This window comes from Schistocerca gregaria, chromosome X, assembly GCF_023897955.1.
Source record: "Schistocerca gregaria isolate iqSchGreg1 chromosome X, iqSchGreg1.2, whole genome shotgun sequence".
NCBI classification, from domain to species: Eukaryota; Metazoa; Arthropoda; class Insecta; order Orthoptera; family Acrididae; genus Schistocerca; species Schistocerca gregaria.
This window is the reverse complement of record NC_064931.1, coordinates 528,410,723-528,554,901: the sequence shown is the minus strand read 5'-3', so window position 1 is coordinate 528,554,901 and position 144,179 is coordinate 528,410,723. Positions and strand designations below refer to the sequence as shown.

The following is a 144,179-nucleotide window of genomic DNA, read 5'->3' as shown; positions in this document are numbered from 1 at the left end:
CTTAACTTATGAGGTCATCAGTCCCCTAGAACTTAGAACTACTTAAACCTAAGTAACCTAAGGACATCACACACACCCATGCCCTAGACAGGACTCGAACCTGCGACCGCAGCGGTTGCGCGGTTTCAGACTATAGTGCCTAGAACCGCTCGCTCACTCCGGGCGGCTGTTTTGGTTAGGTTAGCTCCGTGTCGTTTAGACCATTAGTAAGAGAGCACTTCGAATTCCTGCTACTAATAAGCCGAGTACATCGTTTATTTGTTGTATATATTTTTACAAACTTGAAACTGCAGTGTCTGCAGTAATAGACAGGAACTGTGATTGCTGTGTACAGATGCGAGCTGAGTTGGCGACCCTTTGCTCACAGCTCCAGGCTGCGTTGGCTTCCGTCACACAGCTTGAGGCTGCTGCCAAGAGGCATCACTATGGGGGGTCGGACATGGGGATGCGAGGGACATCGAGCACGTCTCACGTGTCCCCCGTTTGGTTCACTGCTGTGGCCGCTCTGGATATTGCCTGCACTGAGGTTGACCCCTCACCTGTGGTCGAGTGGGAGATCATTCCAAAGTCTGGCAGGCAGCGAAAAACTTTCTGAGGAGCTGATCATAGAGCCTCCCCAGTTCGTTTGACGAACAGGTTTCCGCCATTATCTGTGGTTGACGATGTCGCTGAGCTGGATGCAGTCATCCATCCTGTTCCAGAGGAAGCTCCTCCGCCCGCAAGGTCTGGGCGTTCACAGAGGGTGGGTTTCCTGGTAGTTGGAAGCTCCAACGTTAGGCGCATAATGGGGCCCCTTAGGAACATGGCTGCCAAGGAGGGGAAGGAAGCCAGTGTGCACTCTGTGTGCATACCAGGGGGAGTCATTCTGGATTTGGAAAGGCTGCTTCTGTATGCCATGAAGAGTGCAGGGTGCAGCTATCTTCAGGTGATGGATCATGTTGGTACCAACGACATATGTCGCTTTGGATCAGAGGAGATTCTCTCTGGTTTTGTGCGGCTAGCGGAAATTGTGAAGCCTGCCAGTCTTCCTTCGAGATTAAGGCATAGCTAACTATCTGCAGCATCGTCGATAGAACCCACTGTGGTCCTTTGGTGCAGAGCCGAGAGGAGGGTCTGAATCAGAGGCTCAGGCGGCTTTGTGACAGTGTAGGCTGCATTTTCCTTGCCTTGTGTCATCGGGCAGTGTGTTTCCGGGCTCTGCTTAATAGGTGAGGAGTCCACTACACACAGGAAGCGGCTACACGGGTAGCGGAGGATGTGTGGAAGGGACTGAGCGGGTTTTTAGGTTAGAGGGCTTCAGGGAACCACAGAAAGGGCGTCCGTCTAAAAGGGGACAGGTAAAACACAGCAAGTTAGTTGTAGAAACGATCGGTATTATAGTTGTAAATTGTCGTAGCTATGTTGGGAAAGAACCAGAGCTCCAAGCCCTAATAGAAAGCACTGAAGCTCAAATAGTTGTAGGTACAGAGAGCTGGCTAAAGCCGGAAATAAGTTCAACCGAAATTTAGCAATTATATACAACCACTCGCTCACAGAAAGATCCGTATCTAAAGACTGGAAAATTGCTCAAGTCACACCAATACCCAAAAAGAGAAGTGGGAGTAATCCGTTGAACTACAAGCTCATATCACTAACGTCTATTTACAGTAGGGTTTTGGAACATATACTGTATTCGAACATTATGAAGTACCAGAAGGAAACGATTTATTAACACATAGTCAGCACGGATTCAGAAAATATTGTTCTTGCGAAACACAACTAGCTCTTTATGCTCATGAAGTACTAAGTGTTATCGACAGGGAATGTCAAAGTGTTTCCACATTTTTAGATTTCCAGAAGGCTTTCGACACCGTTCCTCACAAGCGTCTTCTAACTAAACTGCGTGCCTGTGGAATATCGTCTCAGTTGTGCGACTGGATTCGTGGTTTCCTGTCAGAAAGATAACAGTTTGTAGTAATAGACGGAAAGTCATCGAGTAAAATAGAAGTAATATCCGGCGTTCCCCAAGGAAGTGTTACCGGCCCTCTATTGTTCCTGATCTATATTAACGACATAGGAGACAATCTCAGCAGCCGTCTTGCACAAGATGCTCTTATTTACCGTCTTGTAAAGTCATCAGATGACCAAAACGAATTGAAAAATGATTTAGATAAGATATCTGTATGGTGCGAAAAGTGGCAATTGACCCTGAATAAAGAAAAGTGTGAAGTTATTCACATGAATACTAAAAGAAATCCGCAACATTTCGGTTACGCGGTAAGTCACACAAATCTGAAGGCTGTAAATTTATCTAAATACTTAGGGATTACAATTACAAATACCCTAAACTGGAACGATCACATAGATAATGTTGTGGGTAGAACCAACCAAAGGCTGCGATTCATTGGCAGAACACTTAGAAGGTGCAACAGGTCTACTAAAGAGACTGCTTACACCACTCTTGTCCGCCCTATTCTGGAGTACTGCTGTGGGGTGTGGGATCCGCATCAGGTGGGACTGACGGGTGACATCGAAAACGTGCAAAGAAGGACAGCTCGTTTTGTATTATCGCAAAATAGGGGAGATAGGTCACAGACATGATACGTGAATTGGAGTGGCAATCATTAAAACAAAGGCATTTTTCGTTGCGACGGGATCTTCTCATGAAATTTCGATCACCAGTTTTCTCCTCCGATTGCGAAAACATTCTGTTGGCACCCACTTACATAAGGAGAAATGATCATTGTGGTGTCACCGCCAGACACCACACTTGCTAGGTGGTAGCCTTTAAATCGGCCGCGGTCCGGTAGTATACGTCGGACCCGCGTGTCGCCACTATCAGTGATTGTAGACCGAGCGCCGCCACACGGCAGGTCTAGAGAGACTTCCTAGCACTCGCCCCATTTGTACAGCCGACTTTGCTAGCGATGGTTCACTGACTTCTACGCTCTCATTTGCCGAGACGATAGTTAGCATAGCCTTCAGCTACGTTATTTGCTACGACCTAGCAAGGCGCCATTATCAGTTACGATTGATACTGTGAATCATGTAATGTCAAGAGCGACGTTCGTCATTAATGGATTAAAGTTAAGTATTCCACCAGCTACGTCCGTTGTTCTCAATTCTAATTCCCTTGTCATGTTCCAGACCTCAGGCCAGCCTGCGTGAGCTAAACGCGTGCATTGTGGCCTCCTTTAATAACCCTGTGTTGGCTCTCCTGCCAACCACAACAATCATCACGATAAAATAAGAGAAATCAGGGCTCGCACAGAAAAATTTAAGTGCTTGTTTTTCCCGTGCGCCGTTCGAGAGTGGAACGATGGAGAGACAGCTTGAAGATGGTTCATTGAAACCTCTGCCAGGCACTTTATTGTCAATAGCAGACTAATCATGTAGACCTGTAGATGTGGTAAAGCATCACAAAGTTCAGGAATAATTTGAGGATATCGTGCTTGCAGGTATTCTCCACGAGTTAGAAACCTCAGTGTTAGAACTATCCTAAAAAAATTATAGAAATAGTTATAAGCTTAGAAGTATGCACCTTATGTACAGCAGATTAGTAATACTAGGTTGACACAAAGGTACTTACGTCTCTGAAGCTGAGATATATTCTCCCATAACTGTGTTTTGCTTCGTTATTTTTGGAACTACTGAACGAATCAATTTCAAGAATTCCGTCTCGCCCATCCTCAGAAAATTTTTATATGATTCCCTGTCCTCCAACCTCAGTTCATCGTGTAACAGACTGTGCAATTCCCGACCGCCATCGTCTCGTCTTAAAATCCAAACTCTACTCCACCACCTTCTGTTACGCTAACGTAAATAACTTCGTTGATGTCGTCAAGATATTACTGCAGATGACTGCATAATAAGCAGCTGGCACTCTCAGTTCGTCAACAGCCACTTTCTAAAATAACGTTACGCCATCGGCAGTCATTGTGTGTACAAATGCTGCTACTAGATAGCATGCCAGTTCCTGTAGCAGAAATTTGTACCATCCTATTGCACCATTAGTGGCGCCAAGATGTGTCTTCGTCTGTACAGTGCTTTAGAGTGCATTCGAAGGATAATTCCAAAAGTCCTTCACTACCCGCGAAAGGTTCACAATTACTGAAACTGAAGGTGGAGGGGGGAGAAAGGAAAGGAAAAGGAAGGAATTATTGATATCTGTTGCGTCAGGACTTTGTGTAGCATCAATGGCCACGAGTGAAAATGTGTGCGGGACTGGGATTCGAACCCAAAATATCTTCCTTAGCAGAAAATTGCGTTAACCACTGCACCAACCTGACACAGTGTTTATTGGAGCTTTGTGGACTATCTCAGCACGTCTCCTGGCTGACCCACACTCCCTGTCAATAATCCTTTCCCTTTCCTTCCCTTTCTCCCCCCCCCCCCCCTCCCCACTCCTCCTTCAGTTTATATAATATGTGTCACAGCTGCGAATACTGCGTGGTGTCCGTTCTTTTGGGCATGTCCAAAAGAGCGGACACCAAGCATTCCTATAATTGATTCAGCTCGATGGATGATGAATGAACCATATTCAATGTGGATGCACAACCACATCCTTCCTCCTAAGGGAATCTGTAAGTAGCAAGCATGATGGACGTGGATGGGAGCTGCAGATAGGTGGCCCTAGGTGGGAGTGTGGATGTGCCAGGAGGTGTGCTGAGGTAGTTGCAGAGCTGTGAGAAGCACTGTCTCTGGGTGGGCCAGTGGTTCACGCAACTCTCTAATAAGCAGGAGAGCCAGGGTTTAAATCCCAGTCTGGCACACATTTTCGCTCTTCGCCGCTGGTGCCGCGCAAACTCCTGATGCAGAAGACACCAATCATCTTTTCCCTTTCCTTTCCTTTCTACCCAATCCTCCTTCAGTTTATGTAACATGTTTCATAGCTGCTGTTTCCGTGTGGTGTCTGTTCTTTTGTACTTATCCGAAAGAACAGACACCAATCATTCATAAGATAGACAGTTACCACCGTGGCCATCCACCCGTGTAGCGCTTTCCAGTAAAACGAACAAGAACAACAACAAATGACTACTACCACCAAGCAAACAGAATTCGACTGTTCCCTCCCATCAAGAAATTTAGTTCAATGTCTCTGAATTTTCGCACACGGTGCAGCCTGGCGCTAATTTCTACAGCATATGCCTGTCAAATATTCGTGAATTATTCGAACGTCGAATCTGCAAACATTTCTGTTCCTCATAGTCAATATGTCCTCTATTGTACACTTTCCTTGAGGGTATTATACAAAGTGAAGCGAAATTCGCTCACTCGGGCATCGCAGAGCGACTCCTTACATGCCAGAGATAAAAAAAAAGTCTGTCACAAAATTTCCTCCCGATATTACACCGGCAGCAGAAGAACGTTAAATAGTGGCAGTCTGGCAACACTGTAACTACATGGATGGCAACTGCCTCTGTCAGCAGCTAATAATCATGCTGTGCAGTTGGTGCAGTGGATAGAGTTTTTAGTTAGCATGCAGGAGGACGATGGTTCGATCCTGGGTTGAAGTATGTGTCTTTTATTTGGTAAATGTAGTGCAGGTGGTACGTTATCGTCAACAGCGATTGCAGCAGGTCCTCTAGAAAACATTTGCACTTAACATACTACAGTTGAAAACATGGAAGATTGGTCAGCTTTGAAAGAAGCCATTTCCATGTCATGGGCGTGAATTTATTCGCACCACTTCATCTACTAGATGTGAAACCTGGTTTCCTTGTGCCCTCCTCTAGGGGTCCCATAGATTAGTTCCAACTCTTGTTCTTGCCTCGTTCAGGTCCATTACATTTTGTTAGGACCTTACATTACCGGTAAGAGTAGCAAGGTGCTGTGCAAATAACGCCCAAACTCGTTGCTATTTGTGTGTGTTATCACCATAGTCCCACTAATAATGCCTTTAAACAATGAGTCCGGTAACCACATGCTGTTTAGTACATATCTCAGTGCATTATTATTGTTATTATTATTATCCTATCGATTCGACTGTGGAAACATCACCTCTATTACCATTAGGGAAACAGTGTAATTCGAAACTGAGTGGTGTTGGGATGAATCATGCAAAATAATACCTGTGAGAGGGGTAATGCGCTAGGTGGTACAGGGTCCAGGACTGACGGCAGGTGTATACTGTATGTGCTGTCCACCAGACATCGACTAGTTCCGAGTGGAGTAATGCGCCCATGACAGACTCCAATGTACATGCGTACACATACCGAATTTTCTCATTGTAAACCTCTAAACCAGTGAGGCAGACGTATGGCATACACAAACGATGAGTATGTGGATATGCTTCTGGTACTTGGTTCTCTTCCACCATCGTGTGACTGAGATCATCCACGGACTCGCCATACTACAGCTACTGAGGAAGCTAGTCTGGAGACCATACACCAAGAACCTCAGCAAAGTACACGTAGTGTAGCAAGGCAGCTGCGTGCCTCGCAACGCACAGTCGTTATGTGCTCCACAAGCATGAGCTGCACCCCTATCATTATGCTTTCACGCAAAATCTACATGCACTTCCAAACGGTCGAATTAATGTACGACAGTATTTGGACAAAACAATTATAGGGAAATGGTTTCTACGTGGAGCTTAAGCTGTATGACTGTCACATTCACCTGGTCTAAATCCTCTCAATTTCATCCTGTGAGGACACCTGAAGGAGCATGTGTACTCTATTTCGCCAACGAATGTGTAAGGATTGGTAGCCCTCGAGTAGTCGGACAACCTTCATGCGGCCCCTAAGTACAATTATCAAAGAAGGCAGCAGTGACGTCAACTGACGACGTCAACCAATATGGCGGCCGTGACGTCATCCAAGAAGGCGGCGGTGACTTCAGCTGATGATGAAAATACGTGACATCACGTGACGTCAGCCGATGACACGATTACGTCATTCAGGATGGCTGCTGTGACATCAGCTGATGATGCCAGTACCGTTGCCAAAGATGGCGGAAAAGTGCCACGCCCTCGTGGCGGGAAGTTTGAATTTTAGAGGGAAGATAGGTCAATTGGGCTACCACCAATAACCTAAACAAAAGGTGGGAAAGAATTGGCACTTGGGCTATCTCTACTAACCTAAGAAAAAGGCAGGAAAGATCGTGTAGCTGGTCTACCTTCACTAACCTAACTCCCTCCTCTTCCCCAGAAAATGGGTGGAAGTTCAAATTCCATCAGGACAATGATACACACTATGGCCACCTCTACTAACCTAAGAAAATGGCAGGAAGATGGGTCACTTGGGCTACTTCCATGCGACCACCACCTCGTCGTAGGAACTGGAGGGAAAAAGGATTCAGCCTGTGCTGGACATAAGTCTTTATTTTGCATTCAGTCTTTATTTAAACAGTTAGAGACAGTACCAACATCAACTGTGTTCACCAAGGGCTCTGGAGACCAACTGACCTTGTATGCAGTACAACCACCAGTGGGTGCTGTCATCCCTCTGATGACATAATCCAAGACGGGGGGGGGGGGGGGGGGGGATAGGACTGGGCCTGTGCTGGACAGGATGGATGTAAGTCTTTATTTTGCAGGCAGTCTTCATTTAAATTATTTGAGGCAGTATCTCCATCCAGTGTGTCCAGAGTCAAACTGACCTAGTACACAGTACTACCACCAGAGGGTACTGTCGTCCCTCCTGTGACGTAATCCTAGATTGCGGTCTCAGGGGGAAAATGACTCAGCCTGTAATGGGCTGCTGGAGAGAGGAAGGAGTGTACTTTATTATTTTCAAGCAATTTATTTAGGGACGGATTCCACATAGTTCATTTATTACACTGATACAAAACACGCTCTGACATACTTGGGCCCACCCCACACAGTCTACAGACCGGCTGACTACTTGTAAATTACCGAAATAACGCATGTTAAATGCTCTGCAGACACGCAAACAACGCCTAAATTACCGAAATAATGGACTACACAGCACACAGAAATGCAAACTACAATGCAATACACTGATGTACAGAGACGAAATCCACTCGTAAATTGTCAAAATAATGCAGTACACAGCATACAGACCTGCAAACTACTCGTAAATCACCGAAATAATAAGGTACACTAATGTGCAAACCTGCAAATTACTCGTAAACCACTGAAATAATGCATATATAATGCTCTGTCAACACACACACAACGCTCAAACAACCGGAAATAATGTAATCCACAAACACTCATTGCACGTAAAAACGCTTTCGAGCTATCCCCAATGAATCAGATGCTCCAAGGGCGTGCCCAGGTCGACACCTCCTCGAGCCGCAGTCGGACGTAAGGCAGCATGATCCAGGACTCTCACGTGGCTGCCCATGGCATGTGAAAATCAGTCTACAGTTAAAGTTCTTCGAGTGTCACACGGATGTCACATGTCTATCTAAATAAGCATCAAGTCATCCTCTGGGTCGCGCGCACGTATTTTTACACTTGCAGATGCCATACCTGCGGATACTGATGTCACAGCTCGCTCTATAGAAATCTGTTCCAAAATGGCACAGGCTGCTTTCTCCATATCGATCCTAACAGGTCATACGAGCTGAGTCTAGACGTCCACATGTACCAAGCATGGCTGACGCATTGCCGAGAAAATGTCCGCGTGGCAACTCACCAGCTAAAAGGTTCTCAATGTTATACTGACATCACATAGCTATGTAAAATAAGAGCCAATTCTACATGTCGGAAATTGTATAGTGTCCCACATATAGTGAAGTTTGCTTCTGAAGTAGCTTTTGCGATGTCTCAGCTTCTCTGCATGGAAATTCTTGTCCTTACAGAACCTGTTTACGAAAACAGCGGAGAATATCGCCGATTGCATTCCTCCTGATGGTCCTAACGTGGCACCCGATCCAACATCTGCTTTCAACATACACAAACGTTCTCACTGCTATGTAGAGGCTCCTATATCCCCGCACAAAGGATGTCTTCTGAATGAATCGAGCATTATGATTGGTTCTTATTGAATTTACCCATCGAATGACTGATGCGACCAGTGTGGGAGCACCGACCACCTTCCTTTTTTTCTTTCTGCAGACGATAATTTGAGAAGCAAAAACCTATTTTGCACAGATCACCATATAACACCGACAATTAAACCTGGCAAAGTGACCTACAGATCGTCAAATACGGGAAGACTCTTACTCAATTACACTGCTCTGCCACTGAGGACAGTATCTTGAATATTAGAGCGTGAAACCCATCTCCACCCCAGCAATATATCACTGTGTACCAGAGAATGCAGTAAACATACAATTCGTATCCTGTGTCATACAAAAATCGCCCATTTTACATCATTCGTATAGCTATCGACCATCAGACACTCGTACATACACCGCAAAGACAGTCAGCACCGTATATACTCCTCGCTGCACGACATATTTTCCTGAAGCCGACGGTAACAAGTCATCCACTCCAAACGTGTGAGCAGTTCACCCTCAGTGGACCGAAGTCACTCTCAGAACTGTTCTACAAATTCGGCACAGATCCATTACTGTTTCTGGTACGGACCTGCTTGCTTGCTTGCTTTCCTACACACATCTCCAGACTCTAGGATTACAAGAGCACATGTATTTTTGCATGATTTGCCATAATATTATAGATTTTCGTTGTACTTCTCGATATCAAGCACACAGCAGTACCCTAACAATCGCTTGCGCAACCTAAATCCGAAGATACAGACTGGAAATTAGTTCTCTAAAAACCCTAAACATTAGCGAGGTGGAGTGTTCTGTAAACCATTGAGTAACTAGAAACTTGTTCCATCTTTGAAGACTTTTATGTGAGAACACGAAAAAAATAGGGGTAACTGATATTTCCACTCGCGAATACCGATGTCAGTGATGTAACAGATTCCAAACCATCCTTATAATTTACAAAGTCAACTAAGGTGTTTCTCATGTCTAGAGAACCAGCAAATGTGTCTTCCACCCATCATTCACCTGCTAGATGCACGCGGTACAATCGATGTTCCCTCAATTAAATATAGGTACGAAATGTGCGGCCACACGTCCATATTGAATCATCTCAAATTTCCACGTGATCACTAAAGCTATCCAACACATACTAAGTATAAGTTCACTATTCGGCCATCTAGACGACAGCATGGTTAAGTTAGCTACACTCCTACACTCCAACAGGCCTCTCCTTTCAGACGGCACCTACCGCTAACGGGAAACGTGAATCATTCCCGCACAGGTCACCAGCACTGCATGCAAAGCACGCATAGACAGAATCATCCTAGGAAAAAAATCAGTCTAATATATATTTTATCCCTGTACTTACAACTAAAAGTTACAATTGCGATCTCAGTTGAACGGCATTTGACAATGAGTGAAGTATTAGAGATACACCCTGCTGACAGCTGTGGCTCTGGAAATAGTAATATCGGTACCATTCTTATGACTTCCCTTTGCTATCACAGTGTTCCACATCAAATCCATACCTTCCTTACGACTGGCGATAGTTAGTTCCTTTGAACATCTCAGAACACAAACACATACTTTATATGCCTGATGCTCAAGGCGAACCTATCACGCACCCCTTTCTACTAAATACAGTACTTCGTCAATAACTGATTGCTGGCAATACGAAACAATACTGACCGAAAATCAACGATGGGTGGACATGTCTCATAAGTTTGTCTTGCGAGTGCTACCATCGTGTCTTTTAATTAGAGGCTTAATCGTCTTACAAACCGCTATATGTTGAAAAAAACACAACCATATTACCATCACAAGCGGTCTTGGTTCTACAGGTGGACACAAGCATCCATGTTAAAAGCTATGCCCGCTTTATCCGCTTTACAAATACACGTATGGCATTATCTACGAATGACGTAGTTTTTCCAGACAAATACCGTGACCGCTGGAGTGTATATTATCAAACCAGCAGTGCGCTACACGTTACAGACGGTGCACCTTCGTAATAAAATTACCGAATTCTGAAAGTGCTTTGGCTAAGGAGCATACTATGAAACCGAAACAAGTCTTTCCATTCAACTACATACCTGCGTTGGATCTTATGGAGAAGTCTTTTAATGATTACAGCCACTAGTGAATCATATTTCTGGCGCTCTCAGATGTCGAAACGAGCCACCTTCTCGAACCTATCAGGTACAGTAAAATTCCAACATGGTTTTAGGTAGCCCCTTTGCATCTTGCACAACCCCTCACACTCTGTGCTACCGTCCCTGCAGCTTTACGCATGTGATCGTTCCAATGGAAGTCAGAACTGGGTAGAAGTTGGAGAAAGCTATATCTACCACCTTCTGCAACCAGTGTACATACAGGCGAGGCTGAGTTACTGAGACAGAACTGTGTTTTGGCCATTCTACAGAAATGAAGCCTACTCCTACACCACAAGGTAGTATAAAAGAATGTATGGGAACTGGGGAAGGACGTGGATTTACCTACTACATTGTGGTGCTAGTGCAAACTACAAGCAGGTACTACAGATCCACGTCCCACAGGGCCCATTCACTTTTATAGCCGCAACATTTTATCATCGTTATACTGTACCATCCACCAGAGAAAAATTACGAACTATAGAAGCTCCACTAACTTCATCCTATAGAGAACTCGATAAGATTTTTAGCGCATCTCTCCTCCCATATATCGAAAACAAATACCGCATGCATGCCGGCATCAAGCACATGTGGCAATCCTATTAAATATTCAGGTATTGATCCGCTGCACAAAAGTTTCATCACCTGTGCTGTACGAGGATGACCGTATCCCACAGACCATACTGTAAGTCGCAAAAGACGCTCCCTGTGACCCTGTATCGTTGTTAAAAACATTGTTTTTTTCTGCCTTGACATGATTTGTAAACAGCCATATATTTTGTTTTTCCGCCACAACTTCGAGGTCTGTGTCAGGTTCTAAACTGACATTAACACGTTCTGATCCATAGCCTCTCGCAGAAAACTAGATGTCGCAAAGTGTAAATCATGTTGTTACTGTGGTTACCATAACATGCCACACACACTGGACGATTTTAAATAAAATACAGTTATAACAAAAGAAAAGTAGAAGAGTATGGAGGCGTTGTGGAGAGTCTCCAAACTGCTGTCCGGAAGTGACTGACGACCTCTACATTTAAACTCATCTGTCACAGTGACAAATTTGCTGATGGCTCTGCCTTCCATTTCGACTGCTCCCTCATTGCAGTCATGTACGTGATCACTGTTTTGGTGCTATCCACCACCAGAAGATGTAGTCCCTCCACCAGAACCCTTTGTCCAACTCAAACAAGCGATGTCAGTCAATCATTATGTAGGAACCAACAGTGTGCAATTGGATGGATGGGGTTGAAAAGACACCATCGATGTACTCTAATAATAAGCATCACAGTTGATAGTGCGAACAATTTTAGCAATTTTAAAGTAATTTCGACACCGAACAATCATGTGAAACCATGTTTCCCAACTTTAGTATCATAGCTGAACCGCCCCCTCTCTTCCTTTCGAGTATCATTGCGAATGTAGATAGATGACTGTGCAGCACGTCCATTAATTGTCAACTGTAGAACACATACGTCATCAAAGTATACCAGACAGTGCTCTACATATTTCTAGCTCCTCGAGCGCCGCGCATAATTTACGATCTAGCTCTATGCGCGTGGGAGTCACAGAACATTCCCTCAGTCGTAAGATAAAAGTAGAGACTGATATGCCCGTCAGCCTGGCCTGTAGCACCATTACCGATTTAATCTGCAGCTGACCAGAAGTAGACCGCTGCATTCCGAATCTCATGAATGAATGGAGCTAGCCGAGTCCTCGCCCATCCAAGTACACAGGATTTCACCAGATACACCCATGTCGAGGAAGTTAGCACCTACTATCAGTATTTTATGCATGATGGACCTCCAGACAGATGGAGTTCGAAGCATATAACGTAAATCAACTACTGTGGCCTAAATTGTTCCAGCTGTTTAAGCGTTGTGTGCTTGTTGCCAGAACATTATATATGCATTATTTCAATGGTTTACGAACAATTTGCAGGTCTACACATCAGTGTACCTCATTATTTCTCTGATTTACGAGTAGTTTGCAGGTCTGTATGCTGTGTACTGCATTATTTTGACAATTTACGAGTGGATTTCGTCTCTGTACATCAGTGTATTGCATTGTAGTTTGGATTTCTGTGTGCTGTGTAGTGCATTATTTCGGTAATTTAGGAGTTGTTTGAGTGTCTGCAGAGCATTTAACATGCGTTATTTCAGTAATTTACAAGTAGTCAGCAGGTCTGTAGACTGTGTGGGGTGGGCCTAAGAATGTCAGAGAGTGTTTTGTATCAGTGTAATAAATGAACTATGTGGAATCCGTCCCTAAATAAATTGCTTGAAAATAAATAATGTACACTCCTTCCTCTCTCCAGCAGCCCATTACAGGCTGAGTCATTTTTCCCCCAAGACCACCATCTAGGATTATGTCACGGGAGCGACTACAGCACCTTCTGGTGGCAGTACAGTGTACTAGGTCAGTAGGACTCTGGACCTCATGGTGGACACACTGGAAGGATGTACTGCCTCAAATCGTTTAAATAATGACTGCCTGCAAAATACAGACTTACGTCCATCCTATCCAGCACAGGCCCAGTCTTTTCCCGCCCCCCCCCCCCCCCCACACCCCGCCATCATGGACTACCTCATGGAAGGAATGACAGCAGTCTCTGGTGGCAGTAGTGTGTAGCAGGTTAGTTGGACTCCAGAGCCTCTGGTGAACACACTTGATGTTGGTACTGTCTCTAATTGTTTAAATAAAGACTGAATGCAAAATTAAGACATGTCCAGCACAGGCTGAGTCCATTTCCTCTCCAGTTCCTAGGAAGAGATGGCAGTCAGATGACTTAGGTTAGCAGAGGTAGCCCAAGTGGCCTATCTTCCCGCCATTTTCTTAGGTTAGTAGAGGTGGCCATGGTGTGTTGCTTTGTCCTGATGGAATTTGAACTCCCCACTGTTTTCTGGGGAGGGGAGGGGAGGGGAGGGGAGGGGAGGGGAGGGGAGGGGAGGGAGGGTTATGTTAGTGGAGGTAGCCCATCTGCCCTTCCTTTTCTGCCATTTTCTTTGATTAGTAGAGATATAGCTTCTATCCCGCCAGGCCGGCCGGTGTGGCCGTGCGGTTCTAGGCACTGCAGTCTGGAACCGAGCGACCGCTACGGTCGTAGGTTCGATTCCTGCCTCGGGCATGGATGTGTGTGACGTCCTTAGGTTAGTAAGATTAAATTCTAGTCGACTGATGACCTCAGAAGTTAAGTCACATAGTGCTCAGAGCCATTTGAACCATTATCCCACCATTTTCTTAGGTTAGTGGAGGTAGCCCAACTGCCCTTTCTTTTTGACCTATCTTCCCTATAAAATTCAAACTTCCCGCCAGGGGGGCGTGCCAATTTCCCGCTATCTTGGATAATGGTACTTGCATCATCAGCTGACATAACAGCAGCCATCTCGAATGACGCCAATCGCGTCATCAGCTGACAACACTTGACACCACGTACTTGCGTCATGATCTGACGTCACCACCGCCATCTTGGATTATATCATCAACTGATGTCATGGCCTCCATCTTGGATAACTGTACTTTGGGGCCTCACGATGGTTGTCCCCCTACTCGCATGTTCATGCTGCTCATGTTACCGTGGCTGCAGCTTTGCTGCAAAGGCTCCAGAGCTGTCTGATCCAGCGGTTTTGCACAGTGTTTGGACTTGCAGGGAGGTCACTTTGAGCAACTGTTGTTCAGAGGACAATGTATTTTCTTGTGAAGGTCATGTGGTCAGTAATACGGACATTATTATTGTCACTGGATGAGAATGTGCAACATCTGAGCGCTCATATTACATGTAGGTGGTTGTGTTATTATACTGTGCTCATCTCGAAATTGATATTGTTTTTTTAGTTATTCTGTCCTATGACAGGTCACTTCTTTCAACTGTCTAATTCTTATTTGTCAAATTACATATTTGTTATGTTCAGCATTACAAAATATTGGAAATTTAGAACTCATGTGACTTAAGAATCAGTGTATAATACAGTATGAAGTGTCAGAATGAAATCAGCAAATATAAAAATGCGTCCCAACCAAGGACCGAACCCTCAACCTCTTGCATTCTAACCTAAAACTCTATCCACTGCAACAACTGTATAGCACGAAAAATTCGTCCTGACATATGTACTTCCCATACATGTCGTTACAGTGTTGCCAGATTGGCACTTTTTGACGTGGTTTTCTTTCAGTTGATATCACGGACGTTGGAAAATAACAGACAGATTTTCACTGCAAAGAAATGAGAGAACCGTATGATGTATTTGCCTTGGAAAACCTGAGGGGTATGTCCAGCCACCTAACTCGAAAGCTTTTCTTCCTTCACGAACAATGGCATCTTTTGTTCACATAGTGAGAGAGATAATCGTGTGTCTTAGCGTAGTAGCATAGTTAAGACAGTACCCTCACAGCCTGCATTGTTGCAAGATCCTCTCTTCCATCACATCATCAATGACATCTCACAACACTGCCAGATTTACATCACCACCAACTAGCCCCATCCCTCTGCAATAGGTCAATTGCCCCATGTATACAATGGGGTGGCTTCACAAAATGGCGGAAAATTCTAAATATCCCAATAGCACTGCAGATATTTCCTCTGTTCATATGATGTCACTGTGGAAATTGGGCTGTAGTCCTAGGCATAAATTAGAAATTCAAAAATCCAAGATGATGCTTTGATATAATGACGTGAAATTCAAGGATGGTCTATATGACATCACAATCGAAGATGGTGATCCAAGATGGCTGACCTGGAATACTGTTGCAGACCTGTGACGACATAATTCAAGTTGGTGGACCCTGCGATACTGGTGCAACCTGCATGGTTGTCATATTTTGTGTGTACTAAGTTCAGAATTCTGTCCTAAGTATCAAAAAGTGGGAAACTAAAAAAGTAATTCGGTTTCCTATGACAATACAGTTCACTTGCTCTAAGTTAAGACTTATTTGTGCTAAGTTTAATCAATCTCCCATCACCCCTCTGATATTATAGCTTAAACAATTGTCACAGTAAATTTCAAACCCAAGCGCTTCATTCTCCTAACTCAGGGGAGGGGGGGGGGATTCGAAAAAATTCACTTACCCTAAGTTTAAAGTGGTAAGGAATTCAAAATCCACTTACCTTAAGTTTAAAATGATGGGAAGCCCACTGGTTGTCAGAACTAGAGACACTGTATTGGGGCACGAAGAAATTCTCATATCACTCTATTTGTGCAAGTGGAATAGGAAAGGGAATGACTACATAATTTTTACATCCTTCAGTGATTCACAGGTGTCACACCGGATAATGTTATGAAAGCTGCACGATATTTCAACAAGAATGCTGCTTCCAGAGTGAGATTTTCACTCTGCAGCGGAGTGTGCACTGATATGAAACTTCCTGGCACATTAAAACTGTATGCCCGACCGAGACTCGAACTCAGGACCTTTCACTTTCGGGGGCAAGTGCTCTACCATCTGAGCTACCGAAGCACGACTCCAGCCCTCTACACACAGCTTTACTTCTGCCAGTATCTCGTCTCCTACCTTCCAAACGTTACAGAAGCTCTCCTGTGAACCTTGCAGATCTAGCACTCCTGAAAGAAAGGATACTGCAGAGGACCGGGCGTGAGTCGTGCTTCGGTAGCTCAGATGGTAGAGCACTTACCTGCGAAAGGCAAAGGTCCCGAGTTTCGAGTCTCGGTCGGGCACACAGTTTCAATCTGCCAGGAAGTTTCACGAATGCTGCACATTATCTTCTTGTGTTTACTGGTGTGTTGCTGAAGTGGCTCGCCAATATATCTGCTGGTTCACTTTAAATGTGCAGGGCCCAGTTAAAGTGTCTAGACTCCGATTCCCCATCTGTGTTGACTCATATTCGTTCGCCTGAGACCGACGATGGCTTAGTACTAACATAGCTTGTTCCCATGCCTTGCTAAGTTGCAGTCCCATATCGTCAGATCGTCACTTGTACATATTTCGACTGCTTCTTTAATAATGGAGTCCCCCTATGTGGAGGAAGGCAAAAGGATCTTTGTTTCTCGGTAGTTCATGCTATGTCCTATGTCGAAACAGTGTTACAAACTGCAGAATTTCTGACTGACCCAATCTGGTGTGACGTCTATTTCAGCGAATCTGTTTTGACAGTGCGACACTTCTGGCCAGCGTATCATTTCCCATACTAGCATGGGACTGTATATATCCCTGATCTCCTTAGATCTAGATTGTCCTCAATAGAACCCAGCACCGTTTCCACTAACGCTGTAGGCCAGAGGACATATTTTATTTGATGTTTCTTGAACAGCCTGCCGATCTTAAAGACGCACCACTAAGGTAGGGCAGAAAAACCATCCTCGTGTAGTTCTCCATTTGTTCTGACTGTTCTTGTGGTTTGGTGCATGCAGGTGGAAATGAATTTCGAATCTCTTTATCAGAGTAATGATTTTGTACAAACACAGAGCAAATGTGGCTTAACTCTGCTGACAAGCTCCCTGGGTCCGAGATAACTCTAGCCTTGTGAAAGAGAGCCTCCAATAGACTACTGCACTGAGATGAGGGATGGTATTTAGCTCATCAATACACATCAGTGTGAGTCAGCTTATGGATTAAGACATCTAAAAACGGGACGACTCTATGTTTTTCCACTTCCAATGTGAAGCAAACGTTCAGATGGAGGGAGTTAAGGTGTTTCCGAAATACTGGAATCGTTGCTGCACTATTTAAACATACTGCAAAGCCTCATCTACATACCTCCATAAACATTTAGGTTTCAAAACCGCCAACTGAAGTGCTTTTTCTTCGAAGTCTTCCATACGAAGGTCAGCAACTATGGAAGACAAAGGGCTACCTGTAGCAAGACCGTCAGTTTACTCAAAATATTGTTCAGTAAATAAGAAGCAACGCGAAGTAAACATAGTTTGAATAGATGTAGGATGTTCTCCTCCAACTTAGCTCCTAAAAGTTGTAGTGAATACACCACAAGTACTCGTGTGAAAAAAGAGACCACACTGAATCTCTCTTATTCCTCAGCTCATTTGAGAAACGAAGTTTTCAGTCACTGTATAAAATCTCCAGAGTTTCGAATATGATGTTCGCATTTCCCTATCACAGGGCTCAAGAGATAAGCCTGATGTTTTGCTAGGTAATATGTTGGGACTCCTATACTGCACGCAATGGGCGGAGAAGAACCCCTTCCTTAAGTATCTTAGGCAGCCCATAAAGTCATGGTGAAATTGCTGCTTGTTCTCTTAAGCTCTTTTTAAGACGTTCAGGAAACTGGCTGGATTTGAGGAGGATGAATGTCTTCCATTTTACTGCATCAGTTGGATCCTTCAGGAGACGACGATACGCTGACTACTGCAGTAAATTCGTCATGTTGCCAAAGTAAGACGTTGCAGGCAGAGGAACAGTAACGTTTTCATGGTCAGTAGGTAAAATTACTATTTATGTGTGCTCTCTTAAGGAACAGAGCACTTCGCCTGGCACGAAGTCGGTGTTCCAAAACATCCCAAAGGTGTTCTATAGGATTCAGGTCAGGACTCTGTGCAGACCAGTCCATTACAGGGATGTTATTGTCGTCCAACCACTCTGCCACATGCCGTGCGTTGTGAACAGCTGCTCGATCTTGTTGAATGATGCAACCACCATCCCCGAATTGCTCTTCAACAATGGGAAGCAAGAAGGTGCTTAACACATCAATGTGGGCTTGTGCTGCGATAGTGCCACGCAAAACAACAAAGGGTGCAAGCCCTCTCCATGAAAAACCCGACCACGCCGTATCACCCCCGCCTCTGAATTTTACTGTTGGCACTACACACTCTGGAAGATGACTTTCAGCTGGCATTCGCCATACATACACCCTGCCATCGGATCGCCACATTGTGTACCGTGATTCGTCACTCTACACCACGTTTTCCCACTGATCAATCGTCCAATTTTTAAGCTCCTTACACCAAGCAAGGCATCGTCTGGCATTTACTGGCGTGATGTATGGCTTATGAGCTGCTGCTCGACTGTGAGATCCAAGTTTTCTCACCTCCCACCTAACTGTCATACTACTTGCAGAGGAGCCTGATGCAGTTTGGAATTCCTGTGTGATGCGTCTGGACAGATGTCTCCCTATTACACATTACGACCCTCTTCAACTGTCGGTGGTCACTGTCAATCAGGTCGGCCTGTATGCTTTTGTGCTGTAGGTGTCCCTTCACGTTTCCACTTTACTATCATGTCAGAAACCCGATCAGCTGATCACTTTCGAAGTCCGTGAGTTCCGCGGAGCACCCCTTTCTGCTCTCTCACGATATCTAATGACTGCTGAGGTCACTTATATGGAGTACCTGGCAGCAGGTGGCAGCACAATGCATCTAATACGAAACGCGTATGCTTTTGGTGGTGTCCAGATACTTTTGATCACATAGTGTATTTTAGGACAGGGGTTTCCAAATTTTTCCTCTGATGAAACATTTTGAGAGCCCTTGTCTATTTTGAAGTTTTCTAAATATTTTATAAATGGGGAAAACTTGCTTATACAGTGATTACTTCAATTTTGAGCCATTACTAAAAATACAGAAATCATAGTAAAATTAAAAAAAATTAGTATTGCAGAAAAAACGCAATGATATTAGCAGTATAGTCTTTACAGAACACTCATTCACTTCGCAGAGACCACAAGTGTTCCTTGGAACATGTTCTGGGAAACCTAGTCTTAGAATATTGTCACATAGTAAATATGGAAAATAATATAGGAAATACGGTTTGTAAACCTTGACACTGTAGTTGTACTTGCAGACTTCGCGGAAAGTGTTTATTGTTCAAAGCCTCCAGTAGTCTTTCGCCATTTGTAATAACAGCAATAACTGTCAATCAATATCATCGATTATGTTTTTAAAGCGTATAGCATGGTGCATTATCTTTATCCCTCCTAGAATGGTGCTTGAGAACAATTTAAATTCAGATATATTTCGTTTAAATGTTTGTTGTGTCTTAGATTAAGAGTAAGCGTGATTAGTTACATTCAGACTGTCAGTTTGCTTGACTGTTTCCTGCTTAGCATAATACTTTAGCTAACACATATTTTTATGCAGTTATAAGCCTGGTCAGGTGAATTTTCAGAACATCAACTCCATAGGTGCACCTTCTAAAATTACAGCTGTTATTAGACATGGAAAACTAGAATTGGAGTACATACTTAGGAATTTTGGACCCTAATTTGACAAGTGTGTGTAGGCCTATATGTGGAAATTAACACTACAACACTTGCAGTTTCCTTATATGGCAGAAGTATTTTTTATTTAAATACTGAAAAACTCCATCAGTCATTTACATTTTTCATGCTGAGGACAATACATTTTTAGAATTTATTCTCATTTTCAAGTGCATTTGTTTAAAGGAATGTTTTTGATGTTCATGTTAACAAAAGAACTTGAAAATGACGGAAATTCTTGAAATACATTGTCCTATTCAGTACAAAATAAGTAACTTTCATTATTTAAATTATGAATGACACAACTGCAGGTTTTCCTAAAATATTGAACGTAATGAACGAAATTAAGATGTATTTTTACAGATATTTTAGAATATTGTAACACTTGACAAGCAGCATTGTGTGGAGAGTGGTTGGAAAAAATATTGTGGCGTTTGGAAAGCATAAAGGATATTGTAAATAAGGATTTTACGACTATTTTGTGTCTTAAGCCAAGAACGAACAATCATTGATCTTACCAGTGCTGTGTTCGTTTTCTTTAGTGCAGCCATCTGTTGGTAGCATGAAGAAACTCTTGGTACAACAAACTAACAATGCACATTGTCTACAGTTCACCCATCTGTTGGTGACAGGAGCAAAATTAGACATAAAACAGCAGTTGACCTTTTTTCGCGTTTTTCAGGATTTTGGGGGTAGTATATAAGATAAAACTCATGTTCGACAGCTACATACTTCTAATTCGTTATTTATACTTTATAAGCAAATACTAGTTCCAATATTCAACCGCAAATAATACATAGCTTCAAATGAAATTCACCAGTGTGAGTGGTGAACCATTCCTTAAGCAAATTTTTGGAAGTCCATATTAATTTACAATGAAACTTTGTTTTTGGCTGGAATTTTCATACGGGTCTTGTGTATTATGATATGCATGCAGGCTGCATGTATAATTTAATAATTTATACTGACAACTTAGGTCTGGCATTATTTAATTGGAAGCCTCATTGTGCTTGCTAATGTGTTGGTTGTCTCACATACTATGCAATTTTAGTTGGCTCGAATTTTCATAGAGGTCTTGCTTATATGGCGATAAGCATGCATTTTCTTAAGTAATACAGATGTGAAAATTACATCTAAAGTTCATATTATTTCGGAACAGTGCAACCTATTGGGATTGGCAAAGAGACATAGTCAATGGAAATTTCTACCAGAGCTGCAACTGTCAGCTTGTAATCATTAAAATCCTTAATGGGCTGGAACTGTCAGAATATATTCCAATAATAACACTATATCCCAGTACTGTGAGATTAAGATACAGACAACTGCTTTTATAGCAAAGTGAGGTGGCCTCTCCATGAGGCTAGTTGGCATTGCTGCTCAGCATGTTTTTGTGTTTCAACTGCCTGACATGGTACACACACACACACACACACACACACACACACACACACACACACACACACACACACGCACACACATACTCAGTTGCCATAGCAATCACAAGGCAGTCGACCATTTGGTAATATGTGAGGCACTCCACCTACTATTGTACTGTACCATAATGTAAGTTGATTGGTGGACTCACATGCAGATCTAATACAGTTTCACTAGTGATATGCTTGCTGCAACATAGACCTTCCTCCAGACACAGCATAGACATGTAGTTATTGACTGACCAAAATGTGTAAAATAGATGTAATTTTCTTGTCCATATCATTTATTAAAATGCATGCACTGTAATATAAGCAAGACCTCTGTGAAATTACGAGTCAAATAAAATTGTTTAATACATAAGGTTACTCACACATTGCAACCGCAATGAGGCTTAAAATTAGATATTGCCATATCTAAATTGTCAGTTTGGCTCATAATATTGATCATAGACTTTTCATAACTGCAAGCTTCATAGGAGTTGAACATACCACTAATCATGCGTAGGGTGGGTTCCACTATCGTATTTTGTCCTCACTACGTTGCATTATGCTGGAAATAAGTGAATTCAAACACGTGGAACTATTTCCTACTCTTCAAACACGGTATATGTTCCAAAATCTTAAGAACAACTCTCCAGTCTCTGGGCAATGTAACTGATGAACCCATTTCTGCAGCCACAAACATTGTATACACAACACAACAAAATTGTAGTATGTGACCATACAATATAGTTAGCACATGCTATGGTAGTTTCTCACTTAAACAGTTTGCTTTGGTAGTTCTAAAGTGTTCTCTAACTGGGCTAATATTTGCTTGGAGGTGACTTTTCGCATATAAGAAGACACCTGAGGCTATGATTTAGTAGATACATGGACTTTTCTGATATTGTTGATTCATTCATATTCAGAAGAAACAGAAACCTTGTACAATTAAAGATAGGACATTCATATTCACAAGACATGTACATTAGTATGTTCTGCAGAAATGATTAGCATTTCAGCTACCTCCGTTCAGCATGTGTCCTATTGCCTATAAGGCACAGAGTCTGCCATGGGCCCTGATAATTATTTCCATTTGTGATCGCATCGACGCGTATAAGGTGCGAATGGGGTCCTGTGGTATAACTATCCATACTGCATTCACCTGGTTTTAAAGTTCATCTGTGGTGGCTGGCATTGGGTCACAGTGTTGCACGCATTGTTTCACCATACCCCACTCATTTTCGATTGGCGACAAATCTGGCGATCTGGCGGGTCAGTGCAAAAGACTGACATCATATGACATCAAGACGGCACATGTATGTGCAGCAACATGTAGTTGCGCATTGTCTTGTTGAAAAATGGCGTCTGTGGTGTTGTGCAGAAAGGATAAGGTACAGATCGCAGGATGTCATTCACACAGGTCACAATGGTTACAGTGCCCTGGACATGCACCAACTGTTATTTGTGATTGTACCTAATAGCACCCCATACCACAAGGCCTTGAGTTGGCGCTGTATATCTTATGCAAATGCAGTCACTGTGATGCTGCTCTACCTGTCAGCGGCGAATCAAAATGCGGCCATCATTTTCAAACACACAGACCCTGTGTTGGTCTGAAACCATTGTCTGATATCATTCATGTCCCCAGTGATGTCTTTCCATACACCATAGCCATCTAGCACGTTTCTGAACATTCGTCAAAGGTAGACAGAGAAGTGGACGATGCGCATGTAACCATTGCCATAGTAAATGGCGTTGGACTGTCATCCCTGATAGTTTAGGATGTGTTACACTGTTCCACTTTTGCGCCAGAGCTGAGGACAGTGCAAGTCTGTCCTGCAATGCAATTCGGATGAAGTGTCGATCCCCTTAGGGGGATGATGCTACTTTAGCCACCTTGTCATGTTCTACAGCCTTCCGTGAACAATTCTGCACACACCTATTGCACTGCCGAAAAACTACGTCCCAAACGAGCAGCAATATCTCAGATGCATGCCTTACATTCTCTCATGCCAATAATGCGCCCTCTTTCAAATTCACTTAATTGATGGTATGGTTTCGCATGTAGTCTGCAAGGCATCCCACACATCTGCTCAAGTCACACTGATCCATTACCTTCGGTTTCTAACAGCAACGAGAGCCACAGGCACATTTTACCAAAGGTGGTCTTGCCCTGAAGCCATGGGCCGACATGGTTCAAATGCTAATCCTTTCTGCAGAACATATTAATCTTCATCTCCTGTGAACATGAACGTCCTATTTCTAGTCGTTCAAAGCGTTCAGTTTTTTTCTGAACATAAGTGTATCTATTTAATGTCTAAGGATATTAACGATAGGCGGTGGTCTTGTTTTTGTATTGTTTACAGACAACACATCAGCTCACCTGTCTTTTACACCAAATAGTCCAGTTTTCGTTTCTTGACTATGAAGCCCTACATTTCTGTTTTTTTGTATACATAACAAATTATCCTTGTTTAGGGGCTTATTACTTCAGTATTCAAACTACATAACACCACACATAGACTGGCATTTTTCTGTGTGAAGGGAGACCCCCCCCACTGGAATATGACAGCAGTCTGTTATGGAGATCTTCCTTGTCACAGTTAGAAGCTGTTATTTCACCCTTTTTAAACTCTGAAAGGATTGTTATGCTGTTACTGCCAGAACTTCACTTGCAGCTCAGCAGAAAGCTCAGAATCCAAATAAATGGTACAACAGAATCTTATATCTCGAAACTGGATACATAGAGTATTTTGATCCTGTGCAAGACTTCTTAAGTGTATTAATACCATCACAATGTGTTTACGATGTGTTCCACTCTCCTCTGTGCCAATTACTTCCATGTGTGATAATTAACGAGTAATTTACAGAATAGCCACGGTGTGATGTCTAACAACGTTTCCACTTTTTGGCTTCTGCACACCCGTAAGCCACTAAATACATTGTAACTGCATTCGGCTTTAATAATCTACTCTGACTCCGACAAATACGACACAGCAGTGCTACACTAAAACGGGGGAAACATTTTTCTCCACTATTACGCCAGCGGCACAGTCTGCCTTTCGCGATATGGCACTCTGTCACACACAAATGGCAGGATATATCGATTAGTTATTTCCGTTGTGTTACTATTCCTCGCCTTTTCATGGGATACACTGTGACATCATTAATTTATACACACAAGACGTGGGATTCACATACTATTATCTATCACGAAACTAACATATCGGAAATTATCTTGTCCAACAATTTTCTGAAAAGCCGGCCGGGTGGCTGAGCGGTTCTAGGCGCTTCAGTCTGGAACCTCACGACCGCTACAGTCGCAAGTTCGAATCCTGCCTCGGGCATGGTTGTGTGTGATGTCCTTAGGTTAGTTAGGTTTAAGTAGTTCTGAGTTCTAGGGGACTGATGACCTCAGATGTTAAGTTCCGTAGTGCTCAGAGCCATTTGAACCATTTTTTTAATTTTCTGAAAAATTCTTTGTACTGTTGAAATTATTTATCGAGAAGATAAAGCATGGTATTATTACTGGGTGGAATCCATGTTATATCAACAGTCCTTTCATCATACTCTGTGATGCACAGGTCTCGTTATATCCAGGCCAAGAGTCCATCAAAAGCAATGAACCTGACTGATTGGTACAGTATTTTAAGAGAAAGCTTCGCTTTAACTTCAGCTGCGAATTTCTCTGTCATAGTAGGGGCCTATTACCTATTAATGACGTATCCTCTACATCTTTACTTGTGATAAACTTACTAATTTTGCGACTTCCTTTTCGAATAATTTCCTGAATCTGTTAAACGATTTATAAGAAGCCGAGAAACCACTAATCTTCTTCTCAAATGTAATTCAAACCGCCCGGTCTCATAAATATCCCACAGTAACAGTCCGTCAAGTCTGACAAGCAGCTCTACATCTTTCAAATAGTTTTTCTTTCACATTTTAGCGGGTGTCATTTTGGCACATATTCTGTACTTCATGTAAATCTTTCTTCCATTTATATGATTCATGTTTAGATTTCCTTAAACGAAACCGGCCTTGCACAGTGCTTAAGTTTACGTTTTCCTCCCCCTTCATTTAACCAAAACATTATCAGCCTTATATTAGTCAATAAAAGGTATTAGTGCACACGTTTTCTTTGGGTATTTTTGTTCTGAACTTCAATTAGCACAAAAATCACCTTTTGAACTATAATTTGCATTATGATATGAGTTATTTCGGTTTTCCTCTAGTGTCCGCAGCTCGTTGTCATGCGGTAGCGTTCTCGCTTCCCACGGCCAGGTTCCCAGGTTCGATTCCTGGCGGGGTCAGGGATTTTCTGATGACTGGGTGTTGTGTGATGTCTTTAGGTTAGTTAGGTTCAAATAGATCTAAGTTCTAGGGGACTGATGACCATAGATGTTAAGTTCCATAGTGCTAAGAACCATTTAAACCATTTTTTGTTTTCCTTTAGTACTCGAATTTCCACTATTTCTAACATTCCACTATATCTACATTAACTAATAATTGACACATATGCAGGTCTTCAGGAGAAGTAGGTGATTTCGACTGCACAGCACGTTCTTCATATTTCATCTTTTTGCAAGGTTGAAACATTAAACTTGAACTGACCCTAGGTCAGGATGATTTTCCAGTCCTTTGTCTTCATCACAGGCATGTTTACTAGCTGATGCAAGGCAAATTAGTTATTTCCTACTGTTATCATGTGATCAGATTATTTTTAAGTAATTTAGATTGTCTTTCAATGAGCCTATGACTTACCTGACTGCATCTGTCAACCGTTAGACATACATAATTATTAATACATGTCCACCTACATCAGTTATCATACTCCATATATGACATAATATTTCTTCTTCTTCTTGCTGCAGAAATTCCATCTCACTGGGAAACTATTCCACATCTCTGATACGCTTTCGACATATTGTTAAAAATTTCTCTCCTTTACACTCCGAGTTTTAGCCATCTGTTAATTCTTGGAATTATGTGAGGGTAACTAATTTCTTGGATAAGGATGTCTCCTGTAACTCTGTTGCAAATGTTTTGACAGTTATTAATAGTAGTTTATTACTATTGTTTTCAGATTTGATCTGTGGTCTGTTTTAGCGACTTCTTTCTACCCATAGCAGGTAACCATGCCATCATAACACTACAGTGATCCACATCTGAGTTCACCACATAACTAACAAAAACTCTTGTTTAGACTGTGCACATTTTTTCAGGCAGACATTCATGGACTGCCCCTGGAATGATGTTGCAAACACCCAAGAAGTGAGGTTAGCTTTCTTCATTACTTCTGTCTCATCCCACAGTGAGCTGAGAATAATCTCAGATTCTTTGTGACATGCATCTTTGGTGACCACATGGGCCATGACCTACGACTGACTACATCCTGTGCTCTTGATTGCGTCTGGGATTATCTCTTCCATCTGGCAGTTGATTCCTCTTGGAATAACATCGGATTCTTCTTCCTTTCACGAAGCTATTTTCCTAATAGACCTCACCATGCTCCTTGGACTGCAGCTGCCTACAGATAGAAACACTTCTATGCCCACCAAGACATCACTGAAAGAGAGACAGCGACTCCAGCTCCAGTTCAGTGTCAACAAAGCCAATGCTACAAACCCATGTTGGTTTCTGAAGGTTAGGGGGTACACTGGAAGATGCAACTGGCTAGCTTGAAAGGTCTAGAAACCAGTTACATAATAATGGCTATATTCTGTGTTCATGTAAGAAAAATCCATCCTCCTCTCCTCAAGAGCATAGAATGTGACACTGACGTTTTTATTGAAGTCTATTTCAATGCTTAGATTCACTACAGAGAGCACTGTCAGTGCTGTTACCCACACCACACTTATAGTACCTCATTGGGCTGGTATGGAGAAATATCACTGCATTTCAGCTGTTATCATATGTATAACAACAGTCACTTTTAGAAGTTCCATAGCCCTGCTAAAAAGCTTCTGCAAAATATTTTCGAGGAGGAATTGCATATGTGGGACACCACCTCTGAGAGTTCCAAACTCTTGTCCTTGTATAGAGTGCCTAAAGTTCTGTTCTCAGCTTACTCAATTCAAAAGGGTCATTTATTATTCAAAGTCCATGCAGCAATGCTTGTGGGAATAATTGACTTGCAAGCATAACATACTTTTCCGACTTAAACACGTTCTCAGCTGCAGAACACCCTGTTATGTCACCACAAGCCATAATTTTGTCACATACTTCTTCTGCAGTAACACCAGTTTCTGGAATGTCATTTCTGCTTTTGTCTCTTCACAATATGCAGTAGCTCCCTGTACTTGGAAAGTATCGATGATGTTACCTCGACCTTACTGCATGGCACTTTTGAAATGTTCTGCCTCATACCATACAATCAGTGAGCCAACTTCTCGTTTATGAAATAGACCAAACAATAAATCAACGTGAAGTGTGATAACATGAAATAAAGACAGCAATAGTAATTTCAGGGTTCTCTCCAGCCTTTCTACAGATTAATTCCATTTTCGTATGTAACTTGCACAGTTCATGGGTTAAAATTTATTTTCATCTTGTAAAATGTGAAGGATTTTTCTGTTCACTGCATCCATTGACATAAGTGTTCGATGGGAAGAACTACAAAAAATCTATTTGATATGGTAATTATCATCACTGCTTACTAGGAAGTATCATAAAAATCTAGTAATCTTACTGAAGCCAGCAAAAAATATTCTGACGTCTGTATACTGGCTTATTCCTAGGGCCAAAATCAGATTCAACTTATGGATGTAACAATGAACAAAATAGACACATCTGAAATGATCTTTCAAAATATGAGAACCATTCACAACACCTTCATTACTGTGGCTCTGAAATATAAATTTACTTGAATTATCTACAATATTCTGTACATTTTCTTAAGAATATTCTGATTTTGCAGCCTGTTTATGAGAAGTCTCTGTAGGTATGTAGGTTTATTGTAAGAGAAACTAGAAGTGAGGAAAGGCTGTGAAGATCTGCAGGTTAATTGTAAGATAAACTATGTTTGATAACTATGATTGTGAGATTATTGAAATATCAGTTCAGCTTCTTCCACCCAAGGTACAAGTCCTCCCTCAGGCATATGTTAGTTTAAGTAGTATGTAAGTCTAAGGACCGATGACCTCAGCGGTTTGGTCCCTTAGGAATTCAAACACATGTGAACATTTTTGAAATATCAGTTGTCTCATCATAAAAACTAATGTAAAGTAAGTAATTTTAATGTACTCAAAGTTGTTATTCCAGTTAGGCTGTACCAAAAATCTTTATTGTTTATATATCACAGCAGCAATTTCGATATTTTTTTATTAGGTGGACTCAAAGCAATCAGTCCCCACCAAAATAGCACAAAGTATACAAATTAGACCATAAGGAAAAATAAGAATGTTGAATTACTTATATGACATAAAGCTCCCATGTATGGCAATGTGGTACCGAACATTATAAATCAACATGGTGGTACAAATCCATTAATTCTTCTGAACACCACCCAAGGACACATGTTCCCACAGGTTGAAAAGTGACAAACACTTCACATAATGATAAAAACTACATGTACAATAAACACATAAGGCAAGTCATAAGTGTGATGGGAGAAACACAAATGGCAGAAAAGTGACAAAGATACAGCATAAACCTGAGAGCACAGAGATACTAGTCAATCAGAGTCAATATCATATATTGATGAACATTTACACAGAAAGGAACAGAAATGACGAAAATATTAAATAAAACAGAGGTGACAGACAACACTGACACATGAATATAATTAACTGAAACCTAAGCACCTAGGTATATATGTATATATCATTACTGTTATGTCAAACAGTAATATTAAAGTTGCTTGCCAACGAAAAGAAACAACATTCAAACATATAATGTAAAATAGTGTCAAAATAAATGTATGCAAAGTATGCATGTGTGAAACATGGTGTAACATCAGAACAAACACCAAATGTGAACATTCTCGTTAAAAGCAAGTGACAAATACTATAAGTACAAGCCATCTGATAAGAGTGGGTAAACTGTAAGATAAAGGTATTAAAGTCACCACCTAGTCACAACAAAATGGCACCCAAAAACATAGCCATAAACGAAGTAAAAATTCCACTAAAAATAAATAATACCAGTTACCCATATACATATAAGGGCACAAAATAAACAAACTAAAATGAGATGATATACCAGTAATGAACAAATATAAAATACTATAGAAAAAAGCAACACTGATTAGAAACAAGTGTAGCATGGCCCAGAATACTTACTAGAATCGACTCAGGTAGAATAAACTTATCAAAGACCAGTCATAAGATGTTCCCAAAGCAGTAAAAAAACCCTCCTAATTTTAAGGTCAGTCTGCTCATTTGAAGTGCATTCTGGCTGGTCTCTAAACCTCCTAAAGATTTCAATCTCTCATAAATAATTAAGTTACCTAGCTTTGCCGACTCTATGTAGAATATCTAATGTGTTCTCAATGTTGCCTAACTTTTGTCTGGTTACTTGAAGATGGTTAGCAAAGGACGATTTACAGTTCTCCCTGGTGTTACAATGTTTCCTAAAACTAGTACTGAAACTTGTATTGTTCTGACCTACATAAAAATTATTACACTCTCCACTGTTAATTCTATAAACAATAGACTGTGTGTAAGGTTTATTATATTGAGTGTTTCTACATATAGTCTGGCCTAATGTGTTGTCAGTACAAATGCCTATACTCATTTTAATGTTCTTAAATTATTTGGCTACTCTTTCAGACACAAGTCTGTTGTATGGTAGGTATTAATATTTACTTTACACTCCTTCTTTCTACAACATGATCTCATCAACAACTTTATACCTATGTAATTTAGCAGGAAACAACCATTTTCACTGTAAAGCTATTATTCAGTGCTACATGCCCAAGATTACTTAGTGTTTTGGCAATTTCGTTTTCCTCTAGGGAGAGACTTACTAGTCTATGTATCATAGTATGAAAAATGCCTTTTCATGTGCCTGTGGGCGACATGAATCAAAATGAGTAGTATGATATGTGCAAGTGTGCTTATAATGTGTACCAAACATGTATAGTTTCAGGCAGTCAAGATCAACAACCACAGCAGTCTACTGATTCCTGCGTACTCTCCTAAAAGCTATAGTTGAAAAGGGAATTTCTACTGGATTTTTTTGGATCCATCCAAAGTATTTGATATTACAGATCACGCTACTGTATAACATAAGTTCGATAAGTTGGAAAGAAAGGGAATTGGAGGTATTCCAAATGAATGGCTTAGATCTCATCTTACTAACTGACAACAGTAAGTTGTTCTTAAATATGACAAAATAGCTGGAGATGTTATAAAAACAACATACTCATCAGAAAAAGCTACAATGAAATATGGTGTGCCACAAGTGTCAATATTACGTTCAGTCCACTTTCTTTTGTATATATGTGACATGGTTGAATGAAGAAATTTCCACACCAAACAGAAAACTTTATTTGGTGATGACACCAGTATTTCTATTACACTCTTATACCAGAAAGACATCCAAGTATAAACAGCATAAGTTAAAAATTTGTTGGTATGAAATACCTAGAAATCTATCTACAGAGCGACCTAAAATGGAACGCACATATTAAAATTCATACAGCTAAACTGTCATTAATCTGTTATGTGCTGTAGATACTAAATACAAGCTGTAACAGAGAAACAATGATACCAGCATATCACACACATTTACAGTCAGCAATAAGATATGGAATATTATTCTGGGAGAGTGCACCTTGTAGCAGTTGATCCATAGTGAAACTCGTAAAACGACGTATCAGAATCATATCCAACATAAAGAGATAATATTCATATCAAGCTTTTTGCAATACATTAAATATACTGAACCTTGCATGGCTATGTATATTTGAAACAACAGTCTTTACAAGGGAATATTTAGGAATCTCCAATGCCTATCAGCAAAATAGCTCTGCACAGCCATAGAAGAAGAAACGGCAATAACATCAATGTCTGATATGTTTGGATATCAACCTATCAGAAAAGTGTTCTTCATAGAGCTATGCAATTATATGATCATATATCTAGCACTGTAAAATTATTAAAGGAAGAAAGCTTCTTCAAAAAAACAACTGAAGTCATTTCTATTGGACCGCAGATTCTACTCTGTATATGAATTCCTCATAAATTAAAATGAAATCTTATAATGTAAGACTAGTATCGTGTGTGTGATAAATAACATTAATGGTATGTCATTTGCTTTTGCATCAGAATTGTCCAGAGGAGACAGTTGTGAAAAATTCTATTATTGTTATTGTATGTATGTAACAATCAAGCTTATACAAAGCAGTTACTTGTGATAAATTCTATTATTGTTAGTATACATATGTAATCTGTATCTCCTCTGTAGTTTTATTGACTTATCGTACATCTGTACAAGATGCCACTGGACCAAAACTGAATAAATAAATTGCCTGGTACTTGTAGATGATTTTGCAATACTTTCTCAAAATGTGGGACGAGTAGTCATTCAAATAAATCTTCTGGAAAGAATAGCCAATAGAACTAATAGCAGAATCTCAGCTGAAGAAACATTATACATGAAAAATGCGCCAAAACACAAAGAAACACAGAACGTAATATAGGATGAGTTAGTACATTTGAATGTATTGGAAAAACCATGCTTCGGAATAGACTAGAAAAATTTGCGATATACACAAGAGTTAATTAAAAGGAAAGAGCATGTAGTTCGACTGAAAATCTTGCAGCACATACAAAACTAAAACACTACTCTTCAGTGGTAAGCCCAAAATGTTTATATGCTTCTGCGTGTTTAATGATGAACTGTAAGCTATACAGCTTAGAGATACCTGAAAGTCGAATTGTTAGAAAAATAGTTGGTTAAAGACAAACTACACATGATTGAAACACTGGAAGTAATGAGGAGCTCTATGAAAATATACAGATAATGGCTGAAGCGGTGGAAAGGCTATGGTTAATCTTATTCGGAAATTCTATTGAATAAATGAGAACAGACTATGGAAACAAATACTCATCTTGAGCTTCTTGTGTCCGTGTTTGCCTACAGATAAACTTGCTTTTCGATGGAATCCAACTTTGGCAAAAACAAGTTTTTCTTACATTGATACGCTTCGCTGAAGCTGCAGCATCTTCAATGGTTTTTTTAAAATGTTTTTCGTTGTTACTACATGCTATGGTTCTCATTGTTTTTTGTTTTGCATTACAGTTGTTTTTTCCTTCACAGACTGCCATTTTTTCTGAGACAGAAAATCAGCTGTAAAACAAAACATGGAAAAACACAGCATGTGGTAACAAGAAAGAAAATATAAAAAAATAAAAAACATTGACGAGGCTATAACTTCAGCGAAATACGTTTGGGTAAAAGAAGAAAACATTGTGTTTGCTCAAGGGCTACCCCATTCAAAAACGAAACAAATATTCCTGTATACTATTTTTTTTAAAAAAAAAAAAGGAAGACGTCACCAATAGTGTAGATTGCAGAAGAGTGAAGGACCTAGAAGGAAACATCAAAGAATCGAAAACAAAAGAAAGAACTCTTTTATGAACAAAATACTATATTTAGAATGCGTTCGAGGCAGAAGAAATATGACATCTATAACAACAGGGAAAAAAGAAAGAAAAGGACACCGCCAGAAGACTACTCAAAAATTAGAAACAACAAAGAAGGAGGAAAAATTGAAGTTATTTTCTTTTTGATGAACATGAAAATAAAAAGAAAAATAATCTAGACGGATCGTATGTCGACTTTCAATCACGAGGTAATAGTCACAGAATATTGTGGTGGTAGTATGTATGTATGTATGTTATGACACTAAAGATATCAGTGTGCTAATGTATTAACTGGCGCCAAAATAATGTGTGCGTGGTTACTCAGATGAACATCTCGTGAAGTTACTTGCCGTATGAAGTGTGCCCTTTGTCTTCAACTTTGATTTTTACATACGTCTTATCTCTGACATTTAGTTTACAAACGTGAGAACTAGAAACGGTCGCAAAATTAAGGCAACAATGCATATTTTCAATTTTTTGGTTATTGTGTGTGTAATTTTGGTTACTAACTTACATACGTGCCTTGTAAAAGCTCTAGAAAAGGAAATGACAGTTAATATTGATGCTGGAAGGGAAGAATGCTTTTATGAGAATGTTAAAGACGGTCAACTGTTGGAGGTGGATTATCAGGTAAACAATCAGCTATATGCATTATAATATGTATAGAAATAATTCGTTAATAGCTAACAGCCTTTTTTATTCATCAGAACAGTTTTTGTGGTTCTATGTGTCTGCCCACTTTTGTCACTGTGGTTAGCAACTAGATTCAAACTGGAAAACCGACGTCAAAGCGACTCCGTGAAATTTTCAGTCACAGATATGTTTTCTTTCGATTTTCATAACTCAGAATCTGTGTTCCTCGCGTAGCACGAAGTTGAAGTTTTTTGTCGCGATTATAAATGTTCTACATGTTAATATTTGTCACACGCACGTTTAGTGAAAATTTGTTAAAGTTTCTACATACTGGAAAGTTTTTTAATTTGGTTTTAGTCAACCTATGTGGTTACTTTCATCGACAATTCCGTATTGTTTATAGTTACACTGGAAATCTGCAATGCAGTGACTGGTCATTGTCATGACCAAGGTACGTACTGTAATCAGCCTTATTGTGTAAATATATCATTCATTATATGAATGAAGTACCAGTGGTATATCACTTGTTATTGATATAACTGAACTACCTTGGTATGTCTGCTGAGAATGTTAAAAAAATGAAGTAACAATGTAAGCATTGCAGTGGCAACACTGAAAACCAGAAAATGTTTATTGGAAATATTTCAGGGATCTTCTTTATGTAGGAGACAGATTGCAAGACATTTGTTAGACATATTATGTAGTGCTGCTTCTCTACCTGTATTGTTACGAAACCATTTTTTAAAGAAGTTGAAAAATTTCAAAGAAGCGTTACCCAATTTGTGATGGGCTTATTTGTTCAGTAACTTCAGTGCAGTACTACAGTATTAGTCTAAAGCTCTGTGGTTTCCAGCTTTAAATTTCTTCAACTTACCAGGAAAGAAGAGATCATACAATCCTTAGGCATGGTTCATGTAACAGATCAAAAGTGAACATAAAAGTTTTGAGGTGCTGCCTTGGCATAAAATTCCATTATCATACTATTCTTTTGTAATGTCTTAAATGATATGACGTATTCATTTCCAAAAAAGAAACGGAATTCAGTAACCAGTCACAAATCCAATCCATATTTAATTTCAGTTATTGGAGAGCTATCTGCAGTGCATGCAAACTGAGTCATTGGTGATACTTTGGCTATTGAGTATCTGAAACCTAAATTTGCAATAAAATACAGATTGTATTTGCAACTGATAGCCGTATTCCTTTCCATTTTTGGAAATATGTGCGTACTGCAGTCGGTGTGCACGACTGTTCTAATGGAATCAAATTTTATGTTCAGTTTCTATCCAATGCTTTTACTCCATAGTAATCACCATTAAAGTGTTATAACAAATCCTTAGTGTAGGCCATGTAAGAGAAAATTAATGCCACAGAGATTTAGCATTTCAGTGTGATAACCTTCAAATCTGTATAATGTAATTATGTTGTGATTTATGTAAGAAAGCCTGTTACAAATGTTCGGGTATGCAGCGTAGCGTGTGTTGATTTGAAATTTTGTGGCAGTTTAAAACTGCATGCCAGGCTGGGACTCGAACCTAGAATCTGTGCCAGGCACATGCTCTGTCAACTGAGTTATCCAGGTACAACTCAGTACCTTTGTGTAAAACTTTACCTTCGCTAGTATCTCCAGGTTTGAATCTTGGTTAGGTGCCCATTTTTAATTTGCCAGGAATTTTCACAGTTGGCAGTATGTAAGAGCAATAACAGCACACTGCAGTATAGTTTGAATGACATTAAATAAATAAATGTAATGTTTGTCATTATGAGAGCTTCTAGTACACCGTTTCTTAATATTTCAGTGTCAGATTAACATACGGAAGATGGGAGCACTAATTGTTGATGCCTATGACAGCCATATGGTGTAATGTGTATATACAGTGTGATAGAGATTCAGAACTGATGTCTGACTTCATTTTGGAAACTGGATGTTAATTTTGAAAGTAAATTCCCAATATGCTTGAAACAAAGTCCACCCAGAATATCTTTAATGCGCATATTACCAGTTATTTACATGGGTAGTAAATGGCTAGTAAATCTTTTAAACAGACAACAGGGGCAGACCTCATGTCTTTCATGTTATTTTTGTTTAGAAATGTGCTTCATCTGTAAACAGGAGAAATGTTCAGCTCCAATTAATATACTTCAAATGTGATGAATCTAGGTTTCATGTGTTTGATGTTTGTCAGTTTAGATTGATCCAACAGAAAACAAATGAAAAGATTAAAGTTATAATATTCTCAAAGGCACAGAATCACAAACACAGCTACAGTCTTATTTTGTCCATATTTGTATTTTATTAACTGCAAAGAGTTTTGCTAATAATGGTGACTATATCAAGATCTTTGTGTTTTTTATGTTTCTGAATGTGTGTAGCTGTTCTTCAAAATGAGTATGTTCATAAGAAGTTGAAATTATTTCATGCTAAATAAAATAATCACTCCTACATATTACATCAGTAGCAATAAAGATGTTGTATTTAAAAGTTTTTATCTTTCATCTGTGACCCCTTGCCATTAGTGGAGTTACCATCTGAAAGTTTTAAGTGTTTCATTATGAAACATGTTTCTGAAAGCTGTATTTGTTCTCATATTGTGAGAAAAAAATTTTCCCTGGCAACAATTAATGATAACTTAAGATATCTTTCTGACTTGGATATTATATATATCTGATGATTGTATAAGGATACAAATTGATAATAACTTCACTTAAATTCCAGTGGGTGCACAGTTTCATTGACAATTAGTGTGATCTTTAAATCTGACAATATCTTGTTTACATAAAGAATTCTAAGTGTCTCTGTGTTGAACTGTTTGTCACACCAAATTCCTTTAAACTCTCTGGGCAAGATGTTGAAAGGAGACAAAAAATTAGCAGTCTACAGTAGCTTTGTGCTCTCTGAAGTATTGTGATGTGAAAATGAGTTGTGAGTTTCAGGACAACTTTTGTTGGTTGGGTTAATTGAGTTATCTATGAGGTTCACTCCAAAAGAAATGCACACTATTTTTGTAAAAATACAGTTTTCATTCTGCATGTGTGAAAGTTTTACAGTGTGTGGATACATCTTTCCCGCTTGTTTTCGAACTTAGTTCAACCTATTCCCGTAAGTTGCGCCATCACAGCATGTCTTCAAGATGGCTGCTGCACTTGATGTTCGTCAGAAGCAATGTGCTGTTGTAGAATTCCTGTGCTGTGAAAATGAGACAGTGGGAAACATCCAAAAGAGGTTGAAAAAGGTGTATGGTGATGCTACTATCAATTGCAGTACAGTTAGTCGGTGGGCAAGCAGGTTACGGGCGGGCACAGCAATATTGAGGATTATCCTTGCAGTGGAAGGCCTCCTACTGCACACACTCCAGACAATGTGCAGAGAGTTGGTGAATTGGTGACTGTTGACAGACACATCACAGCGAACGAATTGTCACGCTACATTGGGATAGGGGAAGGAAGTGTTTGCAGAATACTGAAGGTGTTGGCATTAAAAAAGGTTTGTGCCATGTGGGTTCCCAGGATGTTGACAGTGGCTCACAAAGAAACAAGAAAAACAGTATGCAGCAAACTTTTTTAACAATGCAAGAATGGTGGAGATAAATTTCTTGGAAGAATTGTGACAGGTGATGAAACATGGCTCTATCATTTTTCACAAGAAACGAAGAGGCAATCAATGGAGTGGCATCATGCAATTTCACTCAAGGGGGGGGATTCAAAACCACACCTTCTGCTGGAAAAGTTAGGGCTATGGTGTTTTTCGATTCCGAAGGACTCTTGCTTGTGGGCATTATGCCAAGTGGAACCACCATAAATTCTGATGCATATGTGATGACACTGAAGGAACTTCAGGCTTGGCTGAGTTGTGTTCGACCACATCGGCAAAAGCAGGATGTTTTGCTGTTGCACGACAATGTACGGCCACATGTCAGTTAAAAAAACCATGGAAGCAATCACAAAACTCGGATGGACAACATGAAACACCTGCTTTACTATCCTGACTTGGCTCTATGTGACTATCATCTCTTTGAGAAACAGAAAGACTCTCTTCGTGGAACAAGGTTTGAAGATGATGACTCCCTTGTGTACACTGCCAAACAGTGGCTCCAACAGGTTGGTCCAGAACTTTACCGTGCGGGTATACAGGTGCTGGTTCCAAGATGGCATAAGGCAGTTGAGAGGGATATGGAAGTTATATGGAGAAATGAAAATATTGTTCCTAAAGGATGTATCTACACACTAAAACTTTCAAACATGTAGAATAAAAGATGGATTTTTTTTTTTTAAAGTGTGCATTTCTTTTGGAGTGATCCTTGTACAATCGGAGTTCGTAATTAATGATATTAAATCAGAAGGTAGTAACTCACATTTTAAATGTGAAGTATTGACAAATTTGTGACACAGTGTTAAAGTTACCGAAATAAAGTATGAAGGTTGTACTGAAAATTAAGTTGAAATTACACATGTAGGTAATGTGCTCTCTCTCTCTCTCTCTCTCTCTCTCTCTCTCTCTCTCTCTCTGTGTGTGTGTGTGTGTGTGTGTGTGTGTGTGTGTGTGTGTGTGTGTGTGTGTGTGCGAGAGAGAGAGAGAGAGAGAAGTAATGATCATCATTAGGTTTACATTTGACAATGAACCACAGGCAACCCAATCTCCTTAGTACCTGATTTGTTTCTTATTGCCTCAATGCATTTAGATTGCTTGATAAGGAATGCTCAGGTGAAAATGTATGAAATTTTGTAACAACCAAACCAGTCAAAATTTGTGTATATTTCTTCGAGGTAATCTGAGACCTCTAGGGACACGAATATGCTATCGCCACCACCTCTGAAGTTAAAAGTTGTGCCCTTAGAAGGCAAGGTGCACTGTCTTTCTTGATGTTTAGTGTCCAGTACTCATTGAATTCCTCGTGCATGGAAAAAGCATTAACAGTGACATGTACTGTGAGACACACTATAGCCTACATAAGTCCGTCAAGAGCAAATGGCCTGGGATGCTCACGGAAGGGGTGATTCTGTTCCATGATAACATGTGTCCACATGGTTCCAAGGTCACACAAAGTTCCAGTGGTAGCAGCTTCAGCTTCTGCCCTAAAGTCCAGAAACTTCACCCAGGGACTTCATGTTTTTGGTTCACTAAAAAAATATCTCAAAGGGAAGTGCTTCAACTTGGATGACGAACTGAAGGACACAGTGGAGGACTGGCACCTGTCACAGCTACAGAAATTCTGGGAACAAGGAATCCTTCAGCTATTGAAACAGTGAGATAGGTGTGCTCAGGTCTGGTGATTACTTTTGAATAAAGACTTCAATTATACTCACAGTGTTATGTTGTGGTGTAGCTTTTCTTTTGCATACCCCTCATATATACTTGTGCAGTATCTCCTTCCTAATGCCTTATCATAAATTCTGCTATCAATGATATGGCTGCCAGTCGCCATGTCTCTTTATGTTGATCACTGACTCTTAAGCTTGTTTGGCCTTACATAATAATGTAATGCCATTTCATGGGCTGATTATTTTGTTTCCTCTCATAATGGTACACTCATGAGACCAGAAAAAACTTCTTCACTAGCTTAAAAAATTTAAAGCCAGACTTCCACCACAAACTAGAAGATAGCTGCTAATGCACTCATTCCATACTCTTTCTGGTACCCCAATATGTCCACTATCTTCTGTATGCTTTTGTCGACAAGATTAATAATTATTTCGTTATGACGTCTGTCTGTGTAAATCAACTCGTCCGTTCACTGACGATTCATCACTTTGGTCAAAGTTGGTCTCTCACTGAGCAGTTGTCTTTAATACTGACTTCTTCACTCACCTCACCACATTGCTTGTGTCACTGGCACCGTATCCTTATACATTTTGTAGCCATTTGTGGATGCCAGTTGACTGTTATTACCCCCTTCACCAATAACTTCATTGTAGAGCACATTTTACTCTTGTAAGAAAAGCAGAATACACCGATTAAGTGCATTTTCATTGAACACAATATCAATAATTTATTTCTCTAAGGAAATGTGTGTGTGTGTGTGTGTGTGTGTGTGTGTGTGTGTGTGTGTGTTTACTTAGTTCAGCTTCTTGATTATGTGACTATCTGTTGTTCAGTGTTTTCTCCATGCAGTGAAGATGTGCTACGTGCTGAGTAGAAGTGCACTTCAGGTGTAGGCAGCTTTTTTGGTGTGTGTAGTAGTTGATAATGGTTTGTATGGTTAGTGGTGGGAAGTGAACATGATGAATCACTAGTGAGACAAGATGCCATCAGGATGTGGAGTACGTGAAATTAGGTGGCAGCATAATGGAATATATTATGCAGAATGTTGTCATATAAAACTGGATGTTCTGTAAATTTTAAACTTTTCTTAGGTTACTACCTAACCACCAATTTTTAAATGGAGACTTTCTTAGAATACTCCACAAGTGTCTCAAAATGATCATCAGACTATGCTACGTATCAGTTCATGACACAACCAGTGTTCTTACATTCATTACTTTTGACAACTCACAGCTAAAGTGTGACATTTCAGTCTAATCTCAACCTCAGGCTATGCTACAAATTAGTCTGTACCTACAGCCAATTTTCCAACAGTCACATATGATGGCGTCGCTAACTCACAACCAAATTGCGACATTGGAATATGAAACAATATCCCAAGAACAACAATATTCCATAATACCCAGATCAATAATCGTCGATCTTGCGTTCTTCACGTTGAAAACAAAAGCAATTAGTTTCTATCATCTGCCAAAACAGTTCATTAGAGGCAGGGATTCACAGTTACTACCGTATACAATCACCTGATTTGGCTACAATCAATGGAAACTAATAGCCAACAGCAGCACACAGTAGAACAACTGCTACACCGTAAGTACACTTTAGTTGATGTGCTTTAGACACATCATTTATATTCTAACCCACAATTTCTAGTTATTGTATTATTTTATCATAACTTTTGACTCTGTGTGTATAACAATTTCCAAAATTGTGCACCTGATCTATCAATCATAATTTAGGTTTCTGTTGTAATTGTTAATGTAAGGTTCTTTTCTTAATTGTGGTAGAACTAATATAATTTTTTTGCAAAATCACATTCTATGTTGGTATGAATTCCTTTCATATTTTCCAGGTTATAGACGGAGGTCAAGGAGATCTAGATATAAATTTTCGCTTATATGCCCCAACAGGACGTACTATAGTGGCTGATTATAAGAAGGCAGATAATACACATAGGTAAGTGAAATGAAGATACTGTATACGATTAAACTATGATTTGGAAATGAAGACAAAGACATTGTTTTCACATGTTCAATATGACCGTTGGCAGGATAGTCGCTGTAGAGGCTGGAGATTACAGAATGTGTTGGGATAACAAGTTCAGTACATTTAGTAGCAAAACAGTCTTCTTTGAAATTCTAGCTGATTATGAAGGCCAAGCTAGTGATCCTTGGAATGATGCATTGGAAAATTATGAAGGCTTGAGTCCGGAAGAAGTATATGATGTTGAAGCTCAATCTATAGAGGTAATATGTTCACTAATTTTTATTAATTTGCTTTCATTCACATCCTTTTTCACAGAATGTGTTGGAGCAGTGACTCCCATTACTCCAGAAATAAGTTTCCTAACTTCTAATTGGTAGTTTTTCTAATGGAAGGGTTTGAATTACGGCACCTAATGTGATAATAAGTTGATAGTTGCCTCTCTCTTTCCTATTGTTTAACCAATTGTACACAGTCCACTGTATTCGTCATTGTCCTGTTACCACAAACATCAGCTTACCTAAGGGAAACAAGTCTCGTGTGTCTTTGAAATGTGTTAACTTTGTTGTGTTTGTTATATTTCAAATTTTTATGTATCATATTTTCTGTGACGAATTTGGGGACCACTCCAGCATTTGATGTGACTTCTGAAATTTTCCCGGCGTATTTGTTCTTCTAATAATTTCCGGGTATGCAGCCAGATCCCGTCGACATTCTGCCACAATATTTCGGCCCAGAGACGTCCGGCCATCATCAGGTGAGTACACAACTACTGAAGAGCCCAGGTGCAGTCGCGGTATTTATACCGATTCTCGCGCACGTGTTGACATGCGCGGCATAGCCGAGTTGTACGTGCTGCCCTCGGTGGTGAAAGTAAAAGATCATCTAGTCATTGAGTATCGAATGACACTGTCTATTCCGCTGTGAATGTATAATTTTAATAACAGGATTCCAAGTTTTATCCAGTTGAAAGCTGTTGTCACGATTTATAAGATTATCGGCAAGACGTATTTCCACTGATTCCTTGATTACGGAATCCCAAAATCCGGAAACCGGAGCTAAAATTTTTGTTCCATTGTATTCCATTGAATGTCCCAATGAAATACAGTGCTCTGCTACTGCCGATTTTGACGGTTGCCGCAGACGGGTGTATCTTTCATGTTCTGTACATCGTTCATGGACAGTTCTTGTCGTCTGGCCAATATATGCAGAGCCACATTCACAGGGAATTTTGTAAACGCCTGCTTTCTTCAGTTGTAAATCGTCTTTAACGGATCCAACCAGGGCCCGGTTCTTTGCTGGTGGACGGTAGATAACCTTGATTTTATTCTTCTTCAGTAATCGGCCTATTTTCGACGACACATTCCCGGCGTATGGAAGAAACGCTGTTGATTTAAAGTCGTCATCAGCGTCCTTAGTGCGCTGCTTCTTGTTATGACAGTTGCGCATGGCCTTTCTTATTTGGCGTGAAGTGTAGCCATTCTCTTTAAAAACCTTCTCCAAGTGTTCTAATTCTGCGTGGAGGTTTTCATCGTCCGATATTACATGCGCTCGATGTATTAAGGTACTGAGAACGCTGGCTGTTTGTGCTGGGTGGTGGCAGCTTGACGCCTGGAGATACAGATCTGTGTGAGTCTGTTTCCTGTTTCCTTTGTCCCCTGTGGTAGCTAATCTCTTTATGGAGGACTTTGAGGAGAAAGCACTTGAGTCTGCTGTCTTAAAGCCTACGGTCTTCTGGCGGTACGTAGATGATACTTTTGTTGTATGGCCTCATGGCAGACAGGAACTGGAGAAATTCCTTCATCATTTAAACTCTTTACAGGAGAACATCAAATTCACGATGGAGATTGAAAAAGATGGCACTTTACCATTTCTAGACGTGCTAGTATGCCGTAAAAATGATGGGTCATTAGGACATTCTGTGTACAGGAAACAGACTCACACAGATCTGTATCTCCAGGCGTCAAGCTGCCACCACCCAGCACAAACAGCCGGCGTTCTCAGTACCTTAATACATCGAGCGCATGTAATATCGGACGATGAAAACCTCCACGCAGAATTAGAACACTTGGAGAAGGTTTTTTAAAGAGAATGGCTACACTTCACGCCAAATAAGAAAGGCCATGCGCAACTGTCATAACAAGAAGCAGCGCACTGAGGACGCTGATGACGACTTTAAATCAACAGCGTTTCTTCCATACGCCGGGAATGTGTCGTCGAAAATAGGCCGATTACTGAAGAAGAATAAAATCAAGGTTATCTTCCGTCCACCAGCAAAGAACCGGGCCCTGGTTGGATCCGTTAAAGACCATTTACAACTGAAGAAAGCAGGCATTTACAAAATTCCCTGTGAATGTGGCTCTGCATATATTGGCCAGACGACAAGAACTGTCCATGAACGATGTACAGAACATGAAAGATACACCCGTCTGCGGCAACCGTCAAAATCGGCAGTAGCAGAGCACTGTATTTCATTGGGACATTCAATGGAATACAATGGAACAAAAATTTTAGCTCCGGTTTCCGGATTTTGGGATTCCGTAATCAAGGAATCAGTGGAAATACGTCTTGCCGATAATCTTATAAATCGTGACAACGGCTTTCAACTGGATAAAACTTGGAATCCTGTTATTAAAATTATACATTCACAGCGGAATAGACAGCGTCATTCGATACTCAATGACTAGATGATCTTTTACTTTCACCACCGAGGGCAGCACGTACAACTCGGCTATGCCGCGCATGTCAACACGTGCGCGAGAATCGGTATAAATACCGCGACTGCACCTGGGCTCTTCAGTAGTTGTGTACTCACCTGATGATGGCCGGACGTCTCTGGGCCGAAATATTGTGGCAGAATGTCGACGGGATCCGGCTGCATACCCGGAAATTATTAGAAGAACTCCAGCATTTGTCTAAATCATCTTTTTCGTTTCCTTTTATCCTTTATCTACACAGGGTCAGCCCGTTAATTGTTATTTGTCATGTTAGTGCTCTAGAGGTTGCCTGATGGCCTTCCTGTAACCACCATGTGTTAGCCATGTGTAAGTGTGAGAATGTGTTTGATATGTTTGCAAATCATATAATTAAGGTAGGACGTGAGTACCAGTTCAATATTCACCCAGCAGGATGTGGTAGACCGTCTAAAAGCCACATCCGGGCTGGCAGGCATGCTGACACTCACCGTTAATGCTGTGGGCGTAGTGGATTCTAAAAGCAGTGTGCTAACCCATGCGGCTATTCAGACTGGTCAGCATGTGCCTAAGTGGTTGTGAAAAAATGTCTGTCTGAAAGCATCTCTTGAGCTGTCCAGTGTACCAGACCAGTGATTGTTAATCTGCTCCACAGATTCAGTTCAGATCTGGCTAATGTCCCTGTCTCTCAAGCTAGTGCGCAACTTGTTAAGTTATACGCACAAGTCAAGTTTGCACATACGCAGTCAAGTGCAGATTTTGGAAATGGCTGCTAATCAAATTTTTGCTGACTTTAATAGATGGTTTAAACCTAATTCACTGTCATTAAACTTTGAAAAGACCCACTTTATGCACTTTAGAATCTGTAAGAGATTTCCTTTCAGCATGTGTATAACATATGAAGACATGCAGATTGAAGAGATTAACAGTGTTAAATTTCCCGGATTACAACTCGACAATAAATTCAGTTTGGAAGGGCATACCACAGAATTGCTGGAGTGCCTAAATGAGTCGGTATTTGTAGTGGGAATGATGTCAGATGTAGGAGATACAAATGTATAAAAAACTTGCATACTTTGCTTACTTCGGTTGAATTATGTTATATGAGATGATAATCTGGGATAACTCACAAAATAGAGCAAATGTTTATAGCGTGCAATAAGACTCATTTGTGGTGTAAATTCAAGAACATCGAGCACAAACCTGTTCAAGGAACTCTGCATTCTAATCACTGTTTCTCAGTATGTTCATTCCTTATTGAAATTTGTTGCAAGTAATATATCTCTATTTCCAACCAACAGCTTAATACATAGTTTCAATATTAGGAATAAGAACAATCTACATAAAGTGACTCTTGAGTTTCTCTCGGCGTATTTGATAATCAAAATATCCACGGGTGTACTGCCAGTCTATAGTGTCCAACGGGCACAATATTTCCGCGATCAAACATGTCCCCATCATCAGGTGAACTGACGGACTGAGCTCCTGTGAATGTGCCGGCACGGAGATCCGTACGCTATGGCTGCTCAGGGGAAACTGGGTTCGGTCGCGACGGCGGCCGATTTAAATACCCTTAGCCCGCGGCGCGCTCCCTCCGCGCCACGGTAGAGCGGTGGAACAGATTGCGACGGCGTCTCAGATGACGTCGGTGTGGTGGCTCTGTCCGCCGTGGTCGTCACAACTATGAGTTTGCTCGATTTACTTTTGATTAACCCAATCGCTGGTTCCCAAGCCTTGCTAAGATTATAGCCACAGTCACGGTTTATGAGGTTGTCATTGGTGCGAATTTCGATGGCCTCTCTAACAACGCTGTCCCAGTATCTCGACGTCTGTACCAGAATCCTCGTGCGGTCATACTCCATAGCGTGATTTTCCGGCAAACAATGTTCAGCGACTGCCGACTTGCTCGGATACATCAGTCGAGTGTGCCTCTGGTGTTCACGGCATCAATCCTTGACGGTACGCATCGTCTGACCAATATACGACTTGCCACATTGACACGGAATCTGGTACATGCCGGCCTTCCTCAAACCGAGGTCATCTTTGGCGCTCCCCACCAGTGCATGAGTTTTATTTGGAGGACAAAACACAGTTCCAACCCTGTGTTTCTTCAGAATGCGGTCAATTTTCCCCGAGATTGCGCCTGTGTATGGAATAAATGCAGTGCTTGCCTCCTCCCTCGTGACTTCATCCATCTCAATAGGTTGTGCTGCAGTGGTTGGGCGGAGAGCACGTTGGATCTGCCACTCTGAGTACCCATTTTTTCGAAATACAGTTCTCAGATGTTCCAATTCCTGGGGTAGACTCTCTGTGTCAGAGATAGGGCGCGCACTATGTACTAGAGTCTTAAGTACCCCATTCCTCTGTGAAGAGTGGTGGCAGCTGTCTGCGTGCAAATACAGATCAGTGTGTGTTGTCTTTAGATACACCCCATGACCTAGGGTGCCGTCAGCCCTTCTCCTGACCAAGACGTCAAGGAAAGGTAATTTACCCTCCGTTTCAGTCTCCATAGTGAATTTGATGTTGGGGTGTATGGAGTTTAGATGTGTAAGGAAGTCAAGGAGTTTATCCATACCATGTGGCCAGATGACGAACGTGTCGTCCATGTAACGGAAAAAGCAAGCAGGTTTCCATTCGGATGACGACAGGGCTTCCTCCTCGAAGTTCTCCATGTACAAATTCGCTACCACCGGCGAGAGTGGGCTACCCATGGCGACTCCCTCCGTTTGTTCGTAGTATTCTCCATTAAAAAGAAAGAAGTTGGAGAACAAGACGAGGGCTCTTCTCAAAGACGCAGATGTACCGGAGGGTGCCGCTAAGAAATTGTTACCCCAAGGTCCAGTACATCTGAGAACTGTATTTCGAAAAAATGAGTACTCAGAGTGGCAGATCCAACGTGCTCTCCGCCCAACCACTGCAGCACAACCTGTTGAGATGGATGAAGTCACGCGGGAGAAGGTAGGCGCTGCATTTATTCCATACACAGGCGCACTCTCGGGGAAAATCGCCCGCATTCTGAAGAAACACCGGGTTGGAACTGTGTTTTGTCCTCCAAATAAAACTCGTGCACTGGTGGGGAGCGCCAAAGATGACCTCGGTTTGAGGAAGGCCGGCATGTACCAGATTCCGTGTCAATGTGGCAAGTCGTATATTGGTCAGACGATGCGTACCGTCAAGGATCGATGCCGTGAACACCAGAGGCACACTCGACTGATGTATCCGAGCAAGTCGGCGGTCGCTGAACATTGTTTGTCGGAAAATCACGCTATGGAGTATGACCGCACGAGGATTCTGGTACAGACGTCGAGATACTGGGACGGTGTTGTTAGAGAGGCCATCGAAATTCGCACCAATGACAACCTCATAAACCGTGACTGTGGCTATAATCTTAGCAAGGCTTGGGAACCAGCGATTGGGTTAATCAAAAGTAAATCGAGCAAACTCATAGTTGTAACGACCACGGCGGACAGAGCCATCACACCGACGTCATCTGAGACGCCGTCGCAATCTGTTCCACCGCTCTACCGTGGCGCGGATGGCGGAGGGAGCGCGCCGCGGGCGAAGGGTATTTAAATCGGCCGCCGCCGCGACCGAACCCAGTTTCCCCTGAGCAGCCATAGCGTACGGATCTCCGTGCCGGCACGTTCACAGGAGCTCACATGTTCGATCACCGAAACATTGTGCCCGTTGGACACTATAGACCGGCAGTACACCCGTGGATATTTTGGTAATGTACATAAAGACCTAAAATGCTAAAATTACTTACCTTTACCCAAAGCGGGGTCCAGTATTCAGGAACACACATTTTCAATAAATTGGAAGATGAATACCTTAACAGGGATTTTTAGACCAGCTTAAATAAAATGGTCTGTAATGTTTCAGTTTCAACTGCACTTGGTCACAACAGTAAAAATTAGGTATATTTGTGCGATAAATTTATTAAACTGCATTACTATGTTTCATTCTGACAGTGTATTAATTCCGTAAATATTAGCAGTTCCATTTTACTGAAACATATTCACCTGTTTCGACAATTTCCTGACAAATGATCATATTCAGATGTTTTATGTTTCTTTATGTTACACTTTCTGACATGTTCCACATCCACATAAATCATTCCATTTTTGGTATTTGGAACAAAAACTGAATCTAATCTACAATGCTTTTTCCCCACAGCAGCAGAAATGAATTTTATTCTAAACAGAATTCCCTCTAATACTAAATTTAAACAATCAGATAATTTATGGAATGATTGATGAATGGCTTATGTTTCAAATTAATTTGTGTATTATTTAATTTTTTTGGGACTCTCAGTTTGAATCCATCTGTGCTGTGTGTTCAGCCATTATGAGTGTCACAGAGACATTCATTTAACTCCAGTAATAGATGCTTAAAGAAGCACTTTACAAACATTCAGGAATGAAGATTAGGATTTAAATTCATAGCAGTAAGATCAGTTGAGAAAGTACAAACACAGATTGGACAAGGACGGAGAAAGAAACTAGTAGTGTCATTTTCAGAGGAACCTCTACAGTATTCATTTTAAATGATTCAGAAAAACCACAGAAATCTTAATGTGGATGGTCATGTGGGGATTTGAACCACACTCCTTTAGGAATGTAGTCCTTTGCCTTAACCATTGTGCCACATCTCGCAGTGAGAGACATTGTGTACAGCAGAGAGGCTTATTCTTAAGTTTTGGTAGTCCTTGTTTCAAAGAGAGTCAGTCAACATATTATTTCCTTCCAGACTCCTCATGGTCACCATAGCAGTAAAACCAGGAAAATTCAATAAAGTACTGATGTTTCTCAAAAATTATTCTCCCAGTTTACCATTCACTAATAGTATAGGAGAAGGGGAAAGTGATGATAGTACAAGTTGAATCCCCTTCACTGTGCTGAGTAAAAATGTAGATTTAGATGTTATAGGCACCAGATTACAAGACTCATCTGGTGTGTCTTGGGTGCTGCATTGTCGTGCTTCATTTCATGTGCTGTTTGCTGAATTCTTCTGACGTGCTTGCAGTCTCTCATTATTATTATTATTATTATTATTATTATTATTATTATTATTATTATTATTATTTCCTGCGACTTTGGACAGGTGCTGGAAGAATTAAAAGTTTATTTGCATTGTGTACTGTAGTCTCTAACACTAATACAGTAAATTGACAGAAATTACAGGCTGTACATTGATGGGTCATCTGTCAGGTTTACAGTGAATGTGTACTGTACATTGAAACACTATCTGTTGTGTTTACAGCAAGCTACACAGTTTGGTGTGACTGGTGACCTCACTTTTCAGTCTATTAACCTCTAACCAAACAACTAGCTACAAAGTTTGGTGCTGGTTTTCTGAAACTGTTGAAATTAAACTGACAACTACATGTGTACCGTGCTATCTGCTGGGTGTATAGAAAACAATAAAATATTTTCATAGTTCACCAGAAATGGTACAGTGAGATTTACTTCGTATTCCACCAGTGCTACACAATAAACAACTGTATATTTTGAGACTTTTGCAGCAGTTGACTGCACTGTGGGCATGTCGGCAGTCATTCTCTCTGTAATAGAGTATAACAAACATAGTACTTTATGTATCCAGGGATCATTACAGAAATACATAACATAGGATTTATAAGCATAATACAATTAAAAAAACATGTCATATGTAAAGAGATACATACAGGTGCGTTTAATGGAGATAGTAGGTGGTTGGCATTGACCTTGTAGGAATCTCCCTGGAATTTATCTGTCGTTATTTAGGAAATCCTAAATCACAACGGCAGGACGGAACGTGAACCTCTGTCCTTCTGAGTCTGGCATCTTGTGCTTTTAAAAATGCACTACTTCATTTGGTTGGCACCCAGGGCACGGTACTCTTTGACTACTGCGCCAATCAAAAGAAAAGAAAGAGAGAGCAAGATTCTCTTTCAACAGCTGATTTTTAGTGACCAGTGACTGAATTGCGGTGGATAACATGTTTCGTTGCCCTGGAGCTAAACGTGTGTGCTAACCGATTGTTGGTTTTATGAGTGACAGTTATTTACAATAAGATGCACTTCCATACTCACAAATCTATCATGTTAAGTGACTGGTAACAGAAAACTACACAATTATGTTTTGCGTCATCTTAATTAAATGATTTTTATTTGTCTTTTGAATTTTATTTTCCAAAAGTCATTAGTGTGGTATCAGCAGTCTCAGAGTTACAAGCAGAGCTATAATGGGAGTCTTGTAGAAAGGAAATTGCAGAATTCTCACGCTTACTGGCAATTTGAAATAATAATATGTTGAAGATAAGGACCCCAGAATTACAGTGTGTTATGTCTTTATCATTTGTAATTAATATTTCTTCATAATAAATAGTGATGTGGGAATAGTGGATTATTTAAATCTGGTACATACTACAGCAAATTGCACTAGAAACACTTAATTGACAATTTAATCAAGCTAATTTTTGCCCTGTTGCATGTGGCTAAAATATAAATTGATGTCTGAAAGAACAGATACCATCTTCATATAAAAATTGATAACTCTCTCAGAAGTAATGAAGATTTAATGGTTTCATTGGTATGCCCTGGTGCTAAAGTGTGGAATGGCCAATAACTGAGAAATCGTATATATCTGTGGATATTTCACTTTTTATAGTTACAGTAACAGTTTATTTTTGTTTGATTAGAGTTTCCATCCATTAATGCTTGTACAAAACTGATATTTTGTAACATGTATCCCAGTTATCAAGCATAAAAACTAGAAGTATCTGTGTTTGATCAAAGCAGACTTTTGGAATCAAAACTGATGTAACAGAATTCCTCGTGTACAAATAAATCAGTCAGAATGTTGTCATTATACATTATGGGTTAAAAATATTTTATTGATAATTGAGTCGGGGAAAATTTTATGCTCTAGCCCCCCTCTCTTATATCAACCATTTGATCTGCTACCAGATCCATAAAGGGGTGCAAATTGTCTATGAAGTCTTGCTTATTGAGCATCTTTTGGCAAGCAGACTTCTGTTTGAACGATAACTGACGTAAGAGATAAAAGTCAAGCAACACCAAATGCTTTGTGAAAAGACAACAAAATGCTTTATTTATGGAATCATTGAGGAAATTGGTATGTTGGAGACATTATCTAGTATCACAGACATTTTGCAATAAGATTATAAAGGAAAAAGTTCTGTTTGGTAGTATTTTTATTATTTCTAAGGATGCCAAAGCACATGAATGTTGGTTTTCTCCAGGTCATGGCTGTGTGTCTCCTTATGTGTAACAAATCTGTAAATTAATTTTGATGCACTAGCTGTTAGTGTACTTGGTCACTGGGTGAAATACCACTCAGTGAGAGCTTATAAATATAACATAAGTAATATATTTTGGTTAGGGGCTATGCTTTTTTTACAAAGAGTGATTGGGGCCCTTGCTTTTTTACAATAAAAGTGGAAGGAGATCGACACTCAGCTATTGTGCCGACTGAAGGCACTTGTGAAAAAATAGTTAACCATATTTTCCAAATAAAATAAAGATTTAAAAAAAAAAAATCTTTGCGGTACATTCATGATAGCAGAAACTTAAGAGCCAGTAATTATTCTCTTTTTTGTTTTTTTCTCAAAGTGTGTCTGTCTTTCTTTTCATCAAGTGAAGAATAATTCTTCATGTGAATGCATGTAAGTTTGGATTGTCATGTGTAGAACTGTCATTTTCTGTACCATTATTTGTATTCCATCACATGACGAGTACAGGTAGCATAAAGGCAAATCAGTTGGCTTTATTTACAGAGTGTATGCTGTTTTTTGGGTGGAAAGTATATGAAATAGCTGATATTTTGTTAATTTTTGGAACAGTTATTTCTTTTTCAAGCACTAAAGAAAGAGGTGAAATGTTAAGGAACTGTGGTGAAACATTGAGTGGAAGTGGGTGGAATTGATTTGGATATTGGACCCATATTCAGGAGGAGCAGATTTCAAATCCATATCCATTATTCCAGATTCGGGTTTTCTGTAGCTTCTCTAATTCACTTGAAGTGAATATCAGTGTTGTTCCTTTAAAAAGGACATAACCAGTTTCCTCACTTGTCCTTGTCCTATATGAGTTTGTGCTTATTCTCTAATGACTGAATTATTGATAGGATGTTAAACCCTAATCTTTCCTTCTTTATTTTTGTTCTATACAAAATGCATTGTGTTCGATGTACTAAAATCACATGAGGCAAGCAGTAAGCCAAGGTATTCCCAAGGAACTCCACACTAACTGAAACCATTATTTCATTTTGACTTGTAGACTTACACAGTTGCTGTAAAAGATTGTGTTCTGGCGTTTTTTCAGAGGGATTACTGCAGTGTTTGTGAAGCAGTTTTTAATAAAATATTTTACAGAGAAGTTCATACAATTTAATTCCACATCTTTCAGAAATATTCTCAAAAACTAATGTCAGTCATGTTTATTTCAAATAGTTCTGCTATCATTTAAAATGGGTCTTTCGGTAACCAGTAATCAATCGTAACTTTGGAACTACTATAAGGCAAGGACTGAACACATATTAAAAGTTCATTAAAAAGTTATAAGCATGTTACTTGATGTGTGCTTGCAGTTTTTGTCAGTCCATGTCTCAGTATATCGATGTCCAGTTTGCCTCTAGTGTTGTGAAGATGTATATTCTCTTTGATGTCAAACTCATTTAAATTGATTTTGACACAAAGCAATGCTGTATAGATGTATAAATTTACAAGTGTCAGTATCTAGGGCTTGATAAAGAGAGGTCGACAGTGTTATTTCGGTTTCACTTTGCTCTTTATTTTGATCGCTTTTCTTTCACTGACATAACAGGGAATGCTTTGATATCTTTGTGTGGTACGAAATGTGTGACTGAAATAGGCCAAAATATACCGTCTTCAGATACTCATTTGTAAAAGCATTTGTCAGTTTCCATGTGAGCTGGCACACACTTCCTACTCGTATGCAAGATATACCCAATACGTTCCTCCTGGTGTATGAAAGTTAACAGTTTTACTGATTTACTTTGTAAAACTTTAGTTTACCTCAGAATTAGTTCCTGTGTTTCATCAGGATTACAAATGAGTTCATTAGAAGAAAACCAATTCATTCTGAATTCTAATTTTTCCTGTTTTGCCTAATGCATTTCTGTGGTGTATATTGAACAGTGCCATGTGTTATCGCTGTAAGACACTACTGAATTAGCTCCTGTGTGGTAAGGTGAATCATTAATTGAAATGTTGAACAGAAATGAACTGAGACTGTGCCCTACAACACTCAGTCCAAAGTTACATAAACAAAGAGCATTAATTTTTACTCAGACAAACTCTCCGCTGTTGCCTAAATAGGACTTCATTTCAGCTATAGATGGGATGTGTATGTCATATAAGTCCAGTTTGATAAGTAGGGTGTTAAAGGGCATGCAGTCAAAGGCTTTGCCATCACCATAAAGTACAACAGATTCCAGGTCCTTAGTTTCAAATGCAGTTAACAGCTTTTTAACAACTTTACCGATAGCAGTAGTAGTATTTTTAATGTGCTGAAATTCAAACTGTCTGTTGTAGAGGAGATTATGCTATCCAAAATAGTTATTTAGCTGGGTGTAATTTAGAGACTTGACACATTGGAGAAAACTGGGACATTTGAACTTGGTTGATAGTTGGGACAGATACGAGAGAGTTAGTTAGCTGGATGAGCTAGAGACCAGGAGTGCCTCGGGGTTTTGATACTGTGCAAAGCTGTAACATTTATTGATTGGAATTAACCTAGCCCTCAGGCTACACTGCAGATCAATCTGTTCCCACAACAAAGGTTTCAGGAAGGGGGAAGGGCAATATCACACTCTAGCCAAATTTTTGCATAATGCATCTACTTCCCATTGCATAATTAACTATTAAATAACATCAAAAGCTAACTGCACAATGAAGTCTATAGATAGTTTATTTATCCCACATCATCACATTTCCCAACAGTTCACCACAACAAATTGTACTGAAAGACACATTTTTGGAGAGACACTAAAGTAACAAGACATATTTTGCACCTTTTATCCTCTTAGTCATCCGTGAAACTGGCCCTAGTGTCATGATACTTATGTTAATGTACTCTCTGGCGAGACATTTGCAAATTTATTCCAATGGTGGATAGAATAGCCAATGACAGGAAGAAAAAAAAAGTCTAAAACACCAAAAGCAATAATATTAAATGTAGATTAATGATGCAGTTAAGCATAATAGAGATATAAAGACATGGATTCTGTAACAAAGTTTCAGCAACACTGCTTGTTCCCTTTTAATGGTAGTAGTGGAATGTGAAAATTGGGTGTAGGTTGGTAGGACATCCTTAGACTGAAAAACTAGAGCCTTAGACACCCATAAGAGCTGTACTCCGTGGAAGCCACACCCCAAAAACTTTGCTAGATAGGCATTTCGAGGTGCAGACTTAAGAGTTGCTACTACTTGTTCAAAAAAGATCACTTGATAACACATATCAACAGTTCCAAGAACATTGACCATCATTAATTAAATCCATGTGGGAAATGTACAAAATATAATTTAAATTATGTAATACGTTATTGAGAATTTTTTAAATACATATTTTGGGGTAGCTCCACCTCAGAGCCTTTAATTATGAGCTACACCTCTTAGAGACATAAAAATGTTGGAGAAAACTGGGCCAATAGATATTGGGTTGGTAATTGGAGCAGATGCTTAGAAATTGGTTGGTAATTGGAGAAGATGCTTATATCTCCCTTTTTAGAGATTGGTATCACTTTAGTGGTTTTAGAGTGCATCAAGGAAAACTCCAGATTCCTAATGTATTGCAAACAAAAGAAAGAAGTTCACAGATAAGGGTAATGTTATTTCTTTTAATTGCAAACTTTGAGAAGCAATAACAGTCTGTACTACTTGAGTTAGAGAATCTTGTCACAGCTTATCTAATATACTTGAGGATGACAACATTCCAGTGGGAGGAGTCCCCACAGTGTGGCTCAGGACAAGCAGGTCTAATGCACATGTACTATTTTTCTTGATTTTGTTTTTCAGCTCACACTCTGAGGTTAGGAAGTAATCATTTACTACTGCTTGATCCAGCACAGTGTCTTTATGTGTAGGTTTTGGATTTTTTTAAATTATGTACCATATTGCTTTACATTTATCAGTAGCAAGTTCTGTGTAACATTATCTGGCAAACTTTTTGGCTAGGGTAGGTTGGTCTTTGTCATCCTGCTCAGTCCCTTGTTTTCAAGCATGCTTATGTATTCTGCACATGTGAGCATCTCCTCTCTAATGAGGGCCAGCTCATCTGTGTACTGTTTTAACCTTTTATTTTTCTGTTTATGCTTAGGGGAACTTCTGATTAATGGGGAACGGGAGTAACACAGCTCAGTGAGCTTTTTCAAAAAATGGTTAAGAACTGTTTCAACTGTGCCCTTCCCACATTCTGTGTTCAGAACAAAGTCCCAGTTAATCTGTCAATAAATTTATCTTTTTATCCATGTAACACTAGAATTACTGTTGATTGATATGTCTGACTTAGACTATTGTTCACAGCTGAATGTTAAAATAAGTGGTTGATAATCTCTTAGAGCTCCACCAACAAGACATCATACACACATTTATCAGCTCAAAAGTATCCAGAAACCCCTACATCATGCTGAACTAAACCACTACATTTCATGAGAGGTGGACCTGCCAGTGTAAAAGGAGGTGGGGCATATGGTGGTGTTAGTAGAGAAGCAGGAACCAGCAGAATGGGTCAGTCAGGAGAACTTAGTGACTTCAAATGTTGACAGATCCGTAGGCAACATTTCAACCCTTCTAAAAACACCAATGTTGACTGTTGCTGCTGTGAAGCAGAAACATGAAGGAATAACGACAGCTAAACCAAGACCAGGCAGACCTCATGTACTGATGGACAAAGACCATTGAGCATTAAAAAGAGTGGTTTGAAGAGGAAAAGAGTCTTGGAATCAGTAGAGGGAATTGCTCAATCTCCAAAGTGCTACAGGCAGTCCAGCTAGCACAATGACTGTGCATATGGAGTAGAAAACAATGGGGTGTGATGTTCAAACAGATCCTGTAGCTAGTGCTAAGTGGCACTTGAAGTGATATGAAGTCACTGGAAAGTAGATGACTGGAAATGAGTAATTTGGAATGATATGTCACAGTATACTTTGTTGCAATCCAACTAAAGGGTCTGAGTTAGGGTTTGGCAAATGCCTGGATAATGTTACCTGTCAATAGTGAAGTGTGGAGGTGGTAGCGTTACAGTATGGGAGTATTTTTCATGGTTAGAGTTTGCTCATATGAGGGTCATAGATCGAGCTGATCAAAATATATCCCTATATAGATGCTCTATAAGAAGGAAAAAATGGTATTTCCCCATCATTGCACATTTCGTAGACATTGCAGGGCAAAATGCCTGGGATCTTTACAAGCACAGTGAAGAAACCATAGATCATCTGACATTTCGTTATCAAATTGTCACTGCAGTACTTGAAAGTAACAGAAGAGAGACTACCAACACAGGGTGTCCTAGTAAGAGGGCAAAACAAGACTCTCAATTCGATGGAAAGGAACATTATGTTGCTGAATTGCCAGTGGATGAGAAAACAGAAAAGTAGTAGTAACTGAAACGTAGAAACTATCACAAAAGACTATTACAGTATGCTTAAAATATGGTCAACCCCTTCATGTTTGTTGCTTTTTATCTTATTATACAATTTTATAAACATGTTTTTAAGATTATTTTGTTTATTTAGTGTATTTATTAATTGTTTGACTTCAGAACTAAAATTTATTTACGTTTATATGAAAATAATGATATCTAAACAAGTTAACTGTTCCAAATCATAAACTTCACAAAAAGTTCCCCTATTGTCCAGAAGTTTTTCTGGGAGTATGCCCATTTTTGTAAATACTAAAATAAATACGTACTTAAAATTGTTTTTTTTCTTTCTTCCTCACAACCTTATCAAAGAATGGAGATAATTTATAACTCAGTTAAAAAAATATAAGTATAAAAAATATTCAGGGCTATCTGGGTTAATAATTTTGTTGATAAGTTCACAAACTAACTTTTTCCCTTTATAGTTTAAGTGTATTCCAGGATTAGAGTGTAGCTCATGATGCAGCTTACTCGTATCCACTACAGTGCAGGTTGTGTGTTCAGAATGTAGTTTCTTTATATTTTTGAATGTCTTTATTTACACGTGAACTGTAGATTAGGTCATGCCCACGAGACACTGTAGTAACTACTTAATTTGTTGATTTATTCTCTTCTTGAAAATTCTGCAGAGCTCTCACCCAAATGTCTGCTTCATTTTTTGCAGTGCCACTAAATCCCATTGTACCAGTTGTAGTCATTTTCTTGCATTATTTTTGTTTGACTGCAAAATGTACAAATTTTGTTCTCAGTCCAAGGTTCACCACATTAGTCACTGCTATGTCTTGATTTATCTCGCAGAATGTGCCAGATAGTTTCCTGCCTTGGATGTCTGTTAGAAAAAAATGAATAATCACCTTTGTTATTTTATTTACTTTTTTCCCTAAATGACCACTTTCAACTTATTGATTGCAGTTTCTCAGTCATTTGCACAGTCTTTATGACAGTCACTTGTTTGCAAAACACCATAGAGGGAAACCCTGCTTTTACACTTTTCAAGGGACTTCAAAAAATGGTGTAAAATGCGGGAAATAATGTTTTAAGCTGTAAAAGTTATGTGTAGGATACCCCCTTGCACATTATGTATGATACATGTACGTAACAGCCATCAGAAGACATGTCAGGGACTTGTTTATCATCTAATGAAGATTTATTATTGAATAAAAACCACTGATGTAACTGGAACTGGTAACTATCTGGGAAGTATGAATGTTCGACTCAATTTCTGACTCAATTTCATATGTCGTCATCAATGTTTTTGAAAGCTTGCACCTGTCATTCATTATTTAAATAATGAAATACTGCACTAGTTACGTATTTTTCATGTTTAGTATGACGCTTTCCGAGACACTTTTCTCATTGTCAAGTGCCAATAAATATTTTGTATGGTGGTTGAATTTGTGTTGTTCTCTTGCACTGTAGTTGTCTTTTTCAGGTTATCGGGTACTGTGCCTCATCAGTTATGTAGAAAACTACACACACATGCAAACTATAACTCACATTGATTGATTGTGTAACATCACAAAAAATACATACGTAAATACTGCACTTGACAAGAAGAATAAATTCTCGAAACACATTTTGCTCAGCATGAATAAAATATGTATCCAGTGCTGTGTTTACACTAAAAACATTTGAGCAACTCAAAGTGCATGACGGTGTCAACTAGTGCTCCAAGTGGCCATACGCTGAAACACGCCCTATATCGTTCAACAGAAGTGTCACAACGATCAGAACAATCACAAAACTGCATTTGTGCAGTACAGATAGTTTCGAAATGGTTGTGATTGGTTATGATATCTTCATTTGAACGAACCTAGTTACTCATATCAGCCACCACGCAATGTAGGGCTTGGCAATGGCGGCAGATACAGCACAAATTGTTCCAACTTTTACACATTTATCACTTCAAATCTGTTGAGTAGAGTGCCCTGGTGTCAAGAAACTTAACCCCATAATATTTGTAAATGCTATTGGATGGCCAACATCATGCCAGTGTCATTTTTTCTCCACAAACATTTTTTCATAATGCGTAAATCACGGGAAAATTGTAAAATTTTGATGCAAAATCAAGTGCATATTAACATTGTGGGCATAGGAAATTGGACGGGACCGATAAAAAATGTCGTAAATGGCGGGAAAACGTTAATTCCGTCAATGTAAAGCCAGGGTTATACTGTATTTGTTTTTATCCATAAATGTACCTGCTTTTGTAAGTTTCTTGCCTGTTTTGCAGCTAAAGTCCTACCTATATGCGTCCCTTCCTTCCATGTACATGATTTATCACTTTCATACTGAGTAACTTTACTTCAGTTTTGCTTTGATTGCAGTTTCTCGTTTTTATTCTTGAGTGTGTCCCTGTCTGTTCTTAAGGCATTGGCTATGAATTATAAGCTTGAAAATCTTTCAGTTAATTTTGTTATTTCGACTTTACAATTATCTCAAACTGCATAACTGTAACTTTTTCTCATATTAATACTCACCATATAGTGGAGATGCTGAGTTGCATATAGGCACAACAAAGACTGTCAAACAAGTAAACTTTCGACCAAAAAGGCCTTCATTCAAACCAGAAAAACACACACACACACACACACACACACACACACACACACACACACACACACACACACACACACACACAGTGTCTCTGGCTGCTGAGACATCCAACCTGGATTTTCCATTGTTTGTTTGTTATCCCCCCCCCCCTCATATTAGAATTATGCACTTCTGCACTTGTGGCAACCTTAAATAATAGTTAATCTGTGATCATTGCAGAAGCGTATGAAAATGAATGTTTAACAGGAAAAGTCATCCTTAATAGCTCATATTGGATCGTACTTAACCCCTATTTTGATGCAGTTCAGCAATTTTCTAGGATAGTCATTCATAGTTCACTGGTTGTTGCAGAATCGTACATAATTTGTCATTTAGTAAAATTGATGTGTCAGTCAATACCGGTTTGATGAAATATACAAAGAGCTAAATTTAAACTATTATTAAGAGCAAGGACTTCATCTCCATTGACTTTACATGAAGAGCTAGTACAGTGAAACCTCTATATAACGTTTTTCAAGGGACCACAAATTCTGAACACTGTATAGAGGAAAACACTATAAAGAGGCGGGCTTCCAAATAATAATTATAGGGCATTACTGAAGATCAGGATACCACTAATCAGCTTTGACAAATGGTGCCATAGATGACGTTTTAAATGTTCACAATATATGATATTTTTGCAAATGATCAATGTATCTAGTGATTAGTTTTTTTTTTTCTTAAATTAAAACATGGGGCTCGGTAGGTGGATGGGTGAAAGTAAATGGATCAGTTGGTACAGTAAAAAGTTATAACAGATTCTTAAGAGTGACATCATTCTCCATTCTTCAGTTGAACCAGTTATAGAATATGAGCCAATTTTGTTTATATTTACTGAACATATTACATAAAAACACAGTAAATGGGACAGATTTAAAAAAATTACTTCAATAATTAAATTATGAAATGGAACTTAAATTTGGACAAAACTCTAGGAACCTAAGCAATCTGAAAATAACATACTTATGATTTTTTAAAATATTCAAGCAGGCTCGCTTGTTTTCTGTTTCTCCTAGACTCTATGGCAATCATTTCTTGCTCCAAATTAGCAAGTTGAACTACTGTTCTGTCCTCAAGTCTATGGGCCATCATGTACCTCCTGAATGTTTCAAAGGCTTCAGCTGCCTTAGTATATGAGGGCACAGGGTCATCTTCCTTGTCACTGTCACTTTCACTATTACTCTCCAAGCTTCTCTCTGCAGTCAGCTCCTCAATACTTTGTACTCTTGTGGTTGCCACGTTGTCATCCACAGCCACAAAGTCCTCAAAAGTGACAGAATCACTGCCTATTAATTGGTGAAACTCTTGCAAGTCACTTGGAACTTCTTCCACGGGAGCTGCCATCTCATTCTCACAGAATCCCGCTTTTGTGAAACAGTTTTTAATAGTTTCAGCACTTACTTCCCTCCACAAGTACATAATTAAATTTATTGTCTGTAAAATGTTCAGTTTCAGTTGTGACCTTTGCTGGCTTCCCGGTTTTCTTTGGTCCATCAAATTCAAGGCCTTTTTTACAAGGGCTGTCCTATATTTAACCTTAAGGGCATGTATTATGCCCAAGTCTAAAGGTTGCAGATGGCTGGTGCAGTTGGGTGGCAGGAAAATTACTTTAACATTTCTCAGAAAGGGTACGTCTGGTGGATGTGCTGCACATCTATCCACAAACAGCAGCACCTTTCTTGCAGCACTCCCCATTTTGGCGTCAAATTATCTTAGAAAACGTAAAAATATTTCACTCGTCATCCATGCCTTGGCATTGTTTGTATATTTGCACGGAAACGTGGAAATGTTTTTGAAGCACCTCGGATTTTTTGGCTTCCCGATAACCAAAGGTTTCAGTTTTTCACTGCCATCAGCGTTTGTACACAACAAAATGTTAAGACGTTCCTTGCTCTTCTTACCGCCATGGCAATTTTCCCCACGAAAAGTAAATGTCTTATCCGGCATTAAATTGAAAAACATGCCGTTTTCGTCAGCGTTATAAATGTCACGCAGTTTGTAGCCCTGTATCAGATTAGGGAGAGTCTGCATCCATTGAGCTACAGTTGGTTCGTCTACACTTTTACTTTCTCCACATTCTGATTTGTACACAACACCATGACGCTGTCGAAATTGATCAATCCATCCATTGGATGCCTTAAAATTGTCCATTCCTAATTGAAGTGATATTTGAAGCGCCTTCTCCTTCAAAATAGTTCCGTTTATAGAAATGTTTGCAGCACGTGCTTGCTGAAACCAAGTTAATAAAACTTTCTCCATTTCGTTGTAAGTCGATTGTTTCAAACGCATACGTTTCGAATTTCCACAATTCTCAAACCCTTCCATTATCGACAATCTCTTTTTCATAATAGTGTTGAGTGTTGAAGGGGCCAGTCCCAATTGCTTCGCTAGCTCCACACGACCCACGCCAGGAGATGCCTCCACTTTTTTAATAATAGAAACCTTCTCTTCCAGAGAGATATTCTTCTGCTTTTCACCCATGTCCACTGATGAAAGCTTTAAAAAAAATGTTATATCGAAGACACACACTTACTAGGCACACGAACAGTTTGCTGCTCAGCTAACACAACACGCTACTAAGTACTAATACAAAGCATCGACTGAAATGGCGCCAAAAAGATCACAAGCAGAATGTGCGTCACATGTCACGTGACCGGGTTTTGCTGCTGACATATGAAATACGCTGAGCGCGGGCTTTCCGAGCCAGTGCAAACTGTGAAACCACATAACGGAAAACGATGCGTCTATATCCAGTTACTTAAACGCTATAAAGAGGTAAATAATTGACCTGGGTTCCAAAAATATGAGCGTTACATGGAGGAAACTGTAATATAGAGGAAACACTGTAAAGAGAAAAATGTAACATTGTTTATATGGGCCTTTAGTCGGGACCGAAAAAAACGGACGTAACATAGAGGAAAACATTATATGGAGGAACGTTATAAAGAGGTTTCACTGTACTTCTTTACTGCCATGCAAAGTGTGACACAGATTTGTTACCCATTATTTATGTAGTTCGACAAGTTTCAGTTGCTTTTGTGGATAGCAGGAAGGATTTCAACTGAAACTTTGAATAAGAAATAAAAATCTCATATTTAACCTGTAACTGATTATGTAACATGGGTCACAAATCAAGATAACTGTTTATGTATTGCTAGGATGCTGAATGTTTACAAGACTTCAAAATGCAGCAGTAAGCATAAATAATGTTTGTTATTTTTAATTTATGAGAAATACAGATACAAGATTCAGGCTATCTCTAAAATGCAAGAAAACTCAAACAGTAGTATTTCTTTTTGTATCTATATTAATCATGAGGGATGAGGAAAAATTGGCGTCACAACTCATTTTGAACCCTCAAAATTGTTTGATGAAATATGGATCAGGAATTCGAACCTATTTTAACCCAGCTTCCTAAATTGATAGGTCACCTTGTAGACCCTTATAAGTGGTTCTCTTCTCAGTCTTGCTGCATCAGACATGGCTGATAACTTAGTCCATTGTCCAGCATCAAGCTGGCACTTAAAAACCCTCAAGTTGTATTTTCCTAAATACACAAGATAAAGCAGACAGTTTCATCTCAGATCTCTATATCACATGTGTTAAGAAATAAAGTATGGCAGATGTGTTGCTTTAAAGCTCCCTCTTTATATGTACAAATTTAGTTGTCTCTCATCTTCTGTGCTCCAGCTATCTATATTATTTAAATATTTATTACTAAAAATTTAAAAAATTGCATTTTTTGAGTTTTTCTAGATTATTTACTCAAAGACCCCCATCACAAAACTTGTGAAAACTGCGCAATATATTGTTTGGTTAATGTGTTAGTAGTTACTGCAGTCAAAGTGGGCAGTATTTTTCTCTTTAAGTGTTAGAAATGTTTCAATATTCTGTATATTTCACGTCATTGAATTTCTAGTGTAAAATATGCATGTTGGCAGCACTGTTTCCAGCTCTCTTCTGTTTATAACAAATGAGTGAGAACTTGCACATGACTCATTCTACATAGAGTTTTGTGTTTGATTTGAACTTTTTATTAGATATAACGTCAGTGAGGAAATACAGTAGTGAAAGGATGAGGTGCGTGGACTATGAAAAAAGACACACGGAGGTGGTATTTGAGAAAAGTGAAAAACACTTCACAATTGTTGGAAATCTGTCAGCCATATTGCAGAAATATCTTGGTCCTCAAGTAACTGTTACTATCACATCCATTGTGCAGGAATAGCTGTACTTGTTACATAAAGATATTTAGTGATAATCAGCTTGAATGATCACTGTCACTGGAATGTGAAACTGAAGAAGACAGTGCAGATGTTTATATTCCTGGGTGTGAAGTAGTTGATGCATTGAATGTTAGCATTTCTGTTGTAGTCCCTAATATATCCCCTCTTAAACTCCCAGGCAAGATAAGACAAGAAGAAGAAAATAGTATGTACGAAGAAAAGTGGAAGAAGGTGAAACAAGTTTTACACAAGCAACATCCTGGAAACTTTGTAAAGTGTGTAACATAGATGCATTTGGTGCAGAACCTGAAGATAGTGACATGTGCACCCACTGTGATACATGGTTTCAAAACCTAAACACTTCTATCTTGGCAGCCACCTATACCAAAAGATACAATTACTGACACTGATACCAGATAGCTACTCCAAGCATCAGATACAGAAATACATTCCCACTTCCACACATTATTTAATTTTAAAAGGTAGTAAAATAAAGAATGAAAAAGATATTTGGGCATGCCTAGATTCCTACTGCGGGCAGTCATTGCAAGATGCTACACTTAATGGTGCTTTGGAAGGTTACCTAAGTGATGACAAAGATTGCAGCAGGCAAAGTCCTAATTAGGCTGATGTTATATCTTTCAGTGAAAATTGTAAAAAGATACATGACAAGATCAGTAACAGAAGCGTATCTCCTAATGAAAAGAAAAAGGAGAACCCAAATTTAAAAATTTCTCTTTCTCAGTTCTACTACTTTCAACCAAAATGGGTAAAATGCCAGCCAGTGAAGGAAGTATGCACAATTATTTCCTGCCCTAATTTGAAACTTACTTGTTTCACCATAAGTAGTGCCACAGGGAAGTAGTAGTCAGAGATGGACCTGATGCTTTTGTTATGTGTCAAGAGCCATAAGAAAAATGCTGGTTGCAGGAGTGTGCATTGTGTCCTGGTTGTTCTGAATGGGTGACCATTGAAGCATTACACCTTCAGGATGCTGACAGTGACATAACCTATGCATTGTGGGGGAGAGGAGAGTTGGTGAAGAAGATAGTGGACCTAGGGAACTTTATTACAGAGGTTAGGCATTGGGTCATGAAAGGAGTAGCTCATCATCACATCCACAGGATTTAGAGACAGGCCATAGCAGAAGTAAAATCAGCTACATCCTAGAGTACTGACACATAAGTTCTTGATTTTGACTTTGCTGAGAACTGGTTTGGTGCTTTGCAGAACGAAATTCAAAGTTATCACTGGCACAAATCACAAGTGTTAATATTCACATGTGTTGCACATTTCCTTGGAACATAACACTGTTTTGCTTTTGTCAGTGTTGATCTCATTCATGACAGTGCACGTGCGTGCTATGATATACTGTCAGCATGATAATAGATGATATGGCCTACATTTTCTAAACATGTGTATGTGACTGATGTTGCAGTACCTCATTTTAAAAATTGCTTTCAGATTTAGGAACTTGGAAAACACTGTACAGGAATTGAGTCATACGATGGATATTTTCAGTAACGTGATGGGGTAGGAGGTGTGCAGAAACATCTTGCAACAAGATTTAATCTCCAATATGGAGCTGTTGATGCTGTAAGAGATGCTGTTGGGTTTTTACAGACCATATCAAAATTACTACAAAACATGACAGTCTTGCAGAAATGGAAGTACATTAAAGGAATTCCATTTTAAAAAAGATAGAGTACTCTGCTATTAAGCCAGCGGTAGGAATTCAGTCAAGTCACTGCTGGGTTACATTCCAGAGTGGCATGTATATTGCAAGAACAGTTCTCCACAAAATGCACTGTTAGTGTGTGTGAAATGCAGAGACCTCAGTATAATTTAGAAGACTATGAAAAATTTGGTGGGTGGGACAAATAATTAGCTTCTCTCATGAGCTGCAGAATGTAACCGTCTCCTTTATGACACCTTATCAACAGATCAGTGTACAGTTCACATTTCCTGAGTACTTGTCTTGTTGGATCATCCTTGCCCATGTGCGAATTCTACTCGGCTATATAAGTTCAGTGAGGAGCAGATAATAAAAAAAAAAAACTCTTCAACATGCAGTGTTGATTGTTACAGTGGAGGCAGTTTTTAATTAATGGAATGTCATAAAGAACTAAAATCATGATGGAAGACTTTAAAATTTGTAAATAATATCAGAAACAGAAAAGTGTGTGTACAAAGCTATTTTCTATATCTAATGCTTTTATAAAACAGTTGTTGTCCTGCACTCTTATAAGGCTGTAAAATAATTATTTTTATTAAGATATACCAGTTTCGCATTGCATTTACTGAACATCAGCAAGCAATTAAAATTTTGAAGTGTCCAGGATTTTTTGACCTTGCAAGTAACTAGATTTAATGTACAAATTTCTCAATTTTTTGCACTGTAAAGTATTGCCCAATCTTGACTGTACCTTCCATAAGTACAATGACCAACTAACTTATCATGCAATTTTTAGGATATTCCGGATGGGGATTTTAGAGAGAATAATTTATAACTACTCAAAAAATTACAGATTTTCTCATCTTTATGTAGAAATATTTTGATAGTGTAAGAATTTGAGCCATTAAAGTCATAGCTGACAATTAAGTCTTTCTCAAGACAGCTAACATCCTGTGACTATTCATATTTTCAAAACATAATTTTAAAGTTTGCTAAAAGTTACAAATTTTCATAGTTTCTTTTTCCAAATTCAAGATGAAAGAAGCTCAGAACTGTGTATGTGTTAATCATATCCGATGGTACAGTGAACAAAGATTTTATTAAAAATAGTTTCAGATCTCTATTGCTTGTGTTTTTTAATTACAATTATATTTATTTTCTCTTTCGTTACAATGTTTTCACAAATATTTTAGTTTTTGAGAGGTGTCTTGTGGAACTTCAACTATATATATATATATATATATTCAGAAAACTTTGAAATAATGATGTGACACACTCACTCTTGATCTGTAAGACATGAGATGAAATTGCTTTAATGCTGGTTAAATGAGGGGATAGCAGGAAGTTGAGTGGTAGATAGTTAATCTAAAATCAATAAAAAATATAGTTAGCATGAATGCATAATTTGACTAGCTTATAATAGTGCTAAAATTTAACACTGACTACCAAAGTGACGCATCATTCTAATGAAAAATTACCTGCCCATTCTGCGAGTGCTGTCAGTTATTTGTCAGTTTTTTAAATTTAAATTAAGGGCAATTAAAACCTTAATGGACTTAAAATAACCTAATAAATTATTTAAAACGTATATTTCACAAATAGTGTGTGGTGTGTACGATTGTATTCTAGCAGATGCCACATTGTTATTAGATGTAACTGTCTTCATTGATCAGTAATCAAAATATTAATTAAATAAAAGCATATCTTATCAACACAATATTATGATGTCAGCAACAGTAGGTACCTCAAAAGATACGTTTCACAAGACTCTTTAATATAACATTGATTGTTACTGTATCAACCTTAGTTAATCACTAATTTTCAAGGTTTTTGGCATACAAATTTCTTCACTTTGATGAAACTCAATAAATTTGTATCATACACAGCATCAAAATGTTCAGTACATCACATTCTTTAAAATGATTTATCTTGCTTGTCTGTACATTGTATAATTGCCATGATACAATGAGATAGTTAACATGATACAAATACTAGTGCCACATGTACTCAGATGACCAGTATGGCATAAGTTCCAGATGTACTAAAACTTTGCTGCCTCTTGCCTCTACATGGCCAGCACGTGGTACTATGACTCTGCACTAACAGCTTCCATCAGCTGTACCATCCACCTCTATTGCATGGCATGCTGTGCCCTTGGGAGTGCCTTTCAAGTCCCAAACTGCTGTGCTTAAAACTCAGGATTTGCATTCATTTTTGTGGGGTTGAAATCTTTATCTTGTCAGCCATCTTGATTTGGGTTTTCTGTGGGTTCCCTGAGTTGTTAGTGAGTTCCAAAATAATTCCTGTGAAAAGGATATTGCTTCCGTGCTTCTCCATTCTTGCTCTATCAGAGTTTGTGTTCTGTTTCTAATGACTGTGTCATTGATGGAATGTTAAGCACTCCCTTCCTCTGTTTCCTTCTTACCCTACATACACTATGTGATCAAAACTATCCAGGCACCCCCCAAAACAAATATTTTTCATATTAGGTGCATTGTGCCACCACATACTGCCAGGTACTCCATATCAGTTACCTCATTAGTCATTAGCCATCGTGAGAGAGCAGGATGGGGCACTCCTTGGAACTCATGGACTTTCAACGGGGTCAGGTGATTGGGTGTGTACATGAAATTTTTCACACTCCTATACATCCCTAGGTCCACTGTTTCTGGTGTGATACTAAAGTGGAAATGTGAAGGAACATGTACAATACAAAAACGCACAGGCCGACCTCGTCTGTTGACTGATAGAGACAGCCGACAGTTGAATAGGATCGTAATGTGTATTAGGCAGACATTTATCCAGACCATCTCACAGGAATTCCAAACTGCATCAGGATCCACTGCAAGTACTATGACAGTTCATCGGTAGAAGAAGAGAAAACTTGGATTTCATGGTCGAGCGGCTGCTCATAAGCCACAACTCACGCCGGTAAATGCCAAATGATGTCTCGCTTGGTGTAAGGAGCATAAACATTGGACGATTGGACAGCGGATAAACGTTGTGTGGAGTGATGAATCACGGTACACAATGTGGTGATCCGATGGCAGGGTGTGGGTATGGCGAATGCCTGGTGAACCGACAGACGTCAATACCTCTCCTCAGTGGAACAGTCCGTGAAGAATGGGCTGCCATTCCCCAAGAAACCTTCCAGCACCTGATTGAACGTATGCCTGTGAGAGTGGAAGATGTCATCAAGGCTAAGGATGGGCCAACACCATAGTGAATTCCAGCATTACCGAAGGATAGTGCCACGAACTTGTAAGTTATTTTCAGCTAGGTATCCGGATACTTTTGATCATATAGTGTATACAGTGGGTGCAAAAGTCCACATGTGCTTGTGAGGTATTATTTCTAACAGTTTCCATCCATTTGATGGGCAGTTTTTCCACAAAAATGAAATTTGTACTCCACCCTACATTATCATTGTTTCACATCTGCATATTATCCATGCCAGTTTTATGTTAATGAAGCCTTGCCCTGCCATGTAATAGAACTCATCTGGACTGTTGCTTAATAATGCAGCACTGCTATCTATCTTAATGGCCACTGCTTATGGTTCTTGAGTATGTGAGAAATTGTTCATGTGATGCAGAGCCATGCTGTTTGTTCTTGTGTGATAGTGGCAAGTTTTCAAACATATTTGACACTATTTGAGACGAGACATCACTTAAAAAATTGTCATCATGCCAATAATTCTGTATACTAGCTGGCCTGAATTTGTGAGAGGTAAACCTGTTTCATAAGTGTTAGACGAATATGTGACGATAGGAAGTGTCCCATGCAAAAATTTATTATTAAGGAAAAAGTAGAAAAGAATTTTAAAGAGATAGGAAAGGACAGATGCCTCCCAGGAGCTAGACAAAAATAATTTAGTTTGTTGTTTCTTCCATGGATCGTGCACGTGACAAATCATTATAATATGAAACACATCAGTATATCAGCTCAAATTTTTTTACAGCTACATTTTGCTTGTTTGCATACTTGACAGCTTCCTGTTGACTTTTGTCCCAAGTTCTTTCACCAACATTTGTTTAACAAGTGTTAAACATCAGCTGAAGATCCCAAGTGGCCACAAAAGCTTCAACAATTTTGTTTACGTAGTTGTTCTTAAACTCGTACATTGTATGATTATTATAAATGGGCTGTATACTTACTTCAAGACACATTGAGAACTAAGAAGAAAGTTCAGTAATGCGGAACTTAATTATAGAATAATTGAAAATTATTAAAGGTGGAGAACAATTGAATGTAAAGTGCTGATGTTTTGGGGGGAGGGGGGACTCAGTTACAAGAAATAATGCTAAAAAGTTGAAATAAAATTAACAAGTCACAGTAGTGCTGAAGTCTTCATTCCATAGTATACATATTTCAGTAAATAACCATGACAGCTAAGTAATTGAAGAAAAACTACGTAATGGCTGCAGTAAAGTTTTTATCAAAGTAGAGAAAATACTTGACCAAGTGAGGGAAAGGCAGTGGCATTGTAGCTAAATAAGAGAATAGATCCATCAGTGTTATGACATGAATGAAATTGCTTTGGAGTTGAACATGACTGATACACACACACACACACACACACACACACACACACACACACACACACACACACACACACGACTGCAGTCTCAGGCAACTGAAACCATACTCAAAAATATATATCAATCAAAATCAGTATTTTTATTAAGCTCAACATGTAATAATGCAGAGTTTCAGATGTAGAAGAATGATGTAGTTGGAGAGGAACACAGTCTTATTATCAAGAGAGAAAGATTATGGGGAGAAACATTATGGACATGTAAATTGAAAGCTGTATGTTGAAAGAGGATGTCAGAGTACTAAATGAACATCCGAAACCATCCATGAGCTGGATACCAGAGACTGTTCTGTTTGCGCTAAACTTAATGATGATACATATTGCATCTGTCAGTAACTACCGATTAACTGAAAGTTAAACAGCGGGCTATGTCTCTTAACGTTTCTTAACGCTCAGAACAGTTGTTAAAATGTTCAGACAAAGGTAGTGCAGCCAGATGATGCCTTTGACAACAACCAATATTTCAATAGGTGAACACTGCCATTTTCAAGGCAAAAACGAAACGAAGATGTTGTGGTTAAGCTGTAATAAACAGTGGAACCTAACTGCAAGTGATGCGAAGAAAATTATTTTCAAAATTCTCGTACTAATGATGTAGTTGTGGAAAAGATTGTTTATAGACCATTTCACTTTTCTGAGTCAGATTCTCTGGTGTTCAGGTGGGGGTTGGGAGAGGGGGGGGGGTGACAGAGAGAGAGAGAGAGAGAGAGAGAGAGAGAGAGAGAGAGAGAGAGAGGGGGGGGGGTAATTATGGAGAATTACATAGTACATTTATGTAAAACATAATTTTAAACATAGAGTAACAATGTTAAAGGAACAAAATTCCACTTCAGTTCTAAACCTTGACATATTATTTTGTGTGTTTATAGGAAATAATACTCAGAGTTCGCTCAAATCTAAAGAAGGTGCAGCATCTCCAAGAACAAACTCGTGCATTTGAAGCAAGGGATCGAAATGTAGCAGAGAGCAATTATGTTCGTGTAAATGTTTGGTCTGTTATACAGATTATTGTAATGCTTGTGGTTGGATTTATTCAGGTATGTATATGCAGTTATAAATGTTTCAGTAGTGCACATTTTCTATTTGCACAAATAAATTTTGTGATCACCTTACAGTTGTATTTGTGTGTAAAGTGATAAAATACATTTAAAGCTGTTTATCAATATATTACTAATTATACAAATTTTCATTTAGAATTACTCTGGAATGGTTGTAATTATCACAACTGTATAGCCACTTTAATATATTTTCCATTGTTTTTATATGTTAGTACTGCCTTTGTCAATATTTCTATCTTAAGAGAGTTATCACACAATTTTCACAAACAGAATGTTTAGAAATACACAGAAAAGAAAATATAAACTTGGATGAGCATGAGGCAGTTTTGATTGGCCTGAATCAGCATTTAGATGAATGAGAGATATGGTGACTGTTCATAATAAATGTGTTATGTATTGTTCACCTAATCGACAGTGCATAAAATTCATATATCGAATCTAAGGGCGAAAAATAATGTTAATGATGTCTTATTTTATTTATTATTGGAGTACTCCCTCACTTAGTTGTATCAGAATGATTTGACTGTGGTCCAAATTTTCCTTCTAGGAGCAGTTCTGTGGAACTATCAGAAAAGAAGTACAAATCCCTTATGTAACAATCAGTCTGTTAGTGATGAAGCTACATCACATGTTTTATTGTGATTGTAATGTATAGTTTGTGCCCTTTTCTATCTTGATCCTTTTTTTTTTAAATAAAGGAAGGATAACATTGTTTCCCATTCAGTGACAAGAAATTGATTTCAGTGAGAGTAAGCACAGAAAGGTCAACTTATGAGTTACACTCTTTATAGATCCTGTGGTTTTTTTTTTCCCCCTAGGAAAAAAACAAGCTGAGAATAGAAACTCTTTAATACTCAACATTTGCTTCAAAGATATTCAACAAACAAAACAAGCTGATGTATTGATGCCAATCACATCTGATTTTGCTTATTATAAGAATATACTGGAATTGCTAGTGTAGAAACTATGACAGTAGAAATGGAAAGTTATAACAAACACAACAGTGGTTATATTCATCAAAAATTTAGTATGTTACAACTTTGAAGTATTATGCATAATGTTTACTGAATGTCCAGATTTTTTATAATCACACAATTATTTTGGTGTAACACAAGAAGAGAATGAAGGCAGTGAAATTTCTAGAATGTTTCATAGTTAAAAGAGGACTTTCAAGAACTATTCACAATGCGTTTGAATGATGGATGACCTACTTTGTGGCATTTCTCTTTCATAGAAATAAATATTCCGTCTGTGGACCTCCTTTCTTATGTCACATCTAAATGTGTTTTACCCCAAAACCTTAACTACAAACACCATTTCACCATGTTAAAATGGTTCTCTACTTGGTTTCAGACACACATTTTTTTAATCATAGGTATTACAGACACAGAAATATGTAGCAATCGTATATTATTCGCATAGTCATGGAAATGAACCAAAACTACATTGTGTGTTGGCTTCAGAGAGTACTCTACAGCATTGTGTCCGTTGCTTAGCTTCCATTTATTTTGAATATGTAGCCCAGCAGAAAGTCCCAAGCAACTGAAAGAAAGTGTAGCTGAGTTCTGAGTGTAAGACAGGTAAAAGAATGTATCCGCAAAATTACAAGTCCATCTCCTTAATGTCAGTTTACTGCAAGCTTCAAAATGCTCATCATTGCAAAATTGGAGACCGTATTTTGTGTTACTTCTTAATACAAATGGAATGTTCCGCTTCCACTTCATTTCTCTGAGTAGTCTGTGGTACATGGTTAACAAGAAATTCGAACAAAAATAAAATTGCATGACCCCACTTGATAAATAGAGAAATTGAGTCACAGCCATGCTGTCGCACACTGCTGCTAACCAGCCAGGCAGTCATACTGCAAGCACAAATCAACAGTGATCAGTGACCAACTACTGCAATCTGCCTACACACCAGCAAGCTACAGAGAGATCGGTCACTCATGAGACAGATTGCTGGGATCCATTGCTTGTCTGCGGAGCCGTTTAGAAAAATAAATAGTTGTGATTTCGTGCTCATCAAAACACAGCCCACCAGAAATATATGTCGAAAGCAGTTCGTTGTTATGTGCATAGTCCTTGAGACATTTCGCAGTGTCTAACTAAAGTCAACAACAAATCAAGGCTTACATAAGATAAGACCTGAGACACATTTTACATCATGAAAGACAGGCAAATTTTGAATTAGGCTTAACGAATGTATGGCATATGCCTGTTTCCTATGGTGAAGTCTGCAAACATTCTAGCAGTACTCAAGGATAGGTCACACAAAGCATTCTTTGTGTCCTTTATAGCAGCTACACTTTCCTAGAAATCTGTGACTAAATCCAGGTTGACCAAGTCATCCTGTATCCTCCTACAATCATTCATCAAGGACACTTTCCTGTACACAACAGTGTCATTAGCAAACAGTCATGATGTCTACATGTTTCAAATACGAGAGTACATGCAGAAACACAGGAACTCAAGACTATTCATTAGCAACAATCATGTGTGTTAGCTACTTAAAACATATTTTGGTTCTGTTTCTTTGCATCTCTTACCCATGTAATCTTTAAAAATATGATAGATTTTGCTGTAAACAACTTTCTAGGGAGGCTGAGTGAAGTGGCAAAATAGTTAACCTGCTGAAGTCAGATAGGTTAGGTTAGATTATTCAGAAGTAGAGCTAAAAGTTCTATTTCAGCTGCCATGCTTTAAGCTTTTTTCTGTACTTAGCAACTTCTCTTAAATTTTGAGCCATGGCCACTATCCAGCTCTGACACTCCTTTTTATTGACATGGCATGAAGCTTTAGCCTTCTAGATGGCTAAACAGCTTTTTTGACTTTGTTATCCGTAAATTTCATCTGTTATTGCATCATACAACTGTAATTGAAGTGTACTGTTTAGGGTGAAATGGTTACTACTTTAATTGTTAGGTACAAATATTGTGTCTTCCAGTTTTGTAAAAATTTAATGTAATTGTGTTAAATTCTGTTGTTATTTTTTTCAGGTTGTTATGGTGAAGAGCCTCTTTGATGACAAATCCTGCCTACATCAAATATGGAAAAAGGTTTATTCTTCTTGAATTTTGTGCTTTCCATGTGTGCTGCTCCAACATTTCTTTTGGTGAGTAATACTGCTTATCTTGAAATAATTGTGTGTTAGTGGATTACAGACACTCCTTCACTCCCACAGTAAAATTTTCTGGATTCACTCATGAGCAACTGAGCTAGCTCATGAGTAGTTTCACTGCATCCCATTTTTGCCTTGTTTATAGTACTGATACACAGGGTGTACAACCCAGGACAACCTGCAGATCCAGGAAAAACCCGGGAATTTTTTTCATGCGAGAGAAAACCTGGGAATTTTTTTTAGAATTCTGGGAATTTGCCATTGTTTTAGTTTTCAGTTACATTTTTGTAAGTTGGACTGGTAAGAACCGATACTCTAACAAAGGATATTACTGTATCCCGCTACTGCAGAAATCCTGTAAAACATAAACTAGAGAAAAAATGAAAATGACTTAAATTGCAAAGGAAATGCGCCATATACGACGACGATACACAGTGCTCATACAAGCATCTGCCAACAGCAAAATGTGTCAAAGGCTTAGGAAGACTACGCAATGATTCATAACAACAAATTGCCTCCGATGAGCATGAAGTCACAACTGTTTACATTAGATTCGTTTTAGCAGTTGCGAATGGGCTCATGCGAATATGCAGTTGGATATAGGAATGTGGCTGTTGGCTGTGCAAGCAATCCCAACAAGCAGCTAGATGCTACCGAGAAAAAGGGGGCCCCAAATTCATATTCTTGAGGAAAAAAAACTTGTTTCACAAAGTGCCTAGCATCCAGCACATGTTGGTGTATCGATTGTTCATATGATTTTGAAATGCATCACTGTTGGTTTTTGAATATTTTTGAAGATATTTGATTTCTGAATGAATCATAAGTTGATTTTTGAATGTGTGAATAGTGTACATGATGTCTCTGTCAGGAGAATCCTCGTCACCTCTAGAAACAAACTTTCTGCAGACAAAAGGGGATGGGGCTATACAAGCTGAGCAGAGTAAAGCTGAACGGATGAATGCCAATCGCTGTCTGATCATGTGGTTGATTGGGTTTGTGAATGATCAACGTTATAATTACTAGCAAAATCCACAGATTCAGACTACCGGAATGGAAATAAACAACTAACAGGAATAACAAGTAAGAAAGATTACTTATTATCTTCTCAGTGTATCTAAGAAAATGAAATATTGACAGAAAATTTTTGGCCAGATCACTACACTAGTAAGGACCAGCTCTACAGTCCCCGGCTAGCAGCCTCTTAAGTTCTATTCAACATAGGAAACGTGTTGTAAGAACATGTAACAATGCCTAACCGGAGAATAATCGCGGGGTAACTAAACCTGGCAGGATTAGTAAAGTTAATCGGCAAACAAATTTTGACAATGGCAGGAATTGGTGATGAAAAGATTGTTTGTTAGAATGAGGAAGGAAAAGAAATGGGGACATCACACAAATTATGGAAGAATAAAACAATTCCAAATTTATATAAAAACTTTGTAATACTGCTTTTTGATCTCATGCTTGGCAAATTGTGTATGAGTGAAATGTGAAACTATTTCCTAACATAAAGCTTTTCGCATGTTGTAGGCCTAATAGGTATTTGATAATCGTACTTCGTGAATTATATTCTGTCGAGTTATAAAAATGACCATTTGTGCAATCTCGTTTATTTGGTGTGTGCTACAAAATTGGTGCAATATTAGAAAGGCCTATTTTGTTTTGTCTAGCAGACAGTGACAAAATATACGTAATCAGATTGAGAAACCACAACAGTCTTGGGTATCATGTATATTAACTGCTTTTTCAGTATTAGATAGCAACATTTCAGTTTTTCATGTAGCAAAACATTTGACAAACTTTCACGAGGTAATAGATTCTTTCGCAGAAAGGAAAGCATGCCATGTAAAGCTGTAGCAAGATTAGAGAGGAAAAAATGCTAGGAGCTAAGGATTGATGAAATGTGTACTTTCTTTACCTACATTTAATTTTATGTCACACAAAACAGCAAGTTATTAACTAATAGGCCATAAAGAATGCAAATTTTCTGAAGAGTTCTTGTTCTCCCAATTACAAATAATCCCATCCGCTATTAATTGTGAAATTTTTTTTAAAAGAGGGGCAGACACTCAAACCGGCCGACTGGGAGCAGGAGAGGCACCACAGGACTTTTCAATTTCCACTGTGCTGAATATAGTTTGATGGCATCCATTATAAAATAATCATGTTCCAATTCCATAGAGCGAAATACAGTGATGTGCGATAGAAGAATGCTGCATGAAGAGGCGTGGCACTGCACTTTGGCACACTGAAGACCAAATAACATATCCTACATTTCCTCGAACACATATGTTTTATGTTTCTGAATTTTCAGAAAGATGTGCGCTACAAGATGAACATATTTTTGAAAATTCTAGTTTTTTAGTATTGACCTTGTTCGCAAATATCGTATATCCAGGGCTGATGCGCAGAGCAGTCTTCCCCTTCATTTACTCTCGCATCAAATGAAAACAAAACTGATATCTGTGGCCGGGAGCTACCAAGTGAATTAAAATACATTCACATAATTGTGGAAGTCTAAAATATGCTATTAATTTTAGATTTTATTTTATTTCCACCTTTCTGAGAGTCAATTATTAATCACCTTGCAGCACAATGAAGTTATTTTTGTCTGTTTGCTAAAGAAATTTGACTTTTATTAACCTTTTCTGCAGAGGCAGTAAATGTATTTGAAACAAAATATTTAATTCCACAGTACTGCCCAGTTTCAACTGTTCGCTGCATTCCAAGTGCATGTTTTCATTTTCTAGCACGTATGGCATTATGCCATAATAAAAAACCAAACACGAGATAATACAGTACTGGTGCTCCAAGACAATTTACATCCTGAAAACCACACTGAAAAGATTAGTATCAGGTCGAGGTCTATGTCATTGGGAATCTGGGCATACACATGTGCAATTTAAGTATGCACTTTAAATGTGCACATTTTAGTATGGTTCACGAAATTCTGATGCTCTTGGAGTATCCTCTGATGTCTTGTTTCTTTTATGACATAATGTATGATCTTTTAATGTTTTACACATATGTACATACGGGCTTACACATATGTACATACGGGCTTCCTGCATCATGGTAGCTGTACAAACGCAGTGTCGCCTGTTATATGCGCTCTCTGGCAACTGCTAAAACGAACCTATTTCTAACAGGTTGCAGGAAAATATTGCGAATGATGATTTGAAAAATGTTACTTTCAAAGTAAATATCCTTTTACGTAAGTTGAACAATGTGTGAGAATGTACCATGTATTTCTTAAATTGCAGAACGTTTGACTCTCATTTAAAAATAAATTCTTTGATGATGAGCCATTTAGAAGAATTTCGAACCCTGAAAATCAGACATTTATGTCATTATTAAAAATTTTATTGGCACATTTGTGTGATATATCTTAAAGTGTAACATGCGCAAAAAAGATCAATGTTATATGTAAAAGCTTAGCTTGTCTTGCAGCTTATTAACCTTAGTGACCAATATTATATGTGTAAGCTTTGTTTTTCTTGTAGCAACACTATGTATATTAATTTAAACTATTAACTTTCCCTGTTTGTGTGTTCGTGCTACTTACCAGTGATGTTGCTGTTGGCTGACTACATCACGTGTCCTATGCTCTGAATATCCGCTGTCATCGGCTGGCGAGATCACGTGACATGAGCTATGACTGGCTTACAAAAGCGCATCGCAATCTCGATTTCAATTATTTGAGAAGTAACATACGGTGTTTGGTGGAATTCGAATGTATACTTTCGTAATACGAAAATACGCAGCATACATGTTGCTGCACATCGAAAATATTTCCAAAACGTGTCTTTCCCTGAGTTTTGTTTTCTAAAGTGCCGGGAAATTCTACGCCTGTGTATAAAACCATAACCATTCAAAGGATTGATAAGTTTTGCAGTTCCGAGGGGAAAATGTACTGTCACTTAACATGAAAAAAATGTGTTTTACCCGGGAGAAAGTGCATTTTTAACCGGGAAATCCAGGAATTTTTTTCCTTGTCCACGAATACATCCTGCATACATCATATCATGCACTCCATGAGATACTGGAAAGTGTCAGAGAGCAATCTTGATCTGTGACTGCTGCTGTTCTCAGTTCTTGGAGATTGTTGAAAGTTAAGTACACTAACTCAATGGTAACTCATGTGTGCCCAGTTGGATTGAGGTGTGGTGACTTTGGGAGGAGGAGGCTCATTTGTGCCCCTTGAGTTTTCATCTAACTGAGTTTGGGAGTGAAGGGTTGGAGCATTTTATTCAGGGAGATGCAGGCGACCTGGAGGTACCTCTAGGCAGTGTCACTGATGCATGACATTTGACAGTAGATGTGTATTTGTTTATCTGTGAGAGGGAATGGCAGACATTTCAGGAACCTCATTAATGGTTACACAAACATCCCCTTGAAGAGAATACATCACCTGAATGGTGCCCTGCTGGCTAGTGTGATGCGTGACCTCATGTGGTTTTCAACATATTACCTACCATCAGCATTTACCACTCACCTGTCTAGGCTACTTGGAGATGTTGTTTGATGATTCTTTAAATTTTACGATAACTTTCAGTCGATGAAGTCTATTTTGGTATGTGCATATCCATGCAGATATATGCATGTGGGTTGACTTCAATGTATAATTATTTAAAGCTTCTAGCAGAACGCCGAGCGGTTCTGGGTGCTTCAGTCTGGAACCGCTACGGTCGCAGGTTCGAATCCTGCCTCGGGCATTGATGTGTGTGAGGTCATTAGGTTAGTTAGGTTTAAGTAGTTCTAAGTTCTAAGGGACTGATAACCCCAGAGATGTTAAGTCCCATAGTACTCAGAGCCATTTGAATTTTTTCTAGCAGAATGCTGTTATTAACAAGATAGTTGAGTAATAGACCCATAAACTAAAAATATTAATCTTGAGTCAGATTATTCTGTGTGCCATGTCCTACCCAGGGATGCTAGTCCGGTTTGCTGAGCAGTAAAGCCAGTTTGAAATTTGAGAAATAAGCAGTTCTGTAATTCTGCGGGAATGTTGTGTGAAATCTTGAGATTTCATACATTAGTTCAGAGGGTTGCAAACTTAGTGCCTTGTGATGTGGATTGTGTGTGTAGCACCAGAAATACACTCCTGTCAGTAAGTTAAGGGATCTTCAAAATTCATTAAACATGAGGCAAGTTGATAATGTGTATGCTAAAAGGTGCCAAGGCAACAGTGTGACACAGTGACATGGTTATATAGTATGAGTTTACTGCAGGTGGTACTTAACGTGTGTAGAGTGTATCTGGCACAGGCATACAGAGATATTATGCCATCATTTGGCAATACTCGTCAGCTTACTCACATTTTTGTTACATAATCCCATCATGAAGGAGAGCCCCAGGGATATGCAGTGAGTGAAGCTATTGACAAATGTGTAGAAACATGGTACTTCTATAAAGTATACAAACAGTCAGCTAGGGCTAGTGTTAATCTGCTGACATTCATATGTATTGGAATTACATACATAAACATAAATGCAGCTACTTTGAAAAGACCACACTATTCACCTCTGTTTTTATGATGATGATCTTTCAGCGTAAGTTGTTACTATTTACATTTGTGTCTTCAAAGACAGGTTGGGTGTAATAGTTTTGATTCCTGGTGTGGCAATGGCATTAGTGGAAGCTGTGGTACATATACATTAGTATATGCACACTACAGTTGGGCATCCTAAATCATCATGCTCAAAATACTGTACAAAAAATTTAAGTATGTGTTGCTTTTCAGTGTAGATTACTACGAGAACACAATGATGGTTCAGAATGTTGGCTTGTAACTTACCTGACTAGTGTCTTTCTGTATTTTGGGTCACATAATGTGAATCTATAAAGGTTATGATCTTTTATGAGGAATTGCTCTCTTTGTATGATATTATTATCTTTTCAGATAATTGTTTACCAAGCATCCAGCATTAAATGATGAGAAAACACTTACGAATACTGCTCACAGTAAATTTGAATGCCGGCTGGTGGCATTGTGAACATGACACCGTCAGGAATTGCAGTTCGCGTTGGAGCTTGTCTCCGGGCTTGGGGTTTTCCCTCTTCCACCTCTTTTCCAGGCCCCTCTAGGTACACCCCCGTGGTGTGTGCCCTGCCCATGCCTTCGGCTCGATTGGCACAGAGCCCGAAGGACTCGGCCCTCCTGAGGCCTTCCGCTGCGGCTTTCTTTCCATCCTTGCCACGTATCAGGGCTCTGGTGTTGTCTACACTGACAGTTTAATGGTTGCTGGTCGTGTCGGCTATGCTCTCACTCTAGGGGACCATTGCGAACAACACTCATTGCCAGCTGGCTGCAGCGTTTTCACTGCTGAGCTGGTTGCCATCTCTCGTGCCCTAGAGTATTTCAGCTCCTACTCAGGTGAGTCCTTCGTTTTCTGTAGCTACTCCCTGAGTGGTTTACGGGCTATCAACCAGTGTTTCCCTTGCTCTCATCTGGTGACGGCTATCCAGGAGTCCCTCCGTACTCTAGCCTGTTGCGGCCGCTCTGTGGTCTTTGTGTGGACTCCTGATCATGTCGGCATCCCGGGCAATGAACGTGTTGACATGCTGTCAGTGCACCAGCCTTATCGATTGGGCTTTCAGAGAGTGACCTCAGGGCAGTTTTGCGGCATAATGTACTTTGCACCTGGGATGAAGAATGCCGCACCCTGCCTTCACCAAACAAACTTCGGGCCATCAAGGAGGCTAACGGTGCGTGGCGCTCCTCCTTGTGGGTCAAGGAGTGTGTTGTCCTATGCCGGCTGTGCATTGGGCACACCTGTATGATGCTCAGCCACTTATTGCACTGTGAGGACCCATCTCTATGTCGCTGCGGATCCGCTTTGACAGTAGTTCACATTTTGTTTGCCTGTGCCCTTTTAGCTGTGCACAGGCAGATGTTTGCACTGCCTGATGCGTTCCCTGCCCTTTTAACAGAGGACACTGCCATGGCAGGCTTAGTTTTACGTTTTATTTGGGCAGGAAGCTTTTATCACTTAATCTGAGTGACTGTCATTTTTTTGTTTTGAGTCTGGCCTTTGGCCTACGATTTTAGACGGGTTGGCTTTTTCTTTTTTGTCTCTGGTTGGCCAACCACTGTCACACTCTGTGTGCTTTTAATTCCTTTTGTCTGGTCTCTGTCTGCGTCTTTCTTGTCCTGTGTCGTGTGTTGTCATCTCCATTGTTCGTTTTTATTCTGAGTAGGTGTTTGAAGTTTTGGAAAAAGGGACCGATGACCGTAGCAGTCTGGTCCCTTCAATTCCACAAACCAACCAACCAACCAACCAACCATCAGGAAACTATAGTAGCAGAGCAGATATAAATGGAGGAATCATTGTTTCATAGCTATGGACTGAAAATGGGAAAACCCTATGCCACGCAGAATCACTGCTGTATTACATTCTGAAGGTGGAACAACACACTTTAAGGCAGGCGCTCATAATATTTTCGCTCATCAGTATATGAGCTAATATTTGACTGAATGTGACACACTTTACAGAGTTGCTTTTACTCTATCAAAAATGTGCTGTAAGTGCAAAAGGATTCACCACCTCCCAAGCTGTGTCTAAATAAGTACCATGAACTTTATGGAATATCTACAGTCAGTTTTATCATAAAGAATCTAATGCAGATTTCCTCCTCCATTGTTTCAAATGGAACTGCCACTATATGAAAATTGATACAAAATTCATATACATACAGTTAATATGTTTCATATATTAGTTACTCAATGATCTATGTATTAGCAACTAACAAAATTTGATAGAGTGCTGTATAAACAGTAATCAGTCATGTTAAGCGTGAAAAACCATATGCAGCTGAGCGAATTTTAAATTGCTTTTGGTAATTTGTTTGTGACTTAATTTGGACAGATGTGTGGTCTGTTGTTGAATCCCTCCCCCTCCCACACAATTGAATTACGGCAACATTATGCTGTTCCCTTCCAACTGTATTTTGAAAAATTAAATTTACTTTCTGTTTTAAAGTGTTCGGGATCTTTACATTGTGCTGGGTCACTTGTTGTGTGTTATAAATCATTAAGAGTGAAACAATATGAGTTTCATTTTCAGATAACTATTTTTTTTTCGGATTTGAACAAGTAAGTAAACTCAAATATTTAGGCACATGCATTTGGGGGGAGGGGGGTTCACCACACATACAGGCAGGCCAAAACTTTGAGCCAGTTGTAAAGTATCTTTAGGTGGCTCAATTGGTAAGCAATGGCCATTGTCCAAATCCTTGTTTAACACACTGTCTTAATCTGTTTTTAAGGCACTGCTTTTAAAACACAGTGTAGTTTTCAAAATTGTGTCACAGTTAATGTTAAGTTAGTTTCACCATTTGTCATTTATTACAAAAAAATCACCCTTCTTTTATTGCAGGTTTTTAGTCTATGGAACATGCAGTCTGTGTAGCAGTTTGATGTGGACTTCAGGATCTTAATGTGAAGACTGCAGATCAATTATATTTGAGTTATCAGTTGAACTGAATTTGGTTGAAAGAAAGAGTTGGAGTACTATTAAGAGACATAGTGAAGGCCCTTAATTCCTAGTGTATCAATGCCACAAGTAGGTGGGACAAATGTCCACCTTAAAAGATACAACCAGATGTTCAATGTTATTAATAAGAAATGCATTCATAAAATGCAACATTTTAGATTGGTTGTTTGTCATTTTTTGTCTTCAAGTATCAGCAGATTTAATGTGTATGTAAGACTAAATGCATTGTAAAATTCGTATCTGAACTTTAATTAATTGTGTTTGTAATACTCCAGTATGTTGTTTGGAAACCACTGCTATTTCCACTATATGTTTGTAAAAATAGTGTTTTCATTTGAAGCAGCTAAGAAGTACTGGTAGATTGGAGATAGGTCATGTACCTAGGTACCTCATTGCCTCTGAAAGCTGAGACTCTGTGTTCAACTTACAATCTGACACACAGTATGAATCTGCCAGGAAGTGTCGTAAGTGAATAGATTGAACTGCAGCATGTTTTGTCTGTGTGTAGTGTTGTAGTGTAGTGTCACTTTGTGTAAGTTGTTTTAACAGCTTCCTCTTAACATGACGCCATATCAAAAAATCTGATGAACAAACAATAGGTTTACTGTCTGATTAAAAGTAGTTACGTATCGATGCACTCATTTTATTTCACATTTCTCTTTATTTTCACTCAGAGTTCACAGGGTGTTACTTTTAAACTGTATCAGAAGCCTCATAGAGAAGGTGATTTCAGGATACATGAATACTCATCTCTGGGAAGATTTTCCTGAACTCAAGTTAACTGAAGTGGACATTATGTAATGAAATGTTGGCATCAAAATGTCTTCTGTATTGATTAACCTTTTATTGTTTTTGTTTGTTTGTGTGCGTGTGTGCAGACTGTCATCTAGATGCACAAATACAACTTCAGTGACAGGGTAGTGGATGATGAGTGTTGCGTTCTGCAGATATGACTGAGTATTATTGGCTGCCAATGATTATCCAGAGTGCAGTATATTATGTATGTCTTCCATATTCAGTGTCACCTAGTTATAGCAAATAGTGCCAAGATGATAGTATTTGTTTTGTGGCAGAATGTGCAGCATATTGACAATGCCTATAATAGTTACGGATTCCCTCTGTAAATCTGTTCAACAAGCTCATTTATGGCATTTAAGGATTAACAAAGACATAGAGTTAAGTTATCTACATAACATATTGCACTAAACATGACTAGAAATCCTAGAATGCTGAGTGATGCATATATAGGTCTTCCAGAGGGCAAGATCTGTATCTATATAGAAAATATAATTGTTCTGATATTTTAGTGGTTCTAGTTTTAGAATTCCAGAGTGTGATGCTCAGTATTTAAGCAACAAGGTACATACATTTTTTCCACTTATTTAGGTGGTAGATTCCAATGTTTGTTCTCATAGGGGTGAGTTATAGTTAATATCACCCTCCAGTTTCTGTTATAACTGCAGTGATGTGCAGAATGGTGCTTGTTTTTATAAACATCTGCTTCTTTGCAGTTTTGTGTTGCCTCAACATGGTTATTTTTGGTGCTGTTTTGGTAATGGCCTCATTTACTTGCTGGTTACAGTACACTTCTGGGTGTAAGTGGTTCTTAAAATTTGTTTTGGAAGAACTTCTGTGAATGATTTCCCCCCAAAAAATTATTTCCAGCTGATATGCCACATTGTACAGATAATCTTACTGAGGATGTGGCTTCTCCAAGAAAAAAATATGTTGCTAATGATATTCTTGAAAATTTTATATTTGGTTGACTGCCTAGATGTTAATCTTCCTGAAAATGCATATTTTAGCTCTTGCAGCATTATTTTCTTGAGGATCTTGCACTTCTCCAAAATATTGCTCTTCGTATCATTTTTCATTGTAGGGGAAATGTATGTGTTTAAGTCATCTCTCTTTTGACTAGTTCGATATGGCTGCCACAAATTCCTCTCCTTGCCAGCCTCCTAATTTCAGAGTAGCTCTTGTATCCAATGTCCTCAATAATTCATTGGATTTATTCTAGTTCCTGTCTTCCCATACAGTTTTTACCATCTACGGATCCCACTAGTACAATGGATGTCTTTAACACAAGTCCTATCATCCTGTTTTGTCTTCTTTTCAGTATTTTCCATATATTCATTTCTTTGTCATTTCTATGGAGGACTTTCTTATTCCTTATCTATAAGGCCGCCTAATTTTCAACATTCTTCTGTAGCTCCATACCCAATATGCTTCAATTCATTTGTGTTCCAGTTTTTCACAGTCCATGATTCATTACCTGCTCCACACGTACATTCTCAGAAATTTCTTCCTCAAATGTGTATGTTGATGCTAACAGACATTTTTTAGCCATCAACCTCCTCTTTGCATGTGTTAGTTTGTTCTTTATGTCAACTTTGCTTTGCCTATCATGGATTATTTCGCTTCCAAGATAGCTTTGTCTACTTGACGATACCAGTTTTGATGTTAAGCTTCTCACTGTTTTTATTTCTCTGCTACGTCTCGTTACTTTCTTCAATTTACTCATAATCCTTATTGTGTACACATTAGACTGCTCATTCCATTCAACAGATTCTGTAAATCTTCTTCACCTTCACTGAGGATAACAATGATGTCAGTAAATTTTATCACTGATATCAGTCAAAGAATCTTATCATCCATATCCTTTAACCCTGAATTTTAATCTTACTGTTGAAACTTTGTTTTTGTTTCCAGCACTGTTTTTTCTGTACATAGACTAAACCAGGTCTTTTCAACCTTTTCAGCTGGTGGACCCCTTCTTCAGTCGAAAGCCCATGGCGGACCCCTAGTCTGTTCCCAATGACACCCCCCTCCCCACTCCCCCAAAGTATCAGTAGTGTTTGGTTTAGAGATGAATGAAAACAACTTGAAGGTCAAAAATCGACTTATGAAATAGGTAGTGCACTGACAAAGCAAGTTTAATATTTAATGATGCCTGGGACTTCGTACGTGCCAGCAAGTGCTGTGATTGGTTGACAAAGCTCGCTCCGCGCATGCGTAAAAGGTTTCAGCGCATCTACCGCTGTGAGCCGGCGCACAAACAACCCCCGTATTGTTGCGAAACAATCGATCAGAGAAGCCGCATTCTCTGGCACTAAACTGTGTATGCGTTCTCACTTAGGAACCGCAAAGGCTGCTTGGGAATATGACCTGAAGTAAAAGAACACATTTTTTTACACAAAAAAAATAGTGATGAATTTGATTTTCACATTTTTATTCAATAATTTTATTCATTATTTTACGCGATTTGGTGAAGGGTGGCCGCGGACCCCCTAGAAAGAGCCGGCGGACCCTTAAGGGGTCCGCGGACCACACGTTGGGAAGCCCTGGACTAAACAGTAGGGACAAAAGACTGCACACCTTTAATCTGAGCACTTTGTTCTTAGTTTTGTAATCTTATTGTCTTATCTTGGTTCTTGTACAGAATGTGTATTACCCAGCATTCCCTATACCTTACCCATATTTTTTCAGAATTTTGAACATCTTGCACCATTTTACATTTTGAAACACTTTTCCATTTCAACAGATCCTATGATCCTGTCTTGATTTTTATTCTGTCTTGCATTCGTTATCAATTGCAATGGCAGGACTTCTTCTCTTGTGGCTTTACCTTTCCTAAAGCCAAACTGATCATTGTGTAACAAATCCTCGATTCTCTCTTATCCATTCATCTGCATATTATTCTTGTCAGCAACTTGGGATTCATGAGCTGACAGCAATAATTCACACTTACACCTGCTCTTACTATCAATGGAATTGTCTGGATGATGTTTTCTGATGGTATATCATCTGTCTCATCAACTCTTCACACTAACTTGAATAAATGTTTGGTTGCTGCTTCCCCAGTGATTTTGGTAATTGCAATGTAATATTGGCTATCTCTTCTGCTGTATTTGATCTTAAGTCTTCCACAGCACTTTTAAATTCGGGCTCTAATACTGAATCCCCTATTTCTTCCATATATTCTATGAAATCATCAGGCAGTGCCACTGCCATATAGGCCTTTAGTGTATTCATTCAACCTATCAACTCTCCTCTGCACTTAACAGTGGTGCTCCCATTGTACTCTTAATATTGCCACCCTTGCTTTTCATTTCACCAAAGGCTGTTTTGACTTCTCTATATGCTGCATCAGTTCTTCAAATGACCATTTCTTTTTCGATTTCTTCACACTTTTGCTGCAGCCGTTTCACCTTGGCTTCTGTGCACTTCCTATTTATTTCATTCCTAATTTATTTGTACTTCTGTGTTCCTGTCTTTCCCCGAATATTTTTATATTTCTCTCTTTCATCGATCAGTTGAAGTATTTCTCCTGTTACTCAAGATTTCTTCACAGTTACCTTCTGAGTATCTATGTTTGTCCAACCTTTGTGATCTCTCTGAGTTGTCCACTCCTCTTCAATTGAACTGTGTACTGTGGTTTTCCGTATTGCATTATCCATGTGTTTAGTGAACTTCAGACTCATCTCATTATTCCCCTGTAAGTTAGTATCCCACTTTCTTCCACTCTGATTCTTCCAGATGATTCTCTTAGACTTCAATTTACTCTTCATCTTTACTAAATTGTGTTGTGAATTTATACCTGCTCTTGGATATGCCTTACAATCCAATATCTGATTTCGGAATCTTTCTCTGACCATGATGTAATCCATCTGGAATCTTCCAATGTCTCCAGGCCTCTTCCAAGTAAACCTCTTCCTCTTGTGATGGTTGAACAGGGTATTCACTATTACTAACTGAAATTTATTGCAGTCCTCAACTGATCTTTCTCCCCTCTCCTTGCTACTACCAAGTCCATATTGCCCTATAACTCTTTTCTTCTACTACTACTCCTGCAATCACATTCCAATCCCACATGACTATTAGATTATTACCTCACTTTACATGCTGAATTTGACAAGGCCATTGGCAGAATGAGGGTGACTTCTTATGCTGGAAGTCTTTGGTCACTTACAGCTGATTTTTATTCAAAACATGGGGGATGTTTTGATTATTAGTGAAGGATGCTCCCTCTTGACTTAACGGTAACTTAGATGTATTTGTTCACTTTGTTAGTTTATTGCCAGGGCTCAGAAGGTCAAGAGATCTGTTCCTTTTGATTTTAGCTTTACCACCTATTGTTCAAAAGACTGTGTTAGACACATTTTCTTGTCTCCTGTTGATAATTTAGTGTCTTGTTGAGTAAATTTATGAACAAACAGTCCTGCAGGCATCACAAATCATTTCACTTCATAGTTACATCCAGTTCTCTTACACTTAACTGTATCAGCTTAAAATGTATTCTGATTTGTTTTGGAAATATTACGTGCAACATTAACTTTGGAAATAAGGAATCCACTGATTGGAAGAGAAATAGTGGATGATAAATGCAAATGTATGTTTACATAATCATTCCATCCCCCTGAATTCATCACCTCTACTTGAACTCATTACATCCACCTGAATTCATCACATCAGTTTTATCAGCAAGTTTTTCACAAAAGCATAGTCTCACATCATGACAGGAAATGAAAGCTGGTTCTTCCTGCCAACTTACAGACATGTGGCACATAAATTTTGTGTTGAAGTTTCACTTAAACAGTACCATTTGCAGTGTTCTAGATATAGATGTGTGTAGTAGTTGTGAACAGTCCACATTCTGTTGTGATGTTGGGTAATAACAAACCAGTTGGACTCATGTATTCATATTTATAAGCAGCAGGATTCAAATTCCTGATCATCCTGGTGTATATTTTCTGTTTACCTAAATTACTGCAGTTGAACACTAGAGTGCTTTTTCATGAACTACATGACTGATTTCCTTCATTATCCTTGTGCAGTCGAGCTAGTAGTCAGTTTCTGATGATGTCAGTGTTGATAGAATGTTAACCTGTAACCTACCTACATTCTTCCATTCACAGAGCTGTTGTGGGTAACTCTTCTTGAATTGCAGTATTTCTCTATGTTCCAGAATAGTGTCCCTGAAAATGTGCAGCCTTTGCACATCATGCATGACAGTTTTTATAGTTAAATTATTTTGTCCGTATTATCTCCATAAACTGTATTTCCATTTCTCACCGTTTTCATTGACAGTTTAATTTCTTTCATTTCAGTTCTTTCATTTGTTGTTACTTCATATCTGTTGTACTTGCAGCAGAAAAAACTTGAAGCATTGGCTCTAAAAGTAAGTATACATTTTGGTGGACAGATAATCTTTTCAGAAATAAAAAGTCTTCATGAATAGTGAAGCAATCATGTGATAGTAGTTGTCATTATTACCCAGTTCTTTGTGGAGTCAGTCATGCATGACGCACACAAACCTGTGTAAATGATAATTCTACATGTATCCATCTGAAAAGTTAGAGTATGCTGTTTAAATGTGCATAATAATATTGATTAGTCAGGCACCTCAAATGTGTAGGATTAATTTATGCTAATTATTTATGTAAAGTCTGCTTTGTTATTATTTTGCCTCGGTAAATTTTATGGTCTTCATTGAAATTTTTTGTTTCACTTTCTTGTGTTTTCATGACAGTTCAGTAATTGTATTTATATCTTTTTATAACAACTTCAAAAATAGTGACATTGTAAGTGAATATCAGTAAATTATAAATGTTAATGTTTTAATCGTAAGATAGTCCCTGTACTGTTTATATCCATTACTCATATTGTTAAAATAAGAATCTATTTATGGAGGACTCAGTTCTGCACCCACTGTATGCTGGACCAATGTCAAAATTTGCACCTACCTTGAAAGAAATGTTTGTTATGTAAAGGAATGTCCATTGTTAGAGCAATGGTGTACTAAATGACTTCTGGTAGACATTATCTAGTTTCACCAGCGAAAATGATGATCTCAGTCAGTAAAGTTTTAAGTGATTAAGTATAGGAGGAAGTCACATGCACAGTAGAATCACCAGGTCTTTAAATCCGTTTATTAATGTTGTTATTTGTTGACATAGTTTTGGAATTTATAATTTTGTATATGGAATGATGTCATAGCTTGTTGCAAATTTTTTTGTGCTAGTTGACATCTAGCTCACTTGCAAGAGTGCTATCAGTGCCATTGAAACTTATTTCTTTTTTAAAATATTACAAGACAGACATTCTCATTGTGCAAATTATCCTTGCCTTTATCATTGGCAGTAGTTGGTTTGATCCATACCAACTACCAAAGCAAGGCCAGATTATTTAATACATACACATTTAAGAATACTTTTGAAGCTTTCTCAGTGTGATTGGTTGATGGTTTGAAACATTTAGGGAATCATCAAATTATTAGAATTCTGGAAATGAACCATTCAAATGCAAGGCTGTTTGTTGTTAAGTGCAATGATCTGAAATCAGTAACCTCATTAGGCTTGGGAATTTTGAAGAAGAGTTATTAACAAGCATGTTAATTATTTGACTTTATCTTGCCGCACACATTTGTGGGATAGCCTTTTGAATGGTTAACACCTGACTCAAATGATAGTATTGTGATTGCCACAACAAAACATTTGTTTTGTGTGGATTGGTTCATAACTTGACTTTTAAGTGGAATTGTGGAATTATAATAACTGCCATTGCAACGTTGTTGCCCATACTGCATATTATAGCATATGGCAGTAAGAATAAATGTACTTTGTATATAAGTTTGTGAGATGTAAAATCTGTGAACTGAATGTAGTGAGAAGCAGAAAATGTGTAGTGACTTTCAGGGAGCTTCGTACTTTATAAGCAGAACACATCAGTGGGTATTGCTGTGATATATTTTGTGATGTATGAGGCACAAGCTGACCTGTATTTTAGGGGTTGTCGGATTTATGAAAATTAACCACCAAATGAGAAGCTCATTAGTTTGGAGACAGTGTGTTCATTCACTGGAATTTGTTTTCCTTTCTCTTGCCAATATTAAATGTCATTTAAAATGACAGAGATACTACAATTAAGACTGAAAGAATAGTTAATAACTGCAGATCTTTTATTTCAAAGAGATAACAGATTGATAGTATGATTTGTATGCTACTGCCTATCATAAAAGTAGCTATTTAATTTATTTGCTAGTCATGTAATTTTGTTTACCAATAACTGTGTTTTTATTTTCCTGTATTTACATATGGCCAGTGTAATATATGACTGTAACAGAATGGTATTGTCTTATTATTTATATTCTGAGAACACCAGGACTCAGGAATACCACATATAAACAGCTTTGTATCTTGCAAATTTGAAAGTCTCTCTCTCTCTCTCTCTCTCTCTCTCTCTCTCTATCTCTCTCTCTCTCTCTCTCTGGTGATGATAATTTTAGTGTACGTGTAGTGTTCAACATTTTGAGTTAATGTCAGATCATATATAAATGATAAATGTAGCACTGCAGTATAAGCTTTATAGTCTTTACCACATTTGCTCAGAAATGTATGTAGCTGTGCCCTCACCATAAAATACACTATGAGGTACTATAGACTTTTTAATTCAGTTTATTAATTTTTACTTCCTTACCCATTATTGATTTATTAACTCTTTTGACAATGTAAGTTTGAGTTGAACTAGCTGCATCATTTTATTGAGGTTGCAGTATGGGTAGTGGCTTGTAAATGGTAACAACATTTTTTTAAAAATTTTGTTGGATGTTGTCTTTTCACCTTGTTTTTCATAACTACAGCAGAAAAGATAGCTCTTTTTACAAAGGAGATCTATCCTATAACATGAAAATATTATCTGTTGGAATGTTAGTGGTTTGTTTATCTTGTTTGTTGGAGATTTAATTTTTGCCATTGACAGTACTCACTCCAAAATGCATTTTTCACAAACAAAAGTAGCTCTTTTGAATAGCAGAGGAAATTTCTTAATGCCCCTTTGAATGCACTATATGATTCATTCTAGAAAACAAACTAATGTCTGGTTGCTAGTAATGCAAACAAAAAATTCTAATGTAACTATAGAGGCTTAGTCCTCAAAACATGGTTGTTTGATATCAATTTGTAAATGTGTACAGTTAGTTGTATTTCTCAGGTATTCCCTTGTTGACAAGGAATTGAGAAAAGTCAGGGAAAATCAAATTATAAACAAGATGATATGTGAAGTAGGGGTTGACAAAATGGATATTGGATATATACTGTTTTTTAGCTTAAAATATTCATCAACTTTGGTAATTAGAATAATGTTGAGCTATTGGTTAATTAAATTTTTACCATCACAAAGATCAGTTCCTTGTCTTCTGTTGTGGGAATTTTGCTGTGTAAGAGAAGTAAGTTCATTGGTTAGCTGTATGTTTTTGAAACTTTTCCACATCATTCTTTTCAAATAGTGTCAATTAAAATGATGAGAAGGGAAAGAAGTAAGACACAGAATTCCATACACGTTATTCTGACCATGAGTTTTGTGTGAATCAATACAATTTGATCTAGATATTGCTACTATTGAGCTAACATAAACAGAGGAAAAATGCAACAATTACTTTGGCTGATTTTGCAGGTGGTACAAATATATTTTAATTAGTGAAGAAATAATTTGCCTCCTTCCTGTAGCTTCCAGCCCTTATTTAATTATTGCCATTGACAGTACTCACTCCAAAATGCATTTTTCACAAACAGAAGTAGCTCTTGTGAATAGCCTCATATTAGTGTATCAGAGCAAATGCTAGGAGACGTCTATTGCATTACGAAAATCAAATCATAGTCAGAAGCCATTACTTGAATACAGAATAGCAGTGATACTGAAATGCTGCTTGGGCAGCAGCAGCAGCAGCCATGTGTCATGCACTGTTGGATAAAGGCTTCTTCTATACTTCTCCATACATTTTGGCCTACAACCATATTATTCTCACTTGGTTTATAGTAATGTCTAGTCACCTTCTAATAGGTTGTTAACACTGTCTTTCATATTTTGTGGCATCTTACAAATTATTTCCTTGAATCAGATGGATGTGTGCCATGCCCACTTGAACTTTATTTTGAGTGAAGTCGTGTCGTCCCATCCAGTTTCTTTTTCCCTGCTCCATGTTTCTTGTCTCCTCTAGCATTTCTCATCTTGCATTTGTGTTGCTCAGTGGAGAACGGTAAGTTTGTAATGGTTTTTGCATTGAAAGCCGTGTCTTATTGCATTAAGTCAACATTACTGCTATACAACTATTGTAGATTTTCCATTCCAGGGAAATATCTGTCTAGTTTAGCACCCTTATGCCAGTTATGGTCTTCCATTTGATTTATTTCTATTTCCATCTGTTCTCAGTCTTCAACTGACCAAAGCACAAAAATTCACTGGCTTGTTCTTTGATGTCATTGTTTCTTTGTTTTCTTTTCTTTTTTATGTGTTGATGAAACATTACCTGAACCTTATTGTGATTGAATTTTGAGCCTCCTTTCAAACATGTTCTATTAAGCTTTTTGTTTGAAGTTTATCTGTACTAGAGACATACAGTAGGGTACAATTCAGCAGAAGAAAAGTACTACAGGCATGTTCAGTCCTTATGCCAGTTTAGGGATCTGAAAACCTCAGCGAGGGCCAGTGGTACTGTGTGTGTGTGTGTGTGTGTGTGTGTGAGAGAGAGAGAGAGAGAGAGAGAGAGAGAGAGAGGGGGGGGGGGAGAGAGAGAGAGGGAGAGGGGGGGGGGGTGGATGCATGCATGTGAGCTTACCTCTTAATCATGTCTTTGAGAAGAGGAATATGAAAGGACAAGGAATAATGCATCCTGGGAATGAGTGAGTACATACAATGTGAATAAAAGATTTTTCTATGTAGTAATCTTTGTGTATTTTCATGCAGTGCTTTTGTGCTAGGCTGTGGAAAGCAATGAATTGAATAGAAGCAGTTGTCAATATTTATACATACAAAAAGATCAAATTGTGTTGTTATTATGATTGGCTTATATTAACTGCATTTGACATTTTGTGGTTGTATTCAGTTTTTTGTTCTGCAGCAATCAGTTTTAGGTTCCTTGTGTAGTATTTAAAAGGAAACTATTATTAGTTTGTCAGTTGACATCAAACAAATCGTTTTTAACTAACAGAAAGACTTACTGTTATAATTTTGAAACTGAATATTTTGATTGAAAAGGTGCATTATCAAGGGTATCAGAACATTTATTTTAGTTAAAAAATAAATTCAAAGGGAGCGCTAGTTTGGAACAAAAATGGTACTACTTTCAGTAAGATATTAAAGTGTAAGTTCGCAAACTGAATGAAAGCAAAAAAACAATATCAGTTCCTTAGCCAGTGAAATTAAGTGAACTGTCTTTTAAGTTGGCAGTTTAGAGAAAATGTGTGGATGACAAAGATGTTAGTGACTGGTTAAGAAAAATGATGTAAAAATATCAGGAGTTTCAAAATTTATATAATGTCATCAACTTTTATAACTAGTTATAAAAGGTGAAAGTTGCAGTTCAGTGGAACCTCAGACTAATTATTTCATTATATACTTTGTTTCTAAAATGTATATTTGATTCTTTGACAATGTATTTTCAGCAGGTAACATTGGAACTGTTCTATTTTCCAAATTCCTTCATCTTTAATAAGAAGCTATGACAGTGGAACAAATACATAAAAAATTAGTTTTATAAATTTACCTTTCAAATGTTGATATCTCTGGTTTTAGTCTTTCATTTAGTCATTCAGTTTGCTGCCATAACTTTATAATGTTTACAGTAATTCAGTGTCTTGCAAATATATAAGGTGTGGTACAATAATTCTGTATTATCCTAGACATGTTTATCACCTTTTCACTTAAAAATGGGACTGTGTGAATCTGATAATGTTAAGTTCTCTGGTTTAACTTCATTGGTAAGAGTGATGGCAAATGAAATTTATTGTGTGGAGTAACCCAAGTCTTCAGGTATAAAAGTATAGTGTGGCTTTCACTAACCATATTATTCACTGGAGCATTGGTGCAGAGTCAGTAGTTTATTTTATGAGGTATGCTAGTGTATGTGTGAGGGGGGTGATGTGCACATGCACATCTTAAATTCTGTGTACACTTCCACTTGCAAAATGTATGATAACAAGTGTTTTCTGTTACAAACCTCAGATAATGCACCTGTCAGTTATTGGTGCAGAGAGAGAGCAATAAGTAATGTAGAAACTTCTCCAAAGTTTATACTGTGACAAGCTACTATAATTTTTAATGCTAATATCCGATGAACAGACATAAGTGTACTGCCAAATTAACTAAAAATAATATACATCACTTAAACATTGTAGAACTGTGTTTTATGTGTTGATTGATGAAATGTTCATTGGCTGTTAATAGTACACAAGTGTCATTTAAATATTTTATGGCTATACGTGAGTGTATATTATACTCTGGAAACATGGAAAAATAATTAAAACAGCAAACAGAACTAATTGGATATTGTTTTGGTTGTGCTCATTACCATTGTGAAGTAGTGTAATATCTTAGACATTACCTGTTGTTGGTCTTGTGTGTTCAAGCTATTGAGGACACTGAAGTACTACTACTACCACTACTACTACTACTGCTGCTGCTGCTGCTGCTGCTTCTGATACTATTTTCATCATGAAATTTAAAATTTATTTTTAAAACAGTTGCTGTTTGTAATTATCATTGAAGACTATCCTTTCTTTCCTTGCGAATGTAGTGGTTAATATGTATCACTTTGTTATAATTTATGCTATTTGGATGTTGAGATGTGAGAGGAATCTATCATGTAAATGGATATCGTTACGTAAATGTGAATATATCATGAAGTGTTACACTGATTCAGTGTACCATCATGCACTTTTGAAAACATAAGTACATGAAAATGTGAGGTGGATGTGTGTTGTGAATTATTAGTATGCTGTTATTTCCTGTATATTGACACAAAAGTGTGTTGTTGAATCAAAGTGAGATCTTTTATGCACAAAAAAGAATAACAAAGTAAAACAGAAATGATCTTGTGTGATTTTTGTAAATATCTAGTCAGAATAAATGAATAAGCACAATATCAGGGCTGCTGGTACACACACACAAATAATTTTTGTTCACAGTCATCTGAAATTGTATTTGTAGCATTTTTATTGAATGAGAGTGTGTGTCCATGCCTGTTTTCACCTGTTATTTCCTGTTTTACAACTGTTATGAATACCTGACTAGGGCACTCTGTGATTTTTTGTAATACTGTGTATTTTTCCTATATTGTACAGTGTTGTACCGCAAAAGGCTTTAAAATAAAATAGTCTCTCATTTATTATTCATTATTGTGTTTTAATTGATCATTTTACATCCCAGAATTTTATACATATGCAATTTCTAAACGGAGCAATATATAAAATACTGGAAAGACATAAACTCACGTAGAGCGGATTGACGTGCGGAGCATAGCACATAACAGGAAACACTATTCGTAGTAGCTGTCAAGCTCTTGCTCTTCTTTATTGATATAGACATTCACTTCCAACCATGCAGACATGGCCACAGCAAGATCTAATACTCAGTTATTGAAAACGGTTTCCTGAGCTGATGGACGAGGGGAGTGGGATAGTGGAAAAGAGTCGTCTTTGGGCAGATGATTTCACGGCTGTACAACAAGGCAAAAAAAGTACAGAGGGTACAAGAGACATAGGAAGAGGGAGCACATCGTGTGCTCTTGCAGAACCCCTGGCCTAAACCTCTGTTATGTACAGGTATAGTTACAGAAGTGTCGTAAGTGTGTGACGTCTGTGGTGCTGCCTCTCCTCTGCTCCTACTTTCGTCATTTGAATTCAGTCATGTTTGAATCTTGTCACTGCAGCAAGTGTGACAAATCTTGTCACTGCAGCAAGTGTAACACCTATGAGTCTTCTCTGCAAAGCTCTGGAGTACACACCGCCTGGTATGAAATGCTAATCATTCGATTTAAAAAAGACTATTTTGTGAAAAAGAATTGATTCTTCCGCATCTTAGGGCTTGATATCTAGCTCATGAAGGACTGAATTTATTTTTGTTATTCCTTATACTTATTGTGCTGCACGAAACTAAGTAAATGACCATGAAATTTTTTTAAGAGTTTGCAGAGGTAAAATCACGCTGCACAGCCTTTGCGCAGAGTTCATTTGAGGCCATTATTGCATATGAACTTAAGCCAACATATCAAAATTGTATTTATAGTTGCGAGCGAATATTGTCTCTCTTCATTCTTGAGATATTGGTTGTTGTATCCGTGGACGGTTTGCTTGTGGCTCACCTGAATCATTTCCTGTGCATCGGGAATCAATGGGTCGTACAAATCGCCGTGTTTCATAAACTGTTCAAGATATAAAAAAGAGGTTTTTTGGCAATGCAGGATGCAAAAAGGAAGTATTTTGTCATACGGTTAACATTTAAAATGTTTTACTCAAATGTTTTGAGTGGAGTGAAACCAAGACTCCATATAAATTACGCAATGAGTTTCTGTCCGAATTTTCATAGACAAAGAGTGAGAAGTGGGCAAATGTGATACCAAAGTGACGGGTGTGAGGCCTAGAATTGCAAGAAAATGTTTGATTCCTTGAAAATAATGAGTGTACTGAAGGAAAACTTAATTACTGATTTGAGGAACGATTGAAATATTTCAGAAATAGTTGTTGCTAGCTATGTAAATGAAATGTCAGAAAAAGTTCATATCTTCAAAGCCTTGCTATCTTGCCCTTAAAAAGATTGTGTTTGTTATTTAACTGTCAATAAGGCTTCCTTCAAATTGAGTACCAAATTTAGGAATTTTGAGAACCCAAGATGCTAGAGAGGCAAATTAGGTGTCAGTATAATCATGCTTTCTGCATAAAACTTGAAAATGAAACAAAACTGTCAAACATTTTGTGAAATGATTTGTCTGAAAGAAATAAAATCAAAAAGAAACATTTTGTGATCTGAAGCTGTTGCGTACTGTTTGTCACTTATGCTACGTACATGACCTGCCGAATGCAACTAGTTCTTCCTTACATCAGTTAGTAACTCTTCTGCACTTACTACATGTTCAGTTTTCTTGTTCATGTAAGAATCATTCATCTTTACTTATTGATGAGATAACTGAACGTCTCTCTACTCATCTACATATATTTGAATAATTTGTCGGGTGATCTATGTAGTTGATATAAATTATGAAAGTCTCCATGAAGATTCCTCCCTTCATAAGTTTCATGCACAGCACTCCTTTGTCACCTTATTTTCCTAAGTAAAGCTAATTTTGTTGCCCTACTCTTGAGCTAAAAATTCTCAAATTTAGGGGCGGACTGTTTCTACAAAACAGCTGGTCAGTTCTTGTAGCCATGTTGTAGAAGGAGATTGTTGCTCACACACTGTACACCCTAGCGTATTTCCCAATGCTGCTGCCTGTTGCTGAAGTGTCCCGTATCCAGATGTTGCTTACTGTTGGTCACTTCTGAAGCTGCCTTTGGACACGGCCTTAACCTGTTCCCACTGCCTCACCTTGCCTTTCCCTTCTCTCTTATTTTTCCCCCCTTCCCATGTGCCGTCGGCATTTCCCTGCCCCCCCCCCCACTCTCTCTCTCTCTCTCTCTCTCTCTCTCTCTCTCTCTCTCTCTCTCTCTCTCCCCCTTCCCACATTTCTCTCCCCCCTCCCTCCCTCTCCTCTCTATCCCTCCCTCTCCTCTCTATCCCACCCTCTCCTCTATCCCACCCTCTCCTCTCTATCCCACCCTTCCCCCTCCTCTCTCCCCCTCCTCTCTCCCCCTCCCCCTCCTCTAACTCACCCCCTCCTCTCCCTCCCTGCTCCTCCGCCCTCCCCCCTCCTCTCTCCCTCAACCCCTCTTCTCTCCCTCCCCCCTCCTCTCTCCCTCCCCCTGCTCTCCCCCTCCTATCTCCCCCACCTCTCTCTCCATCTCACCCCTCCTCTCTCCCTCCCCCTCCCCATCTCACTCTCCTGTCCCCCTCCCCCATTTCTCTGCCCCTCTCACTCCCCCATCTCTCTCTCTCATTTCTTTATCAACCTCCCTCCCCATCTCTCTCTTCCTCCCCCTCCCATCTCTCTCTCCCTCCCCCTCCCACCTCTCTCTCCCTCCCCCTCCCCCCTCCCATCACTCTCCCCCTCCCTCCCCCTCTCTCTATCTCTCACCCCATCCTTCGCCCATCTCTCTATCTCACCCCTCCCCCCTCTCTCTGACTCACCCCTCTCTACCTCACCCTCTCTACCTCCTCCCCTCTCTACCTCCTCCCCTCTCTACCTCCTCCCCTCTCTACCTCCTCCCCTCTCTACCTCCTCCTCTCTCTACCTCCTCCCCTCTCTACCTCCTCCCCTCTCTACCTCCTCCCCTCTCTACCTCCTCCCCTCTCTACCTCCTCCCCTCTCTACCTCCTCTGTCCCTCCTTCCCCTCTCCCTCCTCTATTCTCTCCCTCCTCCCCTCACTCCCTCCTCCCCTCACTCCCTCCTCCCCCCTCACTCCCTCCTTTCCCCTCACTCCCTCCTCTCCTCACTCCCTCCATCCCTCCCCCACTATCCCTCCTCCCCCCACTCTCCCTCCTCCCCCACTCTCCCTCCTCCCCCACTCTCCCTCCTCCCCCCACTCTCCCTCCCCCCACTCTCCCTCCCCCATTTTCCCTCCTCACCCCACCCTCCCTCCTCCCCCACTCTCCCTCCTCCCCCCACTCTCCCCCTCCTCCCCCACTCTCCCTCCTCCCCCCACTCTCCCCCACCCTCCCTCCTCACCCACTCTCCCTCCCTCCCCTATTCTCCTTCCCCCACTCTCCCTCCCTCCCCCATTCACCCTCCCACATTCTCCCTCCCCTCTCTCCCTCCCTCCTCCATTCTCCCTCCCCTCTCTCTATCCCTCCTCCATTCTCCCTCCTCCCCTCTCTCTCCCCCTCCCTCCCCCATTCTCCCACTCTCCCTCCTCCCCTCCCTCCCCCATTATCCCACTCTCCCTCTTCCCCTCCCTCCCCCATTCTTCCACTCTCCCTCTTCCCCTCCCTCCCCCATTCTACCACTTCCCCTCCCTCTTCCCCTCCCTCCCCCACTCTCCCTCTTCCCCTCCCTCCCCCACTCTCCCTCTTCCCCTCCCTCCCCCACTCTCCCTCTTCCCCTCCCTCCCCCACTCTCCCTCTTCCCCTCCCTCCCCCACTCTCCCTCTTCCCCTCACTCCCCCACTCTCCCTCTTCCCCTCACTCCCCCACTCTCCCTCCTCCTCCACCCTTCCTACCCCACTCTCCTTCCCTCCCCCACTTCCCTTCCCTCCCCCCTTTTCAACCCCCACTCTCCTAGCCCTTTCACCCTCACTATCCTAATCTTTCTCTACTTATACCTCATCCTCTCCTTATACCTCTCCCCTTTTTTTCCCGCAGTTCTTCCCCTTCATCTCTTGTTGTACCCTTTGTACTTTTTCCATCTTGTTGTGTACCCATTAAATTATCTGTTGGAAGACCTGCCTCTTTACTGATACTACCTCCTTGCGTCCTTCTGTATACCCTCTGCACCTCCATCGGCTCAGGCAACTGCATCAGTAATTGAGTATGGATAATTAGTCTTTCTGTGGCCGTAGAAATGTGTGGTTGTGTGTGCTATTGCTGGAAAAAGCTAGTACTCAAATACTAGTGTGAATGCTGTTTTCTGTTATGTGTTATTGTGCTCCATGCACTGATCTGCTATAGTTGTCCATTTGGAACTTGTTTAGTGATAATATTGAGTGTTGTACACTGAAAAATCTTGAAAGGATACTTTAAGTTTTAATGAAAAGTACATCACGTGTCATGCGATCAATAAAAGACAAATTTTAAGAAATATTTATGGAACATATAACTTTTTGAATTATTTAATGCAACTTCTGAATAGTTCTCCATATGAGAAACACATTTTGATACATGTAGTTGCTTGTAATATTTTTCACGATGTTTAAGATACGCAAGTACAACCATTCTGGCTGTCCTGTGGTTCTTGACAATAAGTTCTGTTCTGAATCCATTTCTGTCTTGGTTGACCAGTATCTACAATCCATTGTCCATAAATATATGTTCTTTTCACGTTGCTAATCACATCATAGATCATGTTACATGAGTACTGGCCACCTCAGTTCACTGAATATCACCGAGTGAGATGGCACTGGTTAAACACTGGTCTCTCATTCAGGATGACATTTGTTTAAATCCCCATACAACCACACAGATTACATTTTCCTAAACTACTGAAGGAGACAGCTGCTTTCTTTCCTGTTCTTACCCAATTTGCTCCATCTCTAATGACTGCACTGCTCATTTCCCACTGAGAATCATCTGATGTATATTGATGCACTATTAATTTACATTTTATGTGTAAATGGTCTTTTTTTAAAAGTATGTCTCCAATTGAAAGGAATTCCACGTGTGTTGTTTTATTGTCACCCCCACAATTCTCATCACATTAGCACCATCAACAACTAGCAGATTTCTTGCTTTAATTGTTGCTACCCTTGTCACATGCAGTATTTACCCCCTTTGTGGCCTTCACCATATCCATGGTGTAAAAATTCCATGACTGCATTAATTACAATATGTGATCAAATGTATCCGGACACCTATTAGTGGACATTAATATATGGTGTATCTACCCTTAGCATTTATGGGGCTTTTAACTCTTGCTGGAGAAATTTTCAGTGACGTATCTGAATGTCTGTGGAGGAATGTCAGCTCATTCTTCCTCAAGAACCGAAACCAGAAAGGGCAGCGATTTATTTTTTTTTTATTTAAGGCAGTCATCAAAACCAACCCTCTTGTGTGCCTAAAACAAGTTGTACTTTGTCTACTATTATGTAGAGAATTTTCATTTTTTTCTTAAACCCTAATAATGCAATAAAACTTAGTAACTCAATATACATAAAGGAAACATTAAGTAGTGAGGAAGAAAATAAGATGAAAGTAAGTAATTAAACAAAACTAAAACAGATAATTCCATTATGATACTTCTTGGGTAAATTCCTCTAGCCAAGTGTGGCTTGCAGCTGCCCTAGTACATTCATTCCATTGACATTTGTTATACGTGTGTTTCTGTTTCTAATAGTTTAGCTGCTCTGAACTTGTTTAGTTCATTCCTGGATATACTGCTTCTTACTGTTCAGTGTCTGAAATGTGTTAGTGTTCCATTTTGCCCTGGGGACTTCATGTCTCCTAGATTCCATTTGGAGAGGGCATGATAACATCACATGCTCAGGGGATCATAAATTACCAAAGTCACACAAAGCTGGCAGTCGCCCTTATTCTGTGTATGTAATGAGGGTTGGTGGTAAGGGTTGTGTCCTGTCATAAAGTGAACCATAACTCTGCTGGGGATGATGTGATTCATTTGTAATACTTGTGCTGGGGATATAGTGTGCTTTTTTTTATGTAGTCTCTCTATGATGTCTGGAAGGAGGCTGTATATCCAACATCCTGGATTTCCACTGTACCAATCTGCCATTCATTCAGTGTCAAGATATCACACTGTGATGTCAGTGGTACATATTCCCAGGATGACAAAAAGAGCATCTGCCAGTGTAGTGCTACATGCTCTCATCATCCTTAGGAGAAGCCCTCTCTGTGTACATCTTAGGGTGGCTCTATGTCACACCAGGCAGAGCCAGTGATCCCAAGCACTTTCTGCAAAGCTCACAATGGCAGTCAGTATTACAGTGTGGCCAGTTTAACAGCCTTAGGGATCAGTTCGCAGTTATGCCAATGGAAATTTTGTGCAGGATTTTGGCAGCCTTTAAGCAAACCGTATCTACATGAGCTGAGAAATTTCTTCTGTTATTGAGGGGAAGCTCCTAAATACCAGCACACAGTGCTTCTCATTGGGCTGTTATCTGACCTAAAGTTTGGATTCTTGTTTAGCGAGAGTGTGCCCTTAAGCAGTATGTATATAGGCTTTATTTGCAGGTATTGTTAATTTGTTGCTACTCCACAACCCCTGCATTTTGATAGCTTGTGGTTCCTGTTTTCTTCAAGCTTGTGTCTGGAAACTCATACCACCAAGATATCATCATCATAAGTTACACCTCTATTCACTTCATCAGTGTCCTCTAGCAACTTGATTGTTAGGTCCGAAAATATTGGTTCATGTATCAAGCATTGTGGACAGCCCATTGTATCCTTTTTTATTACCTTATGCTGTCCCACAAACCATTTGACTGTATGAACATTACGATACAGTAGTACATGAAATTTGAAAAAAGGCATTTTGAGATCTGAAGACTTCTAAGGTGACTGAATATCACTGGCCACCATAAAGTATCGAATTCCTCTGTGATGTTGAGTGTAATTGCAGAATAATATTTATGGTTTGCTCTGCCTATAATTTTAAGAGCCTGATTAATGGTGTCATCTATCAATTCACTTTTGCAAAAGCCAAACTGACATGCCAAGACCCTCAAGTAGCGCTCTTGAATGTTTGCTAATGTATTTATTAAGCAAATAGGTCTTCATTTCTGCAGGACCTTTATTGAGGTCTTTCTGTATGATAACTGCATGTGCAGATTTCCAAATCTCTGGTACCTTGCCCTGTCACAACACATCAGTCAACATAAGTGTTATGATTGGTGCTACTTTCTGTTTCACCTCTGAACGGATACCATCTGGACATGGTGCCTTGTCACATTTAAGTGTGGCTATCACTACTGCTACTTCTTCCTGAGCAGACAATAGTAGGGCAACATTGTTACTATATCAGAACTCATCTGCTCATGAAGCACTGATTGACACTAGTTTCCTGTATTTGCAGAATCATCTGGCTAACGAGTGTTTAGTTAATATGTAGTGGCATTTCTCCAGCCATTTGTAATTGTTCATTGGTCTTGCGAAAGGTGGGCAAGATGGTGGGAACCTTTAATTTTGTCAGTTACAAGTTTAAATGGCTGACCCCACAAGTCTTGTTTGATGTTCCAGAAAGTGCTCCTTTTTAGTGTCTCTTGATTTTGTCTCTGTGTGTTTCAGATTTAGCCTTCTATCTTTTCTTTCCCTCCCTAGTGATCACAGGTAATTCTTCCTTGCATTATGGACTTTTCTGTGCAACTCGTGTCAGTTCCCTACTCCACAGAAGACAGTGGCATTATGGTCACTAGTGGCCACACGTTGTATCCCCCCCAGGATATAAACTGATGCCCAATTTCCCAGGGTAATGTCTACACTGGTCTCTACATTGACACTATTTGCAGATGTGCTAGGGTGCCCTCCTTTATTCACAATCCGGTCTAGTTCTTGGATCAAGTCTTGCTGCATTGGTAGTAATTTTGGATGCTGAGGTGTTGAGTGAAGTTGCCATTCTAACTCATTCCAGAGGTGTACCATTGGGTTCAGGTCAGGGCTCTGGGCAGGCCAGTCCACTTCAGGAATGTTATTGTCCACAAACCATTTCCTCATAGATGCTACTTAGTAACAGGTTGCAGAGTCGTGTTGATACAGTCACTCATCATTTTCAAACTGTCCCTCTATTATATGCAATATGCAATACGAGGGGACCATACTGTGACCACAAAAAACACCCTCATACCGTAACACCATCTTTGCCGTACTTCACTGTTGACAGTTAATGACTTCCAGGTACCTGTCAAACCCAAATCTCCATTGGATTGCCAAAGAGTATAATGTGATTAGTCACTCCCAGTTACTCATTTCCAGTCATCATTCTTATGTATAAGCTAGGCCTTTAGTAGAAGATTGCCATGATACATGTTGGAAGCTAGGGGACAATGCCAATAGCACAGTTTATTGCATCCAGACCTGAATGAGAACTAGTTTAGTGCGTGGAACAATTTTAGTTTTTCGTGACATTTTCTTCTACTTTTCTGCATCCAAACTATTGAGATATGTACATACTGTATTTGAATTGATAACAGACATGTAAGGGTAGAATATATGTATAGTGGCTGTATTTAGCCACATTATAATGTAATTTGTTGTTTCTCATTTGGTATAGGTTACCTACATCGACTATGTTGTCAAACCAGGGTAGTGATGTGACTTGTAGAGGATACAGTTTGTCATGCAACAGGTTGCTGAAGGAGAATCAGTTAAAACTGTCAACTTGGCATTTAAAATTTATTGGTCTACTCTTCAAGACTGACTGAAGAACAACACTACTTTGAACTCTGATAAGGCCACACCTTCAATTTTTGGTAAGGGACAGGAAGTAGAACTGGCTAAATGAATCATTGGTCTAGCTAAGCTGCTTTATGAAATTACCATTACAGATTTGAGAAGTTTAGCATACGATTTGAGATGGTTAGCATACAATTTGGCAGATGAACTATAAATGAAACAAATCTTCACTCAAGCTAGTAAAATGATGAGAAAAGTTTGGATACTGGAATTTTGATGAAGAAATCGTGAAATTTCATTGTGTAAACTGTATGTGATCAGTATTAACAGAGTGACTGAGTGAAAAAATAGGTGGTATAACTCCTTTTCAAGGATGTAAATCCAGTTATGGATAAACATAAATTTGAACCGTACAGAATATTCAATAGCAATGAGCCTCAAACACCCTGTAGAAGTATGAAAACATAAGATCTACAAAAAGTAAGTACTCATGTTTACATTCATAGTCTGCTTCCCCTCCCCAATCAACATTTCACAGAGCCTGATCACAATCAACATACATTGCAACATATTTTTCAAGAAATAGTACTGGAACCTAAAAAAATGCTAGTGAAAGAGTAAAATAGTGAATCTATATTTACAAAACAATGTAATAGAATGACAGTAGTGCCATAGGAAGACAAAAGAATCAATATCATATAGGCCTAAAAATGAGAAATTATGTAACAAAACATTGATATATGTTTATTAATTGCAGGTGACATACTGGAAGGCAATAATTATGGCTGTGCTGCAAATACCAAACAGACATATGAATACCAATATGTAATAATAAAGTATATATTTATTATTCATGTTAATATTTCTGTACCATCTGTCACTGAACATTATGCCACTGTATTCAGCTAAGGACATTTCGTCTAAGACTGATCGAAGGACACAGTCTTCAGAGTTGTCTCTAATGTTCCTCAGCATTTTCTGTGGTAGTGCCCTCAACTTTGTAATTCAGATTGATCCTACATTCAACTATTCTCAGCTCAGCCTTCTATTATTGTATGATTTTGTTTATCAAGATCTTTCCCCAAGGAGCCTTGATTGTAGGAGTTCAGGACTCAGTTTAGAAATATGAGTGACTTCATAGTCGTTAACCAGAGGGTCCTGCAAAAACTCCGTCATCAGATCTCCCTGAGCATTTGGCATGTCTTCATCAACATTCTTCACAACAGTAAAATGTTTGTTTATTAGTATTAGAAGCTGGTTGTTGATTTTAGAGCATTTCCTTCTTTCATGATCTCCTCTGCATTTGAACTGGAGGACAGTTTTCCTAACAATTTGGTGTAATACACCATAGTCAGTGTTCTGGAATTCGATTCATCACATTCCCATCAGTTTCAAACTAATTTTGTTTTATTATTGTACACTGAGGGAGCCACCTTCCAACATAAAAAATGAAGCACACTGTGATAGGCCCCTACTGTCTACTCTTGATTCTGGCTTTTACAATTTTAGAGTACTTTTCAAAAAGTTCATCACCAGCAGCACCTTTGAAAGATGGAAAGCTCACTCACACCTTGGTACATTTTGTTTGTTACACACATTCTGTAGCCTCTTTACTTACTTCATCTTAAATAACAACATTTTGTGTTTATGGTAATGGGAAGTTATGTTAGATCATAAGTAATTTAAAAGTGAAGATTACATCTCATCAAATAGTAAAGGTATTGATTCACTGACAGACATAAACAAGATGGAAAACTTTGTTAGCTTTTTGACTAATCCTTTTCCTTTTTTGAGTTATAGAGTATACACACACACACACACACACACACACACACACACACACACACACATCTATATGGCTTCATTGTGTTGGCTGAATGCAAGTGCTGGAAGTGCAGTTCTGTAGCTTCACTGGCCTTACGGGTCACTAGGGTGATGTCAATAAGGGGAGGAATGAGGTGAGGAGCGGGAGAGAGAGTTGGGGAAGGGTGTTTGATAGCTGGGAGGGAGGCAGCACGTTCATAGAACAGCCCTGTGGGAGGGAGATGCAGCAGTTACAGGGAATAGGAATGGAACACAACACTGGGACTGTTGAGTTCACGTAGTTAATGATGATGTGGAAGAGTGGATTGGGAGGGGATGACAGAGCTGAGGCAGTGTGGACTGAGGAAGAGGATGTGAGTACAGGTGCAGCATGAGGGTAGTTAGGGTCTTGGGGCAATGTGGCTGTGGGGTAGGGGGCTAGCCAGGAGGATTATGGGAGCGTAGGATATGTTGCAAGGACAGCTCTCATCTACGTCATTCAGAGAAGCTGGTGTTGGATAGGAAGAATTCAAACAGTATGGCTTCTGAAGCATCCATTGACACCAAGCCTGATGTGCTCAGCAGCATGCTGTGCCAGTGGGTGCTCAGCTCTGTTCTTGGCCATTCATTTGAGTGGTCATGCCCACAAAATGCTGTACAGATGTTGTAGCAGAGCTTGTATTAGCCATGAATTCCTTCGCAGGTGCTGCTGCCACTGATAGGCTATGATTACTCAAGTCTATAATTTAATTGGAGCAGGATGTGCTGCTTCTATGTATCGGACAGATTTCTCACCTGGGTCTTCCTCAGACAGGGCATCAACAGATGTGGTTTGACAAGTGACATGACATGTGGCATGGCACTGACATGGTATGTGTATGACTCGATGCCAACACAAGTTATTTAGTGTTAGTAATATGGCACATTATCTTATTCAGGAAATGCACACATACTGGCTTTACTCAATTTAATTAACATTAAGCAGCACAAGTCTATAATATGACAGCTGAACTGTATTGGTAGCTGCCAAATCTGGATCAACATTGTATAATTACAGTCCAAAGTCATGTTAGCTGTTTAACATGCAGCTGGATTATTTTTATCGATTAATACTGGGAAGTTTTGGGGCAACAGTGTGGAGAGGGTATAAAAAGGAAGTTCTTTCAGTAAATCACTGTTTGAAGATGCATTCCCACTCCTGGGACCTGTGTCTTTACAGGAAGAAGACTGCAAATTTTATTGTATTGTGGATGAAGAATTTTATCTTACAAAACACATAATGAGGCTATATCGTTACAGACAAGTAACTAATAAAAGCCACATATTTAAATATGTATTATCTGAGGGAAGAAAGTCTACAGAATGTTATTTTGAAATGTTAGTGTTGAAGATCCAGACTTTAAGTTTTTAACTATTACGGTTGTTATTTTAGGTGCTTATTTAGGTTATCTTATTTCTAATTTTGATTTTTCTCATAATTTATTTTCTTTAAGTACACTTTCTTTCGTCAGATTTGCCGGTTCTATATGATTTATACCTTTTCTTTCAACTAAGTTTATTAGATATTGAGTACTTAATAAATTGTCATATGAATAAAACTGGTGTGATAGTTCAAGCTATTTGTTTTGTAGCTTTACATAGATTCATGACGGTGCATATTAAAGTCATCTGTGCATAACAATGTGGACCGCCATATTGAGAAGAAACTCAAGTGACCTAAAAATAATACTGTGGAGTTGAGAAATCAGATCTGTAGTTTCATAGACCAAGTGGAGCACTCTCTTTTGAGAAAGAAGTATGTATGTAGTTACATAATACAGGATGTGTGAAATGAAACTGGCCCAGAAAGTATTTACAATAAGATGGACACAGGATTGACCCTTGTTGATGAACATCACAGATGTTGGAAATGACTGCTGTTAATGCTGATGCAGTACTGTGCTCAATTTATCAAACTGTGACACACCTGTAGCAGTTCTGCCTGACAGATGGCAGTAACAGTATTTTCAGTTTTCTGCTGTAGCTTTTCCAGTGTGTGAGGATTATTTGATTACATCTGTCCCTTCAATTTGTCCTGCAAGGGTAGATTGAAGTGCCCAGGAGATTGCACTGCCCCAGCTGATATTCCTCTCCTCACTGAAAACCTCATGCACTTGTGCCAAGTTTGTTGCGGCAGTGTGTGCTGTTGCTCCATCTTACTGAATATATCTGTACAACTGTTTGTCTTCTGTGAGTTAATCCACCTATGAATTAAACAGTTTCCTGACATACAAGCTAGCAGTAACAAAGTTTGGTGAAAAAATTGTGTTGTGATGGAGGACCAGACATTGCACACCAAACACCAATTGTGAAATTATGCTGTGGCTCTTCAAAGATTTTCTGGTGCACAATGCCACATGTTTTCTAAAGTAATGGACCCTGACAGGCTGAATCAGGCCTCATCTGAAGAAACGAAAAACTGAAGATCTGAAAGTCCACATTCCGCTTCACTCAGAAACCACTGGCAGAACTCAACATGTGAAAGTTCATCTGGATGCTGTAATTCATGCACAACAACAAATTTGTAAGAATATGAATGCAGGTCCTTTTTGATAATGTTTCAATGTGATCTCTTAATTCCCACTTGCATAGATAAAGGGCATTGAGGCTTTTTTCCCAGGCTTTGCTTCACTCTAGGAATTTGTTCTGGTGTTAGACCCCTGGTCAAATAGTTACAGTTTTTATTCACTACAGAGACTGTGACACACCATTTTGCCTCTAAGTTTGGCATTAGAGACTTTGCTAGAAGTGTTACCTAAACACTTCCAGTCTTTAACACAGGTGCAAACAGTTCCACATGTTTTCCACAAAGTGTGATTTGCATAACACTCAAGAGTGAATACCTGCTGTTTTTTGTATCACCTTTTTGTGTTGCATTCCACTTGTCACTAAACATATCTGTTCCTCTCACTCTATAAAACATAATGACACAGCAGAGTACTTGAGAGAGAGCATTCAGGAGATGTACATGTGTAGACATGTGACAGCAACCAACTGGCACAATGAAATCATAGTTTCCAGAATGTTCTGTGACTGACAGTTCTCATGTTCATTAATGGCTCAATTTCACATCAGTCTTATAAATATTTTCCAGGCCAGTTTTATTTTGCTCACCCTATACACAACAAAACAATCTGAGATTACATTAGATAAAGGAAATCAGTAAACAGATTTGCAGACAAGTTTCATCAAATTCTACTTTACATGTTTCTATTTAGTTGTGTATCTTATCTCTCTTCCACAAATAAACAAAATTAATTTTATTTTCTTAATTTCTCTTACAATATTTCATGGGTAGTCCTCTTCCAATATTTTATTTGGATTTTCCTCTTGCTGTATTCAGCGCTGCTGTGACTGTAAATACATTGATATTTCTCCACAATATCAACACAATGAATATTGAACTCAGGATCATTTCTCATTTTCCTTGGTAAAGAGACAATCACGTAACCAAAACAGAAACTTTAATAAATTGTCACTAGCACTAATGTGGCCTGTGACACAAGTGGTGCATGCTGCAATCATTTGGCAGTTGTGTGGCATCTAATAAGTCACATCTAATATGTCACTTCAGTCCAGTAGATGCTGCTCTATTAAACTGTTTTCTTCCATCAGACATTACAAGCTAAATAGAAGACTCATGCCACACCCTGTGACAAATCACGTACCACATCACTCCAGTGGTTGTTCTGCCTCAGAGGGATATGACCATGTGGCAATGAGTTGGGAGTGGGTGTGGCATAAAGATGGGCTAAGATAATGTGTAGACTGGGTGGACAGTGGAATACAATTTTAAGATGAGTGGGAAGAATTGTGAGTATGATGTTCCTTATCTCTGGGCATGATGATACATCACCTGACTTTCACCCTGTATATGATATGTGGGGCTATTTAGAACAGCAAGTGAAATGTAGCTACTAACATATTCACAATTCAGTTGTTCTGTGGGATATAATCATTAAAGAGTGACTTCAGCTGGATATGACATACCTGAAGAAACATGTGGACTCATCCTAACAGGATTGTGGCCATTATCAACACTGCAAGTGGTCCTACATGTGACTAGTGTGAATCTCTGGTGGGGGAGAAATTTTTTGTCCTGTTTGTTTAACTTCCTTGTTTCAGCTGTTTTGTGTTATCTTGCTTCCTGGATTGGAGAACACCTCCTGTTCTTCATCTAGTGTATCATTTCCAATTTTAATGTTAAACAAGTTGTTAGTTAGTTTCTTTTGCCTTCTCTTTGTTTATCTTAAACCATACTTTTTGCTAAGCATATAGTCCACTTCTTTCGGCAGAGTTTCTAAGACCACCCAGAACAGTTATGTCATCTGCATACCTTGGGTTTGGTATGTGTTCTCCTTGCTCTTTTATCCCTCTTCCAAAATTGCCTTCCACTCTCTTCACTGCTTCTTTGGTGGACAAATTGAAACACACTGGTGATAAACTACAACCCTGCCTTACCCCTTTCTTGTCATGAACTTGTTATTTTTTTACCTTTCACTTATGTTATTCTGACTAGTTTTGTTGATTTTGTAGCTCTATCTATATACATTAATCTTCTGAAGACTGCAAATACCTTATTGTGGTCACTGAAGGATTTTTCCTGGACTCTCAGAAGCCAGGAAAGTATCCTTATTTCTCTCTTGTCTGCCTGATTATTAGTGGTATTATTTGCATATCAGTAACCAATTCTTACTTCAACAGAATAAATAGCAGCATTAGGAAACACTGTGACAGGACACTGTGACAGGCTTTGGGCAGGATCCATTGACCAAAATAAGCCTGGGGAAAGATGTGTTGCACCTCAATAGGTTAAGTCCTATGAACTACAGTAAAATGTTAATAGACTTGCGTAAAATCCTAAAAAGCAAGGGAAACTGATATATTGAGATGAGAATGACAAGCAAAGGTACAAAATGCAAATAAAAACTAGAGATGTAAAGAGAGGACACGCATGATATTATAGTCAAAAATATAAATTATGTAGTGATGCACTGGAATATCAATGGCTTTAGAGCAGAACTACCAAATTTTATATACTCTATCATTGATGAACTTAGATTAAGATGTGTAAATATCAAGATGATCTGCCTAAACAACCACTTGTTAACAGAAGATTGTGTACAAGTTTTAAAAAGCATTAATCATTTTAAAGTATTTAGCACCATATGTATGAGAAACAAATCTCAAGGAGGCTTCTGAATTCTTGTTGACTCTTCAGCAAGTTTTAAAGTAAGAGAAAATTTAATTATTTAAATCAACAGAATATGTCTGAGAGTTGCTCTATAGAAGAAAGTGATCTGAACACAGTGATTATAGCCATTTGTATAATTCCTGGATATGGTGTAAAAAACATGTTCTTAACTAAATTCCAACATCTTCTAGAAAAACTTTTGAAAGAAAGTAAGAAAAGGGTTCTAATAGCAGCAGTCTTCAATATAAATACACTGGTGTCCAAAATTAAAGTAACAAATGGAAATTTTGCAAGGTTGTGTTTATTTCACCACAAAATAGGTGATAGTAAGGTAGAAACCAATATAAAGGATACAGAACACAAACAACTGCAACATGCATAATGGTAGACAAACATGTTCTTTGTTTATTTCCAACTTAACAAATTTGCACACACATTTCAACAACTGGTTAATGTGCCCTGTATGAGGTGTGACACTTCTGGCAGTAATACAGGCCTGATGATGAAGGGACATGTTGTGAATAATGTCATTAATCTCATGCTGAGGCAATAATGCCCATTCTTCCTGCAGAGCTGCTCTCAGGTCTTGGATGGATGGTGGATGCTGACATGATGCAACCCATCTCTCTAGTGCATCCTAGACAAGCTCTATGGGATTCAAATAGGTAGAGGGAGCAGGCCATGCCATGCGTGCAATATCTTCTGTTTGCAAGGAAACATCAATAACTTGTGCTGTATGCAGTCGAGCATTATCATCCATTAATATAAAGTCTGGGCCCACAGTACCTAGCAACAACCATGCATGAGTTCCTGAGATCTTGTCATGATACCTGACCGCAGTTAATCCTTGCCAGTTCACCCGTACACTTTTAATGAAGAGGTGTTCGACTGGTCAACATAATCTCTGCCCCATTCCCTCCAGGTATGAATCCATCAAGAGACAGTCTTCAGACAAAATTCATGACTCATCTGTGAAAAGAACATTGGCCCACTGTTTGACCATCCAGATGGCTTGTTGACAACTCCACTCTAGACATTCTCTTCAGAGGTACACACACAGCAGGTCTCTGACAACAAAGGCCACACTGCCAATGCCTTCTGTACACTGCTTGCCTGACTACAATATGTCCAATGGAAGCTGCAAGGTCAGTTGCCAGTTACTGTGCAGTACTAAGGTGGTACTGTCGTGCCCTTACAGCCAAATAATGGTCATGTCTTTCTGATTTCACACATGGTTGGCCCTGCCCTGGTGTTTGGCATACAATTTTGGTCTCTATAAACTGTTGCCACATCCGAGAAACAGAATGATTCACATTTAGCCATTGGGCCACATCAGTTAGTGACTGTCCTGCTTCTACTCTTCCTATGGCTCTCCAACACAAAGAGTCTGGTAGGTGCCTTCTCTGTGCCATACTGCACTGTGCCATCATTGGTGTAGTTGTTCACTGACCGGAATGCCGTCTTCTGTGGCCATGCAGAACACAACCCTACAGACATCTGTTGACAGCTTGTATGATTATATCATGAATTAAACACAGGGCAGGGAAATAGCTATTTGTTCCTTTAATTTTGGACACCAGTGTGTGTTAGTTGAAAACAGTGATTCCACCAAATTTCATGACTTAATTCAGAAATCTGATTCCAAGCAAAACTTTTCTGAAGGCACTACAGCAAACAGCAGATCAGTGATCTGCGTTGATAACATTATCATAAAATGCCAGACTGAAAATGCAAACGAGTAGTGCTTAGACCTAGGTATTATTCATCTCTGTTTATTGAGCTCACAAAAGCAGATAAATTAAAACCTCCAGAAATATATATGAAAAGGAATTTCAGAAAAAGTAGTATGGATTTATCCCACAATAATTTAAATTGTAAGCTGCCCTGTAGACCACTACAGTTCAAGCACCATAACCTATGACAAACTCTTAAATTGTTTTTTTTTAGATATATTTAATGAATCTTTTCTTCCTGGGTGTTGATAAAAGAAAGTAAGTGGTAAATTTAAATGGACCACACCAGGAATAAAAATTTCTAATGCCAGGAAGAGTTACATTCAAACAGAAATGCCGATTTTGATACATATGCCAAACACTAACATAGAAATAATACAAAAGCAGTGTGGTCAGTTATTCAGTCAGAATTAGGAGCCAAAGTCAAGAATTTTGGAAAATTAAATTTCAGTGATGATATAATAAACCCTGTTTAGATGTCAAATTGTTTCAACACATTCTTCTTAAATGTAGCAATGCAGATAAGACAGCCTATCAAGACAAGACAGGGCATATTTCATAAGCTTGGAAAACAACCAAAACACATATTTTAAAAAGTTTGAAAAATCATCCAATGGGATGTGGAAAATGAAATATTGGCTTTAAAAAACAAAACCTCGTCTGAGTGGGATGAAATACACGTTTTTGTAATCAAGGTTGCGTATAATACCGTTTCAAAACGAACTTTGAGCCATTATAAACCAATCTTTTGAGCAGGAATGTTTTCCAAACATATGGAAATATGCCAAGATAAAACCATTATGCAAAAAGGTTTTGACAGAAGAGACAGGGAATGAGTGCCCTACCTCTTGTCTACCAGTCCTCTTAAAGAATTCAAAAAGATTGCAGCAAAACAAATATCTTACTACAAATTACGTAATTTTTAAAAACCAATTTGGATTTAAGTAAGCAAACAGAACTGTAAGTGCCATCAGTGCGTTTACTCAAAAAAAAAAAAAAAAAATGCTCCACAGTAGATAAGGGTAAAAAGGTCAGAGGAGTATTCTGTGATCAGACAAACGCCTTCAATGCCTTCAATTTAGTGAACCACTCTCTACTTATCTACAAATTACAGGTATATGGAAACAAGGACACTGCTGTACAGTGGTTTAGCTCTTTCTTAACAAAGAATAATTGCAGTGTGCGATTTGCAGGGGGGGATTCCCCCCCCCCCCCTCCCTGCATCAGACCATCCCCTCCTCTGGTTTTAGTTTATGAATCCCAACCTGGAATGTTATTTCCGACGCACTGGAGTAAAACTTCACATATAATTTAAATTTGTGGAGCTAAACACTGAAAGTTTTTTATACAGTGTTACTATTAATTTTGGACACCAGTGTGTGTTAGTTGAAAACAGTGATTCCACCAAATTTCATGACTTAATTCAGAAATCTGATTCCAAGCAAAACTTTTCTGAAGGCACTACAGCAAACAGCAGATGTATGCTTATTAATTTTGAAAAAGTGTTATGTAGTAGGTAAGCATTTCAAAACATTTAGAACTAAATGACAAGACGACACACGCCACATTTCTGTAGCATGCCACAATGTTGCAAGACATCACCCCAGCGTAAAGGAGGCTTTAGAGCCAGGTCTCTATTGTATGGTGGATGTGATGTGTTGCGTACGAAACTAAAACCTGCAATCAGATCCAAACATCGTGGAAAACTGTGAAGAGGTGTCATCCTGCAGCAAGATAACGCTTGCCCACATTCTGCCAAACGGACAGCCGACGCAATAAAGGAATTGAGATTCGAGGTGCTGGAACATCCACCATACAGTACAGACCTGGCTCCAAACGATTTCCCTTAATGGAAGCACTACAGGGAAGAAGATTTGAAAGTGATGAAGACGTCATTGCTGCGGTGCAAAATTGGTTACAGATGCAACCAATAAACGTATTTTCTGATGAAGTAAAAAAACTCGTAAAACGTCGGGAAAACTGCATTGAAGTCTACGGAAGTTATGTAGAAAAATAACGCATGTTTCAGTTTTCTATCATCAGAATAAGTACAGCTTTTCACAAATGTGCCTTTACTTTTTGAATTCCCCTTGTATATCTGCATGTAGATGATTTTGTAAATAAGCTTTACCTATAAAGTACTTTTAAAGATATAACAAAGGATGGCTTTTCTGATAGTGCTTACGTTTTGGCATTAAAATCTATTTGTAAATAACTGTTTAACCATGGGTAATGCTACGGTCCAAGCTAGTGACATATATAATTATACTAACCCCCTAAGACATCCCCCCCCCCACTGGTAAAAGCACAACTCGAACACTGAGTAATTGTAACTAAAAATTCAAGAAATTATTCCTCAGACTGGAAAATAGTTTCCCCCAAGGAGCCTCAAAAGGTTCAATACTGGGTTCCTACATGTTTCTTTGCCACATAAATAACCTACCACTTGCTACTGATGTTCATTCAGTTTTATGTGCTGATGATACATCAGTTCTAATGGAAAATGAGGTACCTGAAAGAATTCCAGAAAGTGACAAAAATACTCTGGAAAAACAAATCTTGGTTCCATCAAAATGGATTAAAAGTAAATGTAACTAAAACCAAAATGATATAGAACTTCCTGGCAGATTAAAACTGTGTGCCAGACCGAGACTCAAACTCAGGACCTTTGCCTTTCGCAGGCAGGCAAGTGCTCTAACATCTGAGCTACCCAAGCACGACCCACCTTCACACCTTCAATTCTGTCAGTACCTCATCTCCTACCTTCCAAACTTCACAGAAGCTCTTCTGTGAACCTTACAGAACTAGCACACCTGGAAGAAAGGATACTGTGGAGACATGGCTTAGCCACAGCCTGGGGGACATTTCCAGAATGAGATTTTCACTTTGAAGTGGAGTCTCGGTCTGGCACACAGTTTTAATCTCCCAGGAAGTTTCATATCAGCATACACTCCACTGCAGAGTGAAAATCTCACTCTCAAAATGATATAGCTAACTCATATGTACAATGTGCAATAAAGGTAACGTACAATGATCAGGTTATCACAGAAGCAAACCATGTAAAGTTCTTAGAACTGTATCTTCTTAGAAATCTAAATTGGAAGGTACACATTGACTGCTTAGTAAATAAACTTAACAGCTTAGCATTTGTATGCATGTTGGCAGGTGCCATGAACATGACACACCAGGAAGAGAGTCTATCACTGTAACTTTGAGTCGGCTATTCATTATGGGATAATCAACAAATTTCATGAGATTACTAGTATTACTAAATAAATTACTTAGTAATGTATGGTGCCAAACAATGGGTATCCTGTTGACCACAGTTAAAAAATACTGTATGTACCATCCTTTTACATATATGAGGTGTCCTTATTCTTATATAAAAGTCAGTAGAGAGAAAATTTTTTTGTTTTGACCACAACTGCGGCACTTACCAGAGCAAGGATTTTAAACCCCTAGTTTGCTGGTTAGAACTCTATACCTAAAAACCAGAGCAAATTTACAATAAAATAAAAGGCAGTAATATATTTAATATGGCACTTGGTTTGCTGAAAAGATTACTCTTTACTATTCTGGTGAAAAGGAGTTGTTATTCCATTGTATTCATTGAGGACGCTTTTGCAGACTGAAGTAGATAATTATACATTCTATTTTTGTATACTGGAAACTACAGTATGCATCTGCATAGCAACATCTTGGAAATGTGTGTAAAGTAATGTAAGCTGTTGCATTTCTATTACAAAAATGTTTCTTATTATAAATCTTTGCCGGCCACAGTGGCTGAGCAGTTCTAGGTGCTTCAGTCTGGAATTGCGTGACTGCTAAGTTCGCAGGTTTGAATCCTGCCTCGGGCATGGATGTGTGTGATGTCCTTAGGTTAGTTAGGTTTAAGTAGTTCTAAGTTCTAGGGCACTGGTGACCTCAGATCTTGAGTCCCATATTGCTCAGAGCCATTTGAACCATTATAAATCTTGGCATGTTTCCCATATGTCAAATCAAATGATTTGAAAATTATATGATACAAGATGAATAAATCGCATTTCACATTTCCTTCCATTACTAAATGCCATACCAGAATTGCATTTCTGGTACTTTTCCCTTCATGGAGCCAAACTGGTTGTCATGCATCAAAAATAATATACCACCACCACCACCACCACCACCACCACCACCACCAAAGAAATGCTATTATTCAGTTTTTTTGTGTTTATTGAAAGCTTCCATTCATTCTTGGTTCAAAGAGAATAATGTTCACCATAAATATAATAACAGTTAAGATGAAAACTATTTGTACCTATTCCTCTTTTAGTCTGTTCAGTGTTACAGAAAAATTCTACCAATGCTGCAGAAAACTGAAGTGAAGAAATTGAATGAGCTTGTCTTTCAATTATGTTTTACCATTCCAGTTGTGTAATCCAGTGAGCAGTATCCTTATAAATATTCCCTAAAATTTGACATGCATTGATTCAGTTTATTGTTTTTCATGTGATGTTAGCATAAAATTAATCAGAACAGAGAAAAAAGTTTCTTGAATTCTGTAAATCCCAGTCAAAGTGGCAGCTCACAATCACTGCTTCTTTCTACAAACTTGTTTATAGCCTGTAAATAGTTGATTTATACTCACAACTGAAACCATGTTCTTCGCTCGTCTTCACATCTAAAGATTTTTGTAGAAGTTTAGTAAGAATTTTGGTAACAAGCTGGTGCATCAGTTGGGGGCTTATATTCACTGCTTGGCAAAAAAGCATGAAGCACCTAGAGGAGGAGGAAATGGAATGAAACTTCGCAAGTTGAGAGGCTATGCGATTTTATTTCAGTGATTCTAAAACTGAGTCAAATTTATGAAGATCTTGGCAGTTGCAGCCTATTTATCAGTATGACATTACATTCCCCTCCATCTTGGCCTCCCCTCCCCCCCCCCTCCATTTACCTCCTGGCCTGGATGTGTACACTGATTTGGTTGGGAAGGGTGTCACAAAACTGTTGTATACTCTCCTGAGGCAAGCTGGCTCACAACAGTTGTAACTGGTCCTTGATATTCTGGATACTGGTATTGGGATGTAGTTGGCATCAGAGCTGGTCTCGTGAGTTCTGTTGGGGTCAGACATGGGGATTGTGCTGGTCATGGCAGTACCTTAGTTCACAGACACACGTGCCAAGTCATGCATTGTCCTGTTGCAAAATTGCACTGTGGTATTGTCACACAAGAGGTAACACATGAAGATGCAGGATATTTATGATGTACCATTGTGCCATCAGAGTTCCCTCAATTAATACCAGCTCTACCTGATGGCTCCCCACCCATGACACCAGGAGTTGTGCCTCTCTAAAACAGTGTACCCAGATCACCACCATACTTGCCAATGATGGTTATCATTGGTAGTGCAGAAATGTGATCCATCACTGAACACAATGTGACAGCATTCATCAGTAGTCCTTCCTTCCTAGGCATGGCACCATTTCAAACATAGCTGTTTGTATTGTAGTATTAATGGCAGCCTACACATGGGATGGTAATTCCCTATTTCAGCTGCTTCCAGTCTCCAACCAATGGTGTGGGATGACACAGAATGTACGAAAAGTGAGTGTATGACATGACCTGGCTACATCATATCCTTGCCACATTATACGAGTGGGGTCTCCAAGGCCCACTTCTGATTTTTATCCAGAATTTCCTGTCGCTTCATACTTTCCGTGTTCAAGTTGGTGACTCCCATAGTTCCCCCCGTATCCAGGAGAATGGAGTCTCACAGGGCTCTAGGTGCAGTCATGGGCTGTAGCCCACAGTTTCCAGTTTTTGACCACAAAGTCATGTGTTATGCACTTCTGTCAGTGTTGTACCATTCGTCCAGAACCAGAACTTTACCTTAATGATGATCCGCTCACTGTAGTGGAGACATATTGATTCTTAGGACTGGTTTTTGATGCCCGATTGGTTTGGCTTCCTCACCTTTGTCAGCTTAAGTGGAAGTGCTGGCAGCACCTCAATACCCTCCACTGCCTGAGCAACACCAACTGGGGTGCAGATTGCTCTACACTGCTGCAGCTCTTCAGAGCCCTTGTTCAATACCGCCTTGACTCTGGGTGTCTGGTTTATGGTTTGGTGGCTCCATTAGCGTTGCGTTTACTTGACCCAGTGCACCACTGTGGCATTTGCTTTTAGGATGAGTTCAGTGACCAGCATCCTTGTGGAAGCTAGAGTTCCTCCATTGCATGTTAGGCATGCACAACTGCTGGCCAGTTACGTAGCACACATTCATAGTTCTCCTGCACATCCAAATCACCATCTCCTTTTCCCCACCCATGGTGGTTTATCTCCTGCATCGACGACCCAGGTTAGGGCTTCCAATTGCAGTTCGTGTCTGATCCCTTCTTTCTGAACTGGAGTCCTTGCCTTTACCACCTGTACTTCAGGTCCATTCATATACACCTCCATGGTGTACACCTAGGTCGCAGCTTCACCTGGACCTTTCACATGGCCCTAAGGACTCAGTTAACCCCGTGGCTCTCCGCTGTCCCTTCCTCTCAATTCTTGACAAGTACCAAGTCCACAAAGTGGCTTACACCAATGGCTTGATGGCTGATGCTCACATCAGCTTCACATATGTCCATGGAGGACATAGTGAACAGCATTCTTTGCCTGATGGCTGCAGTGTTTTCACTGCTGAGCTGGTGGCTATATCTCGTGCTCTTGAGCACATCTGTTCATGCCCTGGAGAGGCGTTTCTCCTGTGTACTGACTCCTTGAGCAGCCTACAAGCTCTCGTACAGTGCTACCCTCATCATCTTTTGGTAGCGACCATCCAGGAGTCCATCTATGCCCTGGAATGGTCCAGTCATTCAGTGGTGTTTTTCTGGATCCCATGTCATGTCGGAATCCCAGGCAATGAACTTGCTGACAGACTAGCCAAACAGGCTATGCAGAAACTACTTATGGAGATCGGCTTCTCTGTAACTGACCAGCATTCTGTACCATGCCACAAGGTTTTGTGGGTTTTGGAGGCAAAATGGCATAACCTCAGCATGCACAACAAATTGCGTACCATGCGTGTGGCAGTCCTCCATGCGGGCCTCTTGCAGGGACTCTGTGGTTCTCTGCTGGCTCCGCATTGCCCGCCCTTGGGTGACACATGACTACCTCCTCTGCTGTGATGACCTACCTCATTGTCAGTGTGGTACCCAGCTGACAGGGGCCCATATCTTGGTGAGCTGTCCTTCTGTGGCTGTGCTGCAACGGACTCTTCAGTTACTGGACTCGTTGCCATTAATTTTAGCTGACAACGCCTCATCGGATAATTTAGTTTTACTTTTTATACGCGATGATGGGTTTTGCATTCTGTATAAGTTTTAGTGCATGTCCTTTGTCTTTTTGTGTTCTCCAGTCTAAGGCTTTTATGATGGATGTTTCAGTGCATCCCAGAGTGACTGGCTTTTCCTTTTTATTCTCGTGGTCAGCCAGTCATGGCCATCTACTCTTGTTTTTATCCCTTCTATCTATTTCTTGCTTCCCTCTATGGTTTTCTTTTCCTGTTTTTGTCCATAATAGTGTGGCTTGTCATTCTGTTGTTCTTCTGGTTCTTCCTTTCTCTTGTTATTTTGCTGTATGTCTCCTTTCTTTTCTTCTTTCCATTGTGTAATTATTTTACTGGGAACAGGGGACTGATGACCTCGCAGTTTGGTCCCTTCCTCCCCTCTTTTAAAACAACCAACCAACACAGAATGTTGCTGGGCATCCATTACTTGTTCTCAGATGACAAGCATAGATATGAAGGTTTTAAAGTGTTCTGGGTGCACAATATGGCAATCCTCCCATGTGGTAGTCACACATGGTCAATTGGAATCTTGACAATGAGTATACCTGCTCCCATATTCCCATGCAGCCCAACTTCAGGCCACTATGACATCAGAATGTCACACAAATTTGGTTCTTGCATGATTTGATCAGCCGACCAAATGGAGATCCACAATGAGGACCTTTTCAAACTCTGTTGGGTGCTCATTGAGCATGCAGCATCTCAGCATTCTTCACAATGATCAGTCAACATATGACACTTTTCATGCCTCTTATATACCTTAGCACACCTAGTAACAACACTAAATATGAAAAACACTAATGCACTCTTTTGGCCATTTTGTCACAGGTAATTGTAACTCTAATTACTTACATACCCACCAATTATGTATGTTTACAAAGTTACTTTTGACATCTGACATGTCTTCTGGATGCTTCACTTTTTTGGCAAGCAGCAGATTTTTCCTTTTTTGTGAATTAGAGCAATTATGGTATTATTTTGTTAGATATTTAATATATTCTTCCCACCATACCTAGTATGTTGCCTGTACTATTTTTAAATCTACTGTTTTATAACCAACTTACTTGTGTTGTTCTTATACAATAATTGATAAAGTACCAAACTGCTATTTTAAGTGAATATACAGTTTGTGTTGTATTGCATGATGCACCACATATGTTACAGGTCATATCGGACTGAAAAAATGAGCATAGAGTAATGTACAACCTATATTTAGTTGAACAGTCTTCATATAAAGAACCCTTATCCTTTGTACATATTCAGACATCCTTATATAAATTGGAAATAGTGATTTGTTTGAAATACCTTCAGTTTGGTTTCAAATAATGTATCCACTGCAATTTTTATTTCTTCTGGTATCTAGGTGAATAATATGATACTAGAGTTAATTACCCTTTCTGGAAAATGGTGATGTGGAAAACTTTTGATGGATATTTGACTATTCTGTAATATAATAACTATGCATATTTTTTGCTATGTATTAATTACAAGTTTTCATGAGGTGGTCCTCAGTGCATATGTACAAATAAAATGAGGAAATTAAGAACATTTATCACCGAAATCAGTTTCGTATTTCATTTTCTAAGCGTGCCATGAGTGATTAGTGCCCATTTATCCATTCTAAATATATTTGCACTTGTGTTAAATTCCTCCAGAAAATGCTGCCTCAGCATATCAGCGAACGGAACTGTATGTGGTATACTTTGCATTCACACTGGGTTTCTTGCAGTACATTGTAACATTCCTAAACCATGGTGCAATGATGAAAGATTCATACTAAGTTAGTTTCATATGTACCCCACTTCTAGTTTTGCTGAAACCATAGACCCAAACATTTTGCAATACACAAATTCTCTAGAAGTGTATTTCTCTTTAAATTTTGCTTGGACAATTTTAGCAAACGGGAGGAAATAAGCAAAATGTGAGACACGCAGTTTTCTCAGTGTTTAAGATTAATTTATTTTTGCTGAACCGCTCTGGCTCTTTTCTCATATAATTTTTTGGTGTTGACTCCTGTCCTTCTAGCCTAGATGCAGTGAGTCATACACTAGTACTATTCAAAACTAGGACATATTTAGAGACTCATGCTTATTGTGGTTATTTGTATAAATCAGGAAGAGTAACAGTCAGGAAATATATATATGTTCAATTTATGGATTTCCATCTTCTTGCATGGATGAAGGACTTCAGCTGGTGATATATATGAGAAAAAATACCATCATGGCTGTACCTTGAGAATGTCTTTATGCTATCACATGAGTAATTTTGGTGGCACATTACCACCATCCTCAGACCCCACCACTGCCAAAAGAATAATTAATGCCACAGTAAATGTACCAAGGAAATCAAATACTATTTTGGCAGAGTATTTGATCCCACAGTAAATGTACCAAGGAAATCAAATACTCTTTTGGCCTGAGGATGGCAGGTAATGTGCCACCAAAACTAGTCATATGATACAATAAAGACACTCTCAAGATGCAGCTGTGATGGTACTTTTTCTCATAACTAGATATGTTATTGGTGATCCTCCGACAGATAAATGCTGTTTCGAATTTTTTCTGAATATTGAACTCATACTGAAGTGCAACCTTCTGTTTTAGATAAGTCTTTAATCAGCTTTAAGTTTGTGGTCATGGAGAATGTTAGTGAAACTGGAAGTGATGTTAACAGTAATGACACGGATCCATACAGTAGCGGAATAGCGATGGGCAGAAGGCAATGATAAAATGGTTCATGTCCTAGATGTTGGAAGCTAGACTGTGGGCAATGTGTTGGTGATGTTGATCAACAGGAACTGTCACCCTTTCCATGGGAGCACAGTAACCATTAAAATGGTTTGTCCAGGGTTATTAAGTTTATGGGTTTTGGGATGCTTGTAGACAGTGGGTGTGCAGGGAGTGACTGAGATGAGGAAGATGATGGATCCAGGGAAGAATATGTGGGATGCACCTGAGGATTTGAACAGGGATTGGAAGTTATGTTGAGCTTCTCGAATGGGATTACTATGGCAGGATTTGTAGCTGAAAAAGTCAGGCAGTTGGTGGAGATCTGTCAAATCCTCACTATGGGTCACCATGACAATGGTAGAGCCTTCCTCTGTAGGATAAATAAAATAAGTTCATATAACAAGTTGCTTACTTATAGTGTCATTGTCTATAGGCCGTGCCAAGGTGGCTGCCAATCCGATTGCAGCATAATGTGGCTCCGCATTTGGACACAGGTGAAAACTGACTAAGGAAGTTGGTATTTAAGTTTTCAGGTGATGATAGTATTGTCTGACATAGTGTTTTTTTTCTTCATTCACTTGTTACATCATATAATTTACACAGAAAGACAGAGTCAAGTTCTGTAGTGTTTCAACCATTGTTACGGGCCTGCCACGTAAGTGGAGAGGCTGCCACCCTCCTGCTGGCCTGACCCGTGTCAGTCTCATGTGGCAGTTTCCAGGGCGCACTGTCTTTTATGCTTCAGCACAGCACACTACACTGCACTTCGCAGCACTACACCACACCTCTGTATCAGTGGCAGTGGAAGCCTAAAGCAAATATTCTCTTTCCTTTGCCTTGCTCATCTAGATGGCTGCATCAGTGAGTGGAGCTAAGCGACCACCTTGCAAACAGCACAGCTTCATGCAGCTGCTGCTGTTGCTACTGAACAGCATCAAAGGAGGTAGCTGGACTTAAAACTGTAAACATAACCACTGCAGAAGTGCCACGTGCTTGTCCCCCATGTGCAGGGAAAGGCGGACATTGAACACAATCCATACTAGATGAAGACAAACTAGCAGCAAGAGACAAACTCATTAATGGGATCACAACAGAACTAAAGCTAAAAAAGTTCTCCCTCAGTGTCCTACCCTTCTTTAAGTGCAACCTAACCACCTATCCTTTGTTACAGGCATGTTTGGAAGAGCAAGTGGATATACTGAAATAAGAGAACACAAGAGTAAGGCAAGAAGTTGAGGTGCAGACTATTGCCAATGCAAAACATGACATAGAATCAATTGATTCACTGAGACTGGCAAGACGAAAAGGATTGATTGACATTTTAAAGATGAAAACCATGGAATGAGTCTTCATTTAGAAGAGCTAGAGTTAGAAAAATTCCAACTTTGTGCGGAAAACAAGAAGCTAAAGATGGAACTGAAAACCTAAAGACACAGGCAGAGAAGCCCAAATACCATGCCCACACTACCAATAGACTCTTTCACTGCAATAGTTGCAAGCAGCAAGGGGAAGAGCACAACTGAGATGAAAATTGAAAACACCAAGGCAAAACAAGCTACAACCTAATGATGAAGGATCCCAGACAGGTCAGGGAAGTGCTCACAACACAAATTAATCCATGCAAAGAGAAACTGAAAGTAAAAGCAGTGTGCACCACCCAGACAGTGGTGATCATTGAAACTGAAACCCAGGAAGATTGCCAGAAACTGCAAGAGGAAGATAGTTACATCAATGACATAACATTCAAAACAAGAAAGTAATGCCAGCCACTTATAATGATACATGTTCCAGACACATAAACTGACCCAATATTACTGGAAGAGATATATGATTGAAACCTCTCTGAAAACATGCAAGAAGCCAAATTCAGACTGAAGACTGGTCCAAAGGTAAAAGGATGTTCAAACAAAGTGTTCAGAGTCACCTCTCAATTGTGTAACAACTTGGTCAAGCAGTGCTTTCTTGGGTTTGCAATCACTATATGTCAAACACTTCATGCCCGTATCCCACTTCTTCTAGTGCTGTGATCTTGACCACGCCATCAAATACTGGCCAAGAAAATAAGTAGTTTGCACCAACTGTGGGAAAGGAGGACATAAAAAAATCAGACTGCCAGAAAGAACAAAACACCATTGGATGAATCCCCTGCAGAAGAAGAGGCAAAGGAAACTTGTGCAACAAAAATGGAGGAATAAATTGCAAAACTTATAAATAACTAAACACTAGGCAACTTAAAAAAATAGGTTATGATTATGGCCACTAGATCAGCAAAAACCTCAATAACAGATGAATACATAACTCCTGGTCTAAATTCCACAACCAGCACAACTCACAGCAAAAACAAACAAAAATCAATCTCCTTAGCAATAACAAGGCGACAATGAGTGATCTCCTGGCATTGCCAAAATGGCCTGTCACTAGAACCGCCAAACATCAAAGGCAGTATAATTCCCTTGTTAATCTTTCAAGAGCTTTTTAATCTAGCTTCCTCAGCACTATGGACTTTATATAACATGTGCTTTGAAGGACTCATGGAACATAGGATAGTGTGACAGTTAAGACATGACCTATATCAGTAGGCTATGCTACATACTACACTCATGTTAAGGATAGAAAAACTAGAGCTCCAACAGTGTGAATATGAAATTACTAGCCCAAAACGTGGCAGAGAGCAGTAATGATGGAAACTACCAACTATTGCCACATGACAAGCAAACTTCAACACAGTATGTAGAACCCCAAAGATCCACACAAACCTGGACACAAACTCTGAGGCCAACAGACCACCCAGTAGACATGGACACCAAGTGAATGCTAACAGAACAAGAAGCTGCCATCAACCAGTCACCTGCCATCACCAACACACTTTGTCTACGGAAACATCCAATAGCAACAGCAACACAATCCAATTACTGATACACAATAACATTACTAGCTTCCTATACAATACAGGCTATATAGAGATGTGACTTGCATGATCAATAGAACAAGAAGCATTGTGGCAGTTGAAACATTATTTATATCAGTGGACAATGATAAAAACCACACTTGTGCTAAGAACAGAAGAACTCCAGCAACAACAATTAGCAAATGAATACACCAGAGTAAAGTATGTAGGGCTCCTGCAAACACAGTATGTCAGTGTAAATTTGTTGATGAGCCTTGATAGTTCTGCAGCCACCAGAGCACTTCTCATTGTGTTTAGTCAGAAAATCTGCAAACAAAGACCCACCAGAACATAAATCTTACGGATCTATACATCTCATAAACTCCCCAGCTAAGGCGCAGGAGCATCTCCTACGTAACAACCTACAGGAACATAGAGAACTCTGCAGTGTTAGCTCCCAGCAAGAAGCCTGAAGATGCTGTAGTAAAATGCTGAAACTGATTGCCAAATACAATAACGTTGAAAAGCGATGGCTAAAAGGTGTTTAATTTGGCATCCTTTGTCAATCAGCCAGGTCCCGCAACCATCTCTAAAACGATGAACATACAGAGATATATAGAAATGATAGGAGATGTAGGGCATTATACCAGAAATAAGAAATTACTAATATCTGCCAGATCAATGCTCTGGAATGCAGGCAGAACTTATCACAGAGGACAAATTTTAAGATGGCCATACAGAAAAATAGCTTATTTGTGTTAAATAAAGGTGACTGACTACAAACCTATATGGGATATGCTAGCAGAATTAGCAACATCATCATCACATTACCCAATGCCACAAGCATTACCATAAACATTTCTTGGAGAGCCATATCTCATGCCTCAACCAGTGACTGCATCATCGTTCTCACCATCACCCTCATCCTCATAGAAGTTCAACAGAATACAATGGACCGCATCATATATGACCGACTCACTCTCAGTAAAGCTGACTGGGATAAATTAAGGGCCCACATGCAGTGGGAACTAGACTTAGACATTACTGGCAGCATTGACTACAGGGCACATGAACTGATATATTACAAACAGTGCAACATGTTGCTATACCACATGTAACAAACAGACTTAGGACTACAGTACCCTGGAGAACTGAACCAATGAGACTAAGACAATACACAGGATGAAAAGAGAGAATTTACCAGAGTGAAATCACAGCCAAGGGCAGACAAATCAGACTACAAAACTACAGAGATGGAAAAGACTTATTCAAGAACAGACTATAGGAGACAAGAAGAAAGCATTGAGAGGAACATGTAGCAATGTAATTATAAACTGACACCTGGGGTCAACCACATAAAATAATGGCTGAAAAGGTAAAATCTCGCTTAGTTCTGTCCAAGTTAAGGGTGGACGGTGGTACCATAATTCAAGAATGGAGAAAAACAGCACAATTTCTGCTTAGCAAAATAGTCCCTGATGATGACCCCACAATTAACACAATACTACAACAAAGACTGAGGATGAATGATACAGGGAATACATAACTAACCTTGTTATACACTCACTTGCATGGGAGGAGGTCACTGTCAATAGCCAGTCTCAAGAAAAAGAAAACTCCTGGCCCAGACAACATCCATGTAATGTAGAAACATCACAACAGGCAGCACTACTAATAACACCTTACCTAACAGACCTATTAAATGATGCTCTGCAGCTGGGTAGGGTGCCTGAATCATTGACAACAGCCAACACTGTCATCATCGGAAAATCTACAAACAAAGAACCAGCAGAACATAAACTTTACAGATCTATATGCCTCAAATATCCCTACTGAAGGTGCAGGAACAGTTCCTATGTAACAACCTACAGGAACATTGAGAACTCAGCAGTATTAGTTCCCACCAATATGGGTTTAGAGTACAAAAATTGATAGACAATGCAGTAAATACAGTGTTTAACGTCATAGGGCACACTCAACATAAGCGTACTGTCACTAACTTAATTGACGCTGAAAGCACCTTTGACAATCTTTGGTGGCCTGCATTGTTTGCTTTACCCTGTGACCTCCAGATGCAATAGTTTCCTCAATTATTGCACAAACAGACAAACAGAGTCTCAGATTGATGGGTGTAAAAGCAGAAAGTGGCAAAAGAGATTACAAAGGGATGCTCTCAAGGCTCAATTTGTGGACCCAACTTTTGAGGCATTGCAATTGAGCCTCAGTTGCATCTCAAAGACTATGAATCACACATCGACGGGGTCATGGTATATGCCAATGACCTGTCAGTGGTGGTTTCTGCAGACTACCAGTCATCAATAGAGAGCAAAGTGAGTGGTACCACAAATACTATATAATATTGGTTCAACACAAACAAGCTAACAATTGCAGCACACAAGATAACATACATATTACTGAAAGACACATTACAGTGACATTTGTGAAACATGGCAATGTGCTGTGCATGAATGACCATGCTTTGAAAAGCAATAGTTTTAAGAACTTAATTTGATAGCTAAGAATATGAGGTAGCTTCAGAAAGAAACCCGATTGCTGTAGGGGCAATGAAATTAATTGAGAGAACGCTGATTAGAATGCAGAGGGATGGCAGACAGACGGAAGGCCAGAGCGAAGGTAGCATGCCTAAGAGTTACAATAGGAGCCGAGTCGGGTGTGGTAGGTCAGCATGGTGACCTGCACGAACATGAAGGTGGAAAGACACAGAAAAGCCCAGGGAAGCTTAGAAATACAATGCAGCATCCACAGCCAGACACACCTTGGGGATGGAGGAGGTGGACTGGTCTGACCACAACTGCCAAAGGGTTAAAAAAGTAGTTCACTTGGAAAAACTTTAAATTAGAAAAGAGGGCCAGATTAAAATTTGCGTAAGAATATAAACCAAAAGCGTATATGTACAGAAAGCAACAGGAAAAGTATTAAGTAAAATGTGTCTGTTTTAAGGGAGAAGATGGTGGCTGATGTAACAAGTGATGTAGTGGGAGAGAAGGGGTGCACAGCGTGCCACTGTTGAGGACTAGCGGTTAGACTGGGTAGAAGTATGGATGGCTGGCAGCTGCACGTCTGCAAGATTACCAACCAAGCTTTGCTTTTTAGCTAAATCTGAATAAGACTGTGATAAAGTAATGTTCACATATGTGGTGAAGTTATTTTGACTGTGAATGAATGTTTATCTTAATATGTGGCAATTACTGAGGCCTAGATGTAAACAGTTAATTGAGCAAAGCTTAGTGCGTGCAACAACATGACAGTCATGTCATTGAACAAGGTAAGTCAGCTGTTGTGCTCACTCCTGCTGTTGCCATTCTGTTTTTGTTTTCTGCCATTGATCATTATGACCAATTGGTTATGATCATGCTTATTTTTATGTGGGGTATCAAGTGTAAGTAAAGACTAAGGTCTGTGGCATCCAGTAATACAATATCCTGGCCTTGTGCAGTAAAAGACCCACATGGCAGCTGAGTGAATTATATTAATATGATCACAATTGGGATTAGTCTGATTGAGACAACAACCAAATGCAATCGGTATCCGACAGTGGTCTTAAACCCACTTGTAGGGGCGTGTCCGTCTGACTGCTATCTGGCTGGATTCTGGTGTTCAAACTATGATTTTGCAACTTGTTGTAATAAATTGTATCAAAGCATTTTAGGCCAATGTGTCCAGAATGTAATTGCTTGTATCAGAGCTGTGTTGCATTGTTTAGTAGCACTTTAATTCTTCTCCCAAAACCTTAGTTCTACGTATTTACTGAGTCCAGAATCCCCAGGGTGCCGAATAATGTATGAGCAGCTGAACTGCAGGTAAGGGCAGATAAGATTAAGGTCTAGTAAGTGCGGAGGCTACTATGTTGCCTCCACATAGGTAAGTCACAAAGAGTACCTGCCATGCACCCCTGTAAATCTACCACTTACTGTGCCAGTCAGTCCAAGGGGTCTAGTATATTATAAGTTAGGGTTTGTAATTCAGCAGAGGGAATGTTACAAGTTGGTACATTGGCCTAGGGAATGTTACAAAATGGTGCATTGGCTGGGAAGTGAGTAAACAGAGAGGCATCACGGAGTAGTATGAAGTAATTTATGCAAAAGGATAAGTGTTATAGTAGGATAATGCACTGTAAGTAATTGCAGCAGCAGAGCAACTCAGTAGTTTTGCATGCTTGTATGTGGAGGCAGTACTGGTTGAAAAGGGCTGCATAGTAGCTGTGAATTGGGCATGCATTGCGTAAGCAGGCGCCGCAGTCTGGGAAGCTTTGCTGGGTGTGCCGAACAGCCACACAAAGAGGAATGGCACCAGCACATGGTGGAAGCAGAAGACCAGTGGACAGTAGACCACATGAGGGTGGAGTCTGTGCAGAAGCACTGCACAAAGAGGATGGCGCTAGCAGACCAAAGCGAGGAGAGCAGCTACCAGGCAGTAAGTTGGAGAAGTCATGAAAGTGAAGAAACCAAATTCTATACCAACTGTTGAACAGCGTTTTAACTTTAGAAAAGAGAATGGCTGAGCAGGATAAAAGTAGCATAGCAGGGAATACCAAGGGTGTTGCTGAGGATGTTATTAAAATGGGTAGTATAATAAGGGAATTAGACAGTCCAGAGGTGTTTAGCCCTGATCTGCATTCAATGAGAATTTTATTGGCGGTTGATAGCAAAGTAGACAAAAGAGGTGCCACTAAAGTTGAGTGACTTAATCTCTGAAGGGGTTGAGGCTACTCAAGGCAGGTCATAATCATGTGATGTAACAGGCGACTTGTGGCACCCTGAAAATATTCTAAGTTCAGAGTTGTCATGGCCGCTCAGCAACCGTGTGGTGCCAAACATTAGCCAGAACAAGAGACGTGTGGTCCAGGCCAACCGAGTGGCTGGGAATTCCACATTGATGCTATGTTGATGACTGTGCTTTGTGTCAATGAAGGAGATTTGTATGCCAGGAGTGCCAAAGATGGCGGACTTTGTGAAACCATAATGGCAGACATTTCACAGTTCATGTAGAAATTAATAATAGCCAGAGGAATCATGATACCTTGAAAAGAAACATGTACATTACCATTATTTGCATGGCGATTCTGATGGTGTAATCAGATTTTCAATATCTTTATTAGCTTAAATTTTAGTATCCGACTGTAAATTATACAAGTAACACCCAGCAATGAGTTTCTAAAATCTAAATGGTTCATCCAATTTTGTCGATTGATGTGTCTTTAAAAAGCTACTAGTGTAAACTTAAATTGGTATGAATTACAGGCATGTAACTTGAATATTACATGAATTATTGGAGGTCAAAGTTGTTGATTACTATTGATCGCATCAGGCCATAAATACTCCACAGTTACATGAAAAAACGGTAACAGCATTCTTATAAATATATATTTATTCATCTATATCTTTGTTTATATCCGATACATACTACTCAAGAAGAAATTGGTCAAATATTTACTGTTTTAGAAAGCACAGAGACATTAGGCTACTGGCATACCTTTGCTTCTATTCCTTTGTATATGTTTATTTAAATTGTTTATGTATTTAGTAATGTATGTTAGAGCATGTTTATGGTCCAGCTGTAAGAATATTATTTAATTTCGAATTATTTAAATGTAAATACAGTATTTCGTATGTGTTTTAATATGTTTGCGAGTGTGTGTTGGCTTGGAGACATGGCGGGAGCACTCTAGCCAATCACAGCACTCGTTTCTATGGTAAGCAACTACTGAAGTCAATGGAGAGATTGTATGGAAGTGTGGGAGGGAAGGTGCTGGTCGGGAAGATTGTGGTCGCGGCAGATAGAAATATTTTGTAGTGCCAACTTGTGCACTTGTGAGATTTCCATGACTTCTGCAGTGAAGATGTAGTATGAATTTAGTAGTGAATATCTTGTGAGCTATGTTGTTACTCATAACTAATTATGTGAAGTAGGAATCTATTGTTTCCCTGTTATTCAACTTATATTTTATTAAATTGCTGGACCATCGACAACAATAAGTGCTTTACAGTAATAAATGGCATTCTTAAAGGTACTTCTGGTATCGTACTCATCATTTAAAGTTGTTAAAATAGTACCTGCAGATTTTATTTCAATGCAATCTTTCATTTATAAATTTCTATGTTACATTTTAAATTCGAAATTGTTGTGTAATAGGAATCTTCAACCATGATTCATGTGTGTATTCATATTGTATACTGAAGACTCAGCAGTATTTGGCATGTATCCCCCAGCCCCAAGACAATGAAACCAGCCAAAACTATTAATATTTCAACTCTGAGTCTGAGGGTACATCATAGTTGAAAGACACTTTTCTTTTAAAGACCGCAATCAGTAGTGGACCAGGTTGGCAGTACCAGGGAAAGAGAAAAATGTCTTCTTGCTGTCACATCTTGCAACATTGAAGTAATCTTGGGAAGAAATCAGTAAAGATATTAAGGAAGGTAATGAACAAGTAAGTTCCAGTATTGCATTGGAAGTGTCAAATTTGTGTGAGGAGGTGAAGAAAGACATCACTAAGCAGTTCACCCAGTGTAAGTTGCAATTGGAGCAGCAAGTAGACATTAAACTGCAACAAGTAGTATATAATGTGAGTACTGATCCTGACTAAATGAAAAAGGAATGTGCTTAAGGGCACGAGGAGGGTTTAGATAAAGTAAACAAAGCATTGGATGAGCATGCTACTGTATATCACAACTTCTCAATTGAGTTGGAAGATAAACAGAGGGATTTTGAAGCGAAAATAACTACGGAAGTGGGTAATAAAGATGGTAAGATAAGATCTGAACATGATACTAGTTTTAAGTTGCATGTTGAGGATACGTTGGCCACTAGTCGAGCAATGTGTGACTCATTCGAGAAACAACAAGAGGTCCATAATCAGCAGATGGACATTCGAATATTGCAAAATGAGCAATCAATTGCTAAAACTGGCTACAAGGGCAGGCCAGGTTTCATCAAGCAATTCAGCAGAGGCAGCATTTATTTAGTGTCATATGTTTAGTACCTTTGAGCCACAGGGAACCATTAACCCTAAAGTATTCCTTAAGGAACTTGATAGGGTAATGCCAGAGTACTGGACGGAACAAGAGTGAATTTCATATGTAGTGGGTCACTTAAGGGGTGATGCCTTTCAGTGGGCTCAGGAAGTAGCTATTGACTGCAAAGATTTTACTGATTTTAAGAAAAGGTTTTAAGAAGAATATTAGTCTGGAAAAATTCAGCAACAATTGTTAGTGGATTTTTGGGGAGGCAGGAAGTACCAACTATGAAACAGTTTTGTGATTGGTGGTGGCATCGCATAAAGCATGTAGATGGAAGTATGGCAGTCGAGTTGTTTGCCACTGGGATGGAGCAGATGTTACCTTTTTATGTTGGGAAGGAACTGGTAGCAGCACCACAGGACAGCTATGAAAAATATGTGAGTTTCTTAGATAGACTCAAGTGTTTGCTTTGCACAATGGTAATTAGCCGCAGTGGCCTGTGATGCAAGAAGATGTACAGCCAGTATAATTTTTTAGGAGTGGTGTTCATACCCAGAATGCGAGAGACAGGCGTAGGGAAGAGAGAGGAGAGAATTTAAACTAAATAGTAGTAGAGTAGAGGCACCTCACATGAAGGTCCCATATAGAAACAAGTGTTCACACCCAAGTAGGTAGAGCTAGAAAGTGAAAGGGAAGAGCATAAGAGATGCCCTTGATGTCTGAAAATGTGTACTGGAAGGGAGAGATACAGCTGGTGTTGGATGGATGCAGGTGGCAGCGAATGCATGCACAGCGAGTATAGAAGGAGAGAGCAAGAGAAGACCAGTAGTAGGAGGTCCCGCACACAGGGAAGAACATGAGCAGCTGACAGGCAATCGGCAGCGCCATGAGCGCACCGGAGATAATGAAAACACTGCGTTAAGGGCAGGAGGCTGGTGAACTTATGGAATAGATCGATTGTTTGAAGAGACTGTACACAGTCCTGAGGGCAATTAAAAAAGTAACAACTCGTTCAGTCAAAGATTGTGGGAACTACGACATCCAAGAGTAAATATGAATCTGGCCGTACAGATAGTAACGTTAATGTTGCAATAGTGGAACCTTTAGAGGAAGGTGCCAGCAGTGAAGAGCGAGAGAGCAACATTGTTTTTGAGTTAATGTTTAATGGAGATAAGCAACATGGACAACCCTTAAGGTTAAATGACGGAGCAGTTGAGCTCCTCGAATCCTGTGCGGGCAGAAGTTGAGCATGTGTGTGAACTGTTGCTTCACCACAGACTGCTTGAAGGCTCTTTGGGCTGGCAGGTCGGTAGATTTCAATCCAAAAATGCTAAGAGTTGTTCCTGAATTTGGATGATGAGAGATAATTGCCGATTTGTTAGCAGAGGAGGAGGCCATTCCCATTGTCGCAGCCTATTGTTAAGGTGCAGGTTGGAGCCATGATAAGTCATGTGTTAGTGGACCAGAAATATCTGGAATTTCGGAAGAATACTTTGCGAGTTTGTCAGAAAAAGAAGATATGGCAGTGTGGCCAGTGTCCAGAGTGAAAATATTTGGTGCTACTGGGAAGGTGTCAAAGGATATTCAACAGGAAGTAGTGATGTCATGCAGTTAGGGAGAGTAATGGTAGAACATTCCTTTCTTCTCATTCCCGAGTTGAATGTAGAGTTATTAGTGGGTGTGGATTTCATGAATGCATTTAAAGGTGGACTAAATTTTGAAGACTGTGAGTTGAGATTCCAAGTAGGGGGGCTGTAAACTAGTGGTCCCCTTTGTTAAGAGAAAGGAGGTATTTAATAGTCCTAAGGAGGCACAGCACATAGGAGAGGGAGGCATTGCAGGAGGGGTGAAATTAGTAATGATACATAGCTTGAGTTGGGGTAAGGTTGTGGTGGAGATGATTCAAGAGAAAATAGAAGAGCAGGTGTCAGAGTTGGGGAGTTAGTCTCAACAACAGAATAGGGAACTGAGTGAGATTTTAAAATGGAATTGTGGAGTCTTTTCTGATGAACCAGCTGAGGTACAGAATTTTGAGTGCAGTTTAACTATTATGCCCCATGAGGTCTATCCCCTCCAGACTTATGTAATACCGTTTGCCCACAGAAAAGCAGTACAAGAAGACATGTTGTCATGGGGGAGAGGGTAATTGAAAGAGCAAGTATTGAATATATCAATCCATTGTTTGGAGTACACAACAAGGATGGAAGTGTGTGACTTGTCTTGGATGTGAGGAGCTTGAAAGCAGTTGTGGAACAAGAGACCAATAGGCCAATATCGATAGATGAACTTTTCCAGAAGTTCCATCGAGTGAAGTTTTTATTGTCCACGGATGTGACCTGTGGATATTGGAACATAAGGTTAGCACAACAATCTAGGAAATATACAGTGTTCCTGCATAAAGGAATCTGTTATCAATTTTGTGTCTTGCTATTTGGTCTTAACATTTCTGTGTGTGTCTTTGTAAGAGCCATGTATCAGGTGTTGGAACCTGAGCTAATGGACCAGCTTACTGTATATGTTGATGATATATTAATAGCCACAGAGACATGGAAGCACCAATGTGCATTATTGGGAAAAGTACTGGTGGCCATGCAGAAAGGGGGTATGAAACGTAAGTTTAGTAAGACAGATGGGCTGAAGGAAAAGATTAAATTTTTGGGGCATATCATTTATCAAACAGGAGTACAACCAGAGGGTGGAAAACTTAGAGCCATCAAGGTGTTTCCTTGGCCAAAGGATAAGAAAGATTTTAGGGCCATATATGGACTATTTGGGTTCTATCAGCATTTTGTGTCATCAGAAGCATTTAATAACCCAGCATTGAATCAGTTATTGTAAAAGAATGTGTCCTGGAAGTGGTCAGTGGAATGTGAGATTGTTTTTCAGGAACTGAAGACACAACTATTAACTAGCAAAACTCTATAACATCCAGATTTCAGTAGACCTTTCTACATGTCTTCAGATGCTCATGGCCATGGCATTGGGGTAGAAATATTTCAGGAGGGAGTAAAGGAGGGAGAACCCCGCCATGAAACCATCACATTCACTAGCAGAATGCTTATGGCACCTGAAAGGAATTACTGTGTTGCAGAGCAGGAAGCCATTTCTATATTGTATGGGTTTCAAAAGTTTGAGGGTTATTTATCGGGTCATCACACAATAGTGCTTACTGACCATCAGTCGTTAAGCTTTATGAAGAGATGTCGTTTGCTTAATACTAGACTGGGATGTTGGGTGATGTATCTACAGCAGTTTGATATGGAAATTAGATATATTAAAGGACAAGATAACATTATTGCGGATGCATTATCCAGAGTGCCAATAGGGGGAACAGAGCTTGAGGAAAAAGGAAACTTGGATGATTTGCTGGTGTGGATGATGAGAGGATCGAATCATGAGACCGTATTTAGGCAAATATGTAAGGATATAAGAAGACAGAACATTTAAGATATGTTAAGCAAATTTTAAGATCAAAGCAACATCTCAAAGTGAAAATATTTTATAAAGTTCATCTAGGGGTGTTGTTTAGGAGGAGGAGAGAGGATCAGGAGGAGTGGAAACTCGGTTTTCTGCAGCAATATGTAGATGAATTAATAGAGCTAGTGCATGAAAATTATGGGCATTATGGGGCACAAAAGTGCATTGCAAAGTTACAAGAAGTGGTAATATTTGAGAACATGTGGTGAAGGGTGCTGAGACAAGTCCAAGCTTGTGATTAATGTCAAAAGGTGAGAGCAGTTGCGGTCCCCATTCAAGGTTTGCAACAGAATGTGCAAGTAGAAGAACCTCAAGAATTGATTACAGTGTACTTGCTTGGGACTCTCCCAGTATCCAGGGGTGGTTGTACCTATATTTTTGTAGTGTTAGATGTGTCTGCAAAACATGTAACATTGTACCCAATCAGGAGGGCGATTGCCAGGATATTGACTGAAAACATTATTTTGTGCAGGTTGGGAAGTCAGCGGCTTTATTGTCAGACAATTCCCTCATGGGAATCCCAGTGAGCAGGTCATGATGGAGTTGAACTGGTTATGTAGGACTTATTGCCACAGAAGAAACACAACTTGGGCAAACTTTATTGTAAATTTTGAAGAGAGAATCATTAATGTATGGCATGAAGCAACAGATTTTGTGCCAGGTCATTAATGTTTGAACATAAAACAACGAATTTTATTGGGGGTGGAGTACTTTTTCCCGTGAGCAGAGTTCTAACTAAAGATGAAATAGAAAAGTTGACCAGATAAAGAATGCATCAACAGGCAGCTGAAAGAAAGAAAAGATATGATGCTAGGGCTCAGGCGATGGTGTTTAAACCAGGGGTTTTGGTACTATTTAAGACCAAAGAGTGATCAAAAAAGGTGTCTCAAGATATAAAGAAATTTCTGTTAGTGTATCACAGCCCATTTTTGGTGGAGAGTTCACTACATACTAATGCATATCCTGGTTCCAAACAAGTTTTTGGACTAAGGAATGTAATAGAATTGAAGAGGTATGTGAGTGGAGAGGGTGATAATTAAGCACAGTGCGTCTCTCAGTCATGGAGAGACTTCACAGTTTGTGACTGTGGACACCTCAGCAGTCTGAAGCAATTCTTACTTTCTGTGCTGTTCTACTAACCATTTGTCTATCGAGGATTCTTCACAGGAATGTAAAAGGTGGGAGGACAAGAGTCTGAGTTGAGAGAAGTAGTTGCAGAAATGCAATGTAACAGAATTTGCATAGGGTAAAGGTATTTAATGTTAAAGGAAAGGTTTAATTTTTAGGAATGAAGGAAGATGGGATCTGCTACTATATGTGAGGGCCTGCTGGAATGTGAGATGAATTGAAAATAGAGAGCAAAAATGAGTAACAATGATCAGAGTCCATAGAAAGCACTAGCTATTACAGAAGCATTACATTTAACTTTTTCTGTAGTAGTAGTTAGGGGAGTAAGATGCTATGACATAGTTGTGAGATGTGAAAGTAGAGTCCTGTAAGATGTGTGGAATGGACTGAGCATCCATGAGCACCAGACACACATTAGAATAGTCTTGTACATATATTAGGTATATTAAAGTGATTCAAAAATTTAAGAGCACAAGAGAGTAGCTGAAAGTGCAGTTCTGGTAGACATACAAATGTAATATGCCAGTGTGAAGGTTGTGAATAAAGGGGTATTATATAAGATAAAGTAACAAATGTAAGCAAACAGAAAAAGAAGAGTAACAGGTGGCATAAATGATGCCAAGACCTCAAATCAGTCTGTCTGTAAGTTCACAGTTAGTGTGATAGGCAACCAAAAACAGTAATTGGGAACTGCAGCCATGAAATGATAGTAGTTGTAGTGCAAAATTACTGTCTGTGTAGTGTCTAATAAGCAAGTTATTGGTGTCTAGTATTTAAGTGACAATAGTATTAAGTGGGATGGAAATTGGGAGGAGAAATGAGAATCAGTAGTATTAAGCTTAATCATTGTAAAGGAAGACTGAAGATGTACCAAATGAGAAACAAAGGGCTGAAACATTGAAATTGGATAATCATAAAGGCATAATTTTAAAGCGCTACAGAGGTAACATATCTATGTATAGTGTTTTTAAAAAGGCAAGCTTATTTTACACAAACAATGGAGGCAGGATGAAACATGCCAATGTCCTGTGCATCAATGACCATGCTTCAAATAATAAATAGTTTTAAGAACTTCATTTGATAGCTGAGAATATGAGGTGGCTACAGATGGAAACCTGATTGTTGCACAGGCAATGAAACTAAACTTCTAGCCTTTTAAATTAAGTGAGTGCAAATTAGAATGCAGAGGGATGGCAGACAGTCCAGACTTGCCGAAGGGTTACAATAAGAGCCGAGTCAGGCGTGGTAAACCAGCATGGTGACTTGCAAGAACGTGAAGGTGGAAGGACACAGAAAAGCCAGGGGTAGCTTAGAAATACAACGCAGTATCCACAGGTGAACACCCCTTGGGGATGGAGAAGGTGGACTGGTCTGACCAGAGGCTGCTGAAGGGTAAAAAAGTAGTTTATTTGGAAAAAACTTTAAATTAGAGTAGAGGTCCAGATTAAAATTTGCAGAAGAGTGTAAATAAAAAGTGTATATATGCAGAAAGCAACAGGAAAAGTATTAAGTAAAATGTGTCTGTTTTAAGGGAAGAAATGGCAGCTGATGTCACAAGTGATGTACTGGGGGAGAAGGCGCGCACAGCGTGCCATTGTTGAGGACTAATGGTTAGACCAGGGAGCAGTACGGATGGCCGGCAGTTGTGCTCCTGTAAAATTACCAACTAAGCTTTGCTTTTTGGCTGAATCTGAATAAGACTGTGACAAAGTAACATTCACATAGGTGGTGAAGTTATTTTGACTGTGACTGAATGTTTATCTTAATATGTGGCAATTATTTAGGCCTAGATGCAAATAGTTAATTGAGCAAAACTTAGTGCCTGCAACAACATGACAGTCATTGAACATGGTAAGTCAGCTGCTGTGCCCATGCCTACTGTTGCAGTTCTGTTTTTGTTTTCTGCCAATGATCATTATGACCAATTGGTTATGATCATGCTTATTTTTATGTGGGGTATCAAGTGTAAGTAAAGACTGAGTTCCATGGTATCCAGTAATACAAGATCCTGGCCTTGTGCACTAAAAGACCCACATGGTAGCTGAGTGAATTATATTAATACGATAACAATTAGGATTAGCCTGATATAAACAGTATCCGACAGTGGTCTTAAACCCACTTAGAGGGGCATATCCATCTGACCGCTATCTGGCTGGATTCTGGTATGCTAACTACAATTTTGTAACTTGTTTGTAATAAATTGTATCAAAGGATTTTGAGGCCAGTTTGTCTCCAGAATATAGTTGCTTTCATCAGAGCTGTGTTCCATTATTTAGTAGCACTTTAATTCCTCTCCTGAAACCTCAGTTCTATGTATTTACTAAGTCCAGAATCCACACAGTGCAGAGTAACGTACGAGTAGCTGAACTGCATGTGAGGGCAGGTAAGAGTACAGGTCTAGAAAGTGTGGAGGCTGACTACACTGCCACCATGCAGGTAAGTCACAAAGGGTACCTGCCACGCACACCTGTAAATCTACCACTTAGTGTACCAGACAGTTCAATGGGTCCAGTACGTTGTAAGTCACGGGTTGTCATTCCACAGAGAAGATGTGACAAGTTGGCATATTAACCTAGGGAATGTTACATGTGGTCATTGTATCAGGTGCCATATAAACCAATTAGCATAATGTGATTTTTTTGCACATAGCGTAAGTTAGGATAAGAGTACACACATAGCATAAACAACACATATCATATAGTATACAAACATGATGTAGCATGTATAACCTAGTGTGGACAGTTATTATACCAGGCACCATGGTAAACTTGTAAGATATTAACCTAGAATTAAGTAGACTACTACATCAACATACGTAATAAGTAACTTTTGGAGGCACTGCACAGACATCTAGGGCTCAAAGTCACACTTTGAGACGTTCTCCCTGTGCAGTGCAGGTGACAAGACACCTAATACCAATCTATCCTATCTTCTTTTATCTCTCTTCTGCAATCAAAATTTTTTCTTATATAATTTCCTATTTCCAATTTGATGTTTAATAGTTTTATAAGTATAATAAAGCTGTCATTTACACAAAGAATGAGGACAAAAGATCTTCATGAGGCCCCATCTGCATGTGATGCTGCATGGATAATGGAGCCCATGACCTCAGCTGTAGCATAAGGCTACTCGATGAGGGTCACTGGTTCAGGTTAAGTGGACTGAGTGGAGCACTATGGCCCACACAAAACTTATTAGATGGCAGACCCTAGTAGAACAAATGCAGCATGTCTGTAGGAAGGTATCTCTGTTGGACATTAACAAATAAATTCAGAAAGACATGGAGAGAATTTCCACTACGCATAATGGATGAAATCTATCATTAAATGTGAATAAACTGAACATAACAACCATAACAAAAAGAAATAATCTAATACCATCTTATTATGGGATTACTGGTGAAATATGGAGCATATTACATTGTTTAAATATTTAGGGCAAATACCAAGTATTGATATGAAATTTGATAAACATGTAAACTTGATTTAAAGAAAGGTAAATGGAAATTTAAATTTGTTGGTAGATGTCTGAGAACAAAGTATAATACACATATATTAGTTTGTGCACATTGGAGCCTCTATGCATTTTGTAATACAACCTGGTGGCAAAAAATATCTTCTTGGTCCACACTTTGCAGAACTGTCTCTTTAGTCTGCAAATGTTTGTTTCCCCTAAAACTTGAAACAAAATAGAACTAATATTTGAGGAAGACTGTGCAATAAATCTGCTTCCATCATCATATGTTTTGTGTACAGATTATAAGGTAAGTGAAATTAGGATGCACACAGGGGCATAAAGTTTTAACTATCACATCCACAAAATGAACATTATGAAATTATTTGTTTGTTTCACACTACAAAGTACCATAGCACAGTGCTAGAGGAGCCAAAACAAAATGGTGCTGCCCACTGATAAAGTGAAGTATGTATGTGTGATAATCATAAAGTTTTGACTAACACTCAAAAAAATAACCTTACATAATTAATTTTTTGTTTGTTTGCATGTAGGCCTATGTGAATGCAAATCTTTTAGTGTTAGCAGGACTGCAGACATGTACCTGCAAATAAATGAAGCATTATGTATATAATTCTATTTTTTTGAAGTGTTAATTAAAATTTTTATGACTACCCATTGAATAGTCATTTCTCCGTTGCTCAATAGAGAAACGGAAAATGACAGAAGACTGCTAATACCATGGCAAAATGCCCTCTAAAACACATTGTTCACTGGCTTGTGTGGTATATATATGTAGATGTAGATGTAAATAATGACAGTATACAGTGTGTCCTGGGAGGAATGGTCAGTATTCAGGTGAATTACACAAACATTTGAAGCAAAATTGTCTAGAAAACATGAGCTCTAACATGCATACATTAAGAGCTATGACTACTTCCTTATCTTCAAACTGTGAAACCAATTTCTTCTACTCCAAGCTCTTTGCCTTACAGAGTTTGAAAGGTGGCGGTATATATCAAAACAAGGAAAAAAATGTTCAATAAACATGAGCTCTAAAGTGCATACCTTAAGAGCTATGAGCACTTTCTCATATCCACTTCTGTGAAACCTGTCTCTTCTACTGAACAAATGCTCATAGGTTTTAAGGTATGCATTTTAGAGCCCATGTCTCTTAGAATTTTTTTGCTTTCAATGATCATTCTAGTCATATTCCTGAATATTGATCATTACTCTTGGAACACCCTGTATAATGTTTATAATGAGCACAATAATGTAGACTGACTACTTTAAATATATTTTTATTTAAATGGCAGTGTTCCATTGCTATACAGTCTGCTTTTTGTTTCACTTTTTTGTCACATTAAAGCTTTGAAATTCTGTCTCTCTCTTGGCAATTAATATTTTGTGAACATTTTCTCCATTTATTTCTACTTCCCAATAAACAGTAACTCTATAGCTTCATGATGTTTTCTTGGTCTCATGTACATTCATGAATCTTTTGGCAAGTGTAGTTACTCTTGTTTTTTTTTCCTGACAGTGGTAGTCATACATAAGCAGTCATGCAGTGTGGATGTGTCTGTGTATGCAGAGGTTACTGATACATACCTTCTAAATGAAGTATGTGTTTGGATGGATCAACAATACAAAGACAGTCTGAAGAATTCTTCCTGTAGTAATAGTAACTGCATCACAGTATATTTGCCCATAGATGCCTATAAGAAACAGGACCCTTCTGTGTTAGGGTGAAGGCTACAGGCTATGTGAGGGATGAACAACATTCAAATGCATCTTAGAACACCTAGTCCAGAAGATGTGTTAATACAATTGGTGACAATCCTGCGTCTAGTAATCAGCACATTACATGAGAACTGAACAAAAGCCAAAGAACTATTCTGATAGTATTACATTAACAATTAGCGCTCTCATCATCCACAGAAGCTGAAGTAATTGCAGCCACTGGGTTTCCAACACTGGGTTGAGTTAGAGAGGAAATGGGAGCCAATGACTTCTCTTTGTATTTTTTGTTTGTTTTGCACATATTTAGAACCATGCATCATTCAGTCCATTGTGTATGTTATAGTCTTACATTATATAAGTTGATTTTTATAAACAACAAAAATTAGTTGATCACATCACTTCTGCATTTTTATGTTACCAAATAAATTACTTTTGATGCAAGTACAGTTTACAAGCACAAACATAATATAAATTGTAATTATTTTGTACTCAATGTACTCATAATGATCAAAGGCCAGAAATTCTTGTTATTATTGAAAAATGCAAAAGTTGTTTATGAATACAGAAACATGTTTTATATAAGTTCGACAGAGTATTGAGGCAATGTTTGATATATTTTTGTTTTGTGTTTTTTATTTAACCTTTTTGTTGAGGCAATTGCCTCTGCTAGTGCTACATGATAAATCTGTATAATTTTCTTTATTTCTACTACAACATCCCACAGTGTTACATTACAAATCAACAATTTTTGAATAAAATTTGAATTAAACATTGACAATTTCATTTTTCTATAGATACTGTTTATTCTTAAGTAAAAGACAGTAGGATAACTATGTAGAACAAAAATGTTCTGTAGGTTACTTGGGCCATTATATCAGTCCCCAGAAAAGAAGTGACACAAGTCAAAAAATGGCATCTTTACTGGCTGTCACTGAAAAATACATCTGAAGTGACCCAAAGTGCATGAAAAATTATATTGAATTTACTGCCAAAAATACTTACTTGAAATGTAAAAGAAGCTTATACTATTTCAACATAAGTTTTATAGAAGTTTAGTTTTCTGAAGTATTGCATTTTTGAGTTGTGTCACTGTTCTTGCCAGAGTGTGATATATCCTCATTCAGTTTCTAGATGGTTCACTGCTTTCAGTTTTTAGAGGAGTCTAGTAAGACACTGATCACATATATAAAGAAAGCAATCATTATTAGGTAATGCCTAACAGGTACACAGCACACCCAGCATACAGGTAAGATGGGTAGGACCTTAAATGTCCAAAGCTACTAGGAAAACTACCATAGACTGTGTTCATTATTGTAGTCTGTGGTAGCTTACATAAGTTTTACAACCATACCACTGTTTCTACTGACATCTGTAGCTAAGGTTGCTAGCTTATGCTTGTGCATAGCACTTGACTTAGAGGTAGCTGCTTCAAATCCTGGTAGAGGAAGAAATTTTCACAAACAGCATTTGGCTGGCAAGGGGAGGAAGCATGGTGGTTTAAGTTCGTTATCAATACACCTTGCACCTGTCTTATGAATTACATTCAAAACATCTCTGCTGTGTCTTATGTAGTTTTGCTTTAGTTC

The 144,179-nt window shown here is 39.1% G+C and overlaps 1 protein-coding gene across 1 annotated transcript; it reads left to right on the top strand.

The window, feature by feature from the left end:
* The first annotated feature begins 33,424 nt into the window (after nt 1–33,424).
* On the top strand, nt 33,425–95,358 carry LOC126297725 (transmembrane emp24 domain-containing protein 1). Its single transcript, XM_049988866.1, has 6 exons — nt 33,425–33,826; nt 40,942–41,045; nt 41,140–41,335; nt 70,392–70,559; nt 73,576–73,691; nt 82,076–95,358. The coding sequence occupies exons 1-5, from the start codon at nt 33,656–33,658 to the stop codon at nt 73,648–73,650; spliced, it is 714 nt and encodes a 237-aa protein (XP_049844823.1). The 5' UTR covers nt 33,425–33,655; the 3' UTR covers nt 73,651–73,691; nt 82,076–95,358.
* Nucleotides 95,359–144,179: the final 48,821 nt, after the last annotated feature.

What these genes read in the sequence shown, in the direction of transcription:
- LOC126297725 (XM_049988866.1), top strand. Translation starts at nt 33,656, where the DNA reads ATGCATATTTTCAATTTTTTGGTTATTGTGTGTGTAATTTTGGTTACT. An exon ending in TGTTGGAGGTGGATTATCAG is followed by an intron (nt 33,827 to 40,941) that starts GTAAACAATCAG and finishes CATATTTTCCAG; the next exon opens with GTTATAGACGGAGGTCAAGG. An exon ending in TTGTGGTTGGATTTATTCAG is followed by an intron (nt 70,560 to 73,575) that starts GTATGTATATGC and finishes TATTTTTTTCAG; the next exon opens with GTTGTTATGGTGAAGAGCCT.